Raw genomic sequence first — 144,179 nt, forward strand, 5'->3', positions numbered from 1 at the left:
TTTGATCTTCCACTTTAATGTACAGCTTAATGTACAAGGTAAGCCTACAACCACCAAAGGGAATTGATAGTACCATGTAAGTAAAAATAAAATGCTTATAAGTTACCAGGCTGTGTTTGGTATCTTACAAAATTGTATAGGGAGTTTCAGCCATATAGAAGCAAACTACAAATTGCTCCAATAGAAATTTATGTGAAACCACTCCCTTTCAATTGGAAGATGGCATATTGGATTGTGTTTTTATAGAAGTTCAACAATGCCAGTCAACTACACATTTTAGATCAGGTGCCTTAGATCATTATTGTTTACTTGGGGTATGTAACGATCACAGTTTTCTGCAATAGGTATTTGTAGATTGGTCATCTTTGTCATATCCCCCATACAATTCAGTTACAAGTACACTGTATAAAATAATTAATAATATTGCAAGATATCCCAGTTTAGAAGGAATAACTTTCTTTATCCTTATAAAATTAATACCAAAGCTGTAACTTGGTTATAATCTGTTTCTGTTCATACTTAACTGGATGTTTCCTTGTTACAGATTATTACTACTATTATGATCCTTATACGAGAGCTCTCTCAGTGAAAATAACTCCTCTGTACTTCATCAAAGTCTAAGGGCTCTGCGACACGGGGAGATTAGTCGCCCGCGGCAAAACTCCCTGTTCGCGGGCGACTAATCTCCCCGAGTTGCCTTCCCCTGCCATCCTATCGGCGACAATGTAAGTCGCCGGTGGGATGGCAGACGCGGCGGGGCGATTTGCGCAAAATCGCGCCGCCGCGTCTGCCATCCCGCCGGCGACTTACATGTTCGCCGGTGGGATGGCAGGGGAAGGCGGGGCGATTTCGGGAAATCGCCGAAAAAGACTCTCGAGTCTTTTTTCGGCGATTTGAGCGAAATCGCGCCGCCGCGTCTGCCATCCCGCCAGCGACTTACATGTTCGCCGGTGGGATGGCAGGGGAAGGCAACTCGGGGAGATTAGTCACCCGCGAACAGGGAGTTTTGCCGCGGGCGACTAATATCCCCGTGTGTCAGAGCCCTAAAGGAATAGCCAGTTGGCTGCACCAAATGAAATTTTCAGGCGAGGAGGCCAGAAAGTGATGCTTTTGTGTGCAAATTAACTCCATAATGAGCCGTAAGTCACAGCATGTGTGAATTGTTGGCACCTTAGAAAAGATCCCCAAAGACCTCTCCACAATCCCATGTGAAATCTTAGTGTTTGGGTAAATGTGGAAAGTATTATACAATGCTCATTGACCTATTTGGCTGGAGCAGGAGTCAACTGGAACTAGTTTGGAACATGTAAATGGGCTCAGTGTTTCTCCAATCATTGTTTCTACAACATGGAACCTTAACCTGTGGTTCTATACCTGTAATGGAAATATATACATTGTGGCTTTGCTTAACAATGTATGTAAGGAGTTGAAATACAAGGATAGCTAAGCAACAAACACTACAGATCTGTGCTCTAAATCTTATCTTACAATGTAGAAGCCAAGGTGTGTTCTCAGACAAAAATAACAACAAAGGCATATGTACAAGTTGCAAAAGATTTATTCAGAGAGGTAGATGGGAATGGGTGGGGATTACAAAGGATAGACAAAATCGAGAAATTTACATTTTGCAAACTTCTCTATCTTCATTTTTATACTGTATGTTTTTACTCTTCAGACTCTTTCTGTAAAGCAAAAGAGAAGTATATGATAGACCAGACAGAATTGGCATGGAACAATCAAAGAATGTAATCTAACAACCACTGAAGCAACTATAAACACATTTTACCTTGCTTCCAGCATCACGGCTCTTTGCCCTGAGCTTATTGACTTGTGACTCTGCAATGTCTGCCCTTTCTTCAGCTTCCTCGAGCTCATGTTGCACCTTTCTGAAGCGGCCCAAGTGACTGGTGGCTTGTTCCTCCTAGGAGAATGGAAAGGTAAAAAGTCACCACCATGCTTGGTAATGAACCGAACCTTTTAAATATGGCCTTTAAAGAAACACAGTTTATAATTTAAGATAACCGAATTTAATCTGTACTTACAGCCTCCTCTGCCTGCCTCTTGTAGGCTTTAACCTTAAGCTGGAGTTTGTCTACTAAGTCTTGAAGTCTCAGAACATTCTTTCTGTCTTCCTCAGTCTGTAAAAAAGAAAACAGGTCAGATGGATCCTATAACTGGTAATGAAATTTATCATTGTTATCAGTGGAATTTTATTTTTTCTAAATGCATACACAGTGTATAAGTGATCAGTCAAGGAAAGGGCTGTAGGGTTAACACTGCTGGATTGGCATATGTAAATAATGCAAAAAGTGGTCACAATATTAAATGTAAGTTTACTAATGCTTGGCTGTAACATGGGCAAGTTTCAATTAATAGTAGTAGATGTGCAATATGATGTAAATGATAATGCTAAAACATGGCTGAATATAAAGGACATAGTGAGTAGGAAGTTGGACAGTGCTTTTGTATAACATGTGGTATACTATACTTGGATTAATGATTTTGCTAAAGCTTATGATATAGTGCCATATTAACTGTTACTTTTTAAAGTAAGGTCTGCTGATCTTGGTGGTGCTATTTGTGTGTAAATAGAAGACTAGCTATAGTACCTAGTACAGAGAGTTATGATTTTAGATGATGAACAAATACATTTATCAAGGGAAGTGTCATTCTAGCCAAATGGACCTTGACAAAATGGTGATCAGGGCAAACTTTAATGGGATTGATGATTCCTTGATGATGAGTGATGTAAGTGAATTTGCAATTAATTTGCTATTGTTCTATCATGGAAACACTGCTAAGGGCCAGCAAGATTGGGCAGACAGCCCAAGTTGTGGGAATTCTTTTAGTACATGTTCATCCAGGGACTGGACTGTCTTTTTGGATGTGGGAAGCTTCATGTGGGTTTTTTATATTTTTCAGGATCATCCTAATTAATGGCAGAATACTTTACCTGGTAAGTGAGCTCCTTCACTCTCCTCTCGTATTTACGAACACCTTTCACGGCATCCACACCACGTTTCTGTTCATTATCCAGTTCATTCTCCAGTTCACGTACCTACAAGTAACATTGATATATGAATTAGCAAATGTAAGACACATGCATATCAATTTGTTACCATGGGGGCAATGTGAAAAGCACATACCCTGGTTTCCAGTTTCTGGAGCTGCTTCTTGCCTCCCTTCATAGCCAGCTGTTCAGCTTCATCCAGACGATTCTGCAGGTCCTTCACAGTCTGTTCAAGGTTCTTCTTCATCCTCTCCAAGTGGGCGCTGGTGTCCTGTTCCTTCTTCAGTTCCTCAGCCATCAAAGCAGCCTTTTATGAAAATGGAGAGAAAAGACATTAATTAAAGTGAGTAATAATTTCTTAAAGAACTACACTGTTTGAAGATAATGAAATACACACATCTGTAATGGCTTTCTTGGCCTTCTCCTCAGCATTTCTTGCTTCTTGCACAGCTTCCTCAGCTTCACTCTGGAGCTGTGAGATGTCAGCTTCAAGCTTCTTCTTGCTGCCAATGAGGCTTGTGTTCTAGAATACAAGGGCACTTTTGTCAGACAACAAAATATATTTGTATATTAATGTATTAACATGTATGACAAAAAAATGTACCTGTGAGTGCAGTAGCTGAACACGTTCACTTGCGTCTAAGAGTTCTTGTTCTGCAATCTTACGAGATCTCTCAGTTTGTTCCAGAGCAGCCCTGTTTTCTTCAATTTCAGCTTGCTGCAAGTTATTTCTGCGCTCAATCACAGCAACTTGTTCTTTTAGGTCATCCTGTCCTCTTAGTGCATCATCCAACTGGAGCTGAGCATCCTTTTATGAAAAGAGGAACGTGAGAATAATCATTGAGGGAGAGAGAATAATAAATGAAACAATATCAGAAACATTACTGTTTGGTGATATATCTATATGATGAATGGTGAAAACAACAAGGAGTCCTAATGTTACCTTGTACTGAGCCTGCACATTTCTGAGCTGTTTCTGAGCCTCAGCAGCTTGGCGGTTGGCATGGCTAAGCTGGATCTCAAGTTCATTCAAGTCCCCTTCCATCTTTTTCTTTAGTCTCAGTGCATCATTTCGGCTCCTGATTTCAGAGTCCAGTGTGCTCTGCAGGGTATCAATGGCTCTCTGGCTGTTTCTCTTTAGCTGTTCAATTTCCTCATCTTTCTCTGCAATCTTCCTGTCAACCTCAGATTTTATCTGATTCAATTCAAGTTGGATGCGCAAAATCTTGGCTTCTTCATGTTCCAGAGACCCCTATTTTTTAAAGAAAGATGTTGAAGAATATTCATGCCATACTAAATAGAAATATTTTTTATTTTTTCAAAACCATACATATCCTATTGCATATAGTTCAAACTACTTATTAAGAGCTCAATACCTCGGCCTCTTCCAGTGCAGCCTGAAGGTCGCTCTTTTCCTGCTCAACTTGTTTCTTGGCTTTCTCCAATTCATTAATTGATTTTCCACTTTCACCAATCTGTTCAGTCAGATCTGAGATCTCCTCTGCAAAACCAACAGTTCTCCAATTAAAATGAAAAAATTTTCCAGTCCTTCTTCTTTACATTTGTAGAGTCCATAAAGTTGGACAAAATTTACTGTTCGATTAATAACATGAATGATGCAAAAAATCCATTAGGAAGAGTAATTTACAAATACAGCCGCAAGCGAGTTTTTTAACTACAAGTATGCCTATTGATGCTGGTGAACACTGGAGTTAATGCCAACCTGAACTTAGTGGTTCCAATTCCCACTCTAAAATGTAAGGCACAACTTGTATCTGAATGCTCACACTTGTAATTATTTTAGTTTTGGCGCACTGGCCCAACATCAGCCACAGTGCCACAGGTAGCCACAGTTGGGATGGAATTCTAAGGGGAAACCCTGCATTGTTGGGGATTTGCATCTATAAATTGTACTTTTTGTACACTGCACTACATTAATGACCCTTTAATAATTGTGTGGAAATATATACATACGCTGTAGGTTCTTATTTTCACGTTTCAGTGTCTCAACATGCTCAAGGGATTCCTCATAAGCGTTCTTCATCTTGAAGATCTCAGTGCTCTGGCTGCGAGCTTCCTTCAGAGCTGCCTCCAATTCAGCTTGTCCTTCCTCGTACTTCTGCTTCCATTCTGACAGGACCTGTTTAAAAGGGATAAATATCATAATCATCACAAGAGATATTTAAAAAAAAAAAGGTGTGTCCCAAATTTTAACACAAATAGTGAAAAAAAATGTATATACCTTATCAAAGTTCCTCTGCTTCTTATCAAGAGCTGCAGCTGCACTGTTTGCTCTCTCAACATCAACCATTAAGTCTTCCACTTCAGACTGTAGCCTCTGCTTTGTCTTTTCCAAGGAGGCACATTTGGAGTTCACAGCCTCAACTTGCTCCTCAGCATCCTGTAAACGCTGAGCAAGCTTCTTCCTGAAATTACATTGAAAACAAAAACATTTTAGAAAATTATCCATCTACCGTTCTGCTTATAAAAGAATAATATTTTTGAACCTACTTAGCTTCTTCTAGTTCCTCAGTGCGCTGAATGGCGTCAGTTTCATATTTGGTCCTCCACTGAGAAACTTCACCATTGGCTTTAGATAAAGAGCGTTGGAGTTCGGCCTTGGCTTCCTGTTCCTCCTCATATTGCTCACGGAGCAAGTCAGAGTCATGGCGGGCGGATTGCAGAGCATGAGCAAGGGCATTCTTAGCCTGAAAATATTATTATTATTACTACATAATATTATGTAATAAGGGGGCCATTAAGAAGCTGCATACTATAATGTGTTCAGCTGCTTTTTAATCTGCAATACTAGGGGGCACATTTACAAAAGCATGAATGCTCGGAGTGTACATTCGAACGCTCTGAGCGTATTTTCACCGAATTTTTCGGACGTCCACACGACTTTTTCGTACACCACACGACTTTTTTGTACGCCGCACGACTTTTCCGTATGCCGCACAACTTTTTCGTACGCTTGCGCGAAAAAATCGGAAAGGTTTTACTGCCATATACAATGGTTCGGTACGAAAATTTCGTGACTTTCGGATCGCCAACACGATATTATCGTGACTAATACGATTTTTTCGTAAGCATTTTGGGGATATTTGCTATCTTCAGAAATTTTCCAATCCGAATTTTTCCCATTCGGGATTCGAATTCGTGGATTAGTAAATCTGCCCCTATGAGTGTAACCTAAAATTATTATTACTATTTTTAGAAAAGGTATCTCCTCTTGTTAATTTAGGAGATTCAAAATTGGTAATAAGTGGTTACCTTTGACTCCTCCTCAAGCTGTCTCTTGAGTTCTTCAATTTGTTGGGTAAATCCCTGCTTTCCTCTGGAGAGTTGAGAGATTAGAGATTCCTTTTCTTCAACCTGGCGTGAAAGCTCACCTTAAAGTCACAGAAAACAAAAATAAAGGTTAATAAAATATTCCAAAAATTATATTAGCTGTTTATCATACTATTTCTACTAATGATAATAATAATAATAATAATAAAGCTCTAAATCAATAAGATTATTATAATTGATTTCTAATAATTTAGTAGGGCATTGTTTAACATTTGCTTTTAAATGTTTTCATTTTAGCATTGTATTTTTTTACTAATATTCATTTGTGGGGTTGCATTTTATGGTGCATATTATTTTCACACTCACCATTCTCAGTCTGGAAGCGAGCCCTTTGGGCAGAGAGATCATTCAGAAGACGCTGTTGCTCATCACTCTTGGACTTAACTTCACTAAGTTGGTCTTCAATCACTCGGTTCACTTTTTCAAGGTTGGCCTTCAAAGCAAGTGATTTAAATTTAAAACCAATTTAATTGATACAAATCTTTTAAACCTCTTTACTTTTAATTTTACTTTTACGCTTTGTCAGTCTTTTTTAAATTTGTATACCTTGGATTTGGAGACATTCTCCAAGTTGCTGGCAAGATCATCAATCTCCATCTTGAGCTCACTCTTTTCCTTCTCCAGCTTCTGTTTCACACGCTGCAGATTATCAATTTGTTCCCCAAGCTCAGCTACGCTGTCGGCGTGCTTCTTGCGCAGAGCTCCAGCTGTTGCTTCATGCTGAAGGGTTGCCTCTTCCAGGTCGCGTCTCACTTTCTGGAACTCAGCTTCTCGTTTCTTGTTCATTTCAATCTGTGCAGATGTTGCACCTCCGGCTTCTTCAAGCCTTTCACTGATCTCCTCAAGTTCCCTGGAAAGATCAGCCCTCTGTTTCTCAATCTTTGCACGAGCTGCACGTTCAGCCTCAATTTCCTCCTCAAGTTCTTCAATACGAGCCTGAAATTTGCATAGGGTTATTGTTCAGGCATGATTATATAGCTTGAATAAGCAATGACTGTGACTAACAATGCTTTACCTGAAGTTCCTTGATCTTTTTCTGTAGCTGAGAACCCAAAGATTGTTCATCCTCTATTTTCGCTTGGAGCTGGCTGATTTCAAAGTCTTTCCTGCATTTTAAAAATGGTACAAATGAATTATTTTTTACATACATGCTGTTTTTGAAAATCATTTTTGTCCTTCATGCAAAATCCAAAAGACTTATACTAACTTTTTAAGTTTTTCTTCAGTTTGCTGTTTGTCATTTTCAAGATCCATGACTGTTTCTTGGGACAATTTCAGATCTCCTTCCAGTTTCCTCTTTGCTCTCTCAAGGTCAAGACGAAGTTTCTTCTCTTGTTCCAGGGAACCTTCCAGCTAATTTAATAGTAACATATGCTGTTTCAAAGTTACGTTTTACAAAGAATATCAAAACTAATAATAATAATTAATAATGTAATAAATAATAAACACATTAAAATAATATATAATAAAACAATAACAGATTTAAACTCACATCATCTACTTGTTGTTCCAGTTTAGTTTTGGCTTTTGTCAAAGAGCTGACTTTGTCCTCTTCAGCTTGAAGATCATCAAGAGTTTGTTGGTGAGCCTCCTGGAGGGCCTTCTTCTCTTTGGTGAGTTTGGAGATGTTCTCATCAAGAACTGCCATTTCCTCAGTAAGGTTCTTGACCTAAGGGTGGGGACAAAATTCATTTTAATAATTTTCTTACAACACACATATATTCCTGTGTATTTAGAAGCTTTTTCTTACTTTGTTTTCTGTGGCATGCTTCTCCTTTTCTACTTTGGCCAAAGTAAGTTCAAGATCATCAATGTCTTTCTTCAGCTCAGAGCATTCATCTTCCAGCTTCCTCTTCTTTGCTGTCAACTCTGCATTGCTTTCCTCCTCATCTTCAAGCCTTTCTGTTATTTCCTTGATTTTAGATTCCAATTGGATTTTGACTTTGATGAGGCCTTCACATCTTTCCTCAGAGTCAGCCAAGGTTTCACTTTCCTATTTGAATATGAGAAAGATAGCATCATACTTAATGTTGTGATAAGAAGATTTAATTTCCCAAAAACATTAACAGGAGTCTGATTTTCTTACTGTTTGAACTTGCAGGGATAAATCATTCTTCTCCTGCAACAAAACAACCATTTTCTCCTCTAGTTCTTTCTTCCTTGCTTCTGCCTTGGCCAGTGCATCTTTGGTCTTCTCAAATTCTTCTTTCATGTTTTGCATCTCCTTCTCAGTCTCAGCACTCTTCAGGAGAGGTTTAATCTTGAAGTACAATTTCATCCATGGCCAGTGTTTGACATTCATGAATGACCTGAGATTGTACTGGATGGTATAGATGGCTTCCCTATATGTAAAAAATGTAAATAATAAAATCTTGGCCTAATAATCTTTATAATGCTCTGCATTTTGTAAATGCAAAAAGTAGAAAAAATACCTTCTTTCCATCATTTTCTTAAACTCTACTCTCATCAAGAAACCTCTGCACAGAGCTTGTGTACGAGTGATAAGTTGTGCCAGCTTTTCATCTCTCATTTCCTCTAGGGTACCCAAAAGACCAGCTTTGAAGAACACCTTAAAACATAACAAATCATGGATTTTAAATTATTTTTTGTGACCAAACAATATATGTTCAAGTTGTACACATACTCATTAATTAACTTTGGAAAATAGCTTCCATACCTTGGTGTGTCCAAATTTATACTGAGTGTGATCAACATCAATTGAGCCCAGGAGCTTCTCAGAAGCTTTCTTGCTGTCAATAAACTGCCCATCTGGGATTGCACTGGCATTCAAAACCTTGTAACTAAAAGAAAGCAGAATAAAATATACAAATCATGAACTCCTTAAGCACAGTAAACACAACATAATATGCACAAAACATTAGCCCCTTAAGCACAGCATAAATACTGAGAAAAAACATGAAATAATTTTACTGAAAAGTTGTTTCTCTTTAATAGCCTTTCCTTTTTGGTGCAACAAAAGGCATCTAATATATCTAAAATGCTATACATTGTAAAGCTATTAGAGTTATATACCGTTGTTTGAAGTCACCATAGAGGATTCTGCTTGGGAATCCCTTTCTGCAGATTCTAATACCCTCCAGTACACCGTTACATCTCAGCTGGTGAATGATCAGGTGATTTTCCATGATACCTGGGAAAGAGTATTTCATAACATTACAAATGGACATTTGTTAAGGAATGTTTTTGATTCATCATCTGTAAAACTTATTAAGAAATCTTTACCAGGAGTCTTGCTTTCATTTGGAATGAGACAACGCACAAAGTGGGGGTGGGTGCTTCTCAAGTTGGTCATCAGTTTGTTTAAGTTTTCCTGAAATGCATGTGCCATTTTGAAATGTACAATGAAAACATGGAAGTGGACATAATAATTACATGTACCAGTAGTAGGGATGATGAATTAAATCCATAATGCTTGAATTTTCTGAATAAAGAATCCGTTGACAAAAGATTTTGGCCAAATTCCAAGCCAAATTTAAACCCTTATTTGATTAATTAAAAAGAAAAATCTAAAAATGTAATAAACTGTTAATGAAAAACTGTTGTGTTCAGATATCCAGATCTTTAAACTCATGTGACTAATGTAATAGCTTGGATTTAGTGTGGCCAAATTCCAAACCTGCCTTAATGGCTTTAATCACTGTCCAATGTATGTAATTATACTAACCCTGAAGAGAGCAGATACAGTCTGGAAAGAGGAGCCCTTCTTCTTCTTTCCACCCTTGCCACCAGCATCAGCTGATTAAAGCAGATAAATAAATAAATTAGAATCATAGAACCAACACACAAAATTTACAAACTGTAATGATTTAGCAGAATAATTGCTATTATTACCATCAGCTGCAGCATAGCTGGAGTAGAGGAAGGACAGCAGTTTAACTGAAGACTTCTGATATAGTTGAACAACAGACTCGTTCAGTGGATCCTTGTTCTTATCAAGCCAGCCGGAGATGTTGTAATCCACAGTACCAGCATAATGCCCCAGAGAGAAGTGAGCTTCAGCCTTTCCTTTGCCAGGCTTGGGCTTTTCAAAGTTCTTGCATTTGCCCAAATGTTGTTCATAGAGCTTGTTCTTGAAGGAGGTGTCAGTAGCCTTGGGGAACATGCACTCCTCTTCAAGGATGGAGAAGATACCCATGGGCTAGAAAAAATATACAGAGTGTATAAGCTATACATAAGAATTGGTTTGGTACTTGAAGAATGAGTGAACTGAATATAAGTTAACCAACCTTTTCAATAAGCTCAATGCAGGCAGCCAGATCCATACCAAAGTCAATAAACTCCCAGTCAATGCCTTCCTTTTTGTATTCTTCCTGTTCCAGGACGAACATGTGGTGGTTGAAGAACTGCTGCAGTTTTTCATTAGTGAAGTTGATGCAGAGCTGCTCCAAGCTGTTGAACTGAAATAATATAACATTGTTAAAATTATTGCATTTACTGCATTTACATACAGTTGATATGAGTTGAATTTAAACTTACATCAAAAATTTCAAATCCAGCAATATCCAGGACACCAATGAAGAATTGTCTTGGTTGTTTGGTATCCAGCTGTTGGTTGATACGTGTGACCATCCACAAGAACAGTTTCTCATACACAGATTTGCAGAGGGCACCAACAGCATTATTGACCTGAAGAGAAGAGAATGTTCAGCAGATTCGAAACAATATGGAACTCAAGGCTGGCATTAGTAAAAACGTTAGAGTACCTGTCCGACAGTCTGGCCCTTGGTGACAAATTCATTTCCGACTTTGACCCTTGGATAACACAATGCCTTGAGCAAATCAGCAGAGTTCAGACCCATCAAATAGGCAATTTTGTCAGCATCTAAAAATTATGAAAATAATATAATGGATTCTTAATTATGACTTAAGCAAAATCAATGTAAACTGAATATTTACTCAACAGGACTAACCCTCTGTGCCATCAGGCTCAGCCTGCTCCTCTCTTTGTTTTTGCTTGAATTTCATGTTGCTGTGGTGCATGACTGCTCCGGTCAGTTTGTAGATACCAACCTTTTCATCTTGATTGAAACCCAAGATGTCAATGGCACTCTGTAAGTGAAACAGTGAGTGAGTACAGACTGAAAGTCGACATATACACAATATTCATTGCCCACAAATTGTTTCCATTTCTTACATCTGTGGCCATCAGTTCCTCCTGATCATCGATACTCTTGACAACGATCTCACCCTGGCTGATGAATGGAAAATCATATGGGTTGGTTGTGATCAGACACATTTCTAGATAGGAAAAGAGAACCAATAGGATAAAAGGTCAGAAAGTGCAAATACATACTTACTGAGGAAATCATTTTATTAAGAAATAAATTCTAATTACCAATAATCTCCGGTTTCTTGTTTGTCATCATCTGATAGAAGATGTGATAGCTTCTCTCAGCTGACAGCTGGAATGTAACTCTGGATTTTTCTAGCAGATCTACAGATACACAGATTTATAATTAACTTCAAATGAACAAAAGACAGAACTCGCAAGGTAGACAGGCAAATAATATCTTACATGTTTCAATATCAGCTGATGACAGTTTTCCTGTGGTACCAAAGTGGATTCTGATGAATTTACCCTACAGAGTAGAGTTTAGATGTTAAAAAATCAAATAATCAGAAATATTATATAAATATATGCTAATTCCACTGAAGTACTTACAAAACGCGAGGAGTTGTCGTTTCTCACAGTCTTGGCATTACCGAAGGCTTCCAGCAGAGGGTTGGCTTGAATAATTTGATCTTCAAGAGTTCCCTAGAACCAGAATCAAATGAAAATATATTTAATTTATTGGTTCATATATATCAGAACTAGGTACTTAGGTACTCTGGTTTACTTCTTCACTCCATAAACATACAGGTAGTTTAACTGTTGCTTGAATTATCTGGGAATTTAACTTTTAAGCAGTGATGGATGTGAATGATGAGCAATCTCTTTAAAGAACTGTGTAACATGTTGATGCCATATTAAGTATAACAATAATAATACAATACCTGCAAACTGCTGCTGGTAGTTTCCTTCTTCTTTCCGGCATCTCCTACAGCTGCAATTGTTGCAAAGTACTGAATGACACGCTTGGTGTTTACAGTCTTTCCTGCACCAGATTCTCCACTGTGGGTAAGAGATAAAATAGCAACCATTTGATGTACAAAATGCTCAAAAGTATTCTAAATGGCTAAAAAATGTATTCAAATATATTACTTACGTAATTAGGACAGACTGATTTTCACGATCTGTAAACAAAATGAGCATCTTAGTTATATATTTCTGATTTCAATTGGGCAACTGATAATCTATATAGATCTGCAACTCCATGAGAGGCACAAGATGACTACTGTGGCTGTATAATAAAAATGTAAAATAACTATAGAGAAGGAGTTCTCATTACCTGTTAACATGGCCTGGTAGGCATTATCAGAGATGGAGAAGATGTGGGGTGGGGCTTCCACTCTCTTCTTTCCTCTGTAGCCGGCAACGACCTCTGGGTTGTACACTGGCAGCCACTTGTAGGGGTTCACAGTGACGCAGAAAAGACCAGAGTAAGTCTGAAACGACACAAAGATATTAAAGAAATTAACCTTGTGACAGTATTTCTGATCTCATATATGTTTCTTTATTAGGAACATTCATAGTTCTAGAACCTAGAAAAATATTAAGAAGTAGTATTTTTCCTGCAGGGGAATTCAGAGATTCTCTAAATTTATTTTAGGGCCACACTTATCTAAAAAGCTATAAATGTGCTTCTTAAGGGTTTTGTTTGTAAGTCTCAGAAATAGTGAAGCTCTTAAGAAAGGCTTAAATATGATATCAGGGAAGTTTAGCCAGAATGATCTGCAGAGTGACAGAGCCATGACTTTCTAAGAGTTCAAACTTTTCTCCTAAACATGGAAACCATAAATTAGTCTCAAGTCGTTCTGACTTACATAGATCATCCATGCTGCGTAACGCTCTTTGAGATTGTACAGCACAGAGGCCTCATTCAGGTGAGTCATCATAGCCATGTCTTCAATTTTGTCATACTTGGGGGGATTTTGGGGGTAGATCTGGCTGTCTTTCACGGTTACGTTCTGGAACAAGAAAAGATGTGATTAAGGTGTGAAGGATCTTTGAGAAGAGGGATTATTGATTTTTGTTCAGAAACAGAATGTTATACATACATTGCCAGCATCAGTTTTCACTGTGACCTTGCCATCTTCCCGAGCTGTAACCATACCCTTCACGTACAGTTCTTTTGCATCATCTACAAATACTGTGTTCTTGGCATCAAAAGGCTTGCTCTGGGCTTCAATTCTTTCTTTCTCACTTTTGCGGAGATATTGTGCGGCTGGGCCGAAGCAGGCCAAGTCAGAGTCACCCATGGTTGCTGCTTTCTGAAAGAGAATAGTTACTTGGCAAATGTTTACTGTGGCCTAGCTACACACATCAATACAACTGTCCTATATGGTTGTGTAAACCAGCAGTGGATTTAGCAATCTAAGAAGATGTTCAGGGAAGTAATTTTTCCTTAAACATTTCCTGTTTAAAGTTCTTAGATACTAATATATCACAAAGAAATAATTATTTCCACTAGAACAGAAGCTTGCTAGATATCATAGGGAGGCAGTTCAGTTTATAGCTGTGGGCAGCAGGTCTGCATAACCACAGAAACCCACATTCAAGAAACATTTACTGGCTCTCATTTTTTTCAGTGAATATTATCTAACTTTATGGCTATTGCAGACTAGTAACTCATGTTACCAGGAGCTCATAGTGCAGAAAATAGTCCTGCAATAATCAGGTGATTTAAGCTACCAGTAAGTGGGTTAGTGTTTTCCTGTATTACAGAGACATTACATAGCGTTCCATACACAACAAATCATGGCAAGCCATGTTTGCTGCATAAGATACAACTTTGTTTGTAATATAAGAAATGGCTAGGGATCTGCAGCTTTGGCAACCACTTTTGGGATAAAATTTGCTGACAACACTTTATACAGAGACAAGACAATTATTACTTATTATTACGAATATTGCCACTTTATGTTGAAGGTGGAGACGGAGGGACCCTTATATATTTTTTATCAATTAATATTAAGTTTTTCTTACTTTGGGTGGTAAGTTACTAAAAGCAGCAAGACAGTTAGTAACACAGTCTAGTAGGCATAGTTTGGTAACTTAGAACAGGGACCGGAAAACATGGAGTCTTGTGATAATCTGCAGCTTCAAGCAGTGTGGCTCCAGACTGGGCTTATATTAGACAGGAGAGGCTGGCATTATGGCCATGGACTGCCTACTCTACATCCCTTGTGCTGCTTCATATATGAATATGTATCACGCAACAATGAAAGCTCCAAGGATTGAAAGATAATAATAGAAAACATACTTGTGGCAGTAAAAACACCTACATTTTGCACAAATTGGCAAAGCAGTGATTGCAGTGATTTTATTTGGAAAAAAAACCCGGTGCAAAATGCAGAGCACAGTGCTATTGGCCAGAAGGTAGCCCTGGTGCGCCCTAGCCTGGATGTCTGAATAAAACAAATTAGGGATCATTCCAGGGAATTTCTACATGCTGCCCTGTCCCTGCTACCTATGAATAAAGTGCTGGCAAGCACAGACAGAGCTTTATTCAGTACAAGGTGCAACTGTTTACACTCCATTCAAAGAACAAAAGCTGTACCTCTAGGCACAACCTGTGGAAAATGAAACATGGCACATTGTGCATGTTGTTTGCAGATTGCACCTTGGATGAATATTTCCCAATGAGCCCTCCTGTGTGTCATTGTTCAAAAGCATAATCATACTGGATTTAAGTTTAAATATTCCAAATAGCAGCCATTGTTAAAGTTCAGCCAAATTACTACTCACCCTTTAGCTCAGATGTAGATGAAAATTTGAAGATTGACCCCCTATAATGAAAAAAGAATATTTATTAGTGATTCCTAAATATAATCAAGCTTTTCTTAGTGGAATATAAGGCATATAACAGACAGTTTTCAAGAACAACAAAAAAAAGTTTCCATAGCATTAATCTTTTACTCTGAACAAACAATCCAGTAAGGGAGCTATCTACATGTCTCAACTATATATGCCCACAAATAATCTTAACCTGAGTTTCCCACTGGTTAATATGGTCTAGTAACCCTACCAAATGCTGTTCCATAGATATATTATTATAGTATGGCACAATGCAGTACCAATACCATGCAAATGTGGGCTACAAACATTTTAGTAAAAGTATAAAAGTTTTTGATTAAATTTCCACTGCACATAAATGTTCTACAAAGTTATAATGTGTTGTTCAAGGATTTGCAAAGAATTACTTGCTATCACTACCAGCAAACAAGAGCTTATTCTATATTGCATTTGCCCACACCAAAATAACCTGCAAAGCTTTCACTAATGCTTGTGCATCGTACTCACCCAGCAACTGAGATGTAGCCAGATGAAGAAAGCAGCTCAGCTTATATATGCAGTTGCTACCCTCCTCAGCTTTCTTCTGCCAAGGAAGACATCTCAACATTACCATAACGGTACACCCTAACCCAAAGCTGTCTATTCATCACAAGTAAAAATAACTCACATACATTAATTCAGTAGAAGGCTCAAAATACCTGAAGACGTTGAAAGCCAACTGCTTCTTCCAGTCTCCTGTCACTAGCAGCAGCAGTGATTGTCAGTTTAATCCGTGTAACTCTGCTGCACGAAGAAAAGTTTTTGTTTTCTGTACACTGTTCCAGTTATTTGAAAATAAAAACATCATATTTGAAAAGGTTTGTCTCTTGCTGGAACTAATTATATATATATAAAACAGGAGGCTGTCCCTGGTACTTTAACAAGGGTTTGATTTCTGATCTTGTAATCTACATCATTATCTAACTTTTTAAACAGGGGGCCAGTTCATGGCCTCTCAGACTGTCGGGGGGCCAGGTTATAGTTAGTCATCAAACTAGGCCCCCCCCGCCACGGGACACTTCATTAGCTTTGGCCGGTGGGATGCGGTGATGTAACGCGCTGGAGCTGAGGACCATGCTGAGGCAGACAGGTAGTAGTCAGGGGTGAGGATGCAGTGGGGGTGAGGGCTGGGTAAATGACCTCGGGGGGCTGTATCCGGCCCGCGGGCCGTAGTTTGAGGACCCCTGGAATAGGTAATGATATAGCCCATTTGTGTCTCTGTAATTGTTAGGGCAAGGTCACACATGGCATATCATCAGCCTGCGCTTAACCGCAGGCTGACAATCCGCCGTACGCTTAAAGGAGAAGGAAAGGTTAAGTCACTTGGGGGTGCCAAAATGTTAGGCACCCCCAAGTGACTTAAATCGCATACTTTTTTCCCCCGGGCTGGTGCCCCTGTTAGGAGAGAACAGCACCAGCCCGGGGTAGCAGCGAGCGCTTCCTCTTCCGTATTCACTGCGCACGCATGCGCAGTAGAGTGAAAAATCCGAACTTAAACATAGAAGTCGGCTTTTCACTCTACTGCGCATGTGCCGGCCTTGGGATTTCGCCGGCAGCGCGAAGACGGAAGGAGGAAGGCTCGCTGCTACCCCGGGCTGGTGCTGTTTTCTCCTAACAGGGGCACCAGCCCGGGGTACAAGGTAAGCGATTTAAGTCACTTAGGGGTGCCTAACATTTTGGCACCCCCAAGTGACTTAACCTTTCCTTCTCCTTTAAAAGTACTTGTAGTTGTGCCTGCAACCGGAAGAAATGAATCCACCCAGGTGCAGGCACACGCATCTGATATCTGCCAAGTCTTGCATTTCTTGGCGGATATTGGCTGTGTGCGCCCCCGAATGGATACAATGCTTTCGGGTGTAGGCACAACCTTGAAGAATTTTTAAGCGTATGGGCAGATTGTCAGCCTGCGCTTATCCGCAGGCTAAGAATATGCCATGTGTGACCTCGCCCGAAGGGATCTGGTCTACATTGATGGCTGCTACAAACATCAGTAATGGCAATGCAGAGGATCACCAAAAAGCAGTTCCTGTTTGGTAGAATGAAAAATAACAAGTCTCTCAGTTAGATTTGTAAACTTGAGAAGCCAGACAACGATGACAGATATTATAAATGTGACCAAGCTTCAAAGCAGGAGGCTGACAAAAATTCCAGTCAGAAGGCTAAAGATATCACATAAAGGTGAAGTCCAAGACCAGGCAGGGGTCAGGGGATGCAGGCAGGGGTCAGGGATCAGGGGAAGCATAAATTAGTCAGGCCAGTGGTGATAACAAGAAAAACACTAGATACACTAGAAACAGAGATTGAGTGGGTTCTGTCAGAGAAAACAGATGCCAGTTTTGGAACAAAGTGTAACCAAATGTTTGCTTTTAAGTGCCCTTTGCAGCCAAATCTACCACACCAGGAGTGTCTGACACAGAGCAGAAGCATAGGAAGCTGCATAGATATCACACACAGCAAAAACAGGAATAGTCTATAAACTCATTGTGAAAGTTATTTTGGGAAAATATGAACCGAGAATAATATTCATATTCATGAGTCCATGGAATCATTCATGTTTTTCCATTTTTGTGGTCACCATCCAGAGAAAGTAAACTACAATACTATAGAAGCCAATTTCCAGTGTTTTTGACACCCTAAATGACCAGATATTGTAGAAGAATGAGCCCAGTATAAGGCTAGCATTATAATGTAACCACGGCCAAATCAATCAAGAGGAACTTGAGGGACACAAGAAAGAACAGAACATCCAAGCACGGGAGATTTTTAATGAAACTAAATGTTAATAATAGTAATAATAACCTGACATCAAATCATGTCTATTTTGTATTATAAAATAATTCCTTAAGATTAGTTGTTCAACAGAGTAGTGCACAAAGTGTTTTTCAGCACAGCAACTGTCAAAAGCAGCTTTTACGTGTCTGTATGTGTGAAGACTGAATTGAACTGGAGGGCATCAGTCACTGGAAGACTGAAGTAGCAGACAGAGAAGACATAATTATGCACAATTTAGCAATAAACTTTGATAATGGTGGGCAAGTCTGACACAGCATAAAAAGGCTAAAAGTATCATGTTGTAAAGTGGACAGTTGTAGCCATAAACAGCCAGTTAGTTACTATTGGTGCCACTATATCACTCACAATGACATGTTCCTATTTTGAATTATTAGGTAGCCATGTCTAAAATCTACAAATACCATAATGCAATTCACACTAATACTGTATTTTTAATATATAATATATATTTAACATATAGTAAGTACAGGGGCAGTACTTCCATGAAGCAACTTCAGAAACTCACCTCAGGCGTCAGTACCCTGAAGTTACCAGGGGTGACAAAAAGCCACTCCTGGTAACTTCAAAAAACGAAATTTTGATTTTTACATTTTCTTCTAGTGCAGAGAGAGCTATTGCCCCCCCTCAGCCCCCTCCGACATAAGAAAAACCTTAGTGCAAAGGTGTAGGCGGCGAGGTGTTTGCTGGAAGTTGTAACTCAACTACAAATCATAGACTTGATATTCCTGAAATATACAGTGGGAGCCGTGTATTCTGTCTGTGCACATAAGTGTAACTTAATAACATTCCTCCTGATTCCCCAGCAGGATTAAGAGGCTGTTAAGCTAAGAGGAGTCATGTTTAGCATTCACTTAATCATTTAAGATCTAGAGAAACTCATAATGCAGCAACTGGAGTGGGCCAATGTTGCCCTGCTCACATGGCTATAAGATTGAGAAATTAGTTATAGTGTATGTAGGGATAGTTAAGATCCAATAGTCTTTTGGTGGCCATAAATGCTGATAAAAGCTTATTGGCCCGTGTTTGGTACCAGCCGACAGCCCTGCCCAACCGATATATGCACAAAAATTGGCCAGATATCAATTGGGCAGGTTTGATTTTGACATCGGAATGGGGACCATATCTGCATGTTGATGTACACCTTATCCCAACTTCCTGCTTAGATCCAATTATGATTCAATCAATTGCCCGAGGGCCAAACAATCGCATCAGTCTGATAATGCCCAGCTCAAGGTTGCCAAACAAGCACATCTTCACATGTATGGCCAGCGAAATTCATTAACTTTGAAAAGCTTTTACAGTATATGTATCCAATTATTTATCTATACCAGTCTATCTGCCTGTCTCTCAATCTATCTCATTCTGTCCCTCTATTTATCTGGGTATCTATCTGTCTACCTATCTATCTATACGTCTTTACAGATCCCTATACATGGTGGACCACAGAACAGCATAACATTTTAGTGCATACAATTGTATTTCTATTATAAATATTTTTAATTCATGGGAAAATAGCTTTATGATGGCTAACATGCCCAGTAGCACCATATAACTGAACATACTGAGAATTCCTTCCCAAATGCTATCAGTTACAGAGAGGCTGAACATGACACCTCTTCCCTTGGCAGTTTCTTAACGCCGCTATTAAGGATTAGTCCCTCGTAATCGGTTACACTGATATTAAATAATCTTCAACTATCCCAGTCCCAGAACCCATACGCTTGCTCTCTGCCCACCTGGCGCATAAACTGAAGTCAATATTTCATTCTAATATTGATCACCTGACTTTACTAATTAAAATGTTACTGCCAAAGAGGTCAGAGGAAGAGGAGAAAGGGATGGAGCTCATAAAGACAGCTCTCTGTTTAATCATTATCAGCGTGTCATCAGCTTGACAAGTGAACTTTAGAGCAAGGGATATTTTCGTCTGTGCAAGGGGGGCATTCATGACCCACAGATGCCACATGTTGAGACAAAAATCTGCTGAATATACATTTCTACAATATATATATATATATATATATATATATATATAAACAGGCATGGAATGACGGCACTCACAGGATTTTCTGTTCCTGTGTGGGACTGAAAAGTTGGTCAAAATAAACCTCTTATTATTTTTTTCTGCAAAAAACCCTGTGACTGAGTGTGAAAATCCTGTGAGTGCCGTCATTCCATGCCTGTTTATACTATTTCTTGCACAGGCACCCGGGTATCATCACTAGTTTATGCTGTGCAGCTCCCAAGCATCCTGTATTCTATATATATATATATATATATATATATATATATATATATATATATATATATATATATATAAATATATATATAAAACAGGGACCACTTACTAATGTAGTTGTGTAAATTGTAAACTACATCCCTTCATTTAAATTTACATTTTCTGGAAATCTATTGCAGAAGAAGTAACCTGAGTGTTTATTGTAGAAGGCCTTATACAAAGTGGAAGCAGGCATGCTAGCTCCACTGCTGAGGTTGAATGAAAAGTAATCCATTCACTCCATAGAGACAGCTCCCGCTATTGCTAGATTACTGTTATAAAATGGCAAGGTTTGTTTTATCCAAGTAGTAACTTTTGAGCCTTATGCCTCAGATATAAGGTTCTCCAAGTCTGACGTATTTAGAAAAACTAAACCGAGCTATATTTGTTTTAAATAAAATCCTGTGTCACTTCAATGTATCTTTTAATCTGAGAAAATAAATACACAAGGGAAATGTTTAAAAAAAATGAAATATGGTTGGTACATGGGCCAATAAAAGCTGCTGATGGATAGAGTTGGCAGCTTATCAACCTGTGTATGGGGCCCTCAGAGGGTCCTATCCAATAGATATCTGGCATCAGCTCATCCCTGAACAGAGGAGGGGCCTGCGACGCTGCTTACCTTACCCCGGCACCTTACCCCGGCGGTTTCACAACAATTCACACTTCCAGTCATGCACTTTGAAAGATTAACCTGCATGAATGAGAATCATGGTACCACTGTGACTGGATCTTACCTTTTTACACCTGTCAGTTTCAGCCAACACCTAACTGGACAAGTTCAATGGAACCATTGGGATTGGATGTCTGTAACTGTACTAACATCAAGGGTTTGAATACCGGGGGAATTCCCTGCCAGTCATTTGAACTGAAGAAGCCACTCGGATGAGTTGGTAAAATGTTTTCAAGAAAACTCAGAGAAGCCCACTTGTTTTAGACAACTAAACTTCTACTAGATAGCAACTAGCGGATCTTTGAGTAAATAAAGGGTAATGCAAGCCAAAATCACTAAGGGCGATGCCAATATGTTAGGCATTGCCAGTTATCTAATTGCTAACCTCAGACCACAGACTGGTGGATCTTCCTTTAGAGCTCTTCCACACCACGTTCCCCTGTGGTGGATCTTTAATGCATTCCCCCACAGTGAAAACCAGTAAGAAATGCAGCCCAGTCTTTAATATTAGTTCATATGAGGCTTATACACAAGCCAAGGACATGTTTAGTCAGAGATGCTGGACATTTCTGTTGGTCTTAGTTGAATGTAACAAAATTCCAATGGAATGCCTCAATAAGGGGCTATTGCTGATTGTTTGGAAAGAAAAAAAACCCCTGCAGCTCTGAGTGCTTATGTAGTAATGATGGTGAACTTTAGAAATGTCTTCTGGCATGTGCCTCTCAGAGAACTACCCTAATGCTGGTGAAAAGTATAGGGCATCTATTTATTAGTGCCATATTTGTGAACAGGTATATAGATAACTAGATAGGTCATGGCCCTTTCTAAATGTTACCACCTGATCAATGTAGGGAACTGAAATATCAGAGTAAACATTAATTGTGCATGGTGCACCACTGGGAAATTATATGGACAATTTAAATGTTCATTAAAAATTAACCTGGTACTCCTTATATTCTAATATATTGCTGAAGCATTGGTTCTCAGGGTCTTTATAGGCACGTCTGCTCTCACATGTTTACCTATATGTTTATAGCCTACATCTGAATCCACATAACTGCCCACTCATACATGCCCACAACCAGCTAACTTTTTTGCCTAAGCTTGATCCACCTTATCCCTGTGATGGCATCCTGGGGGAGCATGAGATTAGGAAGAGGAGCTTCAGCTATACCAACCCAATTTTTGGTACCAATCATTGACAATCTCTTGACTTAATTTTTTACCAGTTTTTTTTACCAGAACAAACTGTCCTTTGGTTGTATTTTAAAATATAATATATATATATATATATATATATATATATATATATATATATCGAGTAAGGTTTACCCTTAAATAGACATTACAGTATGAGGTCATGGCTATTTGTGTGCCCAGAACATTCCATCTCCACTAACGGCCATATTCTGTTTTGCTGTCCCACAACAGTGAATCACCAAGGGAAAGTTACCACCCGATACTTTCTTAACGCCAGTAGTGCTATTCTCCTCAGTGACTGCTTACATCCTTATAACATTAAGTTGGGGTACATTGTCTTCTTACACTTGGTTATCCATGTTCACATTATGAAGCTGTGACAATTACAGGCCAAGTTGTTTGGGATTCAGAAAGTAAAGAAAATACCCTACATTATAAACACATACATGGACTAAAAATATATATGGATTGAAAATACTGTATTGATTTGACTGTGGAATCTAAAATAATTCAGAATTGAAAAGTGGATTTAATAGAAATCACACATGACCATCATTTATTAATAATGACATTATGGAATTTAGCCTTAGTTATTTAATACCACCTAATCATATTTTTTTTGCTCAGTAACTCTTTACTACATACAGTGTAGACAGGTGCAAACTATAAAATCCGCAAGCTGCAGTCACAGCCTTTCCTTTCCCACCAACCACAACAGGAGGATATTGAGCAGGCTGCAAACCATTGAGGGTGTTCAGAGTTGCTTGAATACTGAAGAAGCACTTTCTGTAGGCTTTGGCGGCAAATCAGCACGTTTTATGTGATGTAATGTTGACTTTGTTTTGACTGATTGTGGCAAATAAACCCGCAACTTCAAAAATAGGTGTAACCTTGTTTTTATTCAGAGACTTTTGTGAGTCACAGCAAAGTATCCTATAAGACAATGTCATGGTCAATTACCTTGTACAGGTATAGGATCCCTTATCCCGAAACCAGTTATCCTGGAAGCTTCCACTTGAATGAGTTCCTTGATCTTAGCTAAGGGCTCTGGCACACGGGGAGATTAGTCGCCCGCGACAAAACTCCCTGTTCGCGGGCGACTAATCTCCCCGAGTTGCCTTCACCTGCGACTTACATTTTCACCGGTGGGATGGCAGGTGAAGGCAACTCGGGGAGATTAGTCGCCCGCGAACAGGGAGTTTTGTCGCGGGCGACTAATCTCCCCGTGTGCCAGAGCCCTAAAGTACATGATTTCATATTGGAGGCAAATTAAGCCCATTATGTTTATTTACTGTTTAAATAATATTTCTAACAGGTATAGTGATCCACCCAAGCATTCTGGATAGCAGATCCTAAACCTGTATTTAAATAAGTCATTTGAAATGCTCCCTTAACATCTGCTGCACTACTACTTGGTAACACTGCTCTGATTTATGGGACATAGAAAAAAGACTAGAAAGCTCATCTGAGGCCTGAGTACATATTTACTCAACTTTACTATACTATACAAGTACGTATCAAATCTAGCTGAATCTGTAAGATCTCACACCATTAAAGCATGTGTAAAAAAATATACATTTATTTAATAAATAGGAATAATGATGTTAATACAGGTATGGGATCCCTTCTCCACAAAGTTCCAAATTATGGAAAGCCCATCTCCCATAGACTCCATTTTAATCAAATAATTCAGAATTTTAAAAATGATGTCCTTTTTCCCTGTAATAATAAAACAGTACCTTGTAATTGATCCCAACTAAGATGTAATTAATCCTTATTGGGGGCAAAACAATCCTATTGGGTTTATTCAGTATTTGAATGATTTTTAGCAGACTTAAATTATGGAGATCCAAATTATGGAAAGATCCCTTATCCGGAAAATCCCAGGTCCCAAGCATTCTGGATAATAGGTCCCATACCTGTACATTATATTATTTACACATATGTATAAAATGCTTAAACCACTGTAGAATATTTATTTTGAACAAGTCATATTGCTATCAACATCTCTGCTATGATTCTAGCACAGAAAACTCATATATATATCCCATTTTAATCAAATAATTAACATTTTTTAAAAAATGATTTCTTTTTTCTCTGTAATTATAAAACAGTACCTTGTACTTGATCCCAACTAAGATATAATGAGCCAACAAGGGAATTGAAAGAGCTGTAGTTCAACTAGGGCTAGAGGGTTGCACCCCGTTCTCTAACTTCAGCTCTTAGGATCAGAATCAGATTATTATGACATATTTAATCCCCCTCTAATTGCTGTGGCTGCCTGGAATGTTTGAGCTCTTTAAATGACCATCAGCAGTGTAATGGGAATACTCTGCATGCATGTGTGGAATCGCCAGGGGATGTTTAATTGAGATGGTGCCAATATTCTGAATATTCAAGAAGAGGGATTGATTTATTATAGTAACACATGGGAAAGCACTTGTTACACTGGAAGGGGCACCTTGCATAGAACATTATTACATGTAGTTTTCTGGGAAAGCAGAAGCAGGATTACAAAAAAATAATAATAAAATGATTGGAATTAAGATTTTGCAAAGTGAAAGTCTACCTTACTCAAATGAACAGTACACAATAAAACAAATGCTCCATATTAAGCATACAGAACACTCCTCCTTAGCATATTTGCTGCTCCCGGGATGCCATGATTTTCTAGTCCCCAGAACAGAAGTTCCAGAGAGAATTATCTGCTCCTGTAGGACAGTTTAGGGCTAAACTACACAGGAAACTTTGGTCAGCTGTAATGTTAAGGTGGCCATACATGGGCAAATTTAAACTGCTGTTTTGGGTCCTTTAGATGGATTCAGCAGCTTATCTGCCCGTGTATAGGGCCCTCCAATAGCCCTTACCGACTGATATCTGACCAGGCATGGTTTTCCTTTCAGACCAAGGACCACATCTGCTCATTGATGCAGTCCTTGCTCCAATTTCTTCTATCCTCTTCACTGGCCCTAGGGCAAAAATATTACATTAGAATTATATCGGCCACCCAAGGTGGGAATACCAGGGGAAAGATTTGCTCATTTGGCGGCCTCACCAAACCAACAAATCTTACCATGCATAGCCACCCTAAGTTAGATGTAAAAGTCTACATCTTAGTTTCAGTGAAAGAAAAAAAGTTTCAGACACCATCAGTTTTTATGTTGTCAGATATTCCAACTTATACAATGTGTTCAGGTACCAAACACAACCATTAATAGACACCCAGTGACTTATGCACAAAGTAAATCTCTTGAATATGTTCAGCAGTGGGTCTAAATAGAAGCATAATAAAAAGTACCAAAAACAATGTAATCGCAGCCTCAAAGAGTAATTGTTTTGTGGCTGCTGGGATCAGTGACCCCCCTTTTTGAGGAGTAAGTCAAATAATTAAAAAAAAATTAAATTATTTGGGAGGTTATAGACTGCATATTTAGATTCATACCTTAACCTTTAAAAACAATTAAGACAATATTAGTCCATGAAGCTGTGCTATCATACATAGCTACAGCAAAAAAAAAAAAAGTGGGTAAAGTGCTATGAGAATCATGTCACCCCATTCTGGGTGCACTTCAGTAAGCTTTTTCTTTGTTATAACCCATAGCAGCCAATAAAACATTAGCTCTGGTCATTCAACTATAACAGGTTTGAGTGCATCTAAATGTATCAGCTAATGGATTGCCTTATGTTCATAAATACACACAGTCACAATATATTAGTGGTGTAGCTGTTAAACAGGTGCAAGATATGCACCCAGCTCCTCCCAACTGGAAGCGCGCCCAATCCGCTTCTAACGCATGTGCATATTTTACTGCAGTTTAAACTTGCGATATGAGACACTATTGCATATCCTGCGGGCACGGGGGCACTTGCACCCCCCAGTGGTTAGACCACTGCATTTTATTGCATTTTTGTCCTTGAGACTCATTTAAAAGACAAAAGGGTTGCTTTTGAAAATAAAATTGTATATAAACGTAATAATTTTTATAGACTCAAAAAAAAAAAATTCTGATTGGTAGTTATAGGTTTCTGCTGCAGAATAAAATTGACTTCAGTTGCCTCAACTCCCACATTTATAAGGGACAGATCGAGGCTAAGCACTTATTTCAAAGTCAAGTGGTTCAGAGCTTTGGAGTTAAAGAACACTTTAACCCACCCATCTCACCTTTTAGCTTGCAAGATTACAGATTGAAAACCTTGTTTCAGTTACCCTTCTGGCATTTCAAAAAGGCCAGCAAATGCCAATTTAGGAAACCAGGACCTAAAGTCATTTAAACATTAGATTCCCAGATTTTGTTGACTTCAACTCCCAACATTCCTAAAACCATAACAAAAGCATGCTGGGGGTTTAAGTCTAGGGTAACCACAATAACCTCCCCCCCTTTTTTTTTTTTTAATATGGAGGAGGCAATCTATTACCCTTTATTCTCCCCCATCCACCCGCTGCTTTGCTTAGGAACCTCTGTTCTATAAGTGCAACTATACAATGACATATTGGCAGGGCACTAAGCAATGGGCTTGTTTTTTGTCTGATCAACAAAAATGCTTCCTCAGTAGACAAGTGTCTGGAGCAACCAAAGCTTATTTAAATATATTCCATTGAATTGCAGGTGTGTCCCTAACTTAGATGGAGCCACACTCCCACTCCCAGCATCCTTGTTAACAGTTCAGTGGCAGTTGCAGGCCAACAAGAGAGCTGCAAGTTACCTATCCATTATATTTGTTCTTTTGTTTGGTTTCCTTTCAGCCAAGAAACTGGTTACTTTACCAACTTTCAACCTTGTTGAAATTGTTCGTCTTTCTGGAAAGATTACAATTAGGGATGTACCGGACCCAGTTTTTTGGGTTTGGCCGAACCTCCAAATCCATCCCAAGGCATTTGGCCAAATCCCAAACTGAATACTATTTAGCGTATGCCGATTAGGATGTGGAAGGGGCGAACATTTTTTCACTTCCCATGGACATTTAACCGTTCCAAATCATAACTAGCATATGCTACTTTGTATTCTGTTTGGCCAGGACTGCGGATTCAGGTGAATCCAAACCCTGCCGCAAAAGGCCGAAGACCTAACCGAATCCTGGATTCTGTGCATCCCTAATTACAATTACCTTACTAGCACCTACAAACTCATTCTGTATAATAATCTCTTTAAACAGGGGGTCTGGCAAGCCTAAGAATAGAGGTATGGGATCCGTTATCCAGAGTGTACTGAATTACGGAAAGGCCATCTTCCATAGAATTATTTGTTTATAATGGAGTCTTTTTTTTTTTTTTTTTAATGATTTTTTCTCTGTAATAATAAAACAGTACCTGTACTTGATCCCAACTAAGATATAATTACCCCTTATTGGGGGCAGAACAGCCCTATTGGGTTTATTTCATGGTTAAACAATTCCCTTTTCTCTGTAATAATAAAACAGTACCTTGTACTTGATCACAACTAAGATATAATTAATCCTTATTGGAGGCAAAACAACCCTACTGGGTTTCTTCAATATTTAAAATTATTTTCTTTTAGCAGACTTAAGGTATGGAGATCACTTATCCGGAAAACCCCAGGTCCCAAGCATTCTGGATAATAGGTCCTATACCTGTACTGCAGATTCAACATCAGGTGCAGTGTTCCAATACCCTATTTTAAAGAGAACCTGCAACTAAACCAGGAAAGATTCAACCATATTAAGCACAATTTAGCCGGAAACCTTCAGGGTAAAAAGTAAAGGTCTGTTGGCATTAAACGGTTTCTAAAATTTGTTATAGTGGATTAGACTGGCAGAGTGAAGATAATAAAATGCAAGGACTTAAAGCTATGCATTAGTACCGGTATATGGAGACAGCTCATCTTAAAAAGTGACAGTGACTTTCCCATCCCAATTTATTTTAAACCACAACTGAATAAAAACCATTTTTTCATGCAAGACTTCTCTTGGGAGATTGTAGATTCACATCCTTAAAATGGGCTGTGAAGTATAATAAAATCTTTACAAGCCAGGAACAAATGGTTGACATTCTTCTCTTTATTATAAGTGCTGAGAGTGTGAAACAGGAGACAGCTTGGGACTGTTAGGATTCTAGAGACCAGCTAGTGTTGAATGACATTTACAGACAACAACAAACTTAGAACTTGTCAAGATGGAGGAGGTAGTGCAGGAGGTGAATGGAAGAAGCTGATGTTAAAATGTTTGTTATAGCGCCTGAAGAATGGATCAGCCTGAAATTAATTTGCAAAGGTAGATTTAACAGCTTCAACAATGCATCTAGAACTTATGCCAAACAGGTCTAGAAGTTCCGTTGGCTTTCCACTTCGGGGGACGCCACGCACAGCCAAAGTTTGGACAATGAACCCTGGTTCTCCTGCAACTGCAGCGCAGACTGCTTCTCCAAGTCCACCTGAAAAAGAATGGGGATGTTAACAATCACAGCAATTGGGTTGGTAGTGCTATAAACTAGGGCAGTATTTGATTTTAAAAGGTTAACCTTTGCTCTGCCACAATAAAAAAAAAAACCCACTGAAAGCATAGCCTGTCTAGAAGAATGTGAAACATTTGTACATTTCTATGATGGTTGGCCGGCTGCCATACTGCTTCATGACAGTTAATACATGGATTGGATCCCTTATCCGGAAACCAGTTATCCAGAAAGCTCCGAATAGACTCCACTATAAGCAAATAATTCAGAATTTTGAAACCGATTTCCTTTTTCTCTGTAATAATAAAACAGTACCTTGCCATTGATCCCAAGATATAATTAATCCTTATTGGAGGCAAAACAATCCTATTGTGTTTAATTAATGTTTTACTGATTTTTTTAGTAGACTTAAGGTATGGAGATCTAAATTACAGAAAGACCCCTTATTTGGAAAACCCTTGGTCCCGAGCATTCTTGATAACGGGTCCTATACCTGTACTACCACATGATAGAAGCTAGTAAGGAATAATGGAGCAGTGTGTTTGCCATAGATTAGATGATAGACATATTAAGCATCATTTTAGAAAACCATGAATGCCCCATAGTGGTACATTGGCCTCAAAAATTAAAGTGGTTTTACCTTCTCTGTAATGATCTTCCACAGTAATTATATGTCCGCCAGTTGCCCGACCACTGGATAGAATTGTTGCAGCATCCAATGGTTTAATGGTAAAGGGGTCAACCACACGAATATTGATACCTGAATACAGGGAGGAAAGAAGAAGTTTAATAGCAGCATGTTAATAATACAATAGCCAAAACTAATAGGGATATACTAGTTGTTGGTATGAACAGAACCTTTTGCCTTTGCTGTAGTGTAGCACATTGCTTTTGTACAATAGTGTCTATAGTAGTAATGATCCAGGCCTTCAAATTTGTCACAAGAGCTCCCCCATCTTGGATGCTTTGGGCAGCTGTTGTGAAGCTAAGTTCAAGGATCCTTAGAAATAGGAAGAAAATTAGTTTTGCCTGGTTTATTAGCTTATGCTACAGGGCTGATTATTAAATCCGGATGCTAATTGCACTGGTTTCAGAGCCGCCATGTACTAAACTGATTTATTTACTAATCAGCCTTATATTGTGAGATTTATAGTCTAGATTTAACTCTTTTACTGCCAAGCACGTATGGCATACGTGCTGGCAGTAAAAGGGCTTAAACGCCAACGACGTGTCTCATACGTCGTTGGCGTTTAAGCGCTGCAGAGGGCTTCTAACAATGACAGCCCCCCTGGGCAATGTGCCAGGGGGGCTGTCATCAGGGTCCTGCGAACCGATCGCTCGCAGGACCCTCCAGGAAGCAGCAGATGCGATCGCATCGCATCTGCTGCTTCCTGCTTCCTCCCTCTCCCCCAGCGCCGGCCCAAATGAGGAAGGAGGCGATCGGTCTTCAGGAACAGGTAAGGACTTTTTTTTTTTTATTGCATTTACACACTTTTACACACATTTACATACATTTATACACACTTACATACATTTACACACACTTACAGCACACATTTTAGCATTTTTTTATTTTATTTTATTTTTTTTTTTCATTTTTCACACTTTTATACACTTATTTACACTCATATACACACTTACACACTATCACACAACTTTTACACATGTACACACATGTATACACAAACACTTTGGTTTTTTTTTGTTTTGCTTTTTTTTTTTTTCATATTACCACTTTGTTTTTATTTTCTTTTACCTAAAAACTGTTTATTTTGACAGCGTAACTATTGGATCAGATATTCTGGCCACTAATTACACTGTCATGTAACTTATTTTGTTGTTTCACTGATTTGCACAATTTTTGTGGTTTTATCACATTTTATCCCTATATAAGTGTTCCTGATCTGTTTTTAGCGTAGCTTTGCCAGGTGTAACTTTGGTGTACAAAAATAACTTTACCTATTTTGAATTCATCAGAATGTGTACTTTCCAAAAATATATGGTTTTCTGGGGGTCACTGTATAGTTAGGGGGTGTTACTGCACATAATACACTGACGGGGCTCTGTGTGCAAAAGCTGAGCTGGCAGGCGAGAAATCCTGCGGCTTGGTACTTTGGTGTAGAAAGGACTCTTTACCCTTGTTGGATTTGTCAGAATGTGTACTTTCCAAAAATATATGGTTTTGTGGGGGATCTGTATAGTTAGGGGAAGTTTTGGCACATAATACACTGACAGGGGGCTCTGTGTGCAAAAGCTGAGCTGGCAGGCGAGAAATCCTTATGCGCTATTTTCATTTAGGGTTCAGTACATACCGCAGACTTTGGTATATCTATGCATATTGGGCATCAAACTGTTCAGTAGGCCTCTGGTGTTCCTATTTGGGGTGACTTGCCTTTGTACGCAAGAAATTGTGTGAGATAAATGCGGCAAATTGCAACATTTTTAGGCGATTTTCTGAAATGTCATAAAAACCAATAACTTTAGGAAAGCTCTGCAGATTGGTACTTTGGTGTAGAAAGGACTCTTTACCCTTGTTGGATTTGTCAGAATGTGTACTTTCCAAAAATATATGGTTTTGTGGGGGTCACTGTATGGTTAGGGGAAGTTTTGGCACATAATACACTGACAGGGGGCTCTGTGTGCAAAAGCTGAGCTGGCAGGCGAGAAATCCTTATGCGCTATTTTCATTTTGGGTTCAGTACATACCGCAGACTTTGGTATATCTATGCATATTGGGCATCAAACTGTTCAGTAGACCTCCGGTGTTCCTTTTTGGGGTGATTTGTCTTTATCTGATCTTTATCAAGAAATTGTGAGAGATAAATGCGGCAAATTGCAACATTTTTATGCGATTTTCGAAAATGTCATATAAATCTGCAAACTTAGGAAAGCTTTACAGCTTGGTACTTTGTAGCAATAAGAAATATTTACCCATTATAGATTCGGGGGGATGTGTATTTTCCAAAAATATATGGCTTTCTGGGGTGAATGTACTTTTTTTGTAGCATTATCCCACATAAAGGATGTAAATGTGTTGATTTTGCAGGAGCTGAAATGATAGATCATATGGGGGTATGTTCCCATTGGGGCCCCTACATGCCACATACTTAGGTAAACCTATACATATTGGGCATCAAACTGTTCAGTGGACCCCTGGCGTTCAAATTTAGGGTGTTTTATCTTGGTACCTAACACTATGTGGGAGATAAGATGCTGCAAAGTGGAAGCTTTGAGGGGATTTTTGGAAATGTCATCAAAATTGCTAACTTTAGAAAAGCTGTGCGGCTTGGTACTTTGGAGTAGAAAGACATGGGTACCCATTTTAGATTCGGGGGAATGTGTACTTTCCAAAAATATATGACTTTCTGGGGTGAGCGTACTTTTTTGTAGCTTTATCCCACATATAATGATGTAAATGTGTTGATTTTGCAGAAGCTGAAATGACAGAAATGACAGTTCATATGGGGGTATGTTCACATTGGGGCCCCTACATGCCACATACTTAGGTAAACCTATACATATTGGGCATCAAACTGTTCAGTGGACCCCAGGCATTCATATTTAGGGTGTTTTATTTGGTTACTTTATGACCTGTAGGAGATAAGATACTATAGACTAGAAGCTTTGAAGCGATTTTTAAAAAAAATCACAAATTTTGATAAAAACCAATAACTTTAGGAAAGCATTGCGACTTGATAGTTTGGAGTAGACAGACAGTTGTGCCTATTCTGTATTCCCCAGAATCTGTTCTTTCCAAAAATGTACAATTTTCTGGGATAAACCTTCTGTTAGTGGAATTTTGGCCTTGAAATCCAAAGTATGCAGTTTTTTTGGAGCAGTGCTTTGGGAATTTGGTAGTGTACTGCTGGGAGTTTTTGACCTATACAAGTGAGAAATCTCCATAAAACTATATATATTTGGTATTGGCACGTTCAGGAGACATGGGACTTTCCAAATCAGTTGTATATTCGTGCATAAAATAATTTTTGTTTCTAGTATGTGTGATTATATTATGGAAAATTTGATTTTTTTTGCATTTTTAGACATTTAGAAGCCTATATCTTGTTACAGAATTGGAATTACACAAAAATTCTACCATATTTTGAAAACTTAGGTTGTTCTGAAAAAAACGATATATTGTTTTCCTTGGTAAACTAAAAGTCCCCCCGAGGAAAGGCCCCTAAAGTGAAACAGTGCAAAATGTTCAAAAACTGTCTGGCAATACAAGTTCCGCTTTGACCAAAATGGCTGGCAGTAAAAGGGTTAAACAACCCCTTTAAAATGAAGAGTGTGTGCTTTGAAATTCTGAATCCTCTTTAGATATTAGGGACAGGACACAAAGGGAAATTTTAGAACAAAGAAACGTTACCTTGCTTAGCAAGTTCATCAGCTGCTGCCAAGGCCTCATGTAAAGTCACTCCAGCACCAATAACCGTTACCCTATCAGAGCTGCTCTGGCGCACCACCTGATTTAGACAAATTTATAGTAAATATTACATACTCACATGCTTTAAGAAACAAACGATAAGGCTTCTCCAGCAGTAAACACCCCCCCTCCACACACCCCACAAAATGGCACATATGTTTGTGACACCTATTTGTGTCTGTTAGCCCTATTTGTGTCTGTTAGTTACCCTCCCATATAGATTGTAAGCTCTACGGGGCAGGGACCTCCTTCCTCTTGTGTCCTCGACTCTTAACTTATTGCTGCTGTATTTATCTGTATTTATTATTATACTTTGTATTTATCTATTATCTTATTAACACCCTGTTTGTATTAATGTATTCTACTGTACAGCGCTGCGTACATAAGTAGCGCTTTATAAATAAAGATTTACATACATACATACATATTTCTGGCATTAAAACACTTATTCAGATACATGTGATCATTTTACCTTTGCTTGCCCAATTTCAAACTTCTCATCTGGAGAATATATAACAGCAGTGTCTGGGCGGCTGGTTCGGATGAAGCAGATACCCTAAAATATATTAAATATTCATGTCATAAGAAAATACAATGAACAGATATGCTTCGACTAAGTCAAAATCATGCTTGCAATATGGGGAGTGTAACTGTACACACTGATAGCAATGCCTGACTGCAGGAGAATATACTTGGATTTGAACACTTAAGTGACTTATGTCAAGAATTAAATTTTCTTGCCTTTTAATATTAATCATTGCTATACAGGTATATGTAACCTGCATCTGTGCAACTGCAGCTAATTATGAATTATATAGCCCACCCTGCTGAATTACCGAGAGTTGCAATAAGCCAGGGTAAGCACAGCACTTACTGGAGTGTTGGCTGCTAAAAAGACAGCATGTTCGGTTGAAACTCCATCACTGGGATAGAAGACTGTACAAGTTGGAATAGCACGGAACATTGCAAGATCCTCCAAAGCCATCTGAGAAGGACCATCCTCACCTGAGGAACACACACAAGGCTCAGCATAGCACATTCACATTATAAACAACATGCTGTAAGGATGAAATTGGACCTTTAAAAGTTGTTAAGGGGCAGATCACCTTGGAATTAACCTATTATTACATTTTGCAATTGGTCTTTTCCAAAATAAATCTGCCCATGACAGCTCTCTGCAGGCAAAAAACAAAACACTCCAAAATGCCTTTCCGTGGCAATAGGAGTCATCTGTGGAAAGACATTTTGGAGGGATTAGCAAAAATCTATCATGGGCGACAAACTTGCTTAGTGGGCCATCAGCCTTAAACCTGTTGGCCGATGTGATGACAAATAACCCACTAAAGGAACAGGGACTATATCAATGAAAGGCACTTAAAAGTGCTCAGTATAAATATTTGAAAGGGGACGGGCTGTTTTCTTTTTTTATCTCTCCACACCAATGTTTTAACGGCTACTTCATGAGGTGTATTTATTAGGGATGTACCCAATCCAGATATGTTTTGGAATTTGAAAATCTGTAGGTACAGATTAAAAAATAAAAAAGTGATTCAGTCAAAGGTGTAGGCAGTGTTGGATTGTATGACATCTCAGACCAAAAATCCCCACACTGCAACTGGGACACTAATGCAAACTACAGTGAAATATGGTGGCAGTAGGGTCATGCTAAGGGGTTGCTTATCTTCTTAAAACAAAGAATGGACGGTGAAGAAGGATGAAAAGCACAAGGCCAAGGTAATACTGCAGAGGCTCAAAACACAATATGGAATGCCTTACATTCTCAAATCTACTCAAAGCTGTAGTGTCACCTTGGGGACAAGACAGACGGGATGTTGTCTCCCACAATTAATCTCTGCTACAGCAGGTGACAGAACATCTTGTTTCCTCTCCATCGGCTAATATACAAATCAACACAGGGGAACCATTAGTGGTACAGCTAATTTCTAGAGTAGCCTGAAGCTTCCCTGGAAGGAAACTTTGGGCAACTTTGCATTGTACATATATATTTTCCCAGCGGTGATTTGCATGTTAGCCAATGGAGAGGAAGCAGACGTTTTGTCACGTGCTGCAGCAGAGACTGTGGGTGACAAAACATCCCATCTATCTTTGTCCTTAAAGAATTTGAGGTGAACAAGCACCATCTGATTATCCAGAAGAACCTGAAGAAAAATTATCCAAAATCCCTTGGGAACTGCATGCAGAGCTCATATCTCAAAAGAAGTACTCTATTCATGGTTTATGGCCATGCTGTGGAGGACCCAGGAACAGGCTTAACCACCATTCAATATTATGAACACTATCAAAAATCAACCATAATCTACTTATGGTGGGGGCTTAAGTTTTGTTCACTAGGGCGTCTAATAAGTCTATTTAGAGAGTTCTTGTTTTTGCACTCTATTTCCTTTATAGGGTATGACTGATCCGTAGGAAACCAGAGAGGGGGAACAGCTGACTGCACCATTCTAATCAAACTGCATGACATTCCGTTACATCTCAGGATCCCCAACAGCCTATCTTCAGCTGTCACTAGTAGAGACTATCCCAGCACAGTCCCAGGCAGGAGCTTTCATGAGTTTTTGCTGTATATACGCCAAACACACAAGACACTTTACATACACAATATGCTTAGGGTCAGTGTGCAGATCTTACTGTATTTGCATTTTGGCCCTTTAAACATGTTCAAAGTTCTCCAGTATGACTTTTAAAAGAGCTGAAGCTGGAAATTAGGCTTGCCATTTGCTTGCACTTTAATATACTGCAACCTCTCTTAAGGGCTGCTTTGCAAGAGTAATTAATGTTAAAGCCTGCACACTTCAGTCATCAGTCCATTGTACAGTACAATACAGAGAACCCTTCCTATTGACACTCCTAAAGGAAACCAGCTGTCTAAGCGGAGCTCCTGGTCTTTTAAGTCAGGGGCATATGGAAAACACAATCAGCGCCTGCAATTGCACTGAGTAGGTTTCGTCAGGGAAATTTTAAAAAGTAAGTATTTACGAGACAAAGACCGACAGCAGGTCATGTTTTCTTCAGTGGAACAGAAAAAAAAAAAAAAAAAAAAAAGACACTGTGTGCCCCTAGCCTTAGGTACAAGTGGGTGCATCCAGTTCAGTTCAGATTTTATATGCACTGTGTGAATTTGTAGTCATGCCTATTTGTAAGCAAATGAAGTAATTTAAGTAGTAAAATATTAAGACAAGGTTTGTCATGCACGACAGGGCATTAGGATAAAGTCTGGGGTGGCAGCTGCCCAAAAGCATGAACATGCTGAACTTGCCAACACAAACATTAATAAAACTGTGAAGACAGCTTCATATAAATTGTAATTGTTTAGGTTTTAGTCAGATGTCAACACAATTATCTGCATTGGGCTCCCTATACTATACCGCGGTACCATCATGACCTTTATGTGCCTTTCTTAATAGTTAATTTGCATTATAAATGCAGGTACAGTCAGTTTTCCTGCACATGAGAAAAAGTTGTATGTTTAAATTTCTCTACATGTTGTGATAAAATAGACAGAGAACAAACTATGTTGGCTTCACTTTAGTAAAAGCAGAAGCTGTGATGCATGGATGAGCTCCAGTAGCTGCCAAAAGAATTTTGTTATCTGACAAGTATTTCACTGGCTTTGCATCTACCCAGTGGGTGAGCACTGTCCTGAGGACAGGAAGCTACTCATACCCTGCCAGCTTGTTAAAGGGTGCTTTGAATGTGTGAAGAACACAAACACAGCCAAATCTACCCCTGACACTCGATAACAGGTGGTGCTAAGGAAAGGGTGTGAAGGTTTACAGACTGCAGACAAAACAGTGATCTGTCACTGATGTGCGCTGCCATCTAGTGGTTGGTTCTTGACATCAACAAGATATTATTGTACATAACTTGCTAAATATGGCTACACTATTTATAGATAACTGGCGATTCCACTAAAAGAAGCACCCTTTCCTTACTGCTCACCCAGACCAACAGTCCTCCTAATAACATTTACTGGGAAAGTTTTTAATTTGGTTTTATCTTTGTGGTACATAGAGAAATTTCCATCAATATAGCGGAAGTTTAGATTCACAGATGTTGCAGGAATCCAACTCCCTGAATTCTCCATTCAATCAAAGTTTAAAGTCACATTAGGAGATGTAGTCTTGCCACATTTGATCTCAAGACATGGCAACCCTGCCTTACATAAAAAAAAAAAATGTAGGATAGAAAGATGGACAAAAGAAACCCACTAGCTGCAGTAACAAGTCACTCACCAATGGAGACTCCACAGTGAGAGCCACAGAGATTGACATTGGACTGTGAGATGGCCCCCATGCGAATGTGATCATAGGCCCTTGAGAGGAAGGCAGCAAATGTACTGGCAAAAGCCACTGTGCGGTTCCGTGTGGCACATCCCATTGCCACACTCACCTGGGGGAGGAGAGAAAGACATACTTTAAACTTCAGAACACACAAAAATACCTCATAAAACACTTAACTAAAATATTAACTAATCAGTCTGCCTTTAAAAGGGAGTAGTAATAGAATACAATTTCTGCTGGTCCAATAACCCACTGGAAACTGACTATTTGTCTAGGGCAAATACAAAATGATACTGCCTACTGAAATCCAGGCCTGCTATGGTTGAAAGCCTTAAATGATGCATTCCTTGTAAGCTGTACAGGGCAGGGACCTCCTTCCTACTGTGTCTCATGGCACTTATTCCCTGTACATTTATATATATTTATTGTATTTATTACATCACTTGTCCTCCCTGTGTGTAATTTTGTATTTTGTAAGATTGTACAGCGCTGCGTACCCTTGTGGCGCTTTATAAATAAAGTTATACAGACATACATTCCTGCTCTATTGTATAGCAGAACAGCTAGCGCAAGTGTGAAACAGAAATGCACCAATCTGCTTCTGTCTGGCATGTTACAGACTGCACGGTCATACCATGTTCTGTTCAGCAATGAAGCATTCGATGTAGCGGTCTGGGTGCTCCTTCTTAAAGATCTCGGAGAAAGTGGAGTTTTTTGTGTCTCCATCAAGGGCAATAACTCTGCTGTTTGCATGTCCCAGTTTAGCGAGAGCCAGGCCATAAGCTCTGCGGGTTGCAATCTGCAAGTAAAAGTGTTACAATGTTAACTTAGATGGAAAGGGAGAAAGGCTGGATCCCCCCACCCCCAGAGCAGTAGCTGGGGCTCAGTCTAAACACCAGTTAAAGTGAGAAATAAAAAATTGTCCATTTTCTATCCTAGAGAGCTGACTACCAAGCTCAAGATTGGCTAGGGTAAATATGTATTTTCTGCACAAAAAGAATCTGACTGCTACACCAGTACATTTTCCTACACATGTACTTATTTTAGGAATTAATGGGGCCCTGGGCAAAGATTGTACCTTCAAGTGAGGGTTGAATTAAAAAGGTTTGTCAACCATTGGACTAAAAGCACGTGGTTTTTTTTGTAGGTAATTCCCATAGCCGTTCCTCACCTTGTCACCAATCTTGTAGTTTGGGGGAGAAGGAAAGGTTATGTCTGAAATGCTAATCTTTGGTGCATCTGCAATGGGAACCAGAGGGCTTAGCTTCCTATTGGTCTGGATCTGACTCTGGATTTCATTGATGATGGATTCAGCTTTGTCTTTTGGCATAGGCTTTCCATGCCAGTTATCTTCATTTTCAACCCCTGAAAAGCAGAGAACATCACACTACCTTATGACTATCAGAGTCCCATCATACATGACAATAGAAGTTGGCACCACAGCAAATTTAGCTTTAATAAAGAACACTTTGAGTAACTAATGAACACCAAGTGGCGTACTTATTAACATTGGAGACAAGCCTGATCAGTGATGTTGCCCATAGTAAGCAAATCAGCAATAAGATTTGAACTAGGGATGCATTATCATCAATTAAATCTACTATTTCAGGACCCAAACCGAACTCCAAATCCTTGGTGCAAGATTCACCCTTAAGCCAAACCGAATCAGAATCCTAATTTGCGTATGAAAATTAGGATAAGGAAGGGTTAGAGTGTGCAGCGAAACATTTTCAACTTCTGTATTTATGTGACAAAGTCACATGATTTTTAGGATTCAGTTCTGCTGAAAGAGGCTGAATCCCAAACCGAATCATGGATTCGGTGCATTCTTAATTAAAATGGTCACCTTTAAATTAGGAATCAATAACAAAGATCTTATTGGTTGCTATGGGCAACATCACTGGTGATGTTTGTCTCCAATGTTAATATAATCAGCAAATAAAAGCACCGGCCTGGGGTGGGGTATTAGGTATGCAATTATAATCACCAGGTATGGCTAATAGTTTGGCACCTCCTTGTGATTTTAACTTTATTTCTTCGTGCATTTTGTAAAACCTGCTTTTAAGGGGAACTAAACTTACAGAAGAATATTACACAAAGCACATGCTTCTCTACCCTCCTCACTTACAACTTTACATGCCCCTTTTCAGAATGCAAAAATCTGAAGTTTTCCCTGCAAGTAGAACAAAGTACAGGTATCAGACCCCTTATCTGAAAACCCATAATCCAGGAAGTTCCGAATTACGTAAAGGCCATGTCTCATAGACCCCATTTTAATCAAAGAATTCACATTTTTGAAAAGGATTTCCTTTTTCTCTGTAATAATAAAACAGTACCTTGTACTTGATCCCAACTAAGATATAATTAATCCTTATTGGAGGCAAAACAATCCTATTGAGTTTACTGAATTATTTTTTAATAGACTTAAGGTAGTAGATTCAAATTACGGAAAGACCCCTTATCCGGAAAACCCCAGGTCCCGAGCATTCTGGATAAGGGGTCCCATAGCTACAACATTCAGCAAGCAAACTGAGCATTTTTTCAAAGTCTGGCTGCCAGAGGTCACTGGATTCTATAAATACTTATATGACTACACAATTATAAAATACTACAATTTTAAAAACATTGTTATTTTAATACTTATTTTTGCACATTGTTCTAAAAGTAAACTACTACCAAAATGGAAGCACTTCAGCTTACCTGAAATACCTTTGCCCTTGTAGGTTTTAGCAATGATTGCTGTGGGCTTGTCCTTTACGTGAGCAGCCTGCCAGAAAGCATGGCAAAGCTCTGCCACATCATGGCCGTCCACAACATAGGTGTTCCACCTGTAACAAAGGTTTATAGATGTAAATAAAAACAGTGAGCCTGTTTATGAACTATTTATTGGCACACAGGAAAGTTTACTATACAATTCAAGTAGACTGCTGGTATATGGTTTTTTCTAGAGGCCAGCATTTCCCATAACATGTATACAGGCTGCTCTGGGAACTGCATAAATACAAAAAGTTACCCAAAGGCTTCACATCTCTTCATGTAGATATCAGTCTGGTGCTGAAGAGGTGCAGCTTCACTCTGGCCCAAGCGGTTGACATCAAATATGGCCACAAGGTTGTCCAAATGGTAATGAGAGGCAAAGGCCATGGCTTCCCAGACAGCTCCCTCAGAGGATTCACCATCTCCCAATAAGCAGTAGACACGGTAACTGCAGAAACATGGAGGGGGGCCCCACCAAATGTAGAAAGATCAGTATGACTGAGTATGAATGAGTGGCTGTCCAAGCCATGACACACAGGATAACAAAAAGTAGGCAATAAGGAATAATTCATATGGGTGCCGTTTTTAAGAGAAGACACTGCGCTGCTAATAAGGCAGTTTAATTAGTGAGGGGTGTAACAATTAATGCACTTTTCAATAAGTCCTAAATGAAGCTTGGGTTACAAACTTCTTAACCTCAAAACAAAAAAAAAAAAAATTATATATATATATATATATATATATTTTTTTTTTTTTTTTTACACACACACACACACACACACACACACACACACACTTTGGGGAGTTTTAAGTCAGTATAAGGGGAACTTTGCTTCAAGTATACCTGCATAAAACTAAAAAGCACTACGTATTCTAGTAAAGCTATATAAAAATGCTATATAGAGTTAAAAATACATTTTACAACAGCAATATTTCTCGATGAGACAAATGTATGTTAAGCTTGCAAAAAACTTTAACACTCCCCCTAGTGGTTATATAAAGATATTGCCATCACTGCTATTGTCAGCTTGCCAATTTAAGCTTCCTTGAACTGCCAGAGCCTTTCTTTGCAGGCTTTACTATTACTATCCTTAAGCATCCCACTAAGTCAATCAATGCAACCTTGAAGCTGCAACATTTGAACAGATGTCATTGTGGGTAGTTAGCTGAGCATAAACACAACAATACCTGCACAAAAGTACTTATACATATCAGCATTTTAAACATATAAGGTACTTCAGAGCAGAACATTACTGTAACCCTGTATTTTCTTACTGATATTGCTATAGATGCTGTCTACTCAACTGAAAACAGGAATGTTCATCTTGTGACACTTCGCTTATAATTTCTGAACTAATAAATAAATCCTAATATAAGTCAATCAATAAGAAAAAATGATATACAAAACATTTAAATGTTGAGCCTTAAAAGGACTTACCTAGCCTTGTCAAAGTATTTCCCAGTGTATGCCATGCCACAAGATGCCCCCAGCCCTTGTCCTAAGGATCCAGTTGCAACATCAACAAAGGGCAATTTCTGAAAAAGTAAAAAAAGAGTGGGGTTACAAGTCTGCAATAAAAGCTACATGGAACAAATTCTTGGCTAGTGGCCACTCTAGTAGCTACCTGCTGCCAAAGAGAGAAGATGCAGATACTTACAGGAGTTGGATGTCCTTCCAGGTCACAATCGATTTTCCTCAAGTTGAGCAGGTCCGATTCCTTGATGTAGCCAGCCTCTGCCCAAGCAGCATAGAGGATGGGAGCAGCATGGCCCTGCAAACACACAGTACTCAGCTGCATGTATAGCATACATTACCTACAAACCCATTATTTTAAACATTTCATATCCCATAATTACATACATTTCCAGCCATAGGAGGTAGAGAATGCTTGTTTGCCTTGGAGCTTAAAGGAACAGTAACACCAAAAAATGAAAGTGTATAAAAGTAACAACTATAAAAAATGAAAGTGTATAAAAGTAACTAAAATATAATGTGCTGCTGCCCTGCACTGGTAAAAGTTGTGTGTTTACTTCAGAAAGTCTACTATAATTTATATAAATAAGCTGCTATGTAGCCATGGAGGCAGCCATTCAAAGGAGAAAAGGCACAGGCATATAGCAGATAACAGATAAAACCCTATTGTAATCTACAGAACTTATCTGTTATCTGCTATGTTACCTGTGCTGTTTCTCCTTTTTTCCAGCTTGAATGGCTGCCCCCATGGCTACACAGCAGCTTATTATATAAATTATAGTAGTGTTACTGTAGCAAACACCAGTTTTACCAGTGCATTATATTTTTATTACTTTAAAGCTCTTTCATTTTTTGGTGTTACTGTTCCTTTAAACGTACAGGTATAGGATCAGTTATCCAGAAAGCCATTTAGTGCATCAGCAAACTATTAGATTAATCCAAATCTAGACACTTAGTACATGAGCTAACAGCTATATGCCAATTTACTGGGCCTAGATAGAACATAAACCTGAGAACCTACATCAGACAGAGGTACCTTGTTGTGCCTTATGCAGATATCCTCATTCATCTTTCAGGTTCTACACAGACAGGAACTGAAGCCTGAATGTAGCTAAAACTCAAGCTAAAGTATACTGGCCCTTTAAAGGAATAGTAACATCAAAAAATTAAAGTGTTTTAAAGTAATTAAAACAAAATGTGCTGTTGCTCTGCAAAACAATTGTGTTTTTGCTACAGAAAAGCTACTATATAAATAAGCAGCATTGTAGCCATGGGGGCAGCCATTCAAGCTGGAAAAAAGGCACAGGTTACATAGCAGATAACTAGTAGATAAGCCCCATATAATGGGGGTTTATCTGTTATCTGCTAAGTAACCTGTGCCTTTTCTCCTTTGAATGGCTGCCCCCATGGCTACACAGCAGCTTACTTATATAAACTATAGTAGCCTTTCTGAGGCAAACACTCCAGTTGTAGCAATGCAGGGCAACAGTACATTATATTGTTATTACTTTTATACACTTTCATTTTTTTGGTGTTACTGTTCCTTTAAAATGCTTTGCCATTCCTCAAAGGCAAACAAAAAAAAAAAAAGTTTCTATCATTGCCACTGGGATATATATACAAACTCACTTTCCAGCCTTGAGCTATTTTCAACATGGGCTAGTATTTATTTAATATCAAATCCTCACCAGTCATGGATTCTTCTAGCGTAGTTATTAGAAGGAGGAGGTGTGAGCAAAGTTCTCATGCGATGACAAGGATTTGAAACCTGATTATATCAGCTCAACAGCCAAATACTAAACAGGTGTTAAGGGAAGCGCAGGGCACCTACTGCCTGCTGAGCCTCTCGGCACCATGTAACCCCTCCAGCCCTGTGCCTTCTTGTTTTCACCGGTTTGATTTTATAAGATTGAGAGTTACTTTCATACGATATATTTTTAACATTACGCAATGCTTTTAAAAGTACAAGGAAAGCATCTATAAATGATACATGTAATGATGGGGAGTCCTCCCCAGCACAATATACACAATATCCATTTTTGCCAGTAATATAAAGGTAGCACAGCTGGTGGCAAGAAGAACATTTATACCACTAAAAAAATAAATAATATCACTTTAAAGTGACTGACCCATTTTTAAATATACAGCGGTATGGGATCTATTATCTGGAAACTTGTTATCCAGAAAGTTTCAAATTACAGGAAGGCCATCTCCCATGGACTTCATTATAAGCAAATAATTCTAATTTTTTAAAAATGATTTCCTTTTTCTCTGTAATAATAAAACAGTACCTGTACTTGATCCCAACTAAGATATAATTACCCCTTATTGGGGGCAGAACAGTCCTATTGGGTTTATTTAATGGTTAAATGATTCCCTTTTCTCTGTAATAATAAAACAGTACCTTGTACTTGATCCCAACTAAGATATAATTAATCCTTATTGGGGGCAGAACAGCCCTATTGGGTTTATTTAATGGTTAAATGATTCCCTTTTCTCTGTAATAATAAAACAGTACCTGTACTTGATGAAACTAAGATAGAATTAATGCTTATTAGATTTATTTAATGTTCAAATGATTTCTCAGTTGACCATACAAAAAAAGAGAAGGGGATCGATCAATGCACATTCCCTGGTCCCATTTCATAAGTAAATTATCTATGCTAGTGCATGTATTTACAAAAAACAGGGGCTTTTAGTTACAAAATTATGATCATAAGATTGATCATACCCTTCTCTTTTTTGTATGCTTGTAGTTAATTTGGCCAGATCAGTTGCACTTCCATTGTATTTGTATACTCTATTTAGCCTTGGAGTGCTCCCACAACCCCCTTCTGTGTATCTATGTATTTTAGCAGAGTTATTCTGCAGGAAGAATGGCCAAACTTTCATGTGGGTGCAGCACCCCCACACGCGTCCCTTTAATGGTGGTCTTATGGCTTTAAAAAATGTGTTGGTTAATGGGCAGTCTTCTCCTTTACAAGCTGCACGCGGCGGAGGATTAAGCCTGTAGAACCAATGCGGTGGTCTTGGCAATCTCTCTCTATAAAAGCTGAAGGCATGGGGGTGGACTAAGCCCTCTGACTCAAACCGGCCCCCAAATCAAGAATGGCTACTGTGCACAGGAGTGCCAGCCTTTGAAAAATATGACCAGAGGTAAATAGTTAGGACCACCATACGGGGTTTACCTTGACGTGCTATGGTGGCTTACCAATCTTATGATCATAATTTTGTAACTAAAAACCCCTGTTTTTTTGTAAATACATGCACTAGCATAGATAATTTACTTATGAAACAGAGGACCAGGCAATGTGCATTGATCAATCCCCCCCTCTCTTTTTGTATGCTTGTAGCAAATTTGGCCAGATCAGTCGCACTTCCACTGTATTTGTATACTCTATTTAGCCTTGGAGTGCTCCCACAACCCCCTTCTGTGTATGTTTCTCAGTTGACCTTAGGTCGTCTCGGAGTAAAACTGCTTACAATTGTACAGAAGCCTGTGGAACACAACCTCCAGCCCAGTGTGACTATAAGAAACAGCACAGGCTCCTGTAGCTTTCTTTTGCTGGTGTCTGTAGGTGATGATGGGGGGGGGAGCTAGGGGAACCTTTGTACCAAAAGAAAGTCATGACCATTCTTGTCTAGTAACACCAACACGTCCCTATCAATTTTCATAGGAATGTGTCTATCACTAGGTATACAAGCATGTTTTGACATAATGATCTATACATGTAAATGCACTTGTATCTTATTAGATTAAAATTGCACGGCTTCTCTGAACTGGGGAGGAGAAATGTATCATATTGCTTTACATTCTGTCAGGTCATAGTACATTAGCATAACAATTGCGCTCGCTGCACAAGAAGAGCCAAATCTCCAGTTTAATATCTTTAGGCTAATGCCAGACGAGGCGTAGGGCGGATATTTTCGGCAAGCGGAAAAGCGCTTGCCGAAAATTCCGCCCTACGCCTCCTACATGTGCCTGCACCCAAATGAATGGAATACGCTCGGGTGCAGGCACATGTAGCCGAAATATGCATAAAAACGCAAGATTTTCAAACTCTCGCATTTTTGTGCATATTTCCGCTACATGTGCCTACACCCGAGCATATTCCATTCATTCGGGTGCAGGCACATGTAGGAGGCGTAGGGCGGAATTTTCAGCAAGCGCTTTCCGCTTGCCGCAATTATCCACCCTACGCCTCATCTGGCATTAGCCTTAAGAGTAAAAATTTCAGTTACCTGGAGCGGCTTTTGCCATATACACTTACGCAGGGTGCTTCTCTGAGCACTACTGCATTTTACATTCATTTTCTCTTTTTAGTGGTTTCAGGGATTATTTGCAGTTTAGCCTACTAATACCAGACTTTTTGGTTAACCGAATCCAGGAAGTGCATAGGAAATGCAGCAACATTTAGGGCAGTGGCACACGGAGGGATTAGTCGCCCGCAATAAATCTTAACTACCGGGGGGCGACTAATCTCCCCGACATGCCATCCCACCCTATTCATATATCAGTCTTTCAGTCAAACCCCATGCTGGTTACTAAGGTCATTTTAACCCTAGAAACCAGATAGCTGCTGAAACTGCAAACTAGGGAGTTGCTTATTGAAAATATTGAAATAATTTAAAAGCTACAAATAAAAAATGAAGACCAACTAAAAAGTCTCAGAATATTACACTCAACATCATACTAAAAGTTAACTCAGAAGGTGAGCATCCACTTTAATAGAAAGGTAAGTACAGGTATGGGACCCATTATCCAGAATGCTCAGGACCTGGGGTTTTCCGGATAAGGGGTCTTTCCATAATTTGGATCTCCTACCTTACGTTTGCTAAAAAAAAAAATGTAAAACAGTAATTAAACCCACTAGGATTGTTTTGTCTCCTATAAGGATTAATTATATCTTAGTTGGGATCAAGTACAATGTACTGTTTTATTACAGAGAAAAAGGAAATCATTTATAAAAATGTGAATTATTTGATTAAAATGGAGTCTATGGGAGATGGGCTTTCATTAATTCGGAACTACTGGATTATGGGTTTTCAGATAAGAGGTCCGATACCTGCAATAAGAAGTAACAGTAACAATAAAACTGTAGCCTCACAGAGCAATAATGTTTTGGCTTCCAGGGTCAGTGACCCCCCCATTTGAAAGCTGGAAAGAGGCAGAAGGCGACAATTCATTTAAAAACTATAAACAAAAAAACACAGCCAACTGAAAAGTTGCTTAGAATTAGCTATTCTATAACATAAATAAAAGTCTACCCAGTGTACAGTCTGCTTCTTTATTCCCTCCCGATTATCTTTATTTTTAAAAGTCAAAACTATTTTTGGCTCACCTTTGACAAAACAAAGCGATCATTGTTAGCATTACCAGGATCAGCTGCTTCATATCTCATGGTGTTGAAGAAAAGCACAGAGAGGACTTCAGCAGCACTGCAGCAGGAGGTGGGATGCCTGCAAGTCACATGCACCAAAGGGAAGAGGATATAAGCATATATATATTACATGTAGAACATCCATAACACTCAGCATGAAAGCCAAAGCAAATGAGACACAATACAGAGCCTTTTAAAAATATGAATATATTTTAGCTTATTTGCCAGCATACATCCAACAGAAATACAAAGTTTACAAAATATTAAGATGTGGGGATTGTTTATGCCAAGTCCCCTTTTGAAAGAATAACCAGTTTGGGGAAATAAGTAGGTACCAGCTTTGCATATTGTTCATAACCAAGTTAACCTATTCTTCCTGCAAAACTTGCTCCAGGCTGCTTTGGTTATTAAGGTGCTTATGTGCTTCAGTGTCAGTCTTACAAAAGGATTGAAATCAGAGTTCCGAGTAGCCAGTTGTAGACGCTCTACTATTGTTCCCTGCTATGTGAATTTATCATACCATTCCTTAGCCTAATTTGCTTATGCAATTAAGGAAAAAAGAAAAGTAGATTTGAAGCCTCTTAGGGTTCTGGCACACGGGGGAGATTAGTCGCCCGCGATTAAACTCCCTGACTCGCGAGTCTTTTTCGGCGATTTGCGCGAAATCGCGCCGGCGGGATGGCAGGGGTAGGCAACTCGGGGAGATTAGTCGCCCGCGAACAGGGAGTTAATCGCGGGCGACTAATCTCCCCCGTGTGCCAGAGCCCTTATTGGAGACAGAAGCAAACTACAATCACCCACTTAGAATGCATTTTGGGAGTTAGACACTGATAATTTAGAGTCAGTTTCAATTTTATATTCAGTTTGGAAGTTCCACAAATGCTATCAAAATTTTCCCCATTTGCCCTCAAGACTGTGGTATTTAGAGCTTTCTACAGGACCTACTGTGGCACTTAATGAGGGTAACACTTTGCAAAAGATGCCATTAAATTAACAGCTTTCCAAATAGCAGGACATACTATTAAGGGTGAAGATACACAGAGCTACTTAGTCACAGCTACTTGTCACTGCTACTAAATGCCAGAAAATCCCCTGCCATAGACAATACTGAGAATTGCTTTTGCTAAATCACACAGACAATTATCAGTAAATGATCAGCATTGTCTTTTTTTGTAGCTGTCCCATGTAGCTGCTACTAGTAGCTCTGTGTGTCTTCTGCCTTAGGGCTCTGGCACACGGGGAGATTAGTCGCCAGCGACAAAACTCCCTGTTCGCGGGCGACTAATCCCCCGAGTTGCCATCACCTGCCATCCCACCGGCGAAAGTGTAAGCCGTTGGTGGGATGGCCCACGCGGCGGCGTGATTTCGGCAAATCGCCGAAAAAGCCTCACAAGGCAACTGCCATCCCAACGGCGACTTACACTTTCGCCGGTGGGATGGCAGGTGATGGCAACTCGGGGAGATTAGTCGCCTGCGAACAGGGAGTTTTGTCGCGGGCGACTAATCTCCTCGTGTGCCAGAGCCCTAAAGGTGGCCATACACAGGCCAATTAGACTGATTCGGCAGCTTATCGGCCCGTTCATGGGCACTAACGATGGGCCTGCCCGACTGACATCTGGCCAGATCTCGATCGCGCAGGTTTGATTTGTCATTGGATCGGGGACCGTATCTGCTCGTTGATGCGGTCCCCGAACCGATGGTGCCTATTACCGCTGTTCTAGTTCAGATATCGGCCACCCGTAGGTGGGGATATAGTGTATAGCCACCTTTAGAGACAATCCATAGATGGTCATTATTGTCTCCTTTTGTAGCCACAAGTAGCTGCTACTAATAACTCAGTGTGTCTTCACCCTAAAGGTTTCCTACTAGGCAAAATATTCAGCACATATCAATCTGTTTTTATATATAAGTTAAACATTTGACCGATACATCTTTCTGTTGTAAAATGCTGCAAATGTCTTGGAGCTTTAGCAATGCACACGACTGAGTGATTGTGTATGGGGGGGTATCCTGCCCTTGGCCTTCATGGCTGCACTGCCAGCGATCCAGCAGTTTACTCATTTGCTGCCAGTGGACTTTTAACAGGTCACTAGATAGGAAGAGACCTTGCATAAGAGCAGATCGGACCAGCACCAGCCTGCCTGCAGGGAGTCACGCCACCCCCACCCCCCCACAGCTAATGACAATGGGATCAGCCTATTCTAGTTACTATATTAGACTTGAGGACATGGAAAGGACACAGATAAACATGAGTGAGGGACACAGTATAGACAAACAATAAGTGGGGGCCTTATTGTATGGCAGTGAGAGAAACATTTGCAGGAAAGAAAAGATATATTCATGGCCTTTGTTTTCGGTCATGTCCTGCCCAGTGTTATTTGCAGCAGTGTCACCAAGTGCAGCAAACCCCTTCCCTATAGCAGGAAATGTTGTTGCTGAAGGGCCCACATTGTACATCACAAAAATGTAATTCTGGGAGTTGTAGTTTGAAAATAAGCAAGTCTCCTGTTTATAAAAAAAATAAATAAATGCTTTTTCATATGAAGTTTGATTTAGAGATAACAAAGCATTATTAGAATAAACACAATATTGGGCGCCCAAGACCTGTAGCACCCAGTACTAAATGGGAAAACACAAGTGAGAGAGGATGGGGGGGGTGGGAGAGACCAACACGTGGGATGTGTAAGGGGGTCTGGACCAGAGAGAGCACCTGTAGTAAGTAACACTAAATGGAAAAACACAAGTGTGAGAGGATGGGGGGGTAGGAAGAGACCAACACGTGGGATGTGTAAGGGGGGTCTGGACCAGAGAGGAGGGGCGGGTAAGACTGCGGCACATGTGCAAGGAACAGGAAGAAGCATCCGGGTACGATCAGGGGATCCCTGTACAAGTCAGACTCACTATAGGAGAGATGGGGACTATACGCTGAACTAATGGGGGTGCCAGGGAAATGGAAGTGCCAGGCTGAAGGAAGGGGGGCGGCATTAGGGCCGAAAGGCCCTTTGACCCCCAATACTCCGGCCGGCTGTGCCACTCACCCTGAGTTGGAGGCGCATGTTGCCCTAATGGAATGGATCCGCAGCCGGTTGGCCGCATCCTTGAGGGCCTGCAGCTCCTTATCTTCTGGTTTCTGGTAAGTGTCCATGGTATGAGCCTCCGCTTGTCTCCCTCCAACCTGTGCAGCGCTGCGATCTCACACCACTGGGGGCGGCCTTTTAACTAAGCTCCTCCCACAGCTGAGAAGGAAATGAGCTCATGTGGAGCGAAGGGGAGGACAGTGCTGTAATTGGGGGCTCCTCGGTGGTGAGTTGGGGTCACCCTATCATAGCCCCGCTTGGAACATACGGGCCCCAGGTTTCCTGTTGGATCCTACTGACCCGGTGTATCAGCTCCAGCACTTTCCCTGCAATGTCAGCACAAAGTCTGTAGAACTATAGAAGTGAAGTCTCTGGCTGGACTACAATTCCCAGCATTCCTTGAGGCTCTGGAATTTCATTATTCTGCACAGGCTGTTGCGGATCCTACCTGTGGGGCTGAACCTGTCAGACTTAGGGGAATTATGTTTAGTCAGTTGCAAACCGTGTTCAAGTGTAAAGTGGTGAAAAACAGATGAAACCACAAAAATAATAAATGATTATATGAATGAACCTGTATGAGGCAGAGCTTTGCAGCAGGGTCCTGGGCAAATTACTCCCCGGATATATATCATACAACCCACTACTTTATAAAAGTGACTGAACAACAACTCCCAGTTAATAGCTAGAGGCCTCATTACAAACAGTTCTAGTAAAAATAATTCCTATCAGCACCTCTACCCAACATCCCAGAGTTACAGCTACTTCCCCTGATATATCTTGCCTTACTATACACACTACCTACATCCCAGAGTTACAGCTACTTCCCCTGATATATCTTGCCTTACTATACACACTACCCCACAGCACAGAGTTACAGCTACTTCCCCTGATATAGCTTGCCTTACTATATACACTACCCAACATCCCAGAGTTACAGCTACTTCCCCTGATATATCTTGCCTTACTATACACACTACCCAACATCCCAGAGTTACAGCTACTTCCCCTGATATATCTTGCCTTACTATACACACTACCCAACATCCCAGAGTTACAGCTACTTCCCCTGATATATCTTGCCTTACTATACACACTACCCAACATCCCAGAGTTACAGCTACTTCCCCTGATATATCTTGCCTTACTATACACACTACCCCACAGCACAGAGTTACAGCTACTTCCCCTGATATATCTTGCCTTACTATACACACTACCCGACATCCCAGAGTAACAGCTACTTCCCCTGACATATCTTGCCTTACTATACACACTACCCTACATCCCAGAGTTACAGCTACTTCCCCTGATATATCTTGCCTTACTATACACACTACCCCACAGCACAGAGTTACAGCTACTTCCCCTGATATATCTTGCCTTACTATACACACTACCCTACATCCCAGAGTTACAGCTACTTCCCCTGATATATCTTGCCTTACTATACACACTACCCTACATCCCAGAGTTACAGCTACTTCCCCTGATATATCTTGCCTTACTATACACACTACCCTACATCCCAGAGTTACAGCTACTTCCCTTGATATATCTTGCCTTACTATACACACTACCAGACATCCCAGAGTTACAGCTACTTCCCCTGATATATCTTGCCTTACTATACACACTACCCGACATCCCAGAGTAACAGCTACTTCCCCTGATATATCTTGCCTTACTATACACACTACCCCACAGCATCAATCCCTTCCTAAGGAAGAGCGGTCACAAAGAAGTTTCCTTATTCCTTTTTCCCACGCGGGCTGCGCTATCATGCCCCACACAGTGTAAAGCCACATACAGCCAAGGAGCACAGTTTAACGTTAATAGAGTTTATTGTTCATCACTGGCAGAGAGTGTATCAGTACTGCCAGTATTCCTAACGGAGAATATGCCTTGGCATTCACTGTAACATTTCATTCATCCTTTGCCAGCGCTGTTGCTATTAACAGGGAGTGCCTTGTAGTCATAGTTGGCAGAACAGTTGAGCATTCCTTGCATGGCAAGGTCTATCTAGCTGGATTCCATAGCAATCCACTGCTGATCGGATAGCAACTGAGCACATTAAATGCTTACAAGCAAATATATATATTTATTTAGAATATATAATGCTTCCTGAAAGGGCCAGATACACTATCTAATGTGGCAGCTGTTCTCTGAAGGAATCAGATGCTCCAGATGAACTTATAATTTCCTGTTCTCACCCTGGCACTTGTAGATCAGTTCTGCAAGCAATGTAAAATGGTTTGGGGAACTCTGTACAGCTGCAATAGTATATAACAGGAAACTATATAAAACATTCTTGCCAGTCTCACCCTCTAAGCTGTGACCCTCAGTTATAAACCCCCTCAGTTTGGGAACTGCTGCGTTAGCAAATCTCAGAAATGGTGAAGCAACACACAAGCCTATGGATCAGTGGTACAGGTATGGGACCTATTATCCAGAATGCTTGGGACCTGGTGTTTTCCGGATAAGGGATCTTTCCATAATTTGGATCTCCATACCTTAAGGGGCACATTTACTAATCCGCGAACGTCCAAATGCGTTTTTTTTCGTAATGATCGGTATTTTGCGATTTTTTCGTAAATTGTCACAACTTTTTCGTAGCCATTATGACCTTTTCGTAAATTGTTGCGACTTTTTCGTAGCATTACGATTTGCGCGAATTGTCGCGACTTTTTCACAGCCGAGTACAAAAGTTTCGGATTCATTCAAGCTTCAGTATCGTGACTTTCCTTGGGCCAGGTTGGAGCTGCAGAGTGCCATTGAGCCCTATGGGAGACTTTCCTTGGGCCAGGTTGGAGCTGCAGAGTGCCATTGAGCCCTATGGGAGGCTTTCCTTGGGCCGGGTTGGAGCTGCAGAGTGCCATTGAGCCCTATGGGACACTTTCCTTGGGCCGGGTTGGAGCTGCAGAGTGCCATTGAGCCCTATGGGAGACTTTCCTTGGGCCGGGTTGGAGCTGCAGAGTGCCATTGAGCCCTATGGGAGACTTTCCTTGGGCCGGGTTGGAGCTGCAGAGTGCCATTGAGCCCTATGGGAGACTTTCCTTGGGTCAGGTTAGAGCTGCAGAGTGCCATTGAGCCCTATGGGAGACTTTCCTTGGGTCAGGTTGGAGCTGCAGAGTGCCATTGAGCCCTATGGGAGACTTTTCTTGGGCCAGGTTGGAGCTGCAGAGTGCCATTGAGTCCTATGGGAGACTTTCCTTGGGCCAGGTTGGAGCTGCAGAGTGCCATTGAGCCCTATGGGAGACTTTCCTTGGGCCGGGTTGGAGCTGCAGAGTGCCATTGAGCCCTATGGGAGACTTTCCTTGGGCCAGGTTGGAGCTGCAGAGTGCCATTGAGTCCTATGGGAGACTTTCCTTGGGTCAGGTTGGAGCTGCAGAGTGCCATTGAGCCCTATGGGAGACTTTCCTTGGGCCCGGGTTGGAGCTGCAGAGTGCCATTGAGCCCTATGGGAGACTTTCCTTGGGCCAGGTTGGAGCTGCAGAGTGCCATTGAGCCCTATGGGAGACTTTCCTTGGGCCGGGTTGGAGCTGCAGAGTGCCATTGAGCCCTATGGGAGACTTTCCTTGGGCCAGGTTGGAGCTGCAGAGTGCCATTGAGCCCTATGGGAGACTTTCCTTGGGCCGGGTTGGAGCTGCAGAGTGCCATTGAGCCCTATGGGAGACTTTCCTTGGGCCAGGTTGGAGCTGCAGATCATGCTAAGTCTGAAAGTTTTGCCCACCGTTTACGAGCGCTCAATACGAAAAAGTTGCGACAATGTACGAGCAAATCGTAACAGCTACGAAAAAGTCGCGACAATTTACGAAAAAGTAATGGCGACGGAAAAAATCGCAAAAAATACAAAAAAGTCACAAAATGTTTGTTTCCAATCCGAATTTTTTCCCATTCGGATTCAAATTCGTGGATTAGTAAATCAGCCCCCTAGTCTACTAAAAGATTATTTAAACATTAAATAAACTCAATAGGGTTTTGCATCCAATAAGCATTAATTGTATCTTAGTTGGGATCAAGTACAGGTACTGTTTTATTATTGTTTATTGTTACAGAGAAAAAATAAATCATTTTTAAAAATTAGAATTATTTGCTTATAATGGAGTCTATGGGGGACAGCCTTTCCTTAATTCAGAACTTTCTGGATAATGGGTTTCCAGATAACGGATCCGATACCTGTACCGACTGGTCACTGCAAGATTGGATGCAGCCTCAATTTGCTGAAGCACTAAGGAATTTAGAGGCTATAAGAAAATTCTAAATCATTCTAAAGAAAAGAATGGAATTTTTAATTATATTCCAACTGAGCTGTGTATGTTAGCTGTGTTATGTGGCCAAAGCATCTCATTCTAAACAGGTTGTTCCTTCCTTTGCTACTATAACAGCATCTTCTCTGTTGGGAAGGAACTACAATCTAGTGGGAAGTCTCACTAATGGTATTGTGGCTATCCATTATCTAGTGACTAGGTGAGGCTGGGCACTAATGTTGGGCAATGAGTCTTGGCTCGCAGTTGGCATATCAGTCTGTCACTTCATTGGGTCTGTGCTTCATTTGGTCAAATTCAGGCTCTCTGATTGGCAGCCTAGTCCCTATGCTTTCGTCTGAGCAAACTCATTTTGTACAGATCTCGCTGTCAGTCAGACTGCCAGATGAAGCAAAATTTCTTAACTCCAGAGGACATTGTTCCACTGTTCCAGAGTCTGATAATACTATTCCTAGGGAATAGTTTTTGTGATGACGTTAGTTCCAGAGACAGCCTTGCGCCCCAGGAGTTAGCATTGTAACTAAGGACATGCAATTTTCCACACAACATGCTTGTTTGTTTGTGTGGCTTACCACTTTGCAGCTGAACTGTTGTTTCTAGATGTTTTTACCACACAATCACTTCACTTGCACTTGATCAGAGCAGTTCTGCAGGGGAGGAATTGTTGGAACGATATCCACTGTCTGGTGGTGCCACGTTGAAAGCCACTGAGCCCTTTACTACGTCTTTTACTACTACCAATGTTGGTTGCTGGAGATTACACACCCGTGTCAGAAATATACGTGTATACTGTATATATATCTTAAATAGCCAGTGGTATATGTTTATATGGTATATGTTTATACCCCCAAAACTAAATTATATAAAAGGTTTGGTTTACAAGTTACAGTTTTGCTCTGATTTACTTTCTACATGGAGATACTTAAAAATGGTGCAAAATGCTAAATGCAAAAAAAAAAAGAAAAGATGACTGCCTGCATACAGATGGGCTGGTTGCAGGTTGGAAATCCCTCATGTATCTAACAAATGTATACCATTTGTTTATGGGGCCCAGGTCTAATGCCCTCTCTGTCCTACCTACCAAAAATTGGTCCTGCCAACTACATGGAAAAAAGAATTGGACATTGCCTTGTAAAGATATGCAGTGATTGCCTCTGACTCCTATCACACTATACTGATCTCCAAAGGAAATTGGACTTTTGGGACTTAAGGTGGCCCTACACATTTAGATTTTAGTCTTCTTCCGCTGAATGTTCGGATATAATATGTTTAAATGCAACAATCTAAAACTAACATTCAGACTGAAATTGTAGGATAAATAACAAATTGGAGGATGAACATGAAATAGTTGGCAGACACCAATCGTACAAAAGATATACACAATACATGCACAGATTTTATCAATATCCAACTAAACAACTGATTGCCATGGTAAGAAAATTATCGGGATGATAATTCTGAGCCCACACATGGTCCAAAAATCATACGGAACTAGGTATCATACAATATTATCTGTGGGTGTATGGCCAGCTTTATCCAATTCCAAAGACCAAGGCCTAGTAGAATTATCTTGCAGATTCCAAGAGCTTGATAATGAGTTAAACTGGCCATACATGTAAAGACTTTACCAAATGAGCACATTTTTCCCCAATATGCCCACCTTGAGGTGGCCGATATTGGGTTGGTCTTATTGATTGGCCCAAGGGCCATATGATTGGATCACAGATGGGTTTGCAAGCCAGGCATAGGCAAACAAAGTAACTGTACTGTAGGGAGAAGTAGCAGTTCTATATGATAAGAAAAGAGTCAGAGGCTCTATTTACAGTGACTAATACTTTATTATTACAGAACATAACCAGTGAATATTTGAGAATGTTTTTTAAATTACCAACATACTGTTAAGTATCACAAATTAATCGAAGCAATGTTTCATTATTAACCCTGTACAGACCGTACATCACACATCGTTGACAATAAAGTACCATAGATTTGGTTTCCAGGTTGCTTAACCACAAACATTATGGATACCAAACTACACATGCTATATATTTGTTCTTAATTTTCTAAAACAGTAAAGAAAAAAGAATGTAAAAGGAATTTCTTTCTATTTAGACTGTAACACAAAAAACACAAACTAAGTACAGTTGCAATATAAAGTTTTCATCAATTAATAAATCAATTTTAAGATGAATTTCCACTTTTATTTTTTCATGCAGAATTTAAAAACAAACACGCCAGTGGGGCTCATATATAGAATTGGGTGGGCTCAATACTGCTGCATTAAAGAAAAACACTTTGCTGTCGAGTCCCAACTATGGGCCTAATATTTAAAAGTTGGGCTTTTCCCAGTACTTTTTCAGGGGAGTTAAGAGCTCTGCTGATGGCAACCCTGTATAAGAACAATCATCAAATTGTATCTCTCCATCTGTTACTAAACTACAGCTTCCAGTGTCCCTATGACTGATACTTTCATTTGATTGTAGGGGTACCTAGTTCAATAATACTGTTATTCTTTATTTATATACTGTAGCACAAATATATTCTACAGAGCTTTACATACTACCTGTAAAGGGCAGACAGTGCCAAATCTAAGACCTTTTATTTGAAATGTATTTGAATGAGAAACTGGAATATGGTGTGAATAGAAATATGAGAAATACAACGTAATAATGTCTATGAAGATTTTCATTCATCCAGGTCACTGGAGGTCACTGACCACAACATCTAAAAAACAAATGCTCTGTAAGGCTACAATTTTATTATTACGTTGTATCTAGTATAAATAAATTTAAAGCAACTGGACTTGTTTGGTAATCATTGAAGACGTTTCACTCCTCATCCGAGCAGCTTCTTCAGCTGCTCGGATGAGCTTTTGAAGAAGCTGCTCGGATGAGTAGTGAAACGTCTTCAATGATTACCAAACAAGTCCAGTTGCTTTAAATTTATTTATACTAGATACAACGTAATAATAAAATTGTAGCCTTACAGAGCATTTGTTTTTTAGATGTTGTGGTCAGTGACCTCCATTTGAAAGCTGGAAAGAGTCAGAACTAGAAAGCAAATCATTCAAAAACTATACAAAAGAAAAGATGAAGGCCAAATGAAAAACTGCTTAGAATTAGCCATTCTGTAACTTACTAAACTTGAAGGTGAAACACCCTTATAAGGAAGGCAAATCTGCCCACCAATTCAAAGTGAATGGCCATTGTCCTGAACACATCTTGTTCTGTCTAGTGCTTCCTTACATTTTAAAGTAAGACCCCCATCTCCTCCTTATCAGCAAAAAAAAAGCACTTCCACAAAATTCAGTTTGAAGGATTGCACTGATTATTTGATTTATAAGCAATCAGCATTGTCCAGAAACTTGTATTATTTGAGCGTGTTGCTTTCTTTAATAATTTACCGTATATACTCGAGTATAAGCCGATCCAAATATAAGCCGAGGTACCTAATTTTACCTAAGAAAACTGGAAAAACTTATTGACTCAAGTATAAGCCTAGGGTGGGAAATGCAGCCGCTACTGCTAAGTTTCATCAAAATAAATACCAATGAAATTACATTAAATGAGGCATCAGTGGGGTATATGTTTTTAAATATTTATTTCAAAATAAAAAAAAAACTGTAAACTAGCTCTGTAAGTGGAGGGTCAAGAAAAACAATTGTTTTTTCAACAATGATACCTTAAGAGTACTCAGCAACCAAGCTGAAACACAAAGAGTTAAAATCCTTCAAAACTATATATAGTTTATATAGAATATAAAGTGAAAGAATGGGACAGGTGAGGATGGTAGATGAAGATAAATTTGGGAGCGGGCCAGGGCACTGGAGGGGTCTGATTTCGGGAGGCCTAATTTGCACACAAAGGACAGAGGATGCTAGTTTGGAGGGACCCATGGCACCCGACTCGAGTATAAGCCGAGGGTGACTTTTTGAGCACATTTTGGGTGCTGAAAAACTAGGCTTATACTCGAGTATATACAGTAGTTACTTTACCAAATAGCAGATGTAGGAGGTGGTCAGTCAGTAGCCTAGTTCATTGCCTTTTGTCTAGTTGCAAAATAAGGCTATTTGTGTGACTTGTTGGTCTTGTAGACTGGCCTTTTAGAAGAATTTTCCTTCTTCTGCAGTAAATGATAGTAAGCGCATCTGTTCTGAAGAGTTGGTGTCCTAGCTTTAATTACAGCCTTTTTCACATTCCAAAAACAAACTGGCAGGGAATCAGTTCCTGATAAAACTGGCCATAGTGTGTAAGGCCTTCGACTGTAAATAGGGGCAGGAGCTGATGTGAATGATCTATAATATCTCTGTAAAGGGCTGTGGAATAGGTCATCAGTACATAAAGAATAATAACACTTGGGTATACTTATGCTACATAATTGCCTCTACACTTTGTATTATGCATTGAGGTTCTTTACCAAAGACGGTGAGACCTAGAACTCAGGAAATGCATTAATTGCATTAATTGTTCACAACCCAAGTCTAATTATAACAAACTGAGTTGTGTTATGAACCCTCCAAGAAACCTCTGTCCTATCCTTGACTCTCTAGGTCACTATGCTGTGGCATCTGTAAATTATCTATACCATGGCTTGATCCTGACTAGAGGCAGCATTCACACTCCTGGGTGCATCATTTCCATTTACAACTTTAGCCAGTGCCCTAAGGCCTTCTGACTTCTTTGTTATAGTAGCAAGACGGGCTCTGGATGACAAAAGATCATAGAGACCATTTTCCAGGCGTTTTTTAAAAGTCTCTATGTCATAGCTTGGCATAGAAGTCTGATGTTTTCTTGATATGGACTGGCCTTTCCTCAGTTCGCTCTCTGTGATCTCTCTCTGCCCAAGATCATTTTCAGCTTCAGGCTCATGTGATATATGGTTCTCTCTGTTTCCAGGAATCTTTCTTTGCCTTGAATATGTTGATATCTCTTCCAGTGTTGGCCATCGGTCTTGCTCCTCTGACCCATAATCTGAACACAAAATAATAGAATTATTCTATATTCTGTATTCTAGAAGGACATGGTTGGCAGCTTTATTGGCCTGTGTATGGCTGCCTTTACTAATCATAGAGACATTAATATAATACAAAAAGATAAGACATTGTTTGGATAGGGTAATAAAAGTTTGTTTGTATTAGCAGAGGCAGTTTTCTAAAAAACAGCACATGATGGGGGACATTTCTGAATGTGGTGCTGTCATGTTATAAGCCTCAGAAGAGCCAAATCTTAAAATTGCCCAAATTTATCCCAATCAATGGCACTATTTATGTTCAGTAAAAATGTCATATTATTATATTAATCTTCATCTATAATATTGTGGGCGCATTAACATTTATACCTTGCCTTGTTTTTTTTTTACAGGAGGGGCATAATTGTTAAGTGGCCATTATGGGAAGCTGTAATTTGGACAAAAAGATGGGATAACCAAGTAACAGTTCATTGGGCCTGGACAGTAGTAAAACAAATAAAACTCTAGAGCCCCAAGGTACAAGAGTAACATTTGGGCACACATTGAAGGGGTCCTGCGTCCTTTTGTATAATAAAAGTCCTCTGTAAATAAGATATGAAACCCTTTTTTTCAATTATAACATACATATATTGCCTGCCCTACCTCTATGGCTTATGCATAGTAGTGGGACAGTCAGTTACTATCACTTCCCATTCAACACGTCCTAGATGTCACTCCACTCCTCACATGCCCCCTCTCTTCTCACAGTCTATAATTGTGTAGCCTGTGCATGGGCATCAAGTCCCCCATTCTGGTGCATATACATAAGATTTTGGGGTGATACAAAGCTTGTGTTGATAAAATGCCCAGAAAATGGTGCCTGCGTGCTTGCTGTGATTGTAAATTCCAAGACTGAAGAAAACCAAATGTAAATAACTGATACGGTGTAAGTATAGTATATATTTAACTAACATGATAGAAAAGTATTTGGAATTATTTCTTAGGATGACAGCCCCCATTTAATTCTTCTGTTACTGATGTTTCTCCCAGGTTGCAGAGAAAATAATTTTGCTTGCATATAGGAATGCACTGAATCCGCTGTTTTCGGATTCGGGCGAACCCCAAATTCCTTCGTAAAAGATTCGTCCAAATACCAAATCGAATCTGAATCCTAATTTGCATCCAAATTTGCGATTCGGATTTGGTTCAGCCAGGAGCACGGGTTCACCCGAATCCAGCTGAAAAAGGCAGAATCTTGGTCGAATCCTGAACCAAATGCTAAATTCGGTACATCCCTACTTGCACTAAACTGCAAATATGTTCAAGTACCAAGCATGCATAATGATGCTCTTAGCATGCAGCGGCCAACCTTCTGACCTGTAGAAATAGCTGAATTTTACCTGGATACTGGGCCTCTTCATCTCGAGCCTCCAACACTGGAAGCTGGGAATGCCATGAACCACTCTCCAACTCTTTAGTACCATGTGCTGAATTAATTTCAGAGAACAACCAAATGAAGCACAACAAGGAGCAGAGTAATGAAGCGCCCTTCATATTTACACTGCAAAGAGAAGCAAATATATATGAGCCCAGCCAAGAATGCAACAAGGATTATGCAAGATCTTCCAAGAGCTCAGCCAAGCTAGATGAACTGTAATTAATCAAAAGGAAAATAAGCTAGGTCAGCATGAAAGAAAAGAAGCTTTGAACATTCTACTTTGTACAGAAATATATGAACTGTACTAATTTCAGCAATTTCCTTTCAACAGTTCTCTGTCTTTGGTTAACATTGTAATGTTTCTATACTCCCATGAATGAACTGTAGATAGCTTTCTTTTTGGGCATCTTGATCTTTGAGATGTTAGAAATGCATTGGCAACCAGAATATGAGCCATAACAACTCACTTTTTAATTATGCTTTCATCACCACTTTCTTCCATCCATATTTAAATAGGAGACAGATATTTAGCAGAACCATAATCATTCCTGATGATGATATATGTGTCTGTGGGGGGCTGCCAAATCCCTTGCTAATGTTTAGCCACTTCTCTTTTGTAGGAAGGTGACTGCATTAATCCCCCCAGCTCTATGTTTATGCTATTGCTACCCAACATATGTGTTTTTAAATACACATGGGCATATTGTGGAACATTTCAGAGCAGGATAACAAACAATGTGAAATTTACCCAATTGTGAAATTTACCCAATTGCTAAATTTTATTATTATTATTATTATTATTATTATTATTATTATTATTTGGCTCTCTTAAATGTTACAGAAATTCAATAGAATGGATTACAAATACGCTAGTATACGATAGTACAGTATATCAATATATATATATAACAATATATATTGTTCTCTACACAGACATATATATATATATATATATATATCATCAAGATCAAATCAAATAAGAAAGACAGATTCATTCACTTTATACTGGAAATTTTTCATCCTGATGCTTGATAAGTATACATTGTGACAGAGAAACTTCTTGCTCACCATTTAAAAAGGATAAGGATATTAAATGAATAATCTGATCTGACAGCAAATAAACTACTCCATTGTTCAACCTGACAGCATATTAGGATTTCTTTAATACTCAACAACTTGTCCCCTGGGGGGATGGTTTTTATTTGGACCAATGCTATAGGATTCTGTTATATTGTTATGATTTAAGGACAAGTCACAATAAATTATATCTCCTCTGGCTTTCAAACTGTCTTAGGCAATACTAGGAAATTATGTACTTTGCTTTGTCACTCACAAAATACATTTTGGATTTTCATAATACTACAATGATATGATATTACAATGCAGAAAAAAATAAACCTTCAATATGTTGAATACTGTATGTAAGGTTTGCAGACAGTTATCTAAATAATATAGTTCAGTGTAAATAATATCTTGATGTGCTTTATTTTCCATCATTTGTGTAATGGAAACTTAAAGAGTCAATAGTAAAGTTTTTTCTTTTTGTTGTTGCTTTTTCCTATATTCTGTGACAGATCTGCTGACAGATTCAGCCCTGCGTAAGCCTCTACTGTTTGCAATTTAGCTACAACCTTTTTTATAACCTCGTGTAGGGATCCATAGGGTTAACTAGTCCCTATGGCTTTAAACCCTGCAGCTTCCTGGTTTTGTGCTGTTACTGGGCAAAGACCCATGTATCAGTTTTGAGTTCATATGTGTGATTATTGGTTAACAGGGAGACCACTCCCTTGGGACACAGATATAGGGGCTGAATTAATAAGACACAAATTAGAATCTGAATGGCAAAAATTCCGATTGGAAAACGAACATTTTGCGACTTTTTCGTATTTTTTGCGATTTTTTTCGTAGCCGTTACAACTTTTTGGAAAATTGTCGCGACTTTTTTGTAACCATTACAGCTTGCGCGAATAGTCGCGAATTTTTCGTAGCCATTACGATTTGCTCGTATCTTTTTGCGACTTTTTCGTATTGAGCGCTCGTAAACTGCGGGCAAAACTTTCAGAGTTAGCATGAATTTGGAAGCCTCCCATAGGCACTCTGCAGCTCCAACCTGGCCCAAGGAAAGTCACGATACTGAAGCTTGAATGAATCCGAAACTTTCGTACTCGTACTCGTAACGCTACAAAAAAGTTGTGACATTTTGATCCTGCCCAGGCTCAAGGGGAGTTGGGAGGAGCGGGTGTGCACCCTCTCTGTGCTGTCCTCAGAGAAATGCTATGCTAACTGATGTGTGTGAGTATATTGCATAACCCTGCAAATTGCTTGTTGCTGAAAATAAACCAGTTCTACTGTTCAACTGCAAGAACCTTCTGGCGCCCATTTGTTATTCTGCACTGCACACAGCTACATTGGGTTGTAGTTGCACTACACCATAGTTCCTTTTGGTTACTTCCACATAGCAAAGGCCCATCCTGCGTTTACCCCATGCTCTAGATCTATCTAGTCGTGCTGTTGGCTTGGTTACAGCCAAGAAAGTCAGCAGGTATATGTTCTAATGTGACTGAAGGAAATCTAACCCTGCAATTCAGCACATATAGCCGTATATGTTACTGACCAATATAAAAAAAGAGGTACAGGTATGGGATCCCTTATCCAGAAACCCGTTATCCAGAAAGTTCTGAATTACGGAAAGCCCATCTCCCATAGACTCCATTAAAAGCAAATAATTCTAATTTTTAAAAATGATTTCCTTTTTCTCTGTAATAATAAAACAGTACCTGTACTTGATCCCAACTAAGATATAATTAATCCTTATTGGAGGCAAAACAAGCCTATTGGGTTTATTCAATATGTAAATGATTTTTAGCAGACTTAAGTTATGGAGATCCAAATTACGGAAAGATCCCTTATCTGGAAAACCCCAGGTCCCGAGCATTCTGGATAACAGGTCCTGTACCTGTACTTCTTATATCAATTAAATGATTATCAGTAGTATGTACACCAGATTAACAAATTCAGCTTACATATAGCAGCACAAAAACTTGGGTGAGAGGCTGAAAAGGTGCTTTTTTTGTGCAATGTCTAAGGTTCTAATGGAGTAGTTCGCCTTTTAGGATAATGTAAACAGTAACATTCTAAGAGAATTCAATTATTTAGATTTTTTTTCAGCAGCTCTCCAGTTTGGAATTTCAGTAGCTATCAGATTGTTAGGGTCCAATATACCCTAGCAACCAGGTAATGACTTGAATGATAGACTGTAATATAAATAGTTGGGAGACAGCATAGAAAGATAAGTAATAAAAACAAAATCTAAAACTGTAGCCTCACAGAATCTTTTTTTTCTTTGGCTCCCATTTGAGCGACTGGAAGAGGCAGAATGGTTAGGCAAATAATTCAGAATCTATAAAATAAAAAAACTGAAGACCAAAAGTTGCAAAGAACAGGTTATTCTATAACATACTAAACGTTAATGTAAAGGTGACTTACCCCTTTTTGTTTAAAACTAAATACTAGACTGTCAACACCAACACACCCCCTTTTTAAGGTTTCAGTTTAACTCTTTTGTGTTTTTGTGTTGGTGTGGTCTAAGGCCCATGGATTACACAAAGTCTGCAGAACTTCAGTTCCCAGCTCCCTTTGCATGCTGCTATAGTATAGAATGCACCCACTGTTTTCTCTCCCCCATCAGAAGGGCATAAGTTCATACTTACCCACAAGCAGATCCTAAACTCTGGGCAAAATGCCATGTGTGATATGAGATGGACAGGGATATGATAGGAAGCATTCCGTGTCCAGCTGCCATCTCCATCCCTGAACTTGCAATGACACAATGTAGGGCACAGAATCACTCAGCAGCGGGAAGTGTAAATAGTGTGCAGGGTTCAGTGGTGCCTATCCCAGATCAGTGTTTTAATATAATGTAAAACATTAAAACTAGTAGAAACCATATGATACTGTAGTGCAGTGATCACCAACCAGTGGCTCAGGGGCAACATTGTGCTCCCTAACCCCTTGGATGTTGCTCTCGGTGTCCTAAACCAGGTAGTTATATCTGAATTCCTGACTTGTTGGCAAGTTTTGGTTAAATAAAAACAAGATTCACTACCATATAAAGCCTCCTGTAAGATGATAGTGTGCATAGAGGCTGCCTAATAGCCAATCTTAGCCCTTATTTGGCACCTCCATGAACTTTTATGATGCTTGTGTTGCTCTCCAAGTCTTTTTACATTTGACTGTGGCTCACAAATAAGAAAGGTTGGGGACCCCTGCTGTAGAGTGTGTGCAAGGTAAAGGGTAAAACCGGTAATAGTCCATCCTACTCTGTATTTTATTATATATCCCATCCTCAGTCCAGTTTAAATGTCTCTCCTGTGTACTGCTGCAGTTAAGCAATGAAGGATAACCCAAAGCAAAATGTACAGTGTCAGTAATGTACCTTGCAAAGTGCAGAGAATTAGGCAGGCAGAGACATGGACATATAATGTATCTATCCATTATATACTTATTTTTTAATAATTCCACTGTATCTACCCACTGCTATCTATCTATCTATCTCTCTATCGATAGTACTTGTGCTGAACATACTTTTTGCTTCTTGATTCAATTAAGGAAAATCTATGGAAACAAAGGCAGAAACAGAGGAAACAGATAATCTGAAGCAAATTTATATTTCCAACTTCCTGGTTCTTGCAACATGGATAATCAGATTACCAGTGCATAGATAAACCTATCTGACACCTGCTAATCTGTACGTGGCAACAAAGGGATACATGGAGGAGATGTTTATACAGAGCTTGCTACCACTATTTAGCCTAACTCACCTAATTACAGAGCAGTTAGCGTGAAAGAAAAACCTGTTACTGCTCACGGCAATAATAAAAAATAAGACAACAATATTTTAGCCAAAAGAATACATTTTTTTCTACGTAAATTCTATTTATTATGCTCACATTGAAAACAGGTTTACATTGGTGTATACTGGCCCTTAAACTACCTGTACTCCTTTGCCTTTCTGTCTGTATGGATTCATTTCTTTCCATTCTTTTGAACATCCCTGGTCCTTGATTTAGCAAATGCTATACAAATAAATTAATTTTCTTACCAAATGAAGAGTAACGCTATTTGGTACCTTGTCTCTAGTTGGCCGTAATGATTCTTCTCTTGAACGCAGCTTCACAGTTCCTCTGCCTCTCTCGGCTCTAAGCTACAGAATGTAGAGATTCTTCATACCAGGGTGCATTCCTACTTTATTTAATCCAACTTGTCAGCCTGAGGTTCAGAAAACCAGGGTACGGGGGGTTATGTGAGGGGAATCGTCACATTGAATCAAATCATATGTGACACAGTGCTGGTTTATTAACTGTAGCATTCAGAAGACAAACATGTATGGGTAGATTTTAAAAACTCCTTGCAAAAAACTCCTATATAGATGTATTTTGTGTCTGTTGCTGTAGATTTGGCAAGTATGTGTGTGTGTATATTATATATATATATATATAGATTTACAGGGGCTTGCAAAAGTATTCGGCCCCCTTGAACTTTTCCACATTTTGTCACATTACAGCCACAAACATGAATCAATTTTATTGGAATTCCACGTGAAAGACCAATACAAAGTGGTGTACACCTGAGAAGTGGAATGAAAATCATACATGATTCCAAACATTTTTTACAAATAAATAACTGCAAAGTGGGGTGTGCGTAATTATTCAGCCCCCTTTGGTCTGAGTGCAGTCAGTTGCCCATAGACATTGCCTGATGAGTGCTAATGACTAAATAGAGTGCACCTGTGTGTAATCTAATGTCAGTACAAATACAGCTGCTCTGTGACGGCCTCAGAGGTTGTCTAAGAGAATATTGGGAGCAACAACACCATGAAGTCCAAAGAACACACCAGACAGGTCTAGGATAAAGTTATTGAGAAATTTAAAGCAGGCTTAAGCTACAAAAAGATTTCCAAAGCCTTGAACATCCCACGGAGCACTGTTCCACCGATCATTCAGAAATGGAAGGAGTATGGCACAACTGTAAGCCTACCAAGACAAGGCCGTCCACCTAAACTCACAGGCCGAACAAGGAGAGCGCTGATCAGAAATGCAGCCAAGAGGCCCATGGTGACTCTGGACGAGCTGCAGAGATCTACAGCTCAGGTGGGGGAATCTGTCCATAGGACAACTATTAGTCGTGCACTGCACAAAGTTGGCCTTTATGGAAGAGTGGCAAGAAGAAAGCCATTGTTAACAGAAAACCATAAGAAGTCCCGTTTGCAGTTTGCCACAAGCCATGTGGGGGACACAGCAAACACGTGGAAGAAGGTGCTCTGGTCAGATGAGACCAAAATAGAACTTTTTAGCCAAAATGCAAAACGCTATGTGTGGGGGAAAACTAACACTGCACAACACTCTGAACACACCATCCCCACTGTCACATATGGTGGTGGCAGCATCATGCTCTGGGGGTGCTTCTCTTCAGAAGGGACAGGGAAGCTGGTCAGAGTTGATGGGAAGATGGATGGAGCCAAATACAGGGCAATCTTGGAAGAAAACCTCTTGGAGTCTGCAAAAGACTTGAGACTGGGGCGGAGGTTCACCTTCCAGCAGGACAACGACCCTAAACATAAAGCCAGGGCAACAATGGAATGGTTTAAAACAGTGCTGTCCAACTGGCGGCCCGCGGGCAGGCGGCAGAGTATGGCACACACAGGCAGGGTAGGGAAGGCAGAGTATGGCACACACAGGCAGGGTAGGGCAGACAGAGTATGGCAAACATAGGCAGGGTAGGGCAGGCAGAGTATGGCACACACAGGCAGGGTAGGGCAGGCAGAGTATGGCACACACAGGCCAAGTATGGCACAAACCAGCCAAGAATGGCACACACAGGCAGGGTAGGGAAGGCAGAGTATGGCACACACAGGCAGGGTAGGGCAGACAGAGTATGGCACACATAGGCAGGGTAGGAAGAGTATGGCACACACAGGCAGGGTAGGGCAGGCAGAGTATGGCACACAGGCAGGATAGGGCAGACAGAGTATGGCACACACAGGCAGGGTAGGGCAGACAGAGTATGGCACACATAGGCAGGGTAGGGCAGGCAGAGTATGGCACACACAGGCAGGGTAGGGCAGGCAGAGTATGGCACACACAGGCAGGGTAGGGCAGGCAGAGTATGGCACACACAGGCCAAGTATGGCACAAACCAGCCAAGAATGGCACACACAGGCAGGGTAGGGAAGGCAGAGTATGGCACACACAGGCAGGGTAGGGCAGACAGAGTATGGCACACATAGGCAGGGTAGGAAGAGTATGGCACACACAGGCAGGGTAGGGCAGGCAGAGTATGGCACACACAGGCAGGATAGGGCAGACAGAGTATGGCACACACAGGCAGGGTAGGGCAGACAGAGTATGGCACACATAGGCAGGGTAGGGCAGGCAGAGTATGGCACACACAGGCAGGGTAGGGCAGGCAGAGTATGGCACACACAGGCCAAGTATGGCACAAACCAGCCAAGAATGGCACACACAGGCAGGGTAGGGAAGGCAGAGTATGGCACACACAGGCAGGGTAGGGAAGGCAGAGTATGGCACACACAGGCAGGGTAGGGAAGGCACAGTATGGCAGGTTTTTGCTGTACTACAACCATTAATATGGGTATGGTCATGTGATTACACGGGTGTGGTTTCAAGTGGGTGTGGTTTCAAAAAGGGGAGTGGTCAAAACTGGCTTCCATTGTCGGCCCTCCACCTCGTAGGTCGGAAAAATTCCGGCCCTCGGTACCACAGAAGTTGGACAGCACTGGTTTAAAACAAAACATATCCATGTGTTAGAATGGCCCAGTCAAAGTCCAGATCTAAATCCAATCGAGAATCTGTGGCAAGATCTGAAACTGCTGCTCACAAACGCTGTCCATCTAATCTGACTGAGCTGGAGCTGTTTTGCAAAGAAGAATGGGCAAGGATTTCAGTCTGTAGATGTGCAAAGCTGGTAGAGACATACCCTAAAAGCCTGGCAGCTGTAATTGCAGCAAAAGGTGGTTCTACAAAGTATTGACTCGGGGCTGAATAATTACGCACACCCCACTTTGCAGTTATTTATTTGTAAAAAATGTTTGGAATCATGTATGATTTTCGTTCCACTTCTCACGTGTACATCACTTTGTATTGGTCTTTCACGTGGAATTCCAATAAAATTGATTCATGTTTGTGGCTGTAATGTGACAAAATGTGGAAACGTTTAAGGGGGCCGAATACTTTTGCAAGCCACTGTATATATATATATTATATATTACAATCCAAATGGTGTCCGCACTCCAAGGCTCAATATTCTGCGGGGTGCATAGCCAAAATTATGTCTGTATAGAAAATAATTATCTGTGGCCAGCACACCCTTCAATGTTTCATCAAAAAATGTTTTATTGTAGATATATTGTTAAAACCAACGTTGGTTTTAACAATATATCTACAATAAAAAATTTTTTGATGAAACATTGAAGGGTGTGCTGGCCACAGATAATTATTTTCTATATTATATACTATATATATATACATGCAGTGGACATAAAAAGTCTACATACCCCTGGTAAAATGTCAGGTTCCTGTGCTGTAGACAAATGAGACAAAGATAAATCATTTAAGAACTTTTTCCACCTTTAATGTGACCTATAAACTGTACCAGTCAATTGAAAAACAAACTGAAATCTTTTAGGTGGAGGGAAGAAACCAAAAAAACTAAAATAATGTATATATATATATAAAGTGACGCGCCCTTCCTCTTCGCTTATGCCCTGATGTACTCTACTGACGCCGCCCGTGGCCGCCCTACATTCAAGCTCTGACGATGGAATGGCCAGGTAGGGGGTGCGCCATTTACTCTCAGAGAATGATCGCTTCACATATTTTTTGACGAATGCTCCAAATGCTTAATGTAACAGCATAATTTATCTGTACATCAGTCTTCTAAAGTAAAACATGATTGTAACCAGAGCGACGCTCTCTCTCTGTCTTGGTCCATCAGTATCATATTTATTTATCTAAAATCAACCTTCTTTTACTGACATTAACTAAAACTGCTCTGTCTGGTTACCAATGTTATGGTGCTGGTATGTAGCTATGTGTGTTAAATAACACACTATAGGCAAATATAACCACTGGTGCAAAAATCACAATATTATCAGATGAAAGTATCTTGAAACATCCCACGTGACAAGGTCTGCAGACCCCCACTATCTACTCCCTCAGGGTGTGTTTCATGCTACTGGATTTAGTATGTAGCAACATTTGTCCTTTAATAAGTTGGTGTCCAAATCTAGCTTCTAGCTGCTGATGAATGCACAGCAACCCCAAAGGCTTATGGTAGGAATTGTAGTTTTGAAACAGGATTTGCTGATTGAACTAATCTGTAATCTACTTTACCTTGTGTTTTTTAGTGCATCATAAAAATGTGAGTGAAATTCTGCAACAAATTTAAACAACAACTTAAATCTAAAATGCAAAAATTGTGCATGTATTTCAGTGAATTTGGATGATGGGCAAAATGCCTGTGTGCAGGAAAGTTATTATTTGTGGTTCTTAATAACTACAATTTTTGTCCAGCAACTCTCCAGTTTGGAATTTAGCAGTTATCTGGTTGCTAGGGTTCTCTGTTTGGAGAACAAGTAAAAAATGCAGGTAGGGGTTGCGCCATTTCATGTTCCACATAAAGCTCACAGTGTACATTTCCCTATTGTTGTGTTTTTATCTAACAGAATTTGTTTAACCCTTTCACTGCCAGCTGTTTTGGACCAAAGTGGAACTTCTACTGAACATTTTGCACTGTTTCACTTTAGGGGCCTTTCCTCGGGGGGACTTTTAGTTTACCCAGGAAAACAATATATTGTTTTTTTCAGGACAAACTAAGCTTTCAAAATATGGTAGAATTTTGGTGTAATTCCAATTCTGTAACAAGATATAGGCCTCTAAATGTGTATAAAATTTTAAAAAATCATATTTTTCATAATATAAACACACATACCAGAAAAATTATTTTATGCACAAAAATACAACTGATTTGGAAAGTCCCATGTCTCCTGAATGTGCCAATACCAAATATATATAGTTTTATGGAGATTTCTCACTTGTATAGGTCAAAAACTCCCAGCAGCACACTACCAAATTTCCAAAGCACTGCTCCAGAAAGCGGCATACTTTAGATTTCAAGGCCAAAACTTCCACTAACAGAAGGTTTATCCCAGAAAATTACATATTTCTGGAAAGAACAGATTCTGGGGAATCCAGAATAGGTAGAACTGTCTGTCTACTCCAAAATATCAAGTCGCAATGCTTTCCTAAAATTATAGGTTTTTATCAAAATTTATCTCCTACAGGTCATAAAGTAACCAAATAAAACACCCTAAATTTGAACGCCAGGGGTCCACTGAACAGTTTGATGCCCAATATGTATAGGTTTACCTAAGTATGTGGCATGTAGGGACCCCAATGGGAACATACCCCCATATGTACTGTCATTTCTGTCATTTCAGTTCCTGCAAAATCAACACATTTACATCATTATATGTGGGATAAAGCTAGTAAAAAGTATGTTCACCCCAGAAAGTCATATATTTTTGGAAAGTACACATTCCCCCGAATCTAAAATGGGTACTTATGTTTTTCTGCTCCAAAGTACCAAGCCACAAAGCTTTTCTAACACTGGCAATTTTGATGAAATTTCCAAAAATCCCCTCAAAACTTCCACTTTGCAGCATCTTATCTCCTACAGAGCATTAGGTACCAAGATAAAACACCCTAAATATGAATGCCAGGGGTCCACTGAACAGTTTTATGCCCAATATGTATAGGTTTACCTAAATATGTGGCATGTAGGGGCCCCAATGTGAACATTTCCCATATGATCAATCATTTCTGTCATTTCAGCTCCTGCAAAATCAACACATTTACATTATTATATGTGGGATAAAGCTAGTAAAAAGTACACTCACCCCAGAAAGTCATATATTTTTGGAAAGTACACATTCCCCTGAATCTAAAATGGTACCCATGTCTATCTACTCCAAAGTACCAAGCCGCAAAGCATTTCTAAGGTTAGCAATTTTGATGACATTTCCAAAAATATGCTCAAAGTTTCCACTTTGCAGCATCTTATCTCCCACATAGTGTTAGGTACCAAAATAAAACACCCTCAATATGAACGCCAGGGGTCCACTGAACAGTTTGATGCCCAATATGTATAGGTTTACCTAAATATGTGGCATGTAGGGGCCCCAATGGGAACATAACCCCATATGATCTATCATTTCAAAATATCAACACATTTACATCCTTTATGTGGGATAATGCTACAAAAAAGTATGCTCACCCCAGAAAGCCATATATTTTTGGAAAGTACACTTTCCCCCGAATCTAAAATGGGTACCCATGTCTTCCTACTCCAAAGTACCAAGCCGCAAAGCTTTCCTAAGTTTGCAGATTTTTATGATATTTCAGAAAATGTTGACGTTTGCCGCATTTATCTCACACAATTTCTTGAGTACAAAGGCAAATCACCCCAAATAGGAACACCTAAGGTCTACTGAACAGTTTGATGCCCAATATGCATAGATATAACAAAGTCTGTGGTATGTACTGACCCCAAAATGCAAATAGCGCATAAGGATTTCTCACCTGCAAACCCAGCTTTTGCACACAGAGCCCCCTGTCAGTGTATTATGTGCTGTAACACCACCAAAATATACAGAAAAATCCAGAAAACCATATAGTTTTGGAAAGTACACATTCTGACAAATCCAACATGGGTAAAGAGTCCTTTCTACACCAAAGTACCAATCTGCAAAGCTTTCCTAAAGTTAGTGGTTTTTATGACATTTCAGAAAATCGCCTAAAAATGTTGAAGTTTGCCGCATTTATCTCACACAATTTCTTGCGTACAAAGGCAAATCACCCCAAATAGAAACACCTAAGGTCTACTGAACAGTTTGATGCCCAATATGCATAGATATACCAAAGTCTGCGGTATGTACTGACCCCAAAATGAAAATAGCGCATAAGGATTTCTCGCCTGCCAACTCAGCTTTTGCATACAAAGCCCCCTGACAGCGTATTATGTGCAGTAACACCCCCAAACTATACAGAGACCCCCAGAAAACCATATATTTTTGGAAAGTACACATTCTGATGAATTCAAAATAGGCAAAGTTATTTTTGTACACCAAAGTTACACCTGGCAAAGCTATGCTAAAAACATATCAGGAACACTTATACAGGGATAAAAATGCAATAAAACCACAAAAATTGTGCAAATCAGCGAAACAACAAAATAAGTCACATGACAGTGTAATTAGTGGTCAGAATATCTGATCCAATAGTCACGCTGTCAAAATAAACAGTTTTTAAGAAAATTAAACTAAAAAGAAGCAGTAAAATGGAAAATAAATAAATAAATAATACAAAAATAAGTTTGTGTATACACGTGTGTACATATGTAAAAGTAGTGTGACAGTATGTAAGTGTGTATATGAGTGTACATAAGTGTATATTAGTGTGCAAAATGGAAAAAAAAACTAAAATTTTGCTGAATTGTGTGCTGTATGTAAGTATAAACGTGTGTAAGTGGGTAAATACAACAAATAAAAACACTTACCTGTCCAGAAGATCCTGATCGCTTGGCTGGCCCTCCTGCTGCAGTCCGGTGAGTGGGGGGAAATGGGAGGGGCAAAGCAGGAAGCGGGGCCGATCGAGTCGCAGGGCCGACATGACAAACATCGTCAGATCCGCCACACACCATTCAGGGCTGAATCGGCAGGTAAGGAGGTAGAAACAATGGGATTTCTACCTCCTTCTGCCGATTCAGCCCTGACGGCAGATTTTGGTCAGACGCCTTCTATGGCGCCTGATCAAAATTTTCAAACTGGTCCGATCGGCGAGTCGGCCGATATCAACAGCTTCCTGCGATATCGGTCGACTCGCCGACATACCATACACGCACCGAATATCGGACGAAACGAGGTTTCGTACGATATTATCGGTGCGTGTATGGCCACCTTTAGAAGCAGGAGGGCCCACTGACAGATCAGCCCACCAGGAGTTTTTCACCAGGAGTGGGCCAGTCCAACATTGGGGTTGATTCACTAAAGTGCGTTAAAACAAGCGATATTTATAGCATGCGTTAAAAATGTTATCACTTCTTATTTTTTGCGACAACGCACGATTCATTAAAAGGATACTTGCATTAATTTAAACGCGATGTTGTTTGCATTATTTAAAACGCGATGAGTGTTTTTCTTGTGTTATTTTCCGTGCGTGCGTTAATTCCCACTGCGCGTGATATATTTTGCCGCTTGCTATATTAGCGCACGATTTAACGCACATAACCATTACGTTTGTAAAACTACCATTACCATTTCCCTGAAAACTGGAGGCTGCATCACTCTGGGGCCAACACAGACTTGAATAAATCCCACTGCAAAGTCCTTATTGTGTTGCCAAAAGCTCATGAACCACAATTTTCTTTAAGTACCGCCTACCCAAGTAGGTGTTAATCTTCGCACAGACTAATGAGATATTTAGGGCATTCAACGCTTCATATGTGTTTGCGAATCATGCGTTAGTATTATTTACACACGAATTAACGCATGCGTTAAAATTAACGCATTGCAGTAGCAATTTAACGCATGCAAAATTACTTAATAATTACTTAATACTTGATAAATCGGTCGTTATTTATCATGTCCATTTGAACGCAAAAAAACATGCAATGACGCTTATCGACCTTTAGTGAATCAACCCCATTGTCTGATTTAATGCTCTCATTAAATCACTTATTATTTAGTTTTATAGGGACATATTTGACTTGGGGGCTGGACCCTCTTCTTGTGATCATGTGATTATACAAATAACTGAATGCTATAATATTTATCTGACGGCTGTGACATTGACATCTGTTTTTACAATGTTACCACAAGGTGTCACTATGAGACAGGCTCTAAAATGTTATGCCAGTAACTGTAGTTTAGCAGGTCTGTGATGACTTGAAAAAGTGCTAAAATGTGGTGCAGAATATGGTTTCAGTGTGGTGGATCGGCTAAACTATCCCAATAACTCTCTTGTTATAAACATTTATTAAGCACCAAAACATTGTGGTTGATCAGCCATCTATGTAAACGCTCTAATGTTTCCAATATAGTGGGATTTTTGGTCTTTATAACAGTGCCAGCTGTATGCTTCTGGTTAAATGTTTTTCAAATAGACTTTTTACCTGCTATTATATTATGTATAGCGCAGCACATTTTCATGCACTCTACTTAAAGTGCTTCGTTAATAACATAGTTATAGTTGTGAGGAACTTTATGGGCTTCGACAATAAATTGATTTCCTGCAAATTTTGGCGTTCTGTACACCTAGATATTGTATACAGTCATAGGGGCACATTTACCAAGACACGAATTCGAATCCGAATTGGAAAAATCTGATTGGAAAACGAACATTTTGCGACTTTTTTGTATTTTTTGCGATTTTTTCGGCGCCTTTACGACTTTTTCGGAAATTGTCGCGACTTTTTCATTACCAATACGATTTGCGCGAAAAAACGCAAGTTTTTCGTAGCCATTATGATGCGCTCGTATCTTGTCGGGGCTTTTTCGTATTGAGCGCTCGTAAGTGGCGGGCAAAACTTTCAGACTTAGCATGATTTTGGAAGCCTCCCATAGGGCTCAATGGCACTCTGCAGCTCCAACCCGGCCCAAGGAAAGTCTCCCATAGGGCTCAATGGCACTCTGCAGCTCCAACCTGGCCCAAGGAAAGTCTCCCATAGGGCTCAATGGCACTCTGCAGCTCCAACCCGGCCCAAGGAAAGTCTCCCATAGGACTCAATGGCACTCTGCAGCTCCAACCCGGCCCAAGGAAAGTCTCCCATAGGGCTCAATGGTACTCTGCAGCTCCAACCTGGCCCAAGGAAAGTCTCCCATAGGGCTCAATGGCACTCTGCAGCTCCAACCTGGCCCAAGGAAAGTCTCCCATAGGACTCAATGGCACTCTGCAGCTCCAACCCGGCCCAAGGAAAGTCTCCCATAGGGCTCAATGGTACTCTGCAGCTCCAACCTGGCCCAAGGAAAGTCTCCCATAGGGCTCAATGGCACTCTGCAGCTCCAACCTGGCCCAAGGAAAGTCTCCCATAGGGCTCAATGGCACTCTGCAGCTCCAACCCGGCCCAAGGAAAGTCTCCCATAGGGCTCAATGGCACTCTGCAGCTCCAACCCGGCCCAAGGAAAGTCTCCCATAGGGCTCAATGGCACTCTGCAGCTCCAACCCGGCCCAAGGAAAGTCTCCCATAGGGCTCAATGGCACTCTGCAGCTCCAACCCGGCCCAAGGAAAGTCTCCCATAGGGCTCAATGGCACTCTGCAGCTCCAACCCGGCCCAAGGAAAGTCTCCCATAGGGCTCAATGGCACTCTGCAGCTCCAACCCGGCCCAAGGAAAGTCTCCCATAGGGCTCAATGGCACTCTGCAGCTCCAACCCGGCCCAAGGAAAGTCTCCCATAGGGCTCAATGGCACCCTGCAGCTCCAACCTGGCCCAAGGAAAGTCTCCCATAGGGCTCAATGGCACCCTGCAGCTCCAACCTGGCCCAAGGAAAGTCTCCCATAGGGCTCAATGGCACCCTGCAGCTCCAACCTGGCCCAAGTAAAGTCACCATACTGAAGCTTGAATGAATCCGAATCTTTCGTACTCGGCACGAAGGCTACGAAAAAGTCGCGACAAAATACGAGCGTATCGTAACGGCTACGAAAAACTCGCGTTTTTTCGCGCAAATCGTATTGGTAACGAAAAATTCGCGACAATTTTCCGAAAAAATCGCCAAATACCGATCATTACGAAAAAAACTGCAATCGGACGCATTCGGCTGGTTCGTGAGTAAGTAAATGGGCCCCATAGTCTAGAAAAAATAGGTTATATTGGACTGATGACTTAGCCCCCCCTGGAATATTTTCCGCGGGCACCCATGCCTACAGGGCTCCTTTGCACATGTGTGAACTACATTCTGCTTCGGCAGCCGATAAAAATAAGGTCCAGTTAGAGTTGCCAACTCAGCCCTCTAAAACTAAACTTATAAAATATATATCTTGCATAACTAATCAGCAATTAATTGAGCGTGGTTTTACAAAAATCAGAGCAGTCTGCAGAGTGCATATAAAAATCACTGAATCACTGTACATCACTTGTATTGATTCTCAGACATATAGAGCCCAGTTTCATAAAAAAAATAAAATAAAAACCCATTAAAGGCGCATAATACTGTGTAATAAATTAGAGGAATTTTGCAATTGATTTCCCCATCCAAACCTCCAAACAAGCCTGTTATGTTGTCTCATTTATCAGAACACTTGCCTAATGTTGCCCTAGCAACTGCCACTGAGATAATTGCATTGCTAATTTTAAATGAACAAATATATACTTGTGCTAAAAATGTTCCAGCAACAGTACATAGCATGGCATTTGGATGATTTGTGCAGTTAACAAATAAATATAAATATAATATTACATACAAATGATATATATATCAATATATACACAAATATAGATATGGGTTTCTAAATAATGCCAGAATAATAGATAAAATGTATGTTACATAGTTACATAGTTACATAGGGTTGAAAAAAGACCATTGTCCATCAAGTTCAACCCATCCGAGTAAACCCAGCACACAACCTATACTAACCAATCTATACACTCACATACATAAACTATATATACACAACCAGTAATACTAACTGTAGATATTAGTATCACAATAGCCTTGGATATTCTGCTTGTTCAAAAACTCATCCAGGCCCCTCTTAAAGGCATTAACAGAGTCTGCCATTACCACATCTCTAGGAAGGGCATTCCACAGCCACAGTATATATGTATATACTATACTGTATATATATACATTTTATCTATGATTCTGGATTTATTTAGAAACCCATTTCTATGATCAGCATATCTAAATGCGCTCAACTCTCTTTTGCATTTTTTTTTTCATTAAAGGAGAACTAAACCCTAAAATTGCATATGGGTAGAAATTCCATATTTTATATGCTAAATTGACTGCATTAGTGAAAAGTTTCAGCATCTCTATAGTAGCAATGATATAGGCCTTTACAGTGTTCACAGGAGCTAAATTTAGGGGTCGTCACAAATTATCAAGCAGAAAATTAGGTCAACCTGTCATCTAAACTGATGCTACCGTTTGTGACATGAGCCGCAGCGATGTAGGGCATGTTTAGGCCTGATGCCTCGGGCAGCACCGTACCTAAATACACCCCTGGCTGGCATGTATTGTGAATCTGAATGAGTTAGTAATTATTTATACAGTTACATTTATATTCTATATATACAGTTCATTGTGCGTCAGCCCCTGAGCTCAGTAAGTGACAGCAGCACAGAGCATGTATAGGGAATCAGCAGGGGAGCTACTGGGGGGATCTTTGGGGGCACAGATTTTCACTGCTAAAGGGCTGTGGGTGCCTTGGGCTGGTACAGAAGCCCAAAACATAATGTGCAACATTTCTAGGCTACTTCTGGGACAGGGGCCCCGTGAACAAGGACCAGTTAGATAGTTACTCTTGTAAGAGCACTCTCTAGGAGAGTAAGATAGAGAGGGAAGGAAACAAGAGCAGCTTTTTGGCTCCACCAAGGAAAGTAGCTGGAAGTACCCTTCCATACAGGCGATGTTGCCTTAGCATAGGACCACGGTTAAGACATAGAAGACAGGCAGTATCTAAACCCTGATCCACAGTCAGCTGTAGGACTCTTAAAGCTAGAGGTTATCAACCTGAGGACTGAGGTATCTATCCTGACTGCTTCCATAGGGGTGCCAAGCTGACCAGGTGCATTTACCCTGCATTGCTACTTGTCTCTGACAATAAACCTGTCTATAGTTCAACTGCAAGAACCTATTGGCGTCCATCTTTGCTAAATCAGACTGCACACAGCTACAGTGAGTTGTAGTTCCACTACACCCTTGCTCTGCATGGTCTCTTCCATATAGCGAAGGCACATCTTGTCTAAGAGAGTCGCATGTACCCCATGCTCTAACACCTATACTAGCCTGGATGTGACTATTTTATAGACAAATAGGGGTTACAACTTTTTATAGCAAGTTCACTTTATGGCACTTTTCTAGTTGGGAGTCTCCATTACACTAAAAAAATTCAGACAGAGCCTCGGTGGTGACTATTCTTGCTATAAATACAGCCTTTTAATGTTTGCTCCTGCCTGCTTTGGTTCCTAAATCATTTTTTGCAAATCTTTGTGCCAAGGGAACTTATTAGATTTCTAAGAATCACAGGCATATGAGCACAGACATTTCTTGAAATGTATTCTTTTTCCAGAGAATATTGTAGAACAGCTTTTTCCTATGTGTTCTTTAAGAAAGCTTAGCAGTCAGATCATTTCTATCCTAATAAGTCACTTCTAAAGGATCTAATTACAATAATATATACCTTTCAGTTACAGGTATATATATTTTATTTTTGAAAATATTTTACTTTGAGTCACCATGCAAGATTTTTTTTTTGCAGGGGCCCAGAGCCATTATGCCATTGACTTAAAATTTATATTTTTGATAGAAAGGCTTCATTTAAAGTGATAAGCGAATCTGTCCCGTTTTGCCGGAAAATTCGCAAAATGGCAAAAAAAATCCACAAAATGCATGGACAACCACATCCGGCCTGGTGTGTAATTATATCCGGCCCGCGAGATAATTTTATTATTATTGTTTTTAATGACCCGGCGATATGAAGCGCTGGGAACACAATAAACTACAGATCCCATAATGCAGCGCTTCACTTGCCTTGCCGAACTTCCCGCGTTAATCAAGTCTAGCTTATGATGCTGCGGGGAGTGGGGGTGCCTAGACCAGTAGTGAGGTCCTCTGCGACCATTACCAATGAGTGTGACTGGTATCTGTGTATGTGCGGTAGCGGCTTATACCCGTATCATTCCCGCAGGTACGTGCTTGGCTCCTGATAGCCGGCGGCTAAAAGATTGGTAGCAGCAGTCTTTCTTACAACCGCTTTAAGTGACACTCGGTACCTATGAACGCTTACTGATTTACATGCCCGTTATGACCTACTGATTGATTAATTAATTGTATTTAGTGGTGCACAGTCTAGGGGGGGGCTTAGCAAGCTGTGGGCAGCGAATGGGGTCGCTAGGGTTTAGACTGTGCACACCATACTAGCTGCGGTAAATACTGTCAATACGAATATCCTCTGAACTAACAGTAATAATCCGGCTGTGGACTCGATCATCCTTGTAAATAACTTGTATATATTTATGAAATTGGTACCTACACCTGGCAATACCAAATCATGCTCTTTAATTAACTGAACTATATGAACTATATAACCAAGAGTGAATGGTTATTACAATGAATTCAAATTGAGTATGTTTTGGCAAACTAAAAAGACAACTGAATTTTAGTGTGTTCAATAAATGTTTATCCTTTTCGGCCCGCAACCTTTGATACCCCTGCTCTATAATTTCTAAACTGGAATCCCAAGATGAGGGTGTCCAGGAAAAACTGGATCATTGTGAAATCCGATCGCGTACCAATAATGTTAGGACACAGGACCCACTAGAATCTATAAGCTCTTTTTCAGTTTCAATGGTGGATTACGTGATTAACTTCCCCTTGAAAGTGTGTGAAATACAGAACAATAATGCATCTTACTAGTATCCTTTCTGATGCAAGGCAGATTCCCTGACTTCGTAACCTTTCAACACCAATATCCATGCTACCTCTTACACAGTACGAGATTTACTTCCTAAATGACCCAGCATCTAAACAAGTTATCAAGGCTATTTACTTCAGTATAGTCAATGATATATCCCCCGCTACATTAAAAACTGGGCTAAAGAACTACACTTAGATATGGATGAGGCTGGCTGGTTACAAGTAATACTGTATATATACTGTAACTAACCATTGCTCAAATCAATACATATGCCTCAGAGACATCATACAAACTAGATAGTATATGGTACAGGTATGGGACCCATTATCCAGAATGCTTGGGACCTGGGGTTTTTCCTGATAAGGGGTCTTTCCGTAATTCAGATCTCCTACCTAAGATGGACGTTCCGTAATTCGGAGCTTTCTGGATAACGGGTTTGCGGATAAGGGATCCCATACCTGTACTGGTTTACAAAAAAGGGTCCCATGTATAATTTATAGATTCTAACCAGTCTTTAATCAGCAAACACTAATGTGGTCATGTTAGGAACTCATATACTTAACTTAACACTCAATGGAAATACTAAGTCCCAGAGGGAAACTTGTATTCTAATAACTGATAGCAATTACATAAATGATTGTCTTATTATAACTGTATTGTTTCTATTAACATGGTTTTTGTTGAACTGATTGAAATAAATAAATCCACTTGTAAACAACAGACGTGGGGAGGACCCTTTGGAGGGGGAAACCCTGGATCTCGGGGGATACTACACATTGAAAACATTAGAAATGTAAATGTTTTTTGATATATAATACTGAATGTTATGTACTTGATATATGCAATGTGTATATATATATATATATATATCAGGAGAGAGCCAGCACTCACGTCAATCGGGTCACAATAGCCTGGGTGCAGGTCCAAGTGAAGAATTAGATACAGCAGTGAAGAGATCTGCACTCACAGGACTTATAGAATGAATCTGGTGTTTATTGAGAAGACTAAGGGGCACATTTACTAATCCACGAACGTCCGAAAAGCGTCCGAATGCGTTTTTTTCGTAATGATCAGTATTTTGCGACTTTTTCGCGAATTTTTCAAGCGCTCAATACGAAAAAGTTGAGACAAGTCGGAATGGCTATGAAAAAGCTGAGACAATTCACGAAAGTCATAATGGCTATGAAAAAGTTGCGACAATTCACGAAAGTCATAATGGCTATGAAAAAGTCACGACAATTCACGAAAGTCATAATGGCTATGAAAAAGTCGCGACAATTCACGAAAGTCGTAACGGTTACGAAAAAGTCGCGACAATTTACGAAAAAGTCGTAACAGCGCTGAAAAAATAGCAAACAATACGAAAAAGTCGCAAAATTTTGTTTTCCAATCCGAATTTTTTTCATTCAGATTTGTGGGTTAGTAAATCAGCCCCTAAATCTTCTCAATAAACACCAGATTAATTCTATAAGTCCTGTGAGTGCGGATCTCTTCACTGCTGTATATATATATATATATATATATATATATATATATATATAGAAAGTTCGAAAAAGATGCAGCACACAGGTTATTTGCAAAAAGTGTATTAAAAAAAATCACATCACATATGCGACGTTTCGGACACAGTACATGCCTTTTATCAAGCGGAGCACCAGGGTCTACGCTATGGATGAGTGCGGTGACAGTTCTGTTTAAGGTATATATATATAGTAGCATAGATATTCAGGGAGAGTGGAACGCTTCACACAGGACTTATAATCAGCAAAAGTATTTATTTAAGGCAAATAACAAACACTAACGTTTCGGCTGGAATACCAGCCGAAACGTTAGTCTTTGTTATTTGCCTTAAATAAATACTTTTGCTGATTATAAGTCCTGTGTGAAGCGTTCCACTCTCCCTGAATATCTATGCTACTATTTCGGACTGCACCCAGGCGATGGATCTCCTTTTATCCCTGAGTGCCTATCCGTTTGATGCTTATATATATATATATATATAAAACAACAATCTTAACATTGTAAAGAGTTTAAAAGATAAAAGAAACAAGTTAAAAAAAGAATAATAATGATGTTCCAACACAAATCATCATTTTGTAAGTTTAGATTCATCAGAAGGGTACAATGTATACTTGAAATAAAAGAAAATAAAAAAGCAAACAATACCAACACAAACCCACAAAGGAGCTCATTTATAAGTGTAGTGCAGCGCTATATTATTCACACAGAGAAGGAATTAGTCACATATTTATGTTGCTGAATGCTCTTTAAATATAACATACAGGTATTAGACCTTTTATACAGAATGCTCGGGACCTGGGGTATTCTGGATACGGGGTCTTCCGTAATTCAGATCTCCTACCTAAAGTCTGCTAAAAACATAATTTAAACAGTAATTAAACCCAATAGGATTGTTTTGCCTCCAATAAGGATTAATTATATCTTAGTTGGGATCAAGTACAAGGTACTGTTTTATTATTACAGAGAAAAGGGAATCATTTAACCATTAAATAAACCCAATAGGGCTGTTCTGCCTCCAGTAAGGGGTAATTATATCTTAGTTGGGATCAAGTACAAGGTACTGTTTTATTATTACAGAGAAAAGGGAATCATTTAACCATTAAATAACCCCAATAGGGCTGTTCTGCCCCCAATAAGGGGTAATTATATCTTAGTTGGGATCAAGTACAAGGTACTGTTTTATTATTACTGAGAAAAAGGAAATCATTTTTTAAAATGTGAATTATTTGGTAATAATGGAGTCTATGAGAGATGGCCTTTCTGTAATTCAGATTTTTCTGGATAATGGGTTTCCAGATAAAGGGTCCGATACCTGTACCAGCACACAAAGTAGCTTGGGGCCCTAATACCAATCCTTATTGTTTCAGAGGATATTCATACCTGTAATTGCAAATTGACAATATTTATGCGCATACCATAATGCCACAACTTGATGGTGGATAAAAATAAGCTAAACAGTTTTTGTAAACTGCACTTTTATATTTGCTAAGTTATCATCAACACTATTATATTCACTAAATGCGAGCCATTTGCAAATATTTTTGCCAATGCACATTTCAGCGCCATTAAAAAAAAGGAAAGAGGTGTAGAGCAATGCAATTTTTAGAGGTGTTCAGGGGAAAAAAAGAGCAAATCAACCATATGTGAATCAGTGCCGGGCCAAGCACCCTAGGCAACCTGGCCGGCTCCCCCCCCACCACCACCATTTGTGCGTGTATGCACAAGCAAGCTCATAGGTCCTCTCACAGGAGTTGCCAGGGCTGCTGGAGCGAGTTGATGCAGTGGGGGGAAAGGGCCTGGAACTAGGGAAAGGTGACAGAAGAGGTACCTGCCTCGCACCCCCCCAAGCCTTGCACTCTAGGCAGGTGCCTTTTCTTCATACCTCTAGTTGAATGAACAAATACAAATGTTGCAAGTATTATCCAAACAAATGTATTTAAGATCAAAACAAAACAAATAAAGACCCAAATATTGTATGTATGTATATCTTTATTTATAAAGCGTTACTTATGTACACAGCACTGTACATATTGTAACACAAACAGCCAAAAAAAGAAACACTAAGGGGCCCATTTACTAAAAGGTTGTGTTTTTTCAGGATTCATATCCTGTGCAAAAACTGTTTTCTCTGAAAACAAACCACATTTTTTCACCATTTATTATGCATCATACCTGCAACAAATCCAAAAGTAAAAAAAGCCATCTAAAAGCTGTCGATGTTGTGGGCAGCTGTCCTGTTGTAAGATCTTCTTTTGTTTTGTTGTATTAGAAGTTTAGAAGATTTTTCGAATGCTTTGTTAGTTGAAAAATGTGTATGTGAGTGTATAGATAGGTCAGTATGGGTCTGTATGTGAGTGGATAGATAGGTCAGTGTGGGTCTGTATGGGAGTGGATAGATAGGTCAGTATGGGTCTGTATGTGAGTGGATAGATAGGTCAGTATGGGTCTGTATGTGAGTGGATAGATAGGTCAGTATGGGTCTGTATGTGAGTGGATAGATAGGTCAGTATGGGTCTGTATGTGAGTGAATAGATAGGTCAGTATTGGTCTGTATGTGAGAGTATAGATAGGTCAGTATGGGTCTGTATGTGAGTGGATAGATAGGTCAGTATGGGTCTGTATGTGAGTGTATAGATAGGTCAGTATGGGTCTGTATGTGTGTGTATAGATAGGTCAGTATGGGTCTGTATGTGAGAGTATAGATAGGTCAGTGTGGGTCTGTATGTGAGTGGATAGATAGGTCAGTATGGGTCTGTATGTGAGTGTATAGATAGGTCAGTATGGGTCTGTATGTGTGTGTATAGATAGGTCAGTATGGGTCTGTATGTGAGTGGATAGATAGGTCAGTATGGGTCTGTATGTGAGTGGATAGATAGGTCAGTGTGGGTCTGTATGTGAGTGGATAGATAGGTCAGTATGGGTCTGTATGTGAGTGGATAGATAAGTCAGTGTGGGTCTGTATGTGAGCGGATAGATAGGTCAGTATGGGTCTGTATGTGAGTGTATAGATAGGTCAGTATGGGTCTGTATGTGAGTGTATAGATAGGTCAGTATGGGTCTGTATGTGAGTGGATAGATAGGTCAGTGTGGGTCTGTATGTGAGTGTATAGATAGGTCAGTATGGGTCTGTATGTGAGTGGATAGATAGGTCAGTATGGGTCTGTATGTGAGTGGATAGATAGGTCAGTATGGGTTTACTTGGAAGGGTTGAACTTAATGGACTTAGGCCTTTTTTTCCAAACCAACTTAACTATGTAACAATGCTGGACCTGTTACTCTACTTTGGACCACATCCTCACCTTGCCCTCTCTTCCAGTGTATCATACTAATAGTGCTGGCAAGATTAATCCATGGCACTACTATTCACATCTGCCTACACTGCTTTCTATTTAATTCAGGGTAATATTAAAATGGTATGTGTGATATTTGCTGTCTTTCTTCATGTCATTAACATCAAACGACACGACACAAGTTGCATGGTTTTTTTTTTATATGGGAAAATACTGGGATGAAGTATTATTGTGCAATGTGAAAATTCTTTACTAAAGCAAGAAAATATATAAATCCTAAAACCCAGCCAATATACAGAGGCAGAACTTGGTTGATGGCTTTTGAAATATGAGAGAGAACATTGTGTATCTTAAAATTGTATTTTAACTACCACCATATTTTTTCTCTTTTTGACAGAGCATTGGAATATGTTAAGCAGGCATTATACTAAAAAAAAAACAAAGCTAAGGGACTGCTGGTATCTTATTGCTGGTTTTTATGCTTTAAATTCCTTTCGTGAGAGCCAACATGACAAAGATCCAGTATAATATTCCAGTAATGCAAAACACAGAACCGGAAAACATTTCTGTACAGTACTTCCCTTTCTTGGTATTTCTTTTTAGAACATTATTATAGTCAGTAAACATGGCAGATAATGATGTGACTATTGATACTCGAATCACTACATTTGCTGGGACAATTTAGAGCTCTGTACACCGGGAAATTACTTTTGGAAGTAGCGTTGTAATTACTGGAGCTTATCCCAATTTCATGGATAATCAGTATCAGTAATTAGTAACAGTAGGTAATGAACACATTTTCCATCTCCAATACTTTGGCTCCTTTCCTTTAGAGGTAAATTCTATTTTCCAAAGTACCTGCATTATTACATTTCTAAAGGGAAACTTTCATTTATTTGCCAAGTCAGCTCACTATTTGGTGCTTCTGGTACAACTGAGAGCACTACTTGGATTAGGTGTGTTGCCGTTTATTTCGTCTTTTGTTGCTTCAGATTCAAATTTCACAATTTTTAACGAGGAAGTCATTTTTCATTTGAAGCAACATAGGTGGTTCTTCATGGTGAGGGCAGTAAGGTTGGGGAATGCCCTTCCTAGAGATGTGGTAATGGCAGATTCTGTTAATGCCTATAAGAGGGGCCTGGATGAGTTCTTGAACAAGCATAGTATCCAAGGCTATTGTGATACTAATATCTATAGTTAGTTAATGTTTGTATGTATAGTTTATGTATGTGAGTGTATAGATAGATCAGTATAGGTTTGTGAGTGCTGGGTTTACTTGGAAGGGTTGAACTTGATGGTCTTTTTTCAACCCTATGTAACTATGTAACTGAATTCATCATTTTTGGATTTGGTCACATGGTGAATCCTCCATATAAAATGAAGGTGGATTCTAAACAGGATCTGCATCAATTTATAAGAACAAAAAATTGGCACTTACAGTTGTCCAGAGGTCACATTAATTTAAGGCTTTAGGTTTGGTTTGGCCTGAAAACCACAAAATGCTTGGCTTTGCCTAAATATGAAACTAAATCCTGGATTTGGTGCATTTCTGCTAAATTTGTCTGAATACTTTTGAAAGACACTGTGTATATACTGCAAATAACAATTCGAAACTCTAATAAGATTTTGATCATAAAGTATGGGATTTGTTATCTGGAATGCCTTGGTTTTATGGGTATTTCTGTAACTGAGATCACCATGCCTTACGTCTACTAAAAAAACATTTAAACATTAAAAAACCGAATAGTGTTGTCTTGCCACCAATATGAATGAATGCAGTTTATTTACAATCGTGTACTGGGCAAGTGCTGTTTTATTATTACAAAGTAAAAAAGAATATCCTTCACCATTACTAGGAGTACTCTCCAAGCTCACTCTCTGAAAAGAAACTCTGCTGTACATCAAATAGTTAAACATGTGTTGAGGGATGTTTAGTTGGACTGGCCCTACATATTTCCCCCTGTAATGCTAAAGTGCCAAAGGAGCTGAATGTTAGATCAGGTCTGATCAGAGTAATTGCAGGATGGCTGCACCATGAATTGAGATTGTTATGGGTACAAGATCAACACGTGGGTGATTTCCATCATGCTGGTCTCACTCTAGGAAGGCCTGTATTTTTGCTGGTATTGGGATAATGTGCCTGGAATCAATGGTTTAATAGACATGAAGCCCATGCTGCCACAGGAGGAGTCAGAGGGGGTAGTAGGCCTTGGCTGAGAAGATCAGGCCATTGTAAACCAGATATCCTAATATTCATTTGTGTCAGCAATAAAACTGACTGCTATAACACATGTTATAACCCAACTGCATCTCAATCTTCTACCTGCAATTATTTCTGCTCAACATGGTTTATGTAGGTTTTCGAATTTGAATAGCAGAAAAAATAGAATAGGATAGAAAGGGGACAGAAATAAAGAGTAAGGAGTAAGGGAAAGCAGTTTATTTTAGCAATCAAGGCAATATGTTAAGCAGTGACAGGAGGGTAGGCAGTAACAGCAGGCAACGCTTGACCTTTACAGCAAGCAAATACTGTCCCAAAAGGAAAATTTTCCCAGCCAACATAAACACTTTCTTTTTGTGTACTTAATGCTCCAAATATGATTTCATGGTTAGAGGAATTTGACACTCGATGCACTTTGTATCTGGGATGATTTTATTTCTTCTAATTGCAAGGATGAATAAAATATCAGTCTGCAAAGGGAAATCATGTTTTGTCACCCAGGTTTACAAATTGTGCAGAATATGCATAAATTATTCTCTGTTTTTTCAAAACGTAAAATATTTTTAAAACCCAAGACAATCCAGCAAAGTTTCTCTATAGCAGAGATTACAGGCAATAAAGATCAAGATAATAAATTGTAGAACTGCAGTGGATGAAAGTTGCCTAGATATGCAGTAGGTGCTGACATTGCATGTGAAGGTATCAAAGGAAGAACTAAGCAAATTACCGAATTAAGAAAGCAAAAAAGAAAAAAACTTTATCAGCATATAAAGGGTAAATTGATAGCAATCATCAATAACATGTCGCCTACTTGCATTTCATGTATCATTTACGCATTTCCAGATGCTCCCAATTAGGTAAACTATGGTCAGTATTTATGGTCACTAATACAGGAAGACTGGGGAAGTTCTTCATCTGTAGGTGAGGCATAATTAGGTTCTATACAGAATAATATATTACAGCAGTGCTAAAAACATAATGAATGATGCTGATTTTGGCTCTTTGTACCTTGTCTGCTGTTAGTAAATAAGGCCCACAGCTATTTTGAACTGTGTTCCTGTTAAAAAACAAATGCTTGAATAAAAAATGTTTAATATGGCCCTTCCTATCGAGAGCACTTATTGCTGAGAGCTGTTGTCTTCAGCCATTGTTGCTTAATAAATCCTAGGAGGCATTTTAGTTTTGTACTTTGACATTTTTGCCACTAATAGTCAGCAGAGTGTGTATTTTGCACTTTGCACCCATTCCTGAGCACAAAAACATCCCCCTTTGCCATGAGTACAGCAGTATAAAAATGAAGCGTGGCCTGTGGATGGCACTGTAAGTGGGAGTCCCCTTAGACATCGCTTAGCTTGTACATCATACAGACACACAAGCTAGGAAACACCACTTGAGCCAAGGCCAACCTGTCTATATAACCCTCTGCTCTGCACTCAGTCATTGCCCGTTATAGGGCTTTCTGTTAAAGTTCCTGGGTGTGCTGCCATTCTGTGTATTTGGTTCCAGTCTTTGCCTTTATCCTGACTTTGAGTGAACTCCACCTGGACTGACCCCTTGCCATCTTATTTGACATCTCTTCTGGATCCTGATTCTGTACCACACTACTGTTCTGGTTTTGACCTGGCCTGCCTGACTCTGACTCTGATTCTTGTAAGCTTCTTCAGTCCTTTTCAAACAATCTGGTTCCCTTGCTTACCCAGAACCTTTGCCCTGGTCCTCTCACTTTAAGACCTGGCAGGACCCGCGTAGCAGAGGGCTCCACCCAAAGCGAAAGGTGGCTGTTATAAGCAAAAGTGTGATCTGTGACTGGGACATTGGCAATTGTCCTGGGTTTTGGGTTACCGATTGTGACACTTATGCCAGGCTCTGTGGAGTGGTCGCATTTTGCTCCCTTAGGACCCTAGTACTTGCACCTATTGGATTTGTAAATGAGGCCCAAAGTCAGAATAAGCTAGCAGGTTTGTAAATATGATAAAAGACAACTTTTAATTTCAGGTAGTTTAACAACCTCCTAGGGAAGTAAAAGGGAAGTAATCTCTAGCATTTGTGTGGGGGAGCACTTAGGGAATAGTACTCATAGCACGGACCCCTTTAAGATAATGTTGCAGAGACAACTCAATAAGGGAGTATCTAATTCACTACATTTTAGACGTGCAGACTTTGCCAGTATAAGGGAATCTCTGCAATGTATTAACTGGGAAAGGCTTTTCATAGGGAATTCCCTTCCAAGTGATGTTGTGATGGCAGATTCTGTTAATGCCTATAAGAGGGGCCTGGATGGGTTCTTGAACAAGCATAATATCCAAGGCTACTGTGATACTAAAATCTACATTTAGTATTTGTATATATAGTTATAGGTATATAGATAGGTCAGTAAGAGTGTGTGTATATATGTGCACTGGGGTTCGTTTGAAGGGGTGAACTTGGTGGACTTTGGTATTTTTTCAACCCAAATTAACTATGGGATTTTATATATACAATACCTGTCAGAGCAAGCATCCCTGACATATACATAATGTGATAAATGAGGCATCCTGTTTACAGTAACATGATCCAAAAAACCATCTGCAAACAATGGTATTTAAATGTAGTGATTTAGATAAGTGAATAATATAGTTAAGTGCTGAAAATAGGTTTATTTTATCCAATCAGCTGGCGTTTCTGACATGTAATGTTAGCAAAATGGATAACTGAATACAGCCCCACTGTTTATGAATGTTATATATTCAACATACTTCATAAAAAATAAAATTAAGAGCCATTTGCTGATAGTCAAATGTAGCTGTGTTATGGGAGACATTTAAATTACAGTTTGACACTATGGGCTTTGCCGAGCTGATGACAGCTGTTACTTGCTGTTTATATTTTTGAAGCTTATTTCAATGGCAATGTCGACGTTTATAATCTACATCTAATTCTCTAGACTAAATGCAAACAGGTGATGGTCCATCTGCAGAGCATTTGGTCGAAGCTCTGTTTATTCTTCTATATCTAACAACGCATTTAACCTTGCTCTTGTATGGCTGCGCATTTCCTATTAGAGCTAGTTACATACATCGCTAACAGTTACCAAAACATAAGACATGGAACTATGCATTAAGGCTCTGCGGTAACGTGATGTCTGAACTGACGTTTTTGGTGTTCCAGGGCAAGAACAGACACAAAATAAAAATACACTGAAGAGTGATTTTCCATAAAATAAATCATGTTCTGAGCTTCTCATCTGGCAAAGACACTTTCCTACTGTATAGCTCAGATGTTTCTTTCCTACTGTATATTTCAGATGTTTCTTTCCTCAAATTCCTGTAATGTGTGTTTAAAATATGGATCCTTTCCTTCCTGTTGGTGCTCAACCTTTCACCATCTGTGCGTGTGGTTTGTCCATTAAATTAGGCCTACATTTATTACAGGCCAAGTAAAATCTAAGTTAGTGTTTTTTTTACAGAAACAAATAGAGCCAATAATATTCTGTACCTATTGGGAAAAAAACATCATCACCTTGTATGACATTACCAACAAACCCAAATCAAAAATTGCAAATGTGTTATTCTTTGTCATTTTTGATAGAACATAGGGTAAGGTGTTTTGGCAACCTTTGCAAAACTTGGGCATCTTTTCCTCCTCCAAGTTTATCTATAGCTGTTCTACACCATTTGTTTTTGCTCAGCTTATTGCTGTTTTTCTCTGCCTTCTTCTCCTCTTGTTCTTCTTATTTCTTCCCTTCCTTTACCTAGTGTTTCCCCTTTCACAAGATACCCTTCCCTTCAGGTGTCCCTTTGTCTTCTTTCCCATCTACCCCATATCCATTCTACCCCATATCCATTCCATATCCTAGTTTACCAATGTAACCAAATGTACCCCTTGTTCTGTTCTTTTATCTCCCCCTCACATTCTCCTTTCAATAAGTTCCCACAAGGTGTGGAATAGCCCCATTGTCTACCTATCACTTTACATTAGATTACAGTCTGCTTCTCCTACCGTAAATTGCCTTAGGTAGGCCATACACATAAAGATTTGCTCGCCTGGGGAGGTCGCCAAGCGAGCAGATCTTCTCCCGATATCCCCACCTACAGGTGGGCGATATCGGGGGAATTTAGGCTAATTTGGTTGTTTGGCCCTGGGGCCAAACAATCAAATTATAACAACTGGAATAGGCGCAGTCGGTTCGGGGGCCACATCAACAAGCCAAGATCGATATCTAACCAGTTGTCCAAGGGACCGATATCGAAAGCTACAATCGGCCCGTGTATGGCCGCCTTTATTCTATTCCCCAGTGGGTTCGACAAGAATTCCAGATTAACTTATCACTAACAGAGAAATGTGCCATAATTAAAAATAATTAGAATTGTTTGACTTAATGAAAGATGGTCTCCCATAATTCAGAGCTTTCTGGATATTGGGTTTCTGATCCCATACCTGTATTAGCAATCATTTAGTTTTCCCAGCCCTGACTGAGTTAATTGCTAAATTTACATATGGGCAATACAATAACTGCTGCTGCTCAACACTAACATTTTATTTGTTGTTTTCATTTCTGGGAAAAGTGGTGTGAATAATGGTTTAAAAAGCATACACACGGATTTGATTTACAAGCTAAAGAAAAATGGGTTTGATAAACACCAGTTACAATTATTTAGACCTTTTATAGTTTAAGAGACTGAGTGAGCACTATGAAAGAATGCTAAAAAAATCAATCATAGTTACTGGAGGATTTAGAGAATGTAGGCTGCATTTAATTTTAAGATTTTTGGTCTAGCTATATAAAAGCCTTATGGCTCTACTAAAACACATGCAAATCCCTAAAAGATTATATTTTGATCTTTTTAAACTGATGGCTTTACTTTAGATCTTGTCCCTTTTCAGTCTAATTCCCTGTTAAATTGTTAGATCTGACACCATAATGCTTCTTTTGTGATTGGTAGATACAGAGCTTGGTGCAGGCAACCCAAATACATGCATGTTCTTATATGCTTTGTGGAACCTGTATGGATCTGGTTTCCCGGTTGCACTTACGTCAATGCATGTGATACTCCGTGCAAGATACAGGGCCTTACGATACCTTGGTGCACCAACTGAGTAACACACAATTAACATTAGTGATGCCTTGGCTTTGTTATTTCTGGTGTACTCTTCTGTATTTCCAGTGCTGGACCAAGCAGGCACCCTAGGCAAACTGGCCAACTTCCTTGCCCTAACCCTAGTGAGTAGTAACAACCGGGCGATGGCAACAATGGGTGGTATAAAAAAAAATCTTCAGCACACCACCTACATACATGTTCTCAAAGGGTGCTTGACTTCCACAGCCGCTCCCAAGCCTTTTTTCCATGTATCTTTGCAAAGGGGAAGAAGCATACCAGTGTGTGTCGGCAATGCCTTTAAATCATTTATTTGCAGAAATAAACAAACAGCACAAGCTTTCGGGGGTAACCCCTTCTTCAGGTGCAGGGGTTACCCCCGAAAGCTTGTGCTGTTTGTTCATTTCTGCGAACAATGGGTAGTATCCACAGAACTCGAGGGCCTGGACTAGGAGTAGGCAGAGAGAAGTGGTAGGTGCCTAGTATCCCCACCGTTGCACCCTAGACATGTGCTTTTTCTGCCTCCCCCTAGTTCTGGCCCTTTGTATAAGAAACACCCCAACATCTCCCAAAAATATGCCAAAAATCTACTGTTACTCAGATAAACTCACCCTCCAACATAATGTTTCTTGTAACTGTTCTAAGCAGCCCAGACTGCATGACATTCAAACAAAAGAACAATGTAAAATATACTACCAGCTATGTAAGAAAAAATCCTTATTTTCCTTCCAGCAAATACCAGAGGTTTTCTGCCCCAGAAGAGTTACGTAACTACATCCTTTTGATGATTAATATAAAAGATAGCTGTTACAAAAACGGATTTACCCTTTATAGCTAATTTTTTTCAGGCGCAACCCATCATGGTTTTTTTCACTGTGCATGTTTTTCCCAAAACCATCATCAATGAAGCCACATAACAAGTCTGACAGTTGTGAGCAATGTGCCAACATTGGTGTGGTTTTCCATAAATGATTGTGGACAACATTTACAGAGAGGGAATGCTGTTATTTCTGGTGTTATGTGTACAGCATGAAAGGGGTAGTATACGCCCATGTTCTTCTATTTCTTCAGTTAAACAGGGCCAACAGGAAACTGAAGCTATAGAATCCTTTCTGCAACTGTTTTGTAAACAGGAGGTTATTATGCAGGGGAATTATCTGTGTACTGGTAATTTTTCTTCCTTACTTGCAAGGACCAAATATGGAGTAGCTTAGGTTTCCTTGGTTGCACTGTTTAGCTCACAGATTAATAAAAAAAAAGTATATTTTTACTATTACAGCAATAAGCAAAAAGTATGTTTAGCATAAGCCCTATTCATTGAACTGCTCTATGAGTTCTTGAACAAGCATAGTATCCAAGGCTATTGTGATACTAGTATCTACAGTTAGTATTAGTGGTTGTATACAGGGCTGTGGAGTCGGAGTCGAGGAGTCGGAGGCAATTTTGGGTACCTGGAGTCGGAGTCGGCAAAAAATGAACCGACTCCGACTCCTACTAAATTTAAATGGGAATAAAAAAAAAAAAAAATAAAGCAAGTTTAAATGTCCCAATTCACAAACAGTCATAATTAATTACTTCTCTGCTATAAGAATAAAGCCCAATGCACACAGTGCATAAATGAACACGTTGAGTGACCATGAAGCATGCTTTTCATTGACTGTATGAATGTATAAAATACATTAGCATATTAAAAACAGAGGAGTCGGAGTCATGGAGTCGGAGTCGGAAGTATCAGAAACTGAGGAGTCGGAGTCGGAGAATTTATCTACCGACTCCACAGCCCTGGTTGTATATATAGTTTATGTATGTGAGTGTATAGATTGGTAAGTATAGGTTGTGTGTGCTGGGTTTACTTGGAAGGGTTGAACTTGATGGACTCTGGTCTTTTTTCAACCCTATGTAACTACTTTATGTAATAATGCTATAAGCATCCAATTCCTGCTACCTTTCCTACATACAAAGAAAAAAAGTTGTGGTCACGTCAAAATGTAGCAACGATTACCTGTGTTGTGAATCAGCAGAAAAGAAAATGGGGAGCTACTGGGGAATTATCAGATTCACAGATCTTCCCTGCTAAAGGGCTGTGGTTGCCTTGGGCTTCTACAGGACCCCAAAACATATTGTGCAGCATTCCCAGCCTACTTCACTGTAAAGTCCTAGTTATCTTTTAACCCCTATTTATCTCCCTGGTACCAAAATCATTGTCTGTTATATGCATAGGTCATAATAGGCATTTTTTCTATAGGGGGCAGGAAAATAGCAGTGGCCAAAATACCGTTCTTGTCACTGCTCGTTATGCTATTGAATGGCAAGTGCCCGGGTTGATGCACCCAGTGGTGAAAGACAGAGTTTAGTGCCAAAACCTTCCTGTCGCTGCTCAGTGTGTATCAGTAAGGGTGCTTGGCATTTGATTATATAAGAGGGGTAATTTATGGCTATAGGTGCAGTGTGCATAGTGCTAAATGCATGTTTTTTCCCATAATGCAACATTTTCCCCATCAATCCAGTCTAATTACAAGTTTGCGATGAGTTGCATCAAATTAAATTCAGACGTTCATTTGTGTGGTAACAACAAGCTGCAGCTAATATTTTCCCATTGGGGATTGCACCAGTTACAAAGCTCGGTATTAAAATGATGTCAATATTTGATTCTTTTGGCCCACGTCTGCTGTGCCTATTGACTCAATGCCACATTTAAATTACTGCCACATTCAGGGTGATGGTAGCCCCAGGGTTCCTCAGCATTCAGAGAAGCAGGATGGATGCAATGGTACATGGCAGAATACAGGACTTATTTACATCTACAGCCGCAGTGAGCAATTTGAGCTTTTATCCACACAACACAACTTTCAATAAAGGTACTTGCGTCCAATGCACTCTGTGGGCTTCTGTATAGATGCGCACAGCAGCGATCAGTCAGTGCACTTGTATGTATGTACAGTATATCTTTATTTATAAAGTGCTACTTATGTACGCAGCGCTGTACAGTAGAATACATTAATACAAACAGGGGGTTATTAAGATAATAGATAAATACAAAGTATTACAATAAGCACAAATAAAGATAGAGTTGCAATAAGTTAAGAGTCAAAGACACAAGAGGATGGAGGTCCCTGCCCTACTTGTGCCTGAAGAATCAAACAACAGAATTGACAGTACGGAGACTGTGAACATATTTGTCACAACGGCGTCCAATTAACAGCTAAGCTTGGTTGCGTCCATTTTGATGCAGATGCTCCAGTGCGAAAGGGTAAGGAACAATTTCATCAGAATCAACGCTTACATTGCACACGCAATGAGTAGGCTACCTCTGCCGGCTTTCTTAGCTGGGCAGGGGCGGGGTGATGTCCAGGGGGGAGGAGGCAGGGCTGTGACATCATGGGGCGGGGAGGAGGTGGGGTTTGTTTTAATGGTTTGTAATAAAGACTTTATTTTTAAACTCTTTTGAATGCTGCAGACTTATGTATATTTTACATTATTTTAGGCCATTGGTATACAGAGTACTTTTATCCTAACAATGAAACGTTCCTTTAACTGGACTCTAGATGCTTTAAGTATTATGGTTTATGTGATGTTTGTAAAAGAAATATGCTAAATAACATCCTTATTAGCACAAAAAGCAAAAAACTGAAATTTGAAGCACTGGACTTCTAAATGTTATGTGATTTTTTATGTGCGGTGGGGGGGGGGGGTTGATAGACATGTTTATTCGGCTTCTTTTCTACCCATTTATAATGGGCCCCACAGAGATGCTAAAAAGTCAGTCCGCTTCTACAATGCTATGGTTCCATTAAAAGTATTAATTACTTCCTTGCCAAGAGAAAATGATCCATTCTTTCTTTGCTTTAAATGGTCTAATCAACAAAAACACAGCACTCTTTGAAACTAAGAGCAAATGAATTTACAGCCATAGGGTGACAATTTATTCCCCCGTCTTAAATGCACTCCTAGTATTCTACTTCACTACAAGGTTTCCCGCCTCCAACTGCCTTAATGCATATTTGTTTGGATCCATTTGTTCCATAGGCACATTTATGTGTTTGGCTCTCAGAAATAGATTCCTCCCTTTTTATTTTCCCTGTGAAGGATTTTAATTTACTTCCAGGGCTTTCATGTCTATGCTGGTTTCCCCTGCACTTGTCTCAAACATGAACTTGCACATTGGGAATAACTATAAGGATAACAAAAGAGCCCAACTTCCATGACAGTATAAAAGCACACAGCCACATTTTATTTTTTTTTTAAATAAAACACATTTTAATTATATTTTATTTTAGAGAAATTAACACATTTGGCGAATACAATAAAAAGAGGTGGAAAAATAAGCGGAAGTGGAACAGGCGATTGGGTTTTTCAAACCAACATAAAAAGTGCCGGATGTTTAAGGCATCAGGATTTGGTCCGGCTTTCTGTGAAATCTATATGATAAGTGTCTAACCTTTGTTTACTTACTAACCAGATGCCTGTTCCAATCAGCTGATGCCCCTACAGTACTGCCTTATTGGTGAAAAGATCTTACATTTGCTAAAGTTTCCCCAGTCACCATGGCAGCACTTCACCAACATTGGGTAATCCCGCCTCTCTAGGTCACTGGACAGGAAAGCGTTAATAAGGTATATAAGCATCCCCCCCTCCCACAGCACCTAGTCTTTTTACCTGTCCAGGTCACTGGCGTTGACGCTCCTTACCAGTTGTTGCAGGAGTGTGAGTTTCTGCAGGATTCAAAGTTCAATAGAGGAGAAGCAGGCCACGGCAACAGCAGTTGTCCCGTGTAGTCCTGTGTAAATGCCGGTTTTGCGCCTGTATGGTCCGCAGCTGGGGGACGCGGATAGTGAAGTGCCGGGTGTAGGATCTGCTGGAGAGACTCACACCGCTGGGTGGAACGCAAGGCGGAAGTGCACGCTCACATGCGTTCCAAAGACCAGAAGTAGCGTTGCGGCCAGGCGTGAGCAGGCTGGAAGTGGTGTGCGGCTATGATGTCACGGCTAGTGCTTATTTGAACACGGTTTTGGCGCCAAAAAACTTGTCTTCCGCGGAGCGAGCAATCTAACTGAGAAGCCTAAGCCACTTCCAAGTGAATGTAAGTCTCCCTTGCTTTTGACCCACGTGATTGCGTTGGGGGAGCATTTATTTATGAATTCCCTTTTTGTTACAGCTGCTGTCATGGAACAGTCCAGCTCTGGGAAGGGGTCACAGCCTAAAGGTCCCTGGTTGTGCTGGGAAGACAGCGGGGCAGGATTCTATAGTAATGCTGATTTTTAATTTTCAGCCTCCCTGCCAACAGTGAGACCCAAAAGGATGCTGCGCAAGCAAGAAGGTCTACGGATATACAGCAGCCAGTGGGGGAAGCTCAAGAGGCTGGAGTGCCACAGATTGATGCACTGGTTTATCTTATAAAGCAAGCTGTAGTCCAAGGGGTGCAAGAGGCATCTTCTTCTTTAGCGGCAAAAAGATCAAAAAGAGCGAGAGAATCCATTTATGATTCACTTTCAGAAGTGTCAGATGACGAGCTGTATGATCTGGGAGAGGGTCAATCGTTTATATATGAAGAGGGCGAAGTCTTGTCAAAGGAAGAGACTGCTCTGGATTCAACAGCCATTGATAACCTAGTTAAGGCTGTAAGGAAAGCATTGACTCTGACAGAGGAAACTCCTAAGAGTACAGCGGCTGATAAGTTCTTTCCTTCCCTGAAAAAGAAGGGAGCCACTTTTCCAGTGCACGAGTCAATTAAGGAGTTAATCACTTCAGAGTGGAAGGTGACAGAGAAAAAAGTATTAATACAAGGTAAATTTGCAAAGAGATATCCAGTGGAGGGAACATTCGCCAAACTATGGGACAATCCTCCAAGAGTGGATGCTGCGGTTGTCCGGCTAGCAAAGAAAACCACTCTCCCCGTGGATGATGCTGCTGCATTTAAAGACCCAATGGAGAAGCGTTTAGAATTTATTCTTAAGAAATCATTTGTGGCAGCCTGGTGCAGCCTGCAGGCCGGCAGTTGCTTTAACCTCAACATCCAGAGCTATGAAAGTGTGGTTGGACAATTTGGAAAATGCTATTACATCTATTGTGAAAACAGCAAATTTAAAGGAGATGCTCACTGAAATGAGATTGGCAGCTGAATTCATGGCGGATGCTTCGGTGGATCTGGTTAAGTTATCTGCGAGATCCATGGCCCTGTCGGAAGCATCAAGACGAGCATTATGGCTGAAGCCGTGGATGGCCGATTCTTCTTCCAAGTTTAACTGTTGCCAGTTAGCCTTTGAGGGTGAGAGGCTATTTGGGGAGAAGTTAGACTCCATAATAAAAAAAGGCATTGGGTGGTAAGAGTGTCTTCTTACCCCAAGAAAAGAGATTCAAGAGCCAGAAATCTGTAGACTATCATAGAGACCGTTCCTTTCGCAGTTCAAAAATTTCCGCCCAGGATAGATCGTATACCTGACAGTCAAACTGGAGATCAAATCGTGGAGAGACTAGGCAGTCAGGTAGGAAGAGCTCTGCCTTCACTCCAACTTCAGGAAAATCGCAATGAGATTTACTCGGTCCAGACTTTGAGGATAGATGCAAGACTACAACTGTTTCACGAAGTCTGGGCCTCAACAGTAAGGGATGCCTGGGTCTTAGGGGTTGTTCGAGAAGGGTATCGGCTCGAATTCCAGGAAAGACCCAGAAGAAATATTTTTTGAAAATCTGTGCCTCCAAAAGTTCTGCAAGCAGATGTAATTTTTCAAGAATATGTAGATGCACTCAGAGAATCCGGAGCAGTGGAGGAAGTTCCCACTCATCCAGGACATGCGGATTTTACTCAAAGCTCTTTCTGGCGCGCAAGTCCTCTGGAGCCTTCAGACCGGTTCTGGATCTCAGACCATTGAACCAGTTCATTCGTTGCAGATGATTCAAAATGGAGTCCTTGGCTTCCATAATCCTATCGGTTCCTCCAAAAGCGTGGTTATTAAATCTCGACTTGAAAGATGCTTATTTCCATGTCCCCGTGCACGAAGCACACAGGAAGTTCCTTCAGCTTGCAGTGGGTCAGCATCACGTGCAGTTCACATGTCTACCCATTGGGTGGTCCACTTTGCCCGAAACCTTCACCAAGGTGCTGGTGACAATTGTTGCAGTTCAAAGGGAGGGGGAGGATTGCGATCTACCACTACCTAGACGATATTCTTTTGGTGGCGAGGACAGAAGCAAAGGCAACCAGGAACAGGGCCATATGCAGACTGCAGCTGTTCGGCTGGGTCATAAATTGGCAGAAAAGTTGCCTTTCTCCAACACAGAACTTGGTGTTCCTGGGAGCACATCTCAAAACTTTGGACAACTTAGTCTGCCTTCCGCTGGAGAAACTCCAAAAGATAACGGAACAGGTGCAGTACCTGGGCAACCAGTCCAGGGTGTCTGTAAAAATGTGTATGTCAGTGCTGGGTCTAATGTCCTCTGTCATATAGATGGTGAAGTGAGCAAGATGGCATATGCTGGCTTCAGCAACAGCACATTACGGGGTCAGGTGTCAGCCTTATCAGCACTAACAGAAAAGGCCTGGTCGGAGGACCTTTTAGTTAGAAGATTTTTCAATGCCTTGAAAAGAATCCGTCCATATAATAAACCGAGAGTTCCTCCCTGTAATTTGCCTTTAGTCTTGAAGACTTTGATGTCGACCCCATTTGAACCGCTAGAAAGAGCCTCGGACCGGCATGCTACTTTGAAGGTGCTGTTTTTGGTGGCCATTACATCTGCCTGTCGAGTTGGGGAGATATGTTCCCTCTCAGCTAAAGAACCTCATACGGTGATATTTGAGGACAAGGTGGTGATGAGGCCAGTGTTTGGATTTCTACCGAAAGTAATGTCCCAGTTCCATTCTGAATTGGAGGTGGTTTTACCATCATTCTGTTCATCCCAAATCTGAACAAAAAGAGACTTTGGCACACTTTATACTTGGTGCGAGCAATATCTCATTACTTAGAGTGAACATGTTCATGGCGGAGAACGGACAAGTTGTTTGTAATTCCAAGGGACCCAAGAAAGGGGTCTGCCCAATCTAAAGAGTCAGTCGGTGGATTGTCTGCTGTATCATGTTGGCATATCAGTTGGCTGGCAGGGAGATCCCAAGGGATCTTAAGGCTCATTCCACCAGAGCAATGGCTATATCCTGGGCGGCAGAAGCCAGGGCTCTGCCAGAAGCAATCTGCAAGGCAGCAAGGTGGTCCTCTGCCTCTACCTTTATTCGGCACTACAAGCTGGATGTGTTGCAGTCCCAAGAGGCGAGATTTGGGAGAAAAATTCTCCAGGCAGTCATTCACTGAATGTTCTGTAATAAAATTATGAAGCAACCTCTGTTGTCCATCCCTTCCGTTTTAGCTTGGGGAATTCCCAATGTTGGTGAAGTGCTGCCATGGTGACTGGGGAAATAGTGAAATGTTATCTTCCTACCGTAATTTCTATTTCCACCCTTCATGGCAGCATTCACCAACTTCCCTCCCTTCAGTTGTTGGGTTATTAAGACTAGGTGCTGTGGGAGGGGGGGATGCTTATATACCTTATTAACGCTTTCCTGTCCAGTGACCTAGAGAGGCGGGATTACCCAATGTTGGTGAATGATGCCATGAAGAGTGACTTGGAAATAGAAATTACGGTAGGAAGATAAAATTTCTCTATTTTTGTCCAAGTACTGATTTATTATACAGACAATAATGCCATCATTGCCTGTGCAGCAATAAAGATCCATACAATAACTGGGAATTGTCTGAGTGGATTAACAATAAAACACAGTCATTATGGCAAAGTGTGACTTCTTTTATCAGAATCAATAAAGCTGCAGTATTTGCTTTATAACTTTTTTAGCTGTCAAAATGGGCAGGATTCCTATATTCTTTGCAAAGGGATTTTATTTGAACAATAATGGCCCCATTAAAAGCATCACTTCTTGTAGTGAGAATGGAGTCACCATAACAGTGGAACATTGGAACAGATCAGATTCACTCATCACTAATTATTGTAACTAAAGTAATGTTTCTTTTTGTCTCCATAGAGTGAAATTACGAAAAATCTGGCATCGGTTTATCCCTTGTTTACCTTTTCGAAGGGTAAGAACTTTATTCTTTTTACTCTAATATCACACATTTAGTTCATGCTATTCATAGCCTTGCTGTATAATATAATAAAGTATAACAGCATCTCCACTGAAAACATAATAGGTTTTGTGCTTATATAGCACGGACTATTGAAAATGTAATTGAAAACAAAGTGTATATAAAATGTGATTCTTTTACCTAGAAAAATACTACCGATAGTTTTATCTTCACCCTTATATATTTATTTCGACATTTTGTTTTTACTGAGTTAATTTTGATCATTATTGTAGGGTGACCAGATCACTTGAAAATTCAGGGACCCGTCTAATAAATACATGTTGCAGGGCAGCACTGATTGGAGTTTAAGACATGTCCCTGAATTTCCAAGTGATCTGGTCGCCCTATTGTATTGCTGAATTCATTCTACTTTGCCTATTTGCTCATTTCTTTTTATAATAAAACCTTTTTTTATTCTTCACTAGAAACAACGGAAATCACGTACCCATTGGTACATTGAGGTAAGCAGAGAATAACTGATTAACACAATATAAAAATCACACATTTCTCACTAATTGTCCTATTCGACCCATTGCATTTACAATTTGTTTGCCTTTTTGCTTATTTATTTTTGTAATAAAACGTGTTTTAATTCTCTCTAGATGGAACAAGATGATGTCGGTACGGACATCGTGGTAAGCAGAGAGGAACTGGTTAACACAATATGATGATCACAATTTGCTCACTATTTGTGCTATTCCAGCCATTTTTTAATTACAATTATGTTTTGCCATTTTTGCTTGTGGTAAGCAGCAATTTGGGCAAAACAAATGTAAAACATAATAGATTTTTATTGTTAAAACCCTTTTTTTTTAATATGTTTTGTTCCCTGGCCTTCCCTTCAACTTTGAATTGATATCAGAATAAATTCATGTACTGACTCTGCATTCATTTAAGCACATGAATGATATCTTCTCAAAAGCACTTTTTCCTAGTACAGTACTAAACATTTTTGTGCCTTATGTAGATGGGATGGGAACCAGAGTGCTTATCTTCCTATTGGTTTGGATCCGATTCTGGTTTCATTGATGATTTCATTGATGATTGGTTCAGCTTTGTCTTTCGGCATAGGCTTTCCACAGCACCACAACAATTTTAGCTTTAATCGGAGGACACAAAAATATATCTGCATAACAGTCCCATCAAAGTAGAAAAAAAGTGTAAGATGTCAAAATCAAGTGGACTGCTGGAATATGTAATATTTCTGGAGGCCAGGGTTTTCCATAAAATGTATACAGGCTGCTCTGGAAACTGCATAAATACAAAAAGTTACCCAAAGGCTTCACATCTCTTCATGTAGATATCAGTCTGGTGCTGAAGAGGTGCAGCTTCACTCTGGCCCAAGCGGTTGACATCAAATATGGCCACAAGGTTGTCCAAATGGTAATGAGAGGCAAAGGCCATGGCTTCCCAGACAGCTCCCTCAGAGGATTCACCATCTCCCAATAAGCAGTAGACCCGGTAACTGCAGAAACAAGGAAGGGGGGGGGGCTTGCTTCAAGTATTACCACATAAAACTAAAATGCATAACGTCTTCTAGTAATTAAATATAAAGTTGAAAATACGTTTTATATCAGCAATATTTCTTGATGAGACAAATGCATGTTAAGCTTGCAAATCACTTTAAAGGAAACATATAGGATAAATGGGAAAAACCCTAATTTTGTAGGCAATTATGAATAATATATGGTGCTGGTTTCCCTTTGGGCTAAACATTAATCCTATCTGTAACAATGGCCCCTTTATTGGAGCTCCCTATAGATCCTCTCACTTCTCTGTCCAGTGTGAAATGGAGAGTGGGCGTGTCCTAACGGTCCCTGCCAGAAGCACAGTAGGAGGGGGAGAGCCAATCACAGCCCGGCAGTCACACAAGCAAAGACAGGCTTCAGTTCCTTATCAGGTCAGCCTAGCTGCTGATTGGTTCCTATCCTACAGTGCAGTGTACGGAGGGCCGCCGGCTCCCCATCTCATTCAGAGAATTCAGCCAGCAGGAAGTGGAACAGATGGGCGGGGCTAGTGGGGTTTTTGTGGAATTTCTCAATAAATCATTCATAAACACAACTTTTTAAAGCACAATCCTTCTATATCTAGAGGAGTATAATTCACTGGTACATTTTTAATTTTTATAGGATATGTCTCCTTTAAAGAAACGCCCCATAATGGTTATATATAGATATTGCCATCACTTCTATTGTCAGCTTTCCAATTTAGGCTTCCTTGAACTGCCAGAGTCTTCCTCTGCAGGCTTTACTCTCCTTAGGAATCCCACTAAGTCAATCAATACAACCTAGAAGCTGCAACATTTGAAGTGTTGTCATTGTGGGTAGTTACCTGAGCACAAAAATACATATCAGCATTTTAAAGATATAAGGTAGAGCACAACATTGCTGTAACTGTATTTTCTTACTGACATTGCTATAGATGCCGTCTACTGAACTGAAAACAGCAATGTTCATCTTGTGACATTTTGCTTATTATTTCTGACCTAATAAATAAATCTTAAGATTAAAAGTCAATAAGAAAAAAATGATATACAAAAGATTTAAATGTAAACATTTTACCATGAGCCTTAAAAGGACTTACCTAGCTTTGTAAGTGTATGCCATGCCACAAGATTCCCCCAGCCCTTTTCCTAAGGAACTTGTTGCAACATCAACAAAGGGCAATTACTGAAAAAGTAAAGCAGTGGGGTTACAAGTCTGCTATAAAAGTTAAGTGGAACAAATTCTTGGCTAGTGGCCCACACTCTAGATCAATGGCTGCTGTAAGATACCATAGACACTATTTAGTGGGCTGGTTGAGTGCTGTTTGGGCCTCTGTATACTTGAAATCTGAGGCCTATTTAAATCTCAGTCCAGACTTAGGTTAGCGGGATTGGCATTGGGAAAGTGGCCTCGAGGCAGCATGGTGAGCAGAACATCCTGATTCCAGATGTGTTGCATTTAAACTCTTCTAGCGCAGATAACACAATTGTGCTTTCTTGCACAATTGATGCGGTCCCCGTCTGACCCACTCAGACACTGAAACGGTAACCTGGGGTGGGGTGAGAGAAACTGGAATTAGAAAAGCAGCCTCATGGCGGCCCAGAGAGAAGAACCTAGCCAGCTTTCAGATGTGTCTCATTCGAGTACACCGTGAGTCGGAACAAGAATGGAATGGCAATGGATGTTGGATGTATAGTATAGTAAAAAACATGCAGGTCTGTCATTTGAGTTACTTCCACAATCGACCTAAATTCATATGAATGTTTCTTGTTTGGTTTTCTTGATGATAACGTTTCATATTAATGAAAATGGAGGAAAGCAGTAAGCTTTCCTGAAGACCTAAGATAAAGAGTCTACAACTACCTCTCCTTAACTGGCTATTATGGAAAAGAATTTTGAGTTTTTATTAAATCTGAAGCTGTCCTCCAACAAGACAAACTTTCTTGATGGCTAATGTTTAAGTACCCTTTACCAAAAAGAATGGTTTTGCAGGTAATTAGAGTGGACATTTCTTTTTATGCGTTTCAGACTGTATTGTGCCCATACAAATTTTTTTGTTCTTATAATGCTATAATAGCACAGTACAACTCTAAGTCTCATGGGTGAGATGACACAAGACATGAGTGCAGTTCCACAAAATCTTTCACTGCTATTTTTTTATTCAGAAGAAATGTACATAGAATATTATTCACTTTAATACAGTGACATGCAGCTTCAAAAAAAGATCACACACAGAAAAAGGTAACATACAGATATAAAATATGGCCAGGGCCGGAACTAGGTGTAGACAGAAAAGACACCTTGCTTAGGTCTACATCAGAGGGCAAGCGCCCTTTTATTCTTGGGTGCATGCGTGGGGTAATGGAGGGGAGAGGTGTCCAGTCGGCTTGGCCTGCCGCTGAATATGCCATCTAAAGCTGTCGAGGTATTTGAGTTTTTTGGATTTTTGGGGGAGCTATTTATGCTATTTGAGTAATGTAATAGTCACAATTCAAGGTTTTTGCTTTTTTTTATTATTATTTTACTTTTTTTTTTATTTTGGCATCAGCTTTTTTGTTGTTGCAGTTTTTAACAAATAAGGAAACATTCATGCTTCTCCCATTTGAGAATTTAGTCATGGTAGAAAAACTACACAAAACTGAATTGATAAATCTGCCTCCTGATCTGATCCGAGTATTGTCAGAGTATTCTATAATGCCAAAACTATTACCTTTTCATGCTGATATTGCACTTAGAGCTCTAACCTTGATTTGTGCAATATTTGGTATGTGTATGGCAGATCAACGAGACGATCCGATATTACAAGTACGTCAGATATGGGTTGTCTTGTCCACCCGTGCAAAATCTACGTTTATGGCTGAATCGTCAGGTGGAGGTAGACTCCCTATTGTTTCTACCTCCATATCCGACAATTCAGCCCTAAACGCCACCTTTACTCAGATTTACCTTGCAAATTCTAAACCCACATCTGTCCCATAGTGTTTCCCTTACTTGGAAATGTAACTGATGCTATTCCTGTGAGCCCAAATAAACACACAGGGGTAAAAGCCACAGACTCACATTAATTTACATTAGACCCATTTACACAAAATGACAACGAACAAGCCATAAGTAAATGTTCAGCTTGTTCTCAAAACAAATGTTACTACTGTATCCAGCTTTCTGTCAAAAGACAATACAAATGCAACCGAATGCAGGGCCCCCATCCAGAGGGTACAGGTGTTTACGTTTTGGGTATTATGTAGCGGCTGCCTGTGCTGGATTTGCGTCCCACCGCTGTCAGAAAGCTGCAGAAATAGAATTACTACAGCGCTTATATAGTCTTTTCCCCTTCTCAGCTTTTTGTACTCAGTTTTCATCCCAGTAGGGCCGTATGGTGATTAGAAACGTCATCTTCTAATTTGATCCATACTGCGCCACAGTCGCATTTTTCCTACAACAACCTACAGCCCCGGACTTTTACCTCTCGCAAAGCTTGCTGAATGTAAGCTTCCCTCTCTCTTCCTCAAACTCCCGCCTCAAGTCTCACAAGCCGAGACTAACGCCACGATAACACCAAGGCGCAATGACGCATTACAAAATTGCTTGTGGGAGCGACAGAGGGCGGAGCTTACGCTAGCTGAAGGGGCTAGTATGGGGCTGTCTTTCTGCTTACACTTCCAACTTTTGTTAGGCTGACAAAAAAACAATAAATAAATAAAACACTTTGATTTTGTATTAGTAGACAGCCGTGGCCTCTGCTATCTCCCCTACTAATGTGTCAGGGAACTGAAATTTTTTTTTTTGCCTGGTACCATATAGCACCTTTTGACGCTAGAGAAGCTTTTTCCTAATTTAACTAAAAAGCCAAAGATATTTTGTGCAAAAACAGGACAAAGTGAAATTGTGTAATAATTCGTTTTTGACATGAGAATTTTGTCACAGAAATCCAAAATGTTGATATATTATACTATTCTCAAACCTACTGTTACAGTGGAAAAGGAGAGCAAGTAAAGGCATGAACAGCAGCTACTAGTCAACAAGTGCAGATAGAGAAGACCTATTAATATTTAAAATGGATACCCTTAATAAAAATGTAGCTTTAGACTAAGGGACTGAAACAATTTTCGGTTGTTACCCCAACGTACAGTGTTTATAGTTCTAGGTTTAGTTGGTACCATGTATATTTATACACAGTGAGGGAAGGTGTTAACGCCAATGTTGTCAGGGTGCCCATCAGCATAATGGGTAGCTTGTCTAATTCTGTGACCAGTTTGGCACGTTTGCCACTACAGGTGCTCTGTTTTATGCAGTGCTTTCCTTTATAATAATGTACCTAGCCCGGTCTTGTTTTGCTGCACCTGGGCTAGCCACAAAAGACCTGTCCTCAACTAGACAAACCACAGACTCCCCCTGAATCCCAAAAGCAATATAGGCAGCTCCCTTTTCTGCCTACCTTTATTTCCAGCCCTAGTATAAACTAAATCCCCAACAATATTGTTACTTTCTTCCTACATTTACAGACAAGGAATCAAAAAATTATTCAATGGGTGCCTGGGTACTGTATAAACAAAACACTTTTTCTCTGTTTTGCTTGGTGTATCTATGAGCGTGCAGTAGGTCAAAATAAATACATTTTGAATTACAAAAAATAATTTTCTTTTCTTGGCACTAAACAAAGATTGCAAATATTTGTTAACCTACCTCCATATTGCTTCTTGCTGTATTTAAAATTTGGTATGCCAAAGCTAATCTAAACAAGTATTAATTATACCTTAGGATAAAGGTCAGACCTGGATTTCTGACATAACCACAAAGGCCTGGGCCTAGGGTGGTGTGATTTTAGGGATGGCACGCCACCTAGCTGCATTGTTTTTCTTCTGGAGCTCTGGGGAAATAGGCAAACAGGAAATGTGTTTCCCACACATCAATTCCTCAGTGCATCGGCCAGTGGGAAGTGGTGGGGAGGAAAGGTGCTACTTCCTGTGCGGGGGCGATGTAAGGTGGCTGGCCTAGGGGCGCATAAATTGTCAGTGTTTTACTATTACAGAGAAAAAGAAAATCATTTTTTTAAATATTTGTTTACAATTGAGTTTGTAGGAGATGGCCTTCCCATAATTTGGAGCTTCCTGGGTAAAGAGTTTCCAGATAATGGATCCCACACCTGTACCAAGAATGTGCAGTAATGGAATCAGCCAGTGTGTGTGTGAAAAGAACGTTTGTGAGATAAAATGATTTTCACTTCTGGTTTGAAGAATTGAACTAATGGTTATATAAACAAAATCTGAATATAGCTGTGCTTGAAAGTCTGGGCACTTTTTTGAATTTCATGTTTTCATGTTTACACCATGGGCTGCAAAAAAAGGGGAAAAAAAAGTCACATACAAAAAAATTGATTTAATACTATATGATTTATATTTTTATATATTAATTTTATCTTCATTTTCTATGTAAAGTTATATGAGTAAAGTGTCCCAGTAATCATACCGATGGTAATGTAACTCCATCTGCTTAGTGTTTGGCTGTTAGACGTTTTAGTAAGGTAAAAAGCTGTGGCATTGGTGGGATCATGAAAAGAAGTCCTATTTATGGGATAAAATATAGGGCTTCCTGGAATATCTAAAATAGTAAGTTAACAACTTGGCGTGATCGGTTGTATAAGAGGATTGTGACAGTGTGCCAACTTGAACACATTAAGGTACTTTCAATAATACACTTTTAACCTATTATCTACAGCAGTGCTGTCCAACTGGCGGCCCGCGAGCCCCCTCTGTGTGGCCCCCCACCTGTCTGGCTGCTTTGATGGCTTACTCTTGTGTAAGCTTTAAATGGTATCAGTACTGTGATTAACTGGCCCCCCCTGCATGGTTCTCACCTCAGATTCAGGCTGTAATCAGGCTGTATTGTTTAAATATGTAATCCCCTGTGTTGTTCACACCTTTTAATCTCTGCATTGTTCACCCCCTGCAGTGTTCACATCTCAGGCTCAGGCTGTAATCACCCCCATTGTTCCCCTGTTCACACTTCAGGAGCAGTAGAAACCCACAAATAATCCCTGCATACTACAAAAAGAACATATACTGAGGTGGTACTGCAATTAAAAAGTTTTTTAATATATAGTTATTGTGCAGACTGTAGGAGCAGTGCCAGCATTGTGTCACTGTAGGCTGCCTGTGTGTGCCATACACACAGGCAGCATAGGGCAAGCAGAGTATGGCACACACAGGCAGGGTAGGGAAGGCAGAGTATGGCACACACAGGCAGAGTAGGACAGGCAGAGTATGGCACAAACCAGCCAAGAATGGCACACACAGTGAAAGTATGGCACACGCAGGCAGGGTAGGGAAGGCAGAGTATGGCACACACAGGCAGGGTAGGGAAGGCAGAGTATGGCACACACAGGCAGGGTAGGGCAGGCAGAGTATGGCACACACAGGCCAAGTATGGCACAAACCAAGAATGGCACACACAGTGAAAGTATAGCACGCAGGCAGGGTAGGGCAGGCAGAGTATGGCACATACAGGCAGGGTAGGGAAGGCAGAGTATGGCACACACAAAGGCAGGGTAGGGCAGGCAGAGTATGGCACACACACAGGCAGGGTAGGGCAGGCAGAGTATGGCAGGTTTTTGCTGTACTACAACCATTAATATGGGTATGGTCATGTGATAACATGGGTGTGGTTTCAAGTGGGTGCAGTTTCAAAAACGGGAGTGGTCAAAACTGGCTTCCATTATCGGCCCTCCACCACGTAGGTCGGAAAAATTCCGGCCCTCGGTACAACAGAAGTTGGACAGCACTGATCTGTGCTGTATATGTGCATTTGGGAACCGTATATGTGCATTTGGGAACCTTATATAGACTGTTGTTCATTCCCCTTGTTAAGGGGGGAAAGTTCAGCCTAGGTCCTTTCACTCTGCTTTTGCATCTGTAGCTTCTGGCAATTGTTTTGGGTGTGCTAGTCTGTTTTTGCCATATGCTTTTATATGTGGGTAATAGCTCTTACAATACATCTTATTTGAGGATATTAATAATAAGCCGCTGACACCGGTACACCAAACTCATGGTGCATTATTGCTACCTTGCAGGGACATAACTATAGGGAACTAGGCAACTGCAGGGGCAGATGTTGGAGAGGAGAAGATTTTTACTGCACATTCAAAGGCTAGTGGACTTTGGAGGCCTGTGTGCTCTTGTGACACCTATTTATCTGGGAAAAGAGGGAGCAATTCTGAAAAGCACTATGGGCTCTGGTACACGGGGAGATTAGTCACCCGCAACAAATCTCCATTGTTGCGGGCGACTAATCTCCCCGATATGACATCCCACCAGCAAAAATGAAAATTGCCGGTGGGATGGCATACGCAGCGACGCGATCTCCGAAGTTGCCTCTCGAGGCAACTTCGGCGATTTCCGCAAAAAAGCGCCGCCGCATATGCCATATCTGGGAGTTTAGTCGTCCCCAACAAGGGAGATTTGTCGCGGGCGACTAAACAGCCTCGTGTGCCAGAGCCCTAAAATGGATCACTCTTTGACACAATTTAGAAGTTAGTTGTGCTTATTTCTACTCCTTAACATCTCACGCAAATCACATTTCAGTTCAGCCTCCTCTTGTGAATAGCGCACAATTGCGTACATGGACACAAAAGAACCTTAAGATTAAAACCAGCTGGCCCTGTTGCTAATTTCAGGGTTTAATCAGCAGGCTGGGTCTACACACAACAGCCCTGCACCCAGTGAAATGGATGCTAATGCACTACTGATACTAAACCTGATATAATTCATACACAAATGGCATAAGAAAAATATGCACCACAAAATACTAAAGCAAATTCTAGTGCTCACTATTTAGCAGACAAAATGAAGCTGGAACTTCCGAGAAAAAATGTTGCAAAAATTACACTTTGCATATAGCTCTCTGTTTGCAAATGAGTTCTCGGCTTATGTTGTTCCCTAATTCCTTGAAATCTAAGGTTACTCCCGTGGGGTATGTCTTATAAATTCATAATTTTGGCTTTAAATGCAGCCTGTGCTTTCATATGCATCCACTGGTTGCTATAAGATGAAACACCAATACTGTAATCCAAGATAATTTCCATAGGAAAAAGCACAAGCTCACGGGATGCCCCTTGGTGGCCCAGATGCTGCAACAGCAGAAAGACACACCCCAACAGACCACCAGCATGCAGTATCAATTATAAAATATATTTTATTCAGATGTTGATAAAAGACAGGAGAAACAGAGTTTATAGTAAGGAAATGCTAAAAAATCCAACCACATAATTAAAAATATTCAAAAGCATATTATTGTGCTTATTTGGGTTCCCACACATCTGTACATTATGTATGATGATGGAGAGAGTTACAGATATGTTTGTTCTGTTACCAAAATCATTCTAGTAAAATCCTGTATATATTATACATACAGTATATATATTACTATATATTATTATTTATATAGCGCCACCAATTTACGCAGCGCTTTACAGAAAAGAGGAGTACAAAAGATATAACAGTTACATAACATGTACATATAAAAAATTCACAAAAATGGTTTGAGGTTACATTGGATGAGGATCGGAGACACTAGGGGGTGGGCCCTGCTCACAAGAGCTTACATTCTAAAAGGGAGGGGTGACTAGCATGGCGTTGGAGTTCATGTAGGTGTGTAAAGTGACAGTAAGTGTGGATTAGAGGTGGTTAGTGTGTTTGGGGGGTTTAGGTTATAGGATTGAGTGAAAAGGGGAGTTTATATACAGACCAGTATAATACCACAGAATCTATATATCACATAAAGTTAATAAACAGATGAAGGGATGATTAGAGACTATTCTTTATTCAGCTTTATTATGTTGGGTTGAAAAACTCAACTTACTGTTCTTCAACTTATTCTTCCGCTTTTTCTTCTTCTTCTTCACCCAAACTCCCCACACTTCTTTGCCCAATAGCGGAGCAGGTTGCTTGTGCTTTTCTAAGTGATCCCGCCCCCCGTCTTTTTGTGGCGCATTGACTTTGACAGGGAAGATTTTCAAACTGCTGCCACTCTTACAGATTTGAAGCTACACCCTCCAAACTTGAATAACACAATCATGGGGTGACCCTGAATGAAACAGCGACATTTGTTGGATGACACAAAGTTGGAGGGGCCAACAACAGCCAATCAAATTTCACCCATTGACTTCAATGGGGAAATCGAAACTGCTGCCCCAAACGTGAATCACATACTCATGGGGTCAGCCTGAATGAAAATATGATGATTGCTGGATGCCCAAAAGTGGGCATGTGAACAGCCAATCAGATTTTACCTTTTGACTTTCAATGGGGGGAATTCAACCTGCTGCCATTCTCACAGTATTAACAACAGGGTCACTAGGGGACTGCATTTTTATGTTTAAAGAGTGGGTGGAGCCAAAACAGCCAATCAGACTTCACCTATTGCTTTTTTTTTGTTTAAACTTAAAATGCTGATTTTCTCACACCACTTATGTCAGGGTTCCCAAACTTTGCACAGCCTGTCAATGGCTGACCACGTATTCAGGGTTAGAACAAGTGGGCGGAGTCACAAACAGCCAAATTCATTTCCATCCATAAAATTTCATTGGTTTATATTTAAACTGATGCCATTATTTAAGTATTAATTCCAGGGTTGTTAAACTTTACAAATTTAGTCACTGGGTATTTGCAGTTCAAAGTTAGAAAAAATGGGCGGAGCCATCAACAGCCAATCACATTTCACCTATTTGCTTTCAATGGTGAAGTGTAAAATGCTGTCAGTCCCACAATTTTTATGCCTGAGTCCCCAAACTTTGAAAAGTTGGTCACTGGGGGACTGCAGTTAAAAAATAGGAAAAGTGGGTGGAGCCACTAACAGCCAATCAGATTTCATCCATTGAATTTTATTGGTTTAAATTTAAAATGCTGCCATTCTCACACTATTTATGCCAGGGTGCCCACTGTTTGTCACTGGGTGACTTCCACTCAAGGTTAGAAGATACCCTCCTTATTCTAAACCAGTAGGGAATCAGATCAGCATATTGTCCTGGTTGTGCTTTAAAACCCAGTGCGTGAACTTCAGCCTTTATGGTGTTCAATGTAAATGGGAATTTTAAAAACAATAGTTACAAAAGAGTACTCTGTGCATTGCTGTGAATGTGCTGGAAAATATAATAATAGGAAGCAGTGACACAGACAGCAAGTGTAAAAACATGATTTAACCCATTGGTTGGTTCTGAAGATAGATAATGTGTTCCCCTAAACTGTTAAGAGTCTATTGTGAAGTGAAGAGTCTATAGTAAAATACATTTATATTAAAATGTATTATTTGAAATGGGTGAGTTTTCCAGATGACAGGTCTTTCCGTAATTCGGATCAACATACGTTAAGGCAATTAAAAAAATTGTAAAGCGAGTGTGTAGACTGTAGACCCACCTCAATTTATGTATACAACCCTATTTATGAGTGTAATAGCATGTTACATCTTACGTGTATGTGCAAATAAAGACATTTAAAAAAACAAACAAAACAAAACAACAAAAAAAGGTAAAGCTTTGCTTTTCTACATAGATTGTAAGGGCTTCCTTCCTACTGTGTCTCTTATTACATGGTACTTCATCTCTGTATATTTTTTCTTTATTATTTATATATAATGCTTGTCCTCCCTGTGTGTACTTTTCTATATTCTAAATCTGTATCCTAGTCAGGGCCAGGTAGGCAGAAGATGCACCTGCCTAGGGTCTAGGGTGCAAGGGTGGGAGGGGCGCCAGGTACCTCATATGCAGGCCAAGCCCCTAATCCTATTAACGCATTGTAAACAAAGTTTTACATACATACCAACATGTATGTATATATATATATTGTAAGTTCAAATACAAAGTACTGTTCTATTAATATAAAGCAAAACTAAGTGAATATATTAGAATTGTTTGCTTATAGAGAGACATTGTTTCTGAAGGAGCAGTAAGGGAATAGCACTCCTTAGTAGTCTTGCACTTCTGTCCAGGGTCCAAGTAAATTACCCCTTTTAGGTTCAGAATAATGCACACCATTTATTAAACTGTAAAAATGAATATGGCTAGAAATGCTAGTTTTATATACTGAATAACAAGAAAAATAATGTTCCAGCCTTAAGGTTTATCATTTCTATATCAGTAATGATCCAGGCCTTCAAAGTTGTCACAGGAGCTTCCCATATTGTATTTTGTTAGATGTGTCAGTGACACTTACTTGCTCAGTGTGCTCTGGGCAGATGCTAAGAAGCTAAGCTTAGGGGTTGTTGCAAATTATCAAGCATAAAATGAGGCTGGCCTGTCATTTAAGCTGATGCTATAGGTCTGATTATTACATTATTTTGCTAGCTGCACTCAATTCAGAGCTATCATGTAGTAATTATCTGTATTATTAACAGATACAGTCTTACTGTATATTGTGACATTTATATTCTATATATACAGTACAGGTATAGGACCCATTATCCAGAATGCTCGGGACCAAGGGTATTCCGGATAAGGGGTTTTTCCGTAATTTGGATCTCAGTACCTTAAGTCTACTAACAAATCAATAAAACATTAATTAAACCCAATGGGATTGCTTTGCATCCAATAAGGATTAATTATATCTTAGTTGGATTCAATTACAAGGTTCTGTTTTATTTCTACATAGAAAAAGGAAATCAGTTTTAAAATTCTGAATTATTTGATTAAAATGGAGTCTATGGGAGACGGGCATTCCGTAATTCGGAGCTTTCTGGATAACGGGTTTCCGGATAAGGGGTCCGATACCTGTATATTGTGTGTTGGTCCCTAAACAAAGGTAAGTGACAGCAGCACAGAACATGTATGTATGTACGTATGTATGCATAACTTTATGCATATTTTATATTATGCCCCTGCCGGTCGTGTCCCCCACACCCCCTAACCTCCCCACAGGGGCCCCCGCTGAGCCTCTCTTACTGCCCCCCCCCCCCCCGCTGAGCCCCCCACCCGATGTCCTGCCCTGAGAGCGCATAAGTTTAATGCATCAGGGGAGGAACTGGCATGGGGAGCACCAGTAAGTGTCAGGTCTGGGCCGCCAGGGCCCACTAGGGCTGTGGCCTACCAGGTTTTTTCCTCTGGCGTTGCTTCAGATAGCGCTCAGTGGGGTTGCAGGTCATCCTGGCAGTAAAATCTAGAATTTATCAGAGTAGTGAAATATGTTTAAAAGCAAAACAAAACACAGTCTTCAAGACTGTACTTTTCTGATGAATTTTGATAGGGCTATAGATCAGTAATACTTCTAAATGATAGACACATCATATATATGTTTATTGGCTGTGTAGAATTAGCGCTGTACTTTTAATGCTTAGTTTGTTTAGAGATTAGCATCATCTGAAAGGAATTGTGCATAAAAACAGAATCCCTAAAGAAGCCAAAATTGCAGGATTATGCCAGCAGAGGGCACTGCTACATTAGTCAATATAAAAGATCTGTTGGGTAAATACGTGGTGTGAAAAATGGCAAACACCGCTGTGAAAGTAAAAACTACAATGGCAGGGTAAAGTGACACATTATGCCAAAACTCTGTGAAAGGGAGTGTAGGTTTGGTTATATGGTAGGTCATAGGATTTTGTAGTAGGTGATGTATAAGGAACATTTTTGCTCAGAAAGTTGGAAAGAAAATTGAATAAGGGGAGGAAGTGTAGGTATTATTTGTTATATTATTATAAATAACTACATTATTAAAACACTCTGAGCCGTCAACCCGGACCACTTGTAATCCAGGGGGAAAAGCAGTGGTGTTGAAAATTTTCCAGAAGCCAGTGACGTCTGCCGGTCATGGCCAAAGGTGACGTCACCATGCATTTACTGTTCTAAAGCCAATGATTGGCTTTCACCGCTTTCACGCATGTGCAAATTTGGGAGACTGACTGAAGGTGACGGGAGGCCTGGGGGATTGGGGGACAAATCAGGTAACTCCCTATAAAATAGGGTGAGTTAAGAGCTCTGTAGACTAAATATATATTCTAAAGCAGGACTGTCCAACTGGAGGCCCGTGGGCTGGACATGGCCCTCCAAGAGATTTTTAAGGCCCCCATCTGCTCAAAGACTCCCTAGATTTCACTGTATGACATGATCATTTACTGTCATTCGGCCCTGGTGCATGCTATATGAGTAATAATTGGCCCACTACATGTAAAAAGTTAGACAGCACTGTTCTAAGGAATAAATAATAAAACACACTTTGCAAGTTTAGATATTCGCACAATTTTGGCATTTCTGGCAAAATGGAAAACAGAGTTAGCAACAAGACGTTTCTGAGCAAAACAGCGTGGTTCGGAGACTGATTTACGACATGTTGCATTAACTGAGGGAATAGTTGCTATTGAGAGTGCTATCCCAGATTAGCCAAAAGGCCACCACAGGATGATTCTAAGCCATTTTGGGTTCAGCACTCACTTGTAATCGGGTAGGTTATGAACTGAGCCAGAAACAATGCTCTGTTAATCAGTGGCGGAGTAATGATATGTGGGGCCCCAAGGCTGCACTTTGTACAGAACCCCTTTCTAGGCTGTATCTCTGGAGACCGTACTGGGAGAACTCAGACAAGACGTGCGGCGCACCAAGCTCTCAGCTCTCTATGCCGTGTCAGGTTTGGCGTCACTGGTGTGCACTGAACCCAACATGGCATAAAGAGCTGAGAGCTTGGTGAACATATATATAATAATAAGTAAAACAGATATGGAAGATACGGCTATAGCCTAGGTATGCCTAATGGTTAATCCACCCCTGCTGCTAATTTCTGATTCACGTTCATATTTGTCTGTGACGCAAGATTTTGCCCATTCTGGCATTGTGTAGATAGGGAGAGCAGTCTCCTTAGGATAGGAAACTCTAGGCTAGATAGTCCATGCTATGGGTGACCTGGCTGCTCTACACACAGGGAGATCACACTGTAAGGACAAAAATGAAAAATAGCATGTCATTTAGTACTTGCTACATGGGAGCTCTTCTACAAAGTGCATGTGCAAAATGCATGTCTTTAGGGTTTTGCCTTGAGTAGTAAAACACAATGAAGAAAAGCATTTTCTCAGCCAGCCTCCATTGTTCTTAATTTGCAGTAGTAATTACAAAACTAATAACACGACTCATCATCAGCAATATTGTGCTTATTAATTGTACCTCATGAGGCATTTGCGTCCTGGTTCTTGCTGTATACCTCACGCCAAATTCCTAATGATGCACAAGTTAGAGAACGGGAGTCAGGGGGATTTTAACATGTCCACCCCTCTATCTCTCATGAATACACCACTGAAAAGTAAAACTACTTTCTCTACTGGCAAGGAAGCAACCCCCCTTTATTGCTCAGCTTAACATTCTTGATCCTATTGCAATCTTACCTTGTGTCTAACAGACCTGATAGTGTTTTCTTTTCAAATGCTTTATTTTTCTTACCATAACAAATGTGTGCTAATTATCCCTGTACTGAATAAATCCTCCTTACAACTATGCAGTGATTGTTGTGCAGTTCATATATATTTATTTGCTTTTTCTTGGAGTGTATTTTGCCTTGGTGTGTATAAGCTTATATAGGAACCTCGCTTACACAGTTTGGCAATAAGACACTAAATAGCTGTGCAGCTTTTTTAATGCTACAACCTTTCTTCTACTTTTGACATTCTTGATTACTCTTGTGTTCCAAACATCATTTTTAACGTATGCTACACTACTCCACCTGCTTTTCCCCTGCTTTTAATGTTTTCAACAATGGAATAGAAGTACTTCAAGTCCCTTTACTTTACTCTTTTATAGTACAGGTATGGGATCCCTTATCCGGAAACCCGTTATCCAGAAAGCTCCGAATTATGGAAAGCCTGTCACCCATAGACTCCATTTTAATCAAATAATTCAGAGGTTTAAAACTGATTTCCTTTTTGTCTGTAGTAATAAAACAGTACCTTGTAATTGATCCCAACTAAGATATAAATAATCCTTATGTGATGCAAAGCAATCCTATTGGGTTTAATGAATGTTTTATTAATTTTTTAGTAGAGATCCAAATTACGGAAAGACCCCTTATCCGGAATACCCTTGGTCCTGAGCATTCTGGATAACAGGTCCTATACCTGTACTACAGAACTACTTCTTTTAACCAAAATTCATGTTCACTCAACTTCCATCTCCAATATATGTCCCTGTTCCCCCAAAAAGTATCTAAACGTCAGAGATAATTGGCCACTTTAGCATGAACACTATTCCAAAAATGTCTGTTTCTGCTAAATAACTGACTCACATGTCATTACTTCTCATTACTTATCAACTCTTGTCTGAAACAGTCAGAGAAACAGGACTATGGAATTGTGAAGGATTAAGTATGCAAAATCTGGCTGGTCAAAATAAAACTATTGAAGAAAGCTGCACAAGTATTGTAAACCAATGCAGAATAGGTAGCAAAATTGTGTAACAATGTATTTTACTGGTTCACTTAAATTTTCATTATTGAGGTTTGATATGGGGACGTGCCCCAAGTTTTACAACCATCTCTACACATTTTGTTACTAGTTAAAATTCTCTATTTAATTAATACACCTATCCAGACACTTTAATAAGATTAGACAAGCTCCAGTTTCAGTTCACTGCAAAGTTTCTTCCCATTGCTCATTGGCTACTGAAGCACCTTAACTACAGTACAGTTGTTTTCCATGTTACAGGCAACTTCTCTGTGACCCATCTAAGCAATTGTGTTATTTGCATAAGGAACTAATAAATGGGTTTCCTTAGACACGATAAACTCAAATGTACTAGGGGCCATTAAAAGAGAAATATGTCAAGGGGTGGAAGTTTGGTTGGCCTTGCAGCAGTCTGGGATCTCACTCTCCTAGTAATAAAACAATGTCCAGGAGACCAGGGGAACACCCTTGTGTGTTAGACATAACAATTTATCAGAATTCAAGTCCAGATGTTAATAATCCCGGGATGCTGATTAGTCTGTCTTTCACTAACAACTGGTATACCTTATTAATCAAGCTTTTCTTTAAAAGCTTGGCATTTATATAGCTCTTCACCTCATTAGTTTTAAATACTTAAGAAAAGACTTTTTTTTTTACTAAATAAGTCTTGCTGAATAGAGATACAAATTAAACAATATAGCGATTGGTGATGTATTTATTATTTGGACAAAATGATTGGTTTTCTTAGACAAGAATCTAAGAGATTCTCAGAGCACTACTTGCCCTGATGAAGAGAGTACGTCATGTTAATGCTTGTCCTGGATAGTAGCTTAATAAAAGCTTACAGTCTCCCTTATGGAATGAGAAATGGATCAAGCAATGTATGGTTTTTAGTATTTTTCAGTAGAGGTTCTCTCTGTTAGAAAAGGAAAGGAATACAAATGATGTGAAAGCACCCACTTTCTGGGGATCTTTTGTGTAGAAGGTTGCTCCATACTAATCAGTTAGTGGTTGATATACAAAATAATATCCACACTTCCCAAAACTTGTCAGCCAGATTGTTTGTTGTAGCCAGCAGCCCCTCCATTTTGTAAACCTGATCTATTTTTTTGTTTAGGGTTTTCTTTGATTAAATGAGTAGTTTATCAGTTTCAATAAAGAGATGAAGCCTGTCCCTGGGTATTGTGGTTAAAAATATCTATGCAAAAATATATATGCAGTAAGTTCCCATTAGCCATAAAACTATTTTTTGGTCACAAAGTAGATAAGTAGCAAGTAGATATGTTAGTACTGGTTACTCCGTGTTATTCAGTGTTATTGGTTACTTAGGGGGAGATTTACTAATCCACGAACGGTCCAGAGGCGTCTGAATGCGTTTTTTCCTAATGATCTGTATTTTTAGCGACTTTTACGTCGCCGTCGCAACTTTTTCGTATGTTCCGCAATTTTTCGGCGCGAAAAAATCGGATTGATTTTTCCGCCATTTACAATCGCTCAATACGAAAAAATTTCGATGACGCGCAAAAAGTTGCGACAAATACGAAAAAGTCGTGACGGCGACGAAAAGACGGCGAAATTTTCGTTTCCAATCCGAATTTTTCCCTTTCGGGATTCGTATTCGTGGATTAGTAAATATCCCCCTTAGGGGCACATTTACTAACCCGCGATTTTTTCGTCGCCTTTATGACTTTTCGGAAATTGTCGCGACTTTTTCATTACCAATACGATTTTTTCGTAGCCATTACGATGCGCTCGTATCTTGACGCAACTTTTTCGTATTGAGCGCTCGTAAGCGGCGGGCAAGACTTTCAGACTTTGCATGATTTTGGAAGCCTCCCATAGGACTCAATGGCACCCTGCAGCTCCAACCCGGCCCAAGGAAAGCCTCCCATAGGGCTCAATGGCACTCTGCAGCTCCAACCTGTCCCAAGGAAAGTCTCCCATAGGGCTCAATGGCACTCTGCAGCTCCAACCTGGCCCAAGGAAAGTCTCCCATAGGGCTCAATGGCACTCTGCAGCTCCAACCTGGCCCAAGGAAAGTCTCCCATAGGGCTCAATGGCACTCTGCAGCTCCAACCTGGCCCAAGGAACGTCTCCCATAGGGCTCAATGGCACTCTGCAGCTCCAACCCGGCCCAAGGAAAGTCTCCCATAGGGCTCAATGGCACTCTGCAGCTCCAACCTGGCCCAAGGAAAGTCTCCCATAGGGCTCAATGGCACTCTGCAGCTCCAACCCGGCCCAAGGAAAGTCTCCCATAGGGCTCAATGGCACTCTGCAGCTCCAACCTGGCCCAAGGAAAGTCTCCCATAGGGCTCAATGGCACTCTGCAGCTCCAACCTGGCCCAAGGAAAGTCTCCCATAGGGCTCAATGGCACTCTGCAGCTCCAACCCGGCCCAAGGAAAGTCTCCCATAGGGCTCAATGGCACTCTGCAGCTCCAACCTGGCCCAAGGAAAGTCTCCCATAGGGCTCAATGGCACTCTGCAGCTCCAACCTGGCCCAAGAAAAGTCACCATACTGAAGCTTGAATGAATCCGAATCTTTCGTACTCGGCGCGAAGGCTATGAAAAAGTCACGACTTTTCGCGCAAGTAGTAACGCTACGAAAAAATCACCAGATTTTGCGCAACATTCGGAATGGCAACGAAAAAGTCGCGACAAATCGCCAAATACCGATCATTACGAAAAAAAACGCAATCGGACACATTCGGCCCGTTCGTGAGTAAGTAAATGTGCCCCTTAGTGTTATTGCTTGGTGGCTAATGGGTCATACAAATGTCATGTTCTGTTAACAGGTTTGAGAACAGTTTATTATAAAAGAACACAGAACAGAATGAGCTTGGCATACAACATAATAATGATGTTATTAGTAATTAGCATTTTTTTACTGGATGTAATCCATAATATAATATCTTCATGACTGGCCATTACATACAATATATACACGCAGCGTCTGTAATGAGGATAGAACTCACCCAGTGACTCTAATTGCTGACCTACTACAAGGCTTTGGCTTTTCTTATTAAAAACTTGTTTTCATTTTGTTCACAATGGGCTTCTACTTGTTTTAGGCTCCTATTCAAGTAGGGAGGATGTGCAGTACAGAAATCCTCAAACTGAACTATGAATATGCCTACCCAGGGCAGTGAAGAAGACACCATGGACGGCTGGAAAAGCACTGAAACAGCATGATGTGCACAAATGTACTCTGCATTTTATAAAGAAGACAACTGCTGGTTAGAAGGTTAGCACTTAGTGTCAGTGCCAATTTGCTAGACACCCCCCAATGATTTTACATTTCCTTCTCTTTTAAAAAAGAGTGTTTCCAGGTGTCCTATATATCTGCTGTGTCTGTAAAGACTAAACTTCCCTTGGTATATAAAAGTCGACTGCACAGACAGTGTTGGTGGGTACAGAGAACTGAAACTGCTTTTGTACATTTAGAAAAGCGGGCAAGGGGGTATAAATTTGCTGCCCCATTTATTGGGTCATTCATATTTATACTCACAAAATCATTTATTTTTATAGCAAAAAAAAAAGCTTTGTTTTATTTAATATAGGGCCTAATGATTAGTATTTTATTAAGGAATGTGTCCCATCAGTGCCCATATGTATGCACAAGTTCAAACAAGGATTCATATAGGTCCCAGTATTCCAAGTACACATTGGTTCTAACAGCTCCCAATAAAAAGTGACTTTGTATAGCATCTTACAGCAACCATAGTTTTCCAGTCTGGGACTTGACACTTGACATCTATCCTCTTTTGGCATATAAGCCATACATAGTTTCATGCAATTTAGCTTCTGATTTATTATTATCAATATTTTTAATATAAGCCAGAAAGGGCTGTCTAGCCAGTGCTTGATTAAGACAAATATGCATGCCATAAAAACATGTACATCCATTAAACACTCTATTGATGTCTTATCATTTTCATCAGCTGCAAACTTTACATAACTTTATTCAGCTGTGGCACTCCATTTATAAATCTAAGCTACTGAAAATGTTTTCCTGAGCTGGTTCGACTTTGTCAGTATGTTTAATGCAAAAACACCTCATTAAAAAAGTTCTGGTTAGTTTGACAGGGTAACAAGTAAAGCGATTAGATTGGGATAGGATAAAATAAACTTTCCCAAAGCAGAAGCTGTAGGAATTGTCTTGTTATTTATCGCAAAACCTGGGGTTTCTAACAACAAGTCCCCTTGGATTTATCTATGACAGTTTGAAATTATACAGTAAGATTTGATATTGGGGAATATGGATATATATAACGTAACGTTGGCTGTTCATGCGTTTTTAATACACAATTGATTGTTTTTGGAATATAACTCGGAGTTGCTGGTCTTTTTTGGAGATATATATATATACAACGGAACTGTCGAGATAAAAATGAATACATAACTCAATGACACATTTAAGGTCAAGAACTGGGATCAGAATACTAGTTCTGCTGATCAGGCAGAGATCATTAATACAATGGTCTTCACAGAGTGATTGCTTCCAGAATCTTGAAGGGATTCTGTCATGATTTTTATGGTGGACTTTTTATTTCTAAATGACACTGTTAACATAGCAAATAATTCCCTCTACCATTTTAATATTTATTCTTGAACCAACAAATGTATTTTTATCTGTAATATTGGTGTGTAGGTGCCATCTCATTGCATTGTGCCTGAGTCTGAGCTTTCAGAAGGAGCCAGCGCTACACATTAGAACTGCTTTCAGGTAACCTATTGTTTCTCCTACTCCCATGTAACTGGAGGAGTCCCAAGCTGGACCATACCTTAAGCCAGACTGATTTGGCAGCTTATCGGCCGTGTAGAGGCAGCAACGACGGGCATGATCAGATATCGATCGGGCAGGTTAAAAGATTTAGTCGGATCGGGGACCGCATTGGTTCATTGATGTGGTCTCCGAACCTACTGCGCCCATTGCCGTTTTTATAATATGATCGTTTTGGCACTATTGAGTGCTATTCTGATACCTACTGGGAGCTGCTCTCTTGCTCTCTTCCTCCCTTCCCATTGTTCTGCTGATCGGCTGCTGGGAGGGGAGATATCATTCCAACTTGCAGCTCAGCAGTAAAGTGTGACTGAAGTTTATCAGAGCACAGGTCACATGGCTGTGGCACCCTGGGAAATGAAGAATATGGCTAGCCCCATGTAAAATTTCAAAATTAAATATAAAGAAAATCTGTTTGTGTTTTTGAAAAATGGATTACAATGCAGGATTCTGCTGGAGAAGCTCTATTAACTCATGGGTTTTGAAAAAAAACTTGTTTTCCCTCAATAAGAAAATTGAGTGTATTTAAAAAAGCTACAACAAAGGATCGGCAATTCCATGACATGATTCTGTGAGTGAATAGTATATGCGACTTAGAGGTATATTTATCATGCAGTGTAAAAAGTGGAGTGAAGCATTACCGGTGATGTTGCCCAGGGCAACCAATCAGCAATTAGATTACAACAGTTAGAAAATGGAAGCAAAGCATCTGATTGGCTGCTATGAGCAACATCACCGGTGATGTTTTACTCCACTTTTCACACGGCATTATACATATACCCCATAATGTTTACACAGCATATAGTTGATCCTGTTGGGGGATACTATTGGAAGTGTTTTGTACTATTAAAAGGTTCATCCACCCACTAACCTCATAATAAAAATATAATTCTAAGCATCTTCAGCTGACATACAACATAAGGAGTCAGGAGTGGAGAGATAGTAAACAGCCAGACAAATACAGTACTGCTCTTGATAGCAATCACATTTACAAATAACTCATTAATGGATACTGAAAAATTACTTAGAATCTCATGTTCTTCAACTAATGGCTTTTGTGTAAAGGACTCCTTTAAGGCAGGGGTGCCCAAAAGGTAGATCGCTGCCTACCAGTAGATCACTTTAAAGTTTTTGGTAGACCTCGAGGTGGAATGTAATGGGATGACATCCCGCCACTTTTATTCCCCCAGCATACTGGAGCTTTTGAGTGAAGCTGCTCAAGCCATCTGTCTTTGTAGTTCCATCCTAGTATAGAAGATTGTCCCCACCGGGCCGCTGTATATATTTGTTCCCACTTTATATATGTTTCTGTGTGCAGACTACAAAGTGGGCCATGAAGAAGGGAAGTAAAAACTACTCCAATCCTTTCACATTAAACTTGAAGTTGGCACTTGAATAATGTTATGTGGGCATTAAATGTGAATTTGGCACTGCATTTATATATTGCTGTGTATTTGTTTAACATCGATTGATACTTTTTCTTGCTTATTGCGCCAAATGATAGACTATTTTAACTGTAGTAGATCTCAGAGGCCATTTGGCAAGAGTAGATCACAGGGTGACAAAGTCTGGGCACTTTTTTGAAATGTGTTGCTGGCATAAAATTCAAAATAAGCATATATATTTTCAGAACACTTCTCAGTTCCAAAATGTAATATGTTGTCTATTATTGTACTATTTACAATTAAAGAGGTTTAAATCTTTTGTAAATCATTCCATTCTCTTTTTCTTACATCTTACACAGTATCCCAACTTTTTTGGAAATGGGCTGGTTAGTATAATCCATTTAGACACACATTGTTCACACCAGGTTACATTTCTTATAATGACTCTCTATGGGAAAGTTTTACTTCTGTAAAGAACTGTTTGTTTACTGGATTCATCTTCTCTCACCACAGTCAAAACCTGTCACTTCTTCATGATGAATATTGCCAGTAACTTGCTCTTCAAGTAACGGATAAGATATTTATCCATACTTTTATCCTATCCTGTCTTGACTATTACAACTGGCAACAATTAGCCTCCCTAACTCAAACATCTCTCTACTACGATTCTGCGGCCAGAATCTCCCCTTTGCAACAAAGAGAGCCACTGCACTGCTGGAATCCTTGTCATGGTTTCCATCAAGCAAAAATATCTATAAAGATTTTCATTCATCCAGGTCATGGTATATCTAGGTAATCCTTTCAAAGTAACTTCACAGCATTCACACCTCTGTAACTCTTCAGAAAGGTGACATCTGAAACTCACAAAGTGCCATTGTGATTGGATTAGTGGAAGAGTATGTAAGCTGAGGACTTCCCATACCAGTCAGTTGAACTGAAGAAGCTGCTCAGATGAGTAGTGAAACGTCTTCAATGATTACCAAACAAGTCCAGTTGCTTAAGATTTATATATACTAGATATCTTATAAAGTCCTTCTGATGACGTTGAATGTCCTTCAATCATCTGTACTTCACTACATATCTTCTTTTGTGTCTCCATTGACTGTTCGACTTCTTTGATCCACTCAGAGCCACTGCTTGGCCATAACACTTCACTTCTGTATTCTGTCTTAAACCTTCCTTTCTTACTTTTCTTACATCTGAAATACCATCTCTAAATTCCTTACTAGAGAATCCTCCTTCAGTTTCATCAAGCAAACTCATACACCACCCCCTGAAGCACTGGCATAACATCTGATTCAGTCTTAGCACTTATAATTGAGTGGCAACCATGTAAATTACCCCTCCGCTCAGATGTAAGGTCCAAGGAACAGGGACATCCTTCTCTGTTTCTAGCAATTAATCTTGAATGTCATTGTATTTTATATTTATTTCTATCCTAATATTGTATCCATCTTCATCTGTGTTCTATTAATGTATTATTTTCATGTCCAGTACTGAGCATAGGTAGCGCCATTTCAATAAAAACATATTTCAAGGTTGCAGATATTATTTGTGCGTTTTACAGCCAAGCAAAATCTCCTTCACAAATGTATTCTATTTGATTTAAATGAATTTCACTATCCATATCCAAAATGTATCATTTGGTGATGGAAATGACAGACTGTTACCAAGAAAAATAACATTGCACAATATTTCCACTACATTTTAGCGCTTGTGTAATAACTGCAAACTTATTTATATATTTGCCATCTGTCAGCACAAAGGGAACACATCATTGTAGGTAAGCATAATTAACTTTGTAGAGGCAGCTGTGGAGTTTTAACATTTATGAAAGTACCAGGACACACATTATCGGGTCATTGTGAACTGAGTGTGAGACCGACAGCTGACAAAACATTTGTTCAAGGTGAGCAGAAGATAAACATATGTAGATCATTAGGTGTTTAACAAAGCAGTGCCCACAGATGTGCTCCTTACATAAATGAGTGCAAACAAATCAGAACTTTTCTATGTAGTTTAACATAAATTCAGCCAATAAATAATGGTCTAGCTGCATTTACTTTACTTTGTACCTGCAATGAACCACAACTGTGATGTTGGGGTCATCTAGAGAGTTTGTTAGTTCTGAAATCATGCACAAGTACGACTATTCCAACAGCAAAACCCTGGAGTTACCAATACATTGGAAGATGGTAATAACTTTAAGGTTCCCACAGCGGCCTTCATCTATGGAGACAAGAGACAAGAATCTTGTGACAATGATGATTTGCTTTGCAAATGTGTCTAACTTGTGTCCAAGTGCACAGTCAACTAAATGTATTTTATGCACCAACCACAATTGTGTCATGTGCTTTGTCACCTTGCAGCCATCATTTTCTTTATTTTAGATAAATACATTGGAAACTGTGCACTTTTCCCATTGCATTTGTGCTCCAAAATGAGTCCTATAATCCTCAATTTATAAAAGAATATTTAAAGTATTATGATTTGGAGATGCCTCCTGAAGAAAGTGATTATGGAGCATCTAAAGATATTGTAACTGTACAGATACTACATATTTTGAATTATAAAGAAGCACTTACCTAGAGCCAATTTATTTCAGTGGAAGAAGGTCACATGAGATATTAAATAATCACATCTGGTAGAAAACCACCACCTTCCAAGAATGATCCTTACAAATTACAATATATAGTGATGGTTTATTTATACATCTGGTGCACAGGAAACATCCTATATTTCAACTTTCAACCAAAAATGGTTGTCTTAAAAATAAAAATGATTTCTATATAAATTAGGATCTTCAATAAAAAGATAATCTGATAGGATAGGGCTGGGAGGACAGACAAGTACCTGTAGTCTTATGCAATAGAGGATGCCTATTAAACAGATGTTATATGATAACATGCTTGCAAGGAAAACATAGATCAGATAACAGTTTTCAAACCCATTCAGTTCATATCTAGCAGATTCAGAGTATAACCCTATACAGGTATGGGACCTTTTATCCAGAATACTTGGGACCTGGGATTTTCCGGGGTTAAGGGATCTTTCCGTAATTTGGATCTCCACCAAAAAATTATTAAAACATTAATTAAACTCAATAGGCTTGTTTTGCCTCCAATAAGGATTAATTAAATCTTAGTTGGGATCAAGTACAAGGTACTGTTTTATTATTACAGAGAAAAGGGAATCATTTAACCATTAAATAAACCCAATAGGGCTGTTCTGCCCCCAATAAGGGGTAATTATATCTTAGTTGGGATCAAGTACAGGTACTGTTTTATTATTACAGAGAAAAGGGAATCATTTAACCATTAAATAAACCCAATAGGGCTGTTCTGCCCCCAATAAGGGGTAATTATATCTTAGTTGGGATCAAGTACAGGTACTGTTTTATTATTACAGAGAAAAAGGAATCATTTAACCATGAAATAAACCCAATAGGGCTGTTCTGCCCCCAATAAGGGGTAATTATATCTTAGTTGAGATCAAGTACAAGGTACTGTTTTATTACTATAGAAAAAAAGGGAATCACTTTTAGAAATTAGAATTATTTGCTTATAATGGAGTCTATGGGAGATGGCCTTTCCGCAATTCGGAACTTTCTGGATAAAGGGGTCCCATACCTATATTTTGTATTCTTCTGAAGGACACTAGTTTATTCACTAAACCCAATAAGCAATCCTAAATGTCTTGAGGCAGTGTGAGCTAAATTGTTGTGTATTGCACTTTATCGAAAACATTGGTGTTGCTTACACAACTTGCCATTATTTGGGCCTGAATATTAGCCATAATTAGGTTCAGCGTTCATTGGAACCCACTTTCTATAATGATTTGTGCTAACATTTATGTTTTAATAGCTTAAATATGGTTGAATGGTTTATATTGTATTGCAACATGCAAATAACATATTTGGTGGTAAATGTGTGTGGGGTTTTATATAACCTAGAGCCAGAGTCTTTCCATTTGCAGCATCTGTAAAGTGTTTTGTATCTGTAAACATGGCAATAGCAGAAAAAAATATATTATTCACTTTGGTCTCTCCCATTTGTTCAAAGACGTTTACTGGGAAAATATTGGCGTGTCATCCAAAAATGATACAAAAAATAGATAGGAAAGTAAATGTATGTTTATGTTAAATCAACCTAACTGGTCTTATTGCTGGGCTTTCAGGTCTATTTAGATGAGCAAATAGGCAATGTCCCCAAAATCTCACCCGATATTCCTCATACCAGCTGAACTTTATCGGTATGGATTCACAAGAATACAAACCACCAGGCATGCAGCTTTGATGCTTTTAAAAAGTTTAATTTTCAAAGAACCTCATAACATCACTTGAACATGGAACAGGATCTATAGCAGATGCCTTGAATCTAAATCAAGGGTTATTTTGACATGTAGAAAAAAAACAGTTGCAAGAAAAGACAAAAAATATTGCTTCCAGCAAGACAAGAAATTTTTCGAGATAATTATTCCTTTATACTGTATATATTCCAGATCCATTCGATTGGAGACTGATTATCTGACCAACATCTACAAGCGGAAAGGTGATTATGAGTCAATCGGAAGCAAGGTGCCAGGGGGTTACACAAGAGAATGAGGCCAAACAAATCTAGGTCCAGGCAAGAGGCAGAGATCAGCAAACAGTAGGCAGTAACAGTAGTTTAAAAAAAGCCTAAACTAGAGAACTGCTGGACAAAAAGCTAAATAACTCTACAACCCAAAAATGAAAACCAACTGCAAATTGTCTTATAATATTACCGTCTATATAATGATGAAAGTTAACTTAACCTAAAAGGGAACTTGGTCCTGGGTTGCAGAACACATATGGAATCTGTATGTCCAATTTTATTGAATGAAATAAATAATACCTTATATAAGGTATAAGGGGGTCATATAATATGCTTTATTTACCAGTAGATCCTTCCAACTGACACAATGGCACCCATTCTGATTAGAAGAAAGGAAGAAATATTCGGAAAAGATTTTTTACTGTGAAAGATGTGAAGTTGTGGAATTTTCTCCCTGAACCAGTCGTACTGACTGATACATTATATAGCTTCAAGAAGGGGCTGGATGGCTTTTTAGCAAGTGAGGGAATACGAGTTATGGGAGATAGCTCTCAGTACAAGTGAGGGAATACAGGGGTATGGGGGATAGCTCTCAGTACAAGTGAGGGAATAAAGGGGTAAGGGAGATAGCTCTCAGTACAAGTGAGGGAATACAGGGGTAGGGGAGATAGCTCTCAGTACAAGTGAGGGAATACAGGGGTATGGGAGATAGCTCTCAGTACAAGTGAGGGAATACAGGGGTATGGGAGATAGCTCTCAGTACAAGTGAGGGAATACAGGGATATGGGGGATAGCTCTCAGTACAAGTGAGGGAATACAGGGTTATGGGAGATAGCTCTCAGTACAAGTGAGGGAATACAGGGATATGGGAGATAGCTCTCAGTACAAGTGAGGGAATACAGGGTTATGGGAGATAGCTCTCAGTACAAGTGAGGGAATACAGGGGTATGGGGGATAGCTCTCAGTACAAGTGAGGGAATACAGGGGTATGGGAGATAGCTCTCAGTACAAGTGAGGGAATACAGGGGTAGGGGAGATAGCTCTCAGTACAAGTGAGGGAATACAGGGTTATGGGGGATAGCTCTCAGTACAAGTGAGGGAATACAGGGGTATGGGAGATAGCTCTCAGTACAAGTGAGGGAATACAGGGTTATGGGAGATAGCTCTCAGTACAAGTGAGGGAATACAGGGGTATGGGGGATAGCTCTCAGTACAAGTGAGGGAATACAGGGGTATGGGGGATAGCTCTCAGTACAAGTGAGGGAATACAGGGGTATGGGGGATAGCTCTCAGTACAAGTGAGGGAATACAGGGGTATGGGAGATAGCTCTCAGTACAAGTGAGGGAATACAGGGTTATGGGAGATAGCTCTCAGTACAAGTGAGGGAATACAGGGGTAGGGGAGATAGCTCTCAGTACAAGTGAGGGAATACAGGGTTATGGGAGATAGCTCTCAGTACAAGTGAGGGAATACAGGGGTAGGGGAGATAGCTCTCAGTACAAGTGAGGGAATACAGGGGTATGGGAGATAGCTCTTAGTACAAGTGAGGGAATACAGGGGTATGGGAGATAGCTCTCAGTACAAGTGAGGGAATACAGGGGTATGGGGGATAGCTCTCAGTACAAGTGAGGGAATACAGGGGTATGGGAGATAGCTCTCAGTACAAGTGAGGGAATACAGGGTTATGGGAGATAGCTCTCAGTACAAGTGAGGGAATACAGGGGTAGGGGAGATAGCTCTCAGTACAAGTGAGGGAATACAGGGTTATGGGAGATAGCTCTCAGTACAAGTGAGGGAATACAGGGGTAGGGGAGATAGCTCTCAGTACAAGTGAGGGAATACAGGGGTATGGGAGATAGCTCTTAGTACAAGTGAGGGAATACAGGGGTATGGGAGATAGCTCTCAGTACAAGTGAGGGAATACAGGGGTAGGGGAGATAGCTCTCAGTACAAGTGAGGGAATACAGGGGTAGGGGAGATAGCTCTCAGTGCAAGTGAGGGAATACAGGGGTATGGGAGATAGCTCTCAGTACAAGTGAGGGAATACAGGGGTAGGGGAGATAGCTCTCAGTACAAGTGAGGGAATACAGGGGTAGGGGAGATAGCTCTCAGTACAAGTGAGGGAATACAGGGTTATGGGAGATAGCTCTCAGTACAAGTGAGGGAATACAGGGGTAGGGGAGATAGCTCTCAGTACAAGTGAGGGAATACAGGGTTATGGGGGATAGCTCTCAGTACAAGTGAGGGAATACAGGGTTATGGGAGATAGCTCTCAGTACAAGTGAGGGAATACAGGGGTATGGGAGATAGCTCTCAGTACAAGTGAGGGAATACAGGGGTATGGGAGATAGCTCTCAGTACAAGTGAGGGAATACAGGGGTAGGGGAGATAGCTCTCAGTACAAGTGAGGGAATACAGGGGTAGGGGAGATAGCTCTCAGTACAAGTGAGGGAATACAGGGGTATGGGGGATAGCTCTCAGTACAAGTGAGGGAATACAGGGGTAGGGGGGATAGCTCTCAGTACAAGTGAGGGAATACAGGGGTAGGGGAGATAGCTCTTAGTACAAGTTGATCCAGGGACTGGTCTGATTGCCATCTTGGAGTCAGGAAGGATTTTTTTTTCCTCTGCGGCAAATTAGAGAGGCTTCAGATGGGGTTTTTGCCTTCCTCTGAATCAACTAGCAGTTAGGCAGGTTATATATAGGCATTATGGTTGAACGTGATGGACGTATGTCTTTTTTTAAGCTAACTTACTATGATGACAATTTGTTATAGCTACTGATGCACAATATACAGGTATGGGACCTGTTATCCGGAATGCTCGGGACCTGGGGGTTTCCGGATAAGGGATCTTTCTGTAATTTGGATCACCATACCTTAAGACTACTAAAAAATCATTTAAATATATCTTAGGTGGAATCAAGTACAAGGTACTGTTTTATTATTACAGAGAAAAAAATTACAATTATTTTCTTATAATGGAGTCTATGGGAGATGGCCTTTCCATAATTTGGAACTTTCTGGATAACAGGTTTAGGGATAAGGGATCCCATACCTGTACTGTATATACAGAATATAAATGTCACAATATATGACAGATAAGTAATTTGTTCAGATTCACATTACATGGTTACAATGAATATCAGAATTTAATAATCAGCCTTGTAACAGCAGTTTATATTACAGGTGACCTCATTTTCTGCTTGATAATTTGTGACAACCCCTAAGCTCAGCTTCTCAACAGCTGCCCAGAGCCCACCAGGCAGACACTTTCCAAGATGGGGAGCCCCTGTGGCAACTGTAAAGACCTGGATCATTGCTGCTATTGAGATGCTGAAACTTTAGGCTGGTGCAGAAAGTTCAGTATATAAAATATGACATTTTTAGGATTTAGTTCTCCTTTAAATTGTAAACACCACATAATCTTTGTAACGTGGTGCATGAATGTATCTACTAAAATATCTAGCAGAAGTTAGATAGCAAAATAGAATTGAAAAAAAATGTCTATTCATGCGTCAAACTTTTTCCTCAGATAATTCTTACCCCATTTATATAAGTTTTTTATTTAAGGAGGAAACCAGACTTATTTTAAAGCAGCTATTGGACCAGTCCCTGTATTAATAGATGCTTTCTAAAGGGGGCCATATACAGGCCGAATCTAGCTGTCCCTTAGACCGCTAATCGGCCTGTGTAGGGGCATTAATGATGGGCCTGCCCGACCGATATCTGTCCTGAAATAAGCCAGATTCTGATCGAGCAGGTTTGATATTTAGTCGGATCGGGGATCACACCGGCTCGTTGATGCAGTCCCCAAACCAACAGGCGCCTATACCCAATATCGCCTACCTGTAGGTGGGGGGCGGCCACCTTTACTCAGTTGAGTCTGAGAGTGGATGTGCATATGGATTGAAGCACCAGGTAAAAATGTAACTGGGAGATTCTCTTACTGATGTATATGGGGGACATTTACTAAAGCACGTTTTGGAGTCTGGTATTTTGTTTCTGAACACCCAAATGGAAGATCTTTCTTTGCTTTGTGTCATATGTGCGACAATAAGAAAAAGTCAGGTTATTTGTGAAAAAGTTGAATTTTCTGCCACTTTTTTTGTTCGTGCTTTTGGATCTTTTGATAAATGACTGCCATTCGTGGAAATTCATGTTTTTCGTGGTTTCAAACAAATATAAATCCGATAAAATTAAGTTTTAGTAAACCCCATATATGTTTTTTTTCCATCTTATATAAGGAAAAATTGTGGGAGAACAAGATTGTGTTTTTTTGTGGAAGAAACTAGCACACAAGCAAGAATCAAGTTGTTCATTTAACTTTAAATGAGGCTGAAAATCGCTAATGTTGTAATCTGGTATTTGAATAAATCATTTAAGTTATCAGAGACAGTTCCCACTTTAGAAATTTGGCAGTTTAATTTTCTTTTGAATTTTACTAAATGTCGCCTATTTGAGCTTCCAATAAACATCCTTGAGTATATTCACGTGCACATTTTTTTCTGGGATTTTTCCTAAATCTTTTTTTTTTAGACTTTCACTGGGGCCCACTCTAAAAGACAAATCTTGTTGACTTGACAGTGCACAGAAACTTTTTTTGGTTGTTTTCTGGCATTTGAGTATGTGGGATTATACATGTAACCTCTTTTTTTGTTTTATGTGTGATTGGATAACATCTTGATCTCTGGGAGAGAATAAAAAGTTTTGGTTGTTGCAGCTCTTTGTGCTCTTTAGTAATCAGGAGGGGATTACTTTCTACAAAGTGGCACCCAAAATATCCTTGAAACTGCAGTATCTTCTGTATTGGGTAATAAAACTGGTTCTGGGAGCACATTTCTATGTTTCCATTTTAATAAACCCACAATCCCCTTCTAAATAAGACAACAGAGTTTTTATTGTATGCTTCTTTGTTTCATATATATATATACAGTATATATATCGAACCCTTGAGAAAGGTCCCGATGGAGACCAAAACATAACGTTGGCTGTTTATGCATTTTTCAATACACGATTGATCTTTTTTTTAAATAAAACTCGGCGTTGCTGGTCTTTTTTGGATTTATATTTTAATAATTTCTCCATTAAACACTTTTTTTTTTTTGGTGAACAATCCTTAGGATCTGTCTGGCTCTAGGAATGGAGCAACATTTCCCCTAAAAATGTTTAGGATTTAATTGAGCATGTCCCACGTAGCATAAAAGCTGTATTAAAGGAGAAGGAAAGTTATTTTGGCATTTTACTGCCAATAGATTCGCCACATTAGTGCCACCTAGAAGTCTATATTTATTATGCAGAAAGCTTTACCATACCTGATTAAAGAGCCCTAGAAGCTCCCTTCGTTTGTTTAAGATAGCAGCTCCCATTTTAGCTTGGTCTTCATAGCTTCCTGCTCTGGCAGCTTTGATTACACATTCTTAAGGGAGGGGGAGTGAGTTTTATGAATTCTTATGGGAGGAGGAGCAGGAGAGGGGAGAGAGCTGCACAGACTCTGGCCCCGAGAATGAAGGATTTTTCTGAGAAAGGAAGTCTGATACCCAATAACATGTTTACAAAAAAGGACACAAGAAATCGTGTTTCTTTTGATAGAGGACTCAGTGCAGTGTTTGTGTGAGTGCTTAAGGCTGTATTTACATAGACCTTTCTGATAAAGCTTACTTAGTTTATACCTTTCTTCTCCTTTAAGGTTAAACAGTGGGACAAAACGATAGAGATAAACACTGTTATAAGTGTTTTAATTCTTTTGTTCACATATTAAGAGGAAATTGTTGGTAACAGCCAGTATGTTGAGACATGTTGCTTCTCTGAAACATGCTACTGTTTTATTCAGATGTCATTCTACCCACTAGCATCTCTTTGCTTTGACCCTTTACATTTATAGACAGGTTTACAAATGTCTGTAATTTTAAGAATTAGAGAGTGAAAAGCAAGGCATGTTGCCCTACATTTATCAAAAGTCTCAGAACTCTTTCTTCTGCAGAATATTTTCCAGTATATTTTGTCATGATCATTTGTCTAAGTGTCTAAAACATGATGGATTGTTTTTAACCATTCATAGACATTTAAATAAACCTGTCTATAGTGAGTACATTTTTATTTCTTTGTGAGGTATTGAATATACGCGAATGCTTTGGATATGTTCAGGGTAAAATGTAAAGAAATTGCAAGAATGTATGCAATATGATATAAATCATCTCCTCAGTAGTACCTAGAAACACAAAGCCAAAGTCTATTTTATGATTATCATCCTTTATTTATATAGTGCCATATTCCGCAGCACTTTAAAGATAAACATTAGTGAAATCAGTAATGATTAGTGAATCAGTCCCTTTGCGTTTTGCCCAAAAAAATTGCAAAATGGCGAAAATGTCACACGGCATTGACGCATTGACTTTTGTTGCCCGTTTTGAAAAACAAATCCCCCACAATCAAAAAAATTGCCCACAATCCATACCTGGTGAATAATTTCACCCATCACTAGAAATCAGTTCTTGCCCCAGGGGAACTTACAGTCTAGGTACCATTCACATTTTCACACATGTAATACTATGGTCATTTTTTTTAGCAACCAGTTAACCTGACTGCCTGTTTAAATGTCATATCCACCATGTTGGATCTGCTGGAGTCACCCACTCCTTTCAGTATTATCGCTCATATGTTTTGTGCGAATGTGCAGTTTTTTAAACAATGTGCTGGGTCTTAGTCAAGTGCCCACATCCAAGCTGGAGAAAATAGCAGTGCAGGAGTAACTGGCCATATCTTGAAAGCTTAAAGTGGATATGCGCTGTTTTTAATGCCATAAAATGGCATAGATGTGGTATAACTTGTGCCTATTCCACAGTACTATCAGAAGCCTTTATATATAATTACAGTAGAAATGCAGTGTTGGGCTTCTGAACAAGCAAGAGACCTCCTCAGCACACAGGGCATGCTCTGGGCTTCTGCTTCTGCCATGCTGTGGGCTTCTGCCAGTTACCTGTTCAGTAAAATATAAATAATGAATTATAAGCACTGTAAAATTAGCTTGTATGACAGATGGATCCTTGCTGCTAATGTTCTGATGATTTCAGATAACCATTAAGCTTAGTTTCTTAATCACAACCTACAGTGCACTGAAACTAGACTCCAAAGATGGCTTAATAAAATCAAAAAATGGCAGGCTGGTAAGGACAACTTTAAAGGCATACATCTTTATTCTTCTCGGGTTGCATAACATCTGGGCATCTACAGTAAGTTCAGGATATAAGATAAAGAATTTCTGGCCATTTTATTCTAGGATTTATTTCTTTAATGCACTTAATTCCTCTTATTTATTTTGCAGGCTTTATTAGTTTGTTGTAACTCTCTGGCTTATAATAAAACTGTAAACCGCTGCATAACTGAATAGGAGTATGTAGATAAACGACAATCAGGAGGATTTCTCAAGGACAATATAAAAGGGCTCATTTATGTCCACAGTGAGTAAAGTGCAATTTCATGCACAGGCTCTGTATTAATTTCAAACAAAGCATTTTTTATTCCCCAGAATTTAAGCATTATTGCTGCTGCAAGTGGGCTTTGTGCCTGACGCAGTTGTGTCCAATTTGCCAAAATGGACGCAACTGTGCATCTGCTTTCTTGCAATTTGGGTGCAAGTGAGCCAAATGTTTTAGCAGTCAGTCTGGTGTCTTTTTCAGTGCTCAGCATGCAAGTGAAGTGTACACTCAAATTTTTACACAAGGCTGTGCCTATTGACGCAGGATGCAAATGGAACCAAGGAGATACCACCTGGTCAGGAGGTGGCAATAGCTCAGGGGAACCCCCATGTAAATAGTGCCTGATTCACTGCAGACTGAGCAGCAAAAAGTGCATATATACGGATGCAACTCACTGCAGAGACAGTCAGACATAAATGAGCCTACAAGTAGCCTACTAGTAGATTCACCGCTAGGCTCCTTCTAGAACTGGAACTATAAAGGGTTTAAATTTCCAAGAGAACGCAAACATCATTATCATTATGCACCAGCACATTTACAAACCACTTTAAAGGGATCATTCTCCTAGGTCCCTGCTCCAGTAGAGTTTACAATCTGTTTCCTACCACATTTACAGACATAACCCAGTCATCATCCATAAGAACTAACCCTCACTTATCCCTCATTAATAACCTCTTGACCAGTTTGGACCTATTGCCATCAACCCCAAGGTCATAAGCTTCCGTTTCTACAACTGTGATCATAGAGAAATATAATCACACATACCTTTGCTTTATACACTGTGATACACGATACAAACTTCACTAGTGCAATTGTGCTGAAAAATGCACTTTACCCATTGCACTTGTGCTCCAAAATGAGTCCTATAATCCACAATATATAAAAGAATATATACAGTTTTATGATTTAGATAAAAGTGCCAAAACCTGGTACAAAACCTGGCACATCCAGGTGAAAACTATTAGTGATCACCACCTCCCTCATCCTTTGCAATACCCTGAAGTTCCAACGTGTTACAATATTTAGTGATGAATCATTTATTTATACATTCAGTGCACATGAAACATTCTATATTTCAACTTGCAACAAAAAATGGTTGTCTTAAGAATAAAAATGATTTCTATATAAATTAGAATCTCCAATAAAAAGATAAGCTGAGAGGACAGGGCTGGGAGGACAGACAAGTACCTGTAGTCTTAGGCTGATGCCAGACATGGCATAGGGCTGATATTTTCGGCAAGCGGAAAACCGCTTGGCGAAAATTCAGCCCTACGCCTGCTACTTGTGCCTGCACCTGAATGAATGGAATACGCTCGGGTGCAGGCACATGTAGGCGATATACGCATGAAAACGTATGAGAATGCAAAGCAGGCGTAGGGCTAAATTTTCGCCAAGCGTTTTTTCCGCTTGCCGAAAATATCAGCCCTACGCCTTGTGTGGCATCAGCCTTATGCAGTAGAGGAAGCCGGGTTGAACAGATGTTGTATGATAATATACTTGTAGGGAAAACATAGAATATATCACAATTTTTAAACCTATTTAGGTCATATCTAGCAGATTCAAAGCATAACCCTATATATTACTCTCTCTCTGTATGTATATACTATATATATATATATATATATATATATATATATATATATATATATATATATATATATATATATATATATATTATTTTTATGAACAACACTAGATTATTTACAAGTCTAAATGCCTTTAGGGAGTGTAAGCTAAAATTTTGTGTATAGTACTATATCCAAAACATTAGTGTTGCTTACACAACATTCCATTATTTGGGCCCAGAATGATCAATTGCCATTTAGCCATAATTAGGTTCAGCATTCATTGGAACCCATTTTCTATAATGATTTGTGCTAAAGGAACTGTTTTATGTTTTAATAGCTTAAATATGGTTGAATGGTTTATATTGTATTGCAACATTCAAATAACCTATTTGGTGGTAAATGTGTGTGGCTTTTTATATAACACAGAGCCAGAATCTGTCCATTTGCAGTATCTGTAACATGTTTTGTATCTGTAAACATGACAATAGCAGACCAAAATATGTTAAAGTGATACTGACACGAAAAAACAACTTTTTAAAATATGAATCTACATAAAAAGTTGCCTATAGGTCGTGTTGATCATTTTTTGCTGATAGGTTTGCTTTTGCAAGTAACTGTTACTTGAAATCCCAAAACCTGACTGTTTTGCCAGCCTGACTGTACCTTCTCAGCCTGTCAGTTATAGATTCTAATGCTAACGGCCCCCTGCTGGACAAATATGGCCGCCCCCTCATAGAGGAACATGGGGGATCTGATAGGGAATGTAAAAGCTTTGACAAATACTTTTATGGCAAAATTATAAATAGCATGCAACGACAATGTTATGACAGATGTAAAAAAGGTTTAATTTCTGGTGTCAGTGTCTCTTTAAGAACTTTGGTCTTGCCCATTTGTTAAGCAAGTTCACAGATATTGGGAAACATTAGTGTGTCATCCTAAAATTGTACCAAACAATGGTCTTATTGCTGGGCTTTCAGGTTTATTTAGAAGGGTATATAGACACTGTCCCCAAATCTCACCCAAATAATTGTTCCTTTATACTTCAGATCCAGTTGATTGGGGATTGATTATTTGTGTACTAGTCAAACAGTATGTTTGCGGACAGAAAATTCACACATAGAGATGAATTCAAGTTGCAGGCCTGTGGTAAATAGCGTAGATAATACTAATGCCTCATAATGTTACAAATCTTGTTCAAGGATAAAACAGGGGGAACAAGGCCAAACAAATCTGAGTTCAGACAGAGATTAGCAAACAGTAGGCAGTAACAGTAGTTTTTGAAAACCTAAACTTGAAAACTGCTGAATAAAAAGCTAAATGAAACCAGTTGCAAATTGTCTTAGAATATTACTGTCTACAGTACATCACCATAAAAGCCAGCCTAAAGGGGAACTGGGTCCTGGGTCGCAGAACACATATGGAATCTGTAAGGAAACAAAAGTCTGCTTCTCAGTACAATTTTATATTTGTCTTATTGAATGAAATGAATAATACCTTAGGATTTTTGTCCAACTTTTATTTTACAGATTACTGGGAGATGGAATTCCTATTCTCAGTGAGACTGCACAATGGGCTAAATAAACACTCCAGTTTTGTAAGTATAATTTCGAATATTAGTATTATTTATTTATTTATTATTATTACTACTACCGTATCCAATCCCTAAAAGCTCATCATTCAGCACCGTAACAAGCTTGACTATAATCTGGCCATTGTGATTGGTTTTGGAAAAATATTATAGCGCAGCAATAAGCACATCTGCCATTCTGAGTTTGATTCCGGCTTGGCACTATTTGGAAGGAGTTTCTATGTTCTTCCTGTATCTGTGTGAGATTCCTAATGGTACTTTGGTTTCCTCCCACACTCCAAAACATACAGGCAGGTGTGTGAATGTGATAGGGACACTAAATTGTAAACTCCACTGGGACAGGGAACGTTGTGAGTAATCTCTCTAAAGTGCTGTGTAAATGTGTCTGCTAAAATATCTAGCAGAAGTTAGATAGCAGAGTAGGATAGAAAATGTCTATTCATGCTTCAATGAAATTCATTCCTCAGATAATTCTTTCCCCATCTGTATAGTATTCAATGTATCTAAGGAGGGAAAACAGACTTTCCCTCATCTCAAAGCAGCCATTGGACCAGGGCTGCCCCTGCTATTTAGGCAAGGTGAGCGCAGTGAGCAGCCAGTTACCAGTGCCGGCCGCCTCTGATATCTTTAAGAGGTGAATTTGTAATATAATGTAAATGGGAGATTCTCTTATTGAAGTACATATATTAACCACACAGTAGGGCAATTTTCATGGTCAATGAAAAAACATGTGACAAAACACCAATGAGTTTTTCCCACAATTGTGTTTTTTATATTGAAAACTCACTTTTATAAGGAAAAATCCTTTTCTTTGTGGAAGAAACTTGCACACAAGCAAGAATCAAGTGGTTTTATTTTCAATGAAGCTAAATATCTCGTATGTTTAATTAACTGGGATTTAAATAAATAATAAGTTGTTAGAGACAGTTTCCACTGACTTCTATAGAAACTCTGCAATTCTTTTTTCTTGTGAACTTTACTGTTGATTATTTGAGGTTCCCATAAATACTTTTGAGTAGATTCATGTGCCCATTTTTTCTGGGTTTTTCCTTAAATCATTCTTCTTTTTCTATGCTACATCCCAGTTAAATCCTTCACTGGGGCGCACTCTAAAAGACAAATCTCCTTGACTTGACAGTGCACAAAAACATTTGTGGTAGGGTATATCTATTATAAATGTTGTTTGTTGCCATTTGAGTATGAATGACAATACCTGCAACCTCTTTTTTTGTTGTATCAAAAATGTAAGGGGTTCACTCAAGTTATTTTGGGGTAATTTCAGTGTTTGGCCACTAGATAAGGTTAAGTTAGGTTAAGTAGCTTTAGTTGTAGTGTAGTGCCTAACCACCAGGGGGAGCTAGGCAGTAAAGAGGATAACATGCCAGCATAAGAGTGAGTAGAACAGCTTTAGTTAGTATAGGATAGGTGTGTTATAGCACACTTATTGGTGTGATAGGGAGTTTAGGCCAGTGAGCATGGGAAACTAAAAGCCCCATCGAAGAATAAGTTGGAGTAGCTTCATAGCAGGTACCCCACCAGGCAGGGTGTCAGTGTGGAGGATCAGGGTAGTGTAGGCTCTCGGAGTTTGGAAGAGACCAAGAAAGTGTTGGGACCCATCAGAGTGCCTGGCAAGCCTGGTGTCGTAGGCTCAGCCCTGTAGAGGGAAACATGTTGACATGTTCCCTGGAGTGACACTGGAGGCCAGTGGCAAGGGTAGGAGAGAGAACACAGAAGGATGTGATTAATGAACCAAAATTTGTTTGCACACTGAACTACCATGTAAATGGCTGACTGATAACAGATGTGTGGAACATTGTGAAGATCCTGCCAGCTCTACTTACACATGGCTGAATCAAACCATAATGACTATGATACTATCTGGCTTGCTAATGTCAGCAGTGTTGCATAGCATTTAACATTAACAAAACATACCAAACATCTCATAACAGGGCTGCGGTTAAACACTACATCTGGGACAAAGTTAGAAGTTTTGGCTATTTTGGGGATTACTTCCTTCAAAGGGGCACCCCAAAACATCCTTGAAACTGCAGTAACTTCTGTATTGGGTAAAACAGCTGATTCTGGGAGCCATCTCTCCATTAATTACTTCCTTTCTTTGGTGAACAATCCCTGTTAAAACTTAGGGTCTGTCTGGCTCTAGGAATGAAGCAACATTTTCCATACAGCTATTTAGGAACTAATTAAGCATGTCCCACGTAACATAAAAGCTGTATTAAGGGTAAACGATGGGACAAAACCATAAGTGGTAAGTGTTTTACTTCTTTTGTTCACATTGGCATATTAAGATGAAGTTGTTAGTAACAGCCAGTATGTTGACACATGTTGCTTCTCTGAAACATGCCACTGTTTTATTCAGATGTCATTCTACCCACTAGAGTCGCTTTGTTTTTACCTTTTACATTTATAGACAGGTTCATAAATGTCTGTAATTTTAAGAACTGGAGAGTGAAAACCAAGGCATGATTGCCATGCTTGTTCCTTGTAGCAGATGGAAGCTCAGGCTGGCTAACAATTCTTGAGCTACAGTAAACCTCTGCCACTAGAGAAGTTACTTCAGAAGAAGAAACCTTTCATTCAGAAGGAAACCCTCTTTCCTAGCCACTCTTCATGTCAGAAAACCCTCCCTTTCACTAGCTAAGGGTTACTAATACAAGGAGTTAACATATACAGACAAGCATTTCCCTAAAAATGATTCACAGTTACATTTGGATACTGTTAGGTGACAATTGGGGGAGAGCCCTACCCGCATTCTAAGAGGGAGAGCAATTAAGACACGAGTTGAGTGTAACCAGTGAGGTGGTAGAGTTCCTGTTGGTTTGAAAAGTGATGGTAAGCCCTCAGCAACTTACTTAATCACTAAATCCCCTTTCTCTTTGCTCACGCGCTTACTAACCACTGGTATTCACCTCTTACTCTGGTAAGAGGTGAATACCAGTGGTTAGTAAGCGTGTGAGCAAAGAGAAAGGGGATTTAGTGGGTAAGTAAGTTGCTGAGGGCTCATTCTGCAGCCTTTATTAATTAGTTATAACTTATTTTTTATTATAATTGTAAACCTCAGCATAACTGACTGGCTCATAACTACATAAATGGGCTCATTTACATTCACAGAAGCAGCCACAAGTGGATGTTGTGCCTGACACAATTTGCCAAAATGGACGCAAGCTGGGTGCAGTTGGGGCAAATATTTTCTTTAGACCCAAGTGTGCTCTGCCTATTGACGCTGGATTCAAATGGAACCAAGCAGCTATCACCTGGTCAGGAGGTGGTGGTAGCTCAGGGGAACTCCATGATAATAGGCGCAGCAGTGCCCGGTTCAGCGACAGAAAAGACTAAGCAGCACCAAGTGTACCTATACAGAAGTGCAGATGTTATTGAGCCCTAAAGTCTTTATAGTCAAGTAGCCTACTAGTAGATTCACTTCTAGACTCCTTCTAGAAATCTTGGGTCCCTAGTCTAGAACTATAGAGGCCTTACTGTGTAAATTTCCAAGATAGTAACCCAAACATTATTATCATTATGCACTAGCACATTTACAAAACACTTTAAAAAGACTATGTTGATCAATGAATTACATGGATATACAGTAAGTTTTGTAGCTTCTGTCCCTATGAAGTTCTCCATGTAAATGCATGTGAAGACCTATTTAAAAATATAACCACATGCACAGGAAGAGAAATCTAACAGGGAAGCTAAATTCTTTGTTGCAGTATGAAAAAAAGTTGTATTGGTTGGATGATAGGGAGGATTCGTTGATAGCCGGTACCTGTTTTAACAGATGGCACTGAGCCGGTCTGCTACTTTAGGAGGTACAGTAGGACACAGTTATGGCTCCCAGCGCTTGCAAAAGGAACCGGCAATTGAAAGTTCCTCAAACACATTCTTATTTTTACACTTTATTTTAATACAAGGTTTCAGACCAGTTAAAATCTCAAGTTATTACAGATGTAGATGGTGCTCACTAACAAAGTCATGGCTTTTTTTAATACAAGGTTTCAGACCAGTGAAAATCTCAAGTTATTACAGATGTAGATGGTACTCCCTAACAAAGTCATGGCTCTAAAGGGCCTAAGGGTGAAATGGAGACTTGAACAGTAAACTGGAATTACAAACATACAGCTGGAACAGTGGATGGATTCCGTTTGATGTGAAGGAGTTTACAGAAAGGTCAGAAAGAGTTGCCCTTAACAAATTTCCCAAAGAAGAAATTTGAGACTTTGAGAAAAAAAT

General features: G+C 39.8%; 2 protein-coding genes and 1 long non-coding RNA gene across 3 annotated transcripts; 1 reads left to right on the forward strand and 2 right to left on the reverse strand.

Moving 5' to 3' along the window:
- Positions 1-1,540: 1,540 nt before the first annotated feature.
- Positions 1,541-15,802, reverse strand: LOC100495638 (myosin-4). The gene is made up of 41 exons (XM_031892037.1): positions 15,786-15,802; positions 15,231-15,271; positions 13,541-13,753; positions 13,307-13,450; positions 12,772-12,928; positions 12,589-12,616; positions 12,377-12,494; positions 12,045-12,137; positions 11,898-11,961; positions 11,718-11,816; positions 11,517-11,620; positions 11,293-11,431; positions 11,086-11,204; positions 10,859-11,008; positions 10,609-10,779; positions 10,214-10,520; positions 10,047-10,117; positions 9,605-9,692; positions 9,395-9,512; positions 9,039-9,162; positions 8,794-8,930; positions 8,448-8,703; positions 8,112-8,354; positions 7,854-8,030; positions 7,569-7,714; positions 7,377-7,467; positions 6,908-7,297; positions 6,668-6,794; positions 6,284-6,402; positions 5,522-5,718; positions 5,253-5,436; positions 4,985-5,150; positions 4,387-4,511; positions 3,954-4,262; positions 3,615-3,818; positions 3,408-3,533; positions 3,147-3,317; positions 2,954-3,058; positions 2,043-2,138; positions 1,787-1,921; positions 1,541-1,682 (listed from the first exon to the last, which is right to left on the reverse strand). Exons 3-41 carry the CDS (start codon positions 13,739-13,741, stop codon positions 1,665-1,667), a joined length of 5,817 nt encoding a protein of 1,938 aa, XP_031747897.1. The 5' UTR covers positions 13,742-13,753; positions 15,231-15,271; positions 15,786-15,802; the 3' UTR covers positions 1,541-1,664.
- Positions 15,803-28,258: 12,456 nt separating this feature from the next.
- tktl2 (transketolase-like 2) lies at positions 28,259-50,196 on the reverse strand. The gene is made up of 14 exons (NM_203896.1): positions 50,045-50,196; positions 46,968-47,085; positions 41,810-41,923; positions 41,590-41,687; positions 40,408-40,599; positions 40,095-40,222; positions 38,566-38,759; positions 38,029-38,193; positions 37,347-37,503; positions 33,968-34,098; positions 33,566-33,649; positions 33,037-33,133; positions 29,308-29,427; positions 28,259-28,649 (listed from the first exon to the last, which is right to left on the reverse strand). The coding sequence occupies exons 1-14, from the start codon at positions 50,149-50,151 to the stop codon at positions 28,477-28,479; spliced, it is 1,878 nt and encodes a 625-aa protein (NP_989227.1). The 5' UTR covers positions 50,152-50,196; the 3' UTR covers positions 28,259-28,476.
- A 51,378-nt stretch (positions 50,197-101,574) lies between these two features.
- On the forward strand, positions 101,575-102,357 carry LOC116407055. Its single transcript, XR_004220028.1, has 3 exons — positions 101,575-101,630; positions 102,101-102,136; positions 102,278-102,357. It is a non-coding gene; the product is annotated as an uncharacterized LOC116407055 (long non-coding RNA).
- The last annotated feature ends 41,822 nt before the right edge of the window (positions 102,358-144,179 follow it).

The sequence above is a fragment of the Xenopus tropicalis genome, chromosome 8 (assembly GCF_000004195.4).
Source record: "Xenopus tropicalis strain Nigerian chromosome 8, UCB_Xtro_10.0, whole genome shotgun sequence".
NCBI lineage: Eukaryota > Metazoa > Chordata > Amphibia > Anura > Pipidae > Xenopus > Xenopus tropicalis.

Bases quoted from the DNA above. Each gene is read 5' to 3' on its own strand.
- LOC100495638 (XM_031892037.1), bottom strand. From the start codon at position 13,741: ATGGGTGACTCTGACTTGGCCTGCTTCGGCCCAGCCGCACAATATCTC. The intron at 11,205-11,292 runs GTTAGTCCTGTT...CATAATTTTTAG, and splicing joins TGAGCCTGATGGCACAGAGG to ATGCTGACAAAATTGCCTAT. The intron at 6,403-6,667 runs GTGAGTGTGAAA...TGTGACTTTAAG, and splicing joins TCGCTTCCAGACTGAGAATG to GTGAGCTTTCACGCCAGGTT.
- tktl2 (NM_203896.1), bottom strand. From the start codon at position 50,151: ATGGACACTTACCAGAAACCAGAAGATAAGGAGCTGCAGGCCCTCAAG. The intron at 41,688-41,809 runs GTAAGTATCTGC...TTACTTTTTCAG, and splicing joins TGGAAGGACATCCAACTCCT to AAATTGCCCTTTGTTGATGT. The intron at 40,600-41,589 runs GTAAGTCCTTTT...ATGTTTCTGCAG, and splicing joins AAATACTTTGACAAGGCTAG to TTACCGTGTCTACTGCTTAT.